The sequence below is a fragment of the Mastacembelus armatus genome, chromosome 12, assembly GCF_900324485.2.
Source record: "Mastacembelus armatus chromosome 12, fMasArm1.2, whole genome shotgun sequence".
Taxonomy (NCBI): domain Eukaryota; kingdom Metazoa; phylum Chordata; class Actinopteri; order Synbranchiformes; family Mastacembelidae; genus Mastacembelus; species Mastacembelus armatus.
In genome coordinates, this window is record NC_046644.1 from 17,023,074 (window position 1) to 17,167,252 (window position 144,179).

Genomic DNA, 144,179 nt, shown 5'->3' on the forward strand with positions numbered 1-144,179 from the left:
CTGTTGCATTTGTTTGTCATTCTAGATGATTCATGTGTAAACCTTTATTCATTTCAGAAGTTTTAGCAGATGTTTTAGTGATATGAAAGCAGTATTGATCTTCTTGTCTATCTCTGCAATTAGTTTTCACAAAAATCTAATTTGTATTTGTACTTTTTCTTATACAAAACGTCAGTGCAGGAAGTGACAGGTGAACCATTCCTCGATCGCGCCAGAGATTCAAATTATGGCTCTATTACTTACTAAGTGGAGCCACCCAACACAATTTACAATTGGCTCAGATAAAATAATGAACAATATAAGCTGGTAGAGACAAGTGGATCCAATCACCACTGCAAGAAGAAGGAAAATTATGACCTTCTGCATCACTGTCACTGCCACATCTTTTGAATTTTTCTCTCAATTCCTGATGATGTGTAGAAGTCACATGTGGCATGGATAACATTTTAAGGAACAAAAATGCAAACTATTTCCAAAGGAGACACCCAGACTCCTAGATAATGCACTGAATGTATTTTGATCTTACAGTGATCTATTGATACAAAAATTTGATTTATGTGTTGCAGTCTGTTCACTGGAATCAAGGCTGATAAAAAGTCTTCAAAGTGAGAGTGGTTAAGAGGCTGTAAAGCCAAACATATGTTTTCTATATAAAATTATTGGACGAGGTGAAAACACATCAGCCAGTTGGCCATTGCATTGTAATTTCTTGCTGCTTTAAATGACAGTTTCTTGATGCCTTTATTGATTTTTAGCTCGGCTCACTCTTGCTTTTCCCATCTGCCTAATCTAGAGTGTTTGGGTGTGTTTAGTGATTGCTCTCACATAAGCAGAAATAACACACCTTCACAGATCAACACTACTGCAGTGGCAACTGACCCTGCGCTTTGTGTTCCCATCAGATAAATGCCACATGATACCATATCCTGTGGAAGAACTGGGTTGCATTCCTCCACTCCAGGTCCAGATGGTCGCAGAATCGGTGCCAGTATGTGCTGCAGGTTTCTGGCAGTCATGGTGGCTCAAAGACTTATTAGCACACATTTCATTGTGACTCTGTGTCTTTTAATGACTACCTGCCTGTGCTTAGACAATATGATGCAGATACACAGCTCAGTGAATTCAAGATTTGCACCTCCATTGTACGGTCGCACACAACATGTCCATACCGTTCTCTTGTCAGCTCATAGGTTACGAGTCAGTTGGCATGCTGGGCACATCTTATCTTTAGAGGTTTTTAATGAAAAAAGCTGCTGGTGATGAGAGTGAACCAAAACAAACCAAACAATTAAACAATGACTTGCAGCTGATTATAAAGCACTAGAACCCAAAAATGATAATTATCTGTAGGTGCGTTATTGTGAGAGACAATAATGTCACAATAATTTCACATTTTACGCCCTGTGATAGCTTTTATTATTTTATTTAACAATTTTATTTATAGCCAGTTTAAGGTATATGATTTTTGTAAATAAAAGACAGATATCTTTTAGGAAAGGTTACAAAGCATATACAAATTGCTTGTGATAAGACGTAAGACGTATTCTCCTGATTGGAAGTCTATCCTGTGCCCTGACCACTACACCCTTATGTACATACGTCCGTTCTGCTGTGCGGCTTACTGTAGAGGGAAACACTACTTCCTTCCTTTGTACTGAAATGCTGGCACAGGAAGTAATTTCTCATGGGCTGTAATTTTTAATATTGATTATTTATATGTGAAATAATAGATCAGCTCTGTCCTCTTGAAGAGTGTGCTCAGTCAACTGCCAAGCTGGAGTTTATGCATTTGACACGTTGATTTGTTGATGTTGCAGAGGAATGATCTTTACGTGGGATGAGCATGGACCTGCTGGAGGTACAGTGGCGAGAAAAAGGATGTCAGCAAAACTATGTGCCATGTTAGACTCAGTGACCTCCTCCCTTCATGCCATGCTGTCAGTGTAATGAAGCTCATTCTGTTACCAGCTAATTCCATTGAGGTGTGCCAGGGAACGCTTGAGGCACTGATCTGTGCCAGAAAAGCTGATTTGTTGATCTGGCTGTCTGTCTATCTGACAACGTGCTTAAACTGGGCACTATCGCACTCTATTTCTGATCAGGAACTACTTGCTGTCTCTTTTATCTGACTTTTTCACATTCCTCTTTTGAGTCTTAGACATAACACATGTTTTGTACTTCAGTCTGAGGCATCTGTCATTCATTTTGAAAGTATTTTACATGGTACTTAATATTAATTCCTTCATCCTTTCTCCAGAATTCATCTGTCCACTATGTTCGATATCACATTAACTCTTCTCTGCTGTGTGCCTGAACGCCACAGATGCCAAACTACAACAAAACTGACCACAGAAAATGTGAAGTCATCTTGTTTAATTCACTTAGCTCATTATTTTTCCCTCTTTCTTTGTGAAATGCAGATTACAGACACACACTTTGCCTGCCATGGTAGGCTTTTTAACAAGTTTCTGGGTGTACATTTTCCTCAGTGGGTTGCATAGCTTACTAACTGCCAGCAACTCCCAGCTGAGAAGACAAACCTCTGTGCTCCCTTCCCTCCCCCTCTCCCCTCTCCTTCCCTGTGGCCTCCCACCCTTCTGGTAATTTTCTGAAGATTCTGGAAAGTGCTACCTCACTCTTTCTATAAACCCCCTTTAAACAAGGCAATACTTTATGTGTGACTCTCTGAAATGTTTCCACCAGTGCAAAAACTGGATTGTTAAAGATCCTGTTCATTTGTTCAACCACACTGCAATACTCTGAATTTCCTCTTCTGTGTTTTTGGTGGAGTCATTGCAGCTGTTTTGTTTAGAGAGGAAGTGGCTGACTTTGGAATTACTGGATTCAAGAGATATCAGACAGAATATAAATTAAAGCATCCACGACTCCTATCTTTGCATCTAATGAAAAGGACAATCTCTGTCACTTTTTCACACATACACACAATGTACACACACACACACACACACACATCTAACATCTGCTTGGAATGTGGTCGGGGCAGCACTGCAAACAGTATGAGGGAGAAGCCTGGGTTCACAAAGAGGAAAGAGATCAGTAGAGAGAATATGAATGAAAAGGAAAAGAAGAGAGTGCAGTGCAATGGGCATGGAGACTAAAAACCCGGAGATGATGGTCTAAAAACAGATGATCTAGAATAAGCCTCGTCAGAGCCCTGCACATATGCCTTGAGAGTGCAGCACGCATCGCAAACACACACTTCAAAGAGCAGAGCTCAGGCAGGCCAGGAACAGTCTAGACACGCTTTTCCCATCACACCATCCAGCCCCTCTCTGTTCACTTTGGCCTCTCCTCAGTTTATTTTCCATATATGTGTCCCTTTTGGACTTTGTCACTGATTTTAAACAGCAGTGACTTTTCTTAATTAATCTTTGTAATCACACTTGAAGAAACAAGACTCTACAGTGAAATTAGTGGCTGTGAGGTTGTCAGCTAAACAATAACATCAGACCATCAGCTAAATGGCACTAAGCACAAAGTACAGCTGAGACTGAGTCATTCATTTTGCAGGCATAAATTCCTGTACAGTGTAATAATTAGTGGAGCACTGATCTTCTTGAAACATTTCACAGGATAAGTAAAAACTTAGACACTGACACGTCAGTGGTTCCCCAAAGTCAGTGGTACACGTCTGCTGGGGAATGTGATTTGCATCAGAATTTCTGCAAATCCAACATACAACTATAGCAACATCTCCCTGGATGACTACAATTTTGATGTATTGAGAAAGGACTAATGTGGTGGACTGACCAACCAACAGATCAACATTTCCATTTCTAGAGCCATGGCTATTGTGGCCAAAATACTTCACTAAAACAACAAAAAGAGAAAAACCGCTGGAGCTAGACTGTAAGGAAGCTGTTATACTTACAAAAAGAAATAAAATGGAATGAATTGTAGACAAGAGTAGATGAGCGGCTTACAGTTAACTAGTGGGAAAGTCCCCTCTCCCTACAGCTCCTTCTCTCACCCTCCCTCCCCAGTGGTTCCAGTCCTAAGGGACCAGGTCTGAATGGGAGCACTGGACTGAATCAGTGTCAGACACTGAACAAACACTAGGCCGAATATTCCACTGAACACCACAGACACGTTTCAGGATGGTTTTGTCTCCATTATATGTCCATCAGTACTGAATTTTAACATCTACAGCGTATGTCTTGTTTATGGAGTAAATTACTTAATTCTGAGCCAGTCTGTTGTAGTCTGGAGTTGTATTTGAGGAAAATCTTAACAGACATTTTTGGTCATTCAAGTTTTTATGGTGTGGGTGTGTGAATGTGTCACCAGCCACATGAAACACCCAATCACACTGGGAGTTATGACGTATACTTTGCCCCCTGGTACCTGTGGCTGTCTGCATATTTTTAAACATAGTCTGTGCCCATCTGTGTTTGAAGATTGATATCAAAACAGTTTTAAACCATATGGGTATTCCCACTAAACAATATCAATCTTTACTAAATTCATCCCGTTACGACCCCCAAACTCTCCACCTCTTTCTCTGTCCTCTATTCACTCCCTCTGTTCTCTGCTGAAAAACAGACCCTCCTCCTGTTCTCTTTTTTTAACTGTGCGTTCACCAGGAGACATCTGGATTTCAATTGCAGACCATTACATGGTAACAGCTCCAACTTTTATGATCTTATGGAGAAGTGGCAAGTAACAGCCGGAAAATGATAGACAATGATAGATAAGGAGTGGTATTGCTGCCCTTTGTTGCTTTCATCTATGCCTTGACAAATAATGTGATTTTTAAATTTACAACAGCAAAAAAATCACAACAAAAACTCACCGCTGTTCTGAGTCTCCTTTCCAGAGATTGTTTTTATCAAGACCCATGAGCACTTCGGCATGGATTGCAGTATTAAGATTTTCCACAGGCATGCTGCCAAACCTCAATGAGATGTTTGTGATGAATTGTATTAGATGGAAAATGTATTAAACAGGAACGAACAGGGAGATTATTAGTGAAATGATGTGCAATGGAACAGTTGTGTGCATGTATACATTTTATGTGTGTGTGAGCCTGCTACAATTTACAGAGGAGCAGGGATGCTTGTATAAACATGCATTATCCCAAGAACTCCATTACTCTTTCTATGTACAGCAATGAAGTAATGCAGGCGAAAGGAGGGAATTACTGCTGTTTAAATTAGTATGTGTACTTCAGGTCCCCCTGCCTGCATTAAGCTCAGTTTGGCTGATAATGCTCCTCTTTAATATGTTCATCCATGCATACAATAAGCATGGGCTGCTCTTAGGTAATAGACAAAAGGGCTAAGGTGAGAAACATTCATCCCCTAACATACCAACAGGAAATAGTTTACATGTCTGAATTGGGTGCTTCTGGAATTCACATAGTCCCATTACCTGCAGCAGGACATAACCCTATGATGCAGGGTGTGTGTTATTTAAGAACATCCTTTGGGCAGATCTGGGATGGGACTAAGATGACAGGAAGGTTAGGGTCAATCAATCAGTCCATCGGTCCTTGAGCTCTCTGACCTATATTTCTTAGGAATAAATTGTTGTTAAAGTTGAACCTTATGTCAGAAGAAAAAAAACTCCTGCAGTTATATAAGCAAGACTTCGTGCTGGAGAGAAAGACACGAAAGAGACAAAATACACTTAAGTGTCCCTTTTCTAAGATGGGTTTGTTTTGTATCTTCAGTGTCTGTATCCAATCCCTCAAACTGGCCCTTTTAATCTGAGAAGTAACTGAGCCAATGGCATCATGACCAGTTAAGGGAAAATAAATGGAAAAAACATGACCACAGGCTGCTGGAGTCAGCAAATCTGACTGTTTCCAGCATTTCCTGAGTGTCTCAGTACTTTATACACAGCAGATCTCATGAAACTGCATGAAAGGTTACATTTGAAAAGATGTTAGGAATGACAAACAAGACTAAGACTGTCCAGCCATGTTAGCCTCCCCATTCAGATATATTCAGCATTTAGCGTAAAGCACCCATAGGTGTATACACTTAGATGTGGCTTAGGCCGCTGCCCTCAGCAATATGTCACTACAGCACAACAGTGTTGTGCCTCTTAACACATCTTTAGTCATGAAGGCAGGAGGTCTGTTGACATTGAAAGTAATAATAATGCATTGAATTTACAACCAAATTTTCTGGCAGTTTTCTGGCTTTGTTACAAAAGGCTGTATTTACAGTACACTCTGGGAATCTACATGCGTATGGCATCTGAGTATTCCCATGCTGTATTAATGCATCTCCTTCCTACCAGTGTTAATTTTGGCACCTGATATTAATTTTAGGTTTGGCCTTTTAATACAATGTAAAGGACTATAGGTTTTGGTAAATAGTTTTGTTGTTCGATTATTGCTAGTTGTTTAGTCTAGTGGACTAAAGTAGTTTAGTTTTAGTTATGAGTTATTAGTGAGATTTAGTTTGTTTTTATAAATTTGCATTTTAAGACTACAACTGTCACCGGGTGGTTAAGCGTAAAAATATAATTGACAGAATATATCTTTTGATTCAACAGAAGTAAGTATTAACTTATAATCTTGTGCTGTGAGTCACTACAGAGTGAAAAAGTGAACACCCTTCCTGAAGATTTTCTTCATTAGGTGGGTGGTTTGATATATGTCATGTTACACATTTATCATGATGATTTGCATCATCTGTAGGTTAAAAATTAAAACAATGCAAACCTTGATGACAGTAACTGCAGATATTAGTCATTGTGGTACAGGGTGGTACTACTACTACTAGATTGATTGACAGTTTCATCCAACCATCCATCCCAGTTTTAAGATACTTCAGTATGGAACAATGTGGTTGACTGAACAATAGTATTAGTAGTTGAACAGAAAACACACTGTTTCAATATGCACTAACATGCCAACATTTTCCAGTTTTGCATATATGAGGGTTTCCAACTGCTTAGGCATCATCTGGCAGGCCACTGGGGAAGATGATCTCTTAGAACATTCAAAACCACAACAAAGCCACAACAAACCAACAGAAACTGAGATATAATAATAAAAGATTTGATCCATATTTCAGGACACACCTTCCTACCCCCCAGTGGCATCACCATTGCTTCATCTTTACCACTTCAGACATGTGATGTGGGTATTAACTCTGAACGGAGCCACACCCACCCAGACTCCAGCTGGCCTGAGCTCTGTCTCCACTGTAAAAATTCCAATTCCATCGTGGAGTCTCTGATTAGCATATCCTGCTGGCTCTTAATTATTACAGCCTGTATGTGATGTTTAATTTATGACATCAGCTCTCCAAAGAAAAAATAACATAATCTGGGACAGAGAACAGCGGGGCCAATGTAAGCCAAGAACAGGGGCTGCATGCCACATGTGAGTCTAAGGTAGTGTACTTTAGTGGTAGGTTGCCTGCAAAAGTCAACTGGAGTCCAGTACAAGCTGTTTCTCAGATGTTGACAGAACACTAGGGTTGTTCAAATGCATGCAGTGATACAGAGGTAACATTTACCCCTAAAACACATAACATTTGTTTGATATCTTTCAAATAATGGGAACATTTAGTTCTTCAAATAATGTTGATCACTTTATTATGTGGTTCATTTTTGTGTTATGCACATATGAGTGCCCATCCCACATGGGCTTGTAAAAGACCAAATGTAGAATGACAGTGGTGCAACAACAGTTTTCAGCCAAGAACAAAACTACTTACATGAAACATTACCCTGCAAGCAAAGAACTTTGTCTTCCTGGCCAAACTCACCAAATGAATTTGGACATGAACAGATTTATTTTGTATAACACAGCTCGGGTTGTTGCCATTAACCAACCAGAAGAAATCTGCACATCTGAAGGGCATTTCATTAAAGGTGTAGAGTTAAGAGCTAGATTTTCTCCCGTTAATGCTTTGTAGATTAGGAATAAATAATTATGGCCCACTCTTTGGTTGCCAAGTCATTACAAATCTTTTTGGCTGAAATATCCACCTGAAACCCATTCCATGGAAGAGAAGGCACACAGGGCATTTAGACCTGCAGTAGAAACCCCACAAAAATGCACATTGCTCTATACATACAAGGGCAATTTTACAGAAACACAGACAAAGTGGGTTTCTGCTAGTTTGCATAAACTACAGCAAACAGTATCAAACAATGATCAGTGTTAAACTGATTCCAAAGTGTACTGGATGTTCACTGAACTGCTTCATGTTGGTTTTCAAGCCAGCCAGCAACAGTGAACACAACAGCTGTGCAGGCAGCTCACAAGCATGCCAAGAATTTTGGTCATTCTGTATCCTGCCCTCGTCATGTACAGCTGATCACTCAGATACACAGATTAAAACACACACCTTGTAATTTCCAGCATCGCTTATGTACATGTTAAATATAAACCACTTTGTTACTTCTCTTGATTATTAATACATCAGCTTTTCAGTGTTGGAAAAATGATCCGAGATTCATAAGGTTTTGTCTCATTTTGAAATTTGTTGTTGATGTGCCACTAAATTGTGCCGTGGTGTTTTTATCACACACACATGCTTACAGGATCCATCTCTGTGATGCACATCACTCTGAGTTCTTTGCATTATTGTTGTTTTTACTGAACATCCAACATAAGGTATCGTTAAACCTGACTGGTTCTGCTAAAGCAAAAAATATAGAGAAATATGGGATGTTCCGTTGTGCTCATATACAGACTGTAATGCAGGTGGCTGCATTTCTTTATTATTTATATCCTGGAAGTTTTCTTTACAGGGATTACACTACAGATTCAAGTGAGGGCTATTCCTCCAGAGCAAACACACAGGCCATGGGATGCATGCCAGCCGGGGATTTGCACTCAATTGATAACTGGCAGCTGGTGAATTCATGACAACGTGTCAAGTGTGTAAGTATGTTGTGTATGTGGAATGGAAACTTGTCTGTGTGTTCATAAAGAGAGTGTGAGACTGTGTGTATGGGTTTGTGCATATCCAAAGTTTTATGGTCTAGTCTTGATGTATTACTCTCTTGCGAGCAGCTGCTGAACACTTTCACATGTGCACAAGTATTAGGTACTCATAATAATATTTATATGAGCTTAGTTCTAACTAAAGGCCAGTGGAAACTCTCTGTCTTGTGTGTATCATCATTAAAACAAACACCAAAAGTGAGTTTATTTTATCTATTTAGGTGTCTTTATACACCTGCAATGGATAAGCCATAAAAGCAGTTTTATTGTAGCTTTAATCCATTCCTCTATGGGTGCTTGTTATTTCTGCATATTTCTGAAATGGAATAAATGTTGTCAATAACATATAGAAGAATTTAGACAGACAGAATTTGGATTGTGCTTTTGATTCTGCATTGTATAGCTGACAAGCATCTAGGTTTGGTTGGTTTGTTGACTTGACTGGGTAGTGATTAACATAACCACAAACAACACAGCAGTTCTTTGGAAACTTTATTTTGAAGAGGAGACAAAAACAAGACATGAGATTCTGTCTCACTTCAGTTCACTAGTGCAGCAGATTGTGCCAGTTTCATGGTATAATATGCTGATGGATCCACTTATCACCGAGCCACAAATATCAACCTCATGGCAGGGCTAGAAAAAAGTCATGGACTCATTGCAATAAATAGAGTTCATCTTCAGGGTACCATCGATATGTGTATCAGATTTGAAGACTTCACTCATCATGCTGATAGCAACTTAGTTGTTACTTTGATTTGAGATGGTTCAACTTTCAGTTTTCAACTCAGATACAAGATTATAGCAGGACACAGATTTATAAAAAGTCTTTAGGTTAGTTGCCAGGCCACAAGATTTTTGAGTGGACTGAAATGGAAAAGAGTCTGTGAAGGTGAAATATCAACTGCTCTACATTTTTCAGATTGTCAGGGGTTGACTTTGGCCTTTGCTATCAGAAATATGCTTATTTCCACTTTTAAAATATAGGCATACTATTTGATAAACAGCTTAGCGAATTCCAGCAGCAATTCTGTGGAGTCAATTTTAAGACCATATACCAGGTAAATATCAATTTGAGTTCTTTTTAACAATTTTTAAATATTGGCCCATAGTCTCACATCTAAGGCAGGGTGTTGTAAAGAAACTCACCATACATACAGATAACACAGCTTTGAAAATGATTCATTCTTAAAATCTCTATGAAATCTATATTATGTTTTATATATATATATACATATGCTAATAGAAATACACACATACACATATGTATATATACATACTGTTCCACTTACATCATAAAGTGAACTCCTCTTATTAAATGGATATATATCAGTAACTTGTTTGTGTAGTGTCACTTCCTCAGATCTTGTGCGACGGTCAGACATCAGCAGTGAGAGAGGAACATAAAGAATGGTCTTGTTAAAACACATGGGCATGAACTGTCTTCCATAATTACAGTCACCACTACAAACAGACGACAGGGCGGAGCTGAGCTCGTGGGGAAGGAGACATGGTTAGTTAATTCTTCAGGCGACAGGCGACAATTTTGTCACATTTGTTCTTGTTGCTTTAGTTGATTTGAGTCCCTTAATTTACCAGAGTGTCAAGTCTCTTTACTGGAGGACTGAATATGAACCTAAATCTGAGCAGACAAAATGTAAAACAGCAGTTTTTAAAATTAAAAAGCTTTGTCTTTAAAGTCAAATTTACTTAGTTAAGGAAAACATTGCCAGTTATATGTGTTAGTGCTTAGAGCATTGCCTGTGCAGTCAAACATGACCTTCACTGCTAAAGAGATATTAAACTAAACCTGATGCAGGCCAACAAAGTACAAAAGTCACCTACTTTATTCTACCTACACACTATTGTAGGATGTTATTATTCAAGGATTACTGTTGTGCTGTGCTCTCTGTAATAATATGTAAAGGATCTTTTTAAGAGGCTATATGACTCCCTACAAGGACGGCTGGACTGTATTGTTAAGCAATTGTTACTCGAACAGGAATAAATTCGATGTTTATTGCAAATATTTTTAGCCAGGAATTGTTGTGGTAATGTGCAGTGTTCATGTTCACTGTCATCTATTGCAATGATCTGGGTGATCTGGGATTTTGTGTCTTTAACAGTTTTTGGACAACAATGGAGCTCTGTAGCAGTGATGGGTAAGCTACCATGAGCATGAGCAGACAGGTGAGAGCGGCTCATCAAACACTAGTGTGTTTATCTTCTCTGATGACAATGTTGTGTCATCATCCTAAGTGTATATGTATAGGTATGTAAAATGTTTCTTTCTCTTGAGACTCAACAATCATGTTTCTTAGTGACAAAACATTTCCTTTTGCATAAAATCTGGCACTGGATGGAGTCACACACTGTGGAATGGAAAATTTGGTGTCCTGCCAGGTCAAACAGGCTTTTTCATTGTACCGCATCTGACAGCTCCAGGGTCATTTTCTTTCAGTGTTTCTATTGTTTTCTTCAAGATTACCAACACTCCTACTCTATCAGAACCTGTTAAAGTTTTTGCAAAGGCTTTGTAACGTGATTCGATGAATAAAAACCTGTCATCATTAGTGTTTCAGATTTATATTTCATTTCCCTTTGATTAGGATTTAAAAATACAAAGTTGTGGCTGAAATTGTGGGTTTACTCCTAACTGCTTGTGCACTTGCTTCCTTTGTATTTCACGACTTGCATCTGTGCCAGGGAACACACAAAATACAGAACGACATGTAAACGCCCTTTTATAACTCCCAGATTCTTGTTCTGTTGTACAACATCCTACACTGTGTAAAAATGTAATGTCTGAGCTGCCAGGAGCTTCCCTGTGCCAGGATGCACCATTTATCTAGTCTTTTAGTGTGCTATATTTGAATACCCCCCTCCCCCAAGAAACTCCTTAAGAAACTATCATTAAAAGGAAGCCACACAATCAGCTCCATTCTGTAATTCATCTCCATCGCAACACTTAAGGTCTTTGAAAGATTATTGGGTATTTGTGAAATGATTGAAAGCTGTGAAATGCAGTTTTAACTATATGTAATTCAGCTTGGACAAAGTTTACCAGTTCTTGACAAATGGAATGCAGTTGTTTACAGGGAACCTGTAGCTGATGTGCAGACACAAGCTCCTGTCTTTGTATTCTTGTCTTTACAGTCCTATAAAAATCTCCTTCTTACACTCTCCATGTTCTTTTAGAAGTACTATCATATTAAAAGTCAGCAAAAGAAAAAAAGCAAAACAGTTATAGTTAGCAGCCAACACGAAGAGTCCACAGGTTTTGTAATAAAATATACTTGACTTAATATATAATGATGTTGTAGTTAATTTCAGAACTACAACTCCACAATGTGAGGGCTTTACAGGAAGTAAACAGGAAGTACAATGTTGACATGAAGCCACTAAATTAGCTATGGTCTTCAACAGAGGTGATCCTGGAAGGCCACTGCCCGGCTTATTTTCCATCATTGGAAGCTGGAAGATGCCATCTCAGAGGAGAGTGGAGTAGGGGAACCCAAGGTGAACTGGTATCTTCTAGCATCTGATTGATGATTGAACACACCTGATTAAGGTAGGGGATAGTTGGGAATACAAGCAGGAGCATGGATTGCCTGCCCCGGTTTACAACATTAACCTTCTTTTTCACACTCTTTTAATTTATGTTTCCCCTATTGAAACCTAAAATTATGCCAAATTTTGTAGTGCCATTTCCTGGTTCAAGTATCTTTTATGGCTGTACAGGTGACTATTGCTAGATACTTTTTCTACCAAAGAAAACCTAAAAACACAATGAATCATTTTCTAGAGGGCTTTATAGGATTTATAGATGTTTATTTGAGCTGGACATGCAGATAATCACATCCTGGGAAAAGGTAAGTCACAGTGAAGCTTAAAATATGTGCAACGTGTGTTTTTTTTCTACTTGACTCAGTGTGACACAATTTGTGGGGTCTACAGTGTTTTTCCATGAGTTGTCACCGCCTCTGCGGTAGCAAATGTAAAACCTCTGTGTAAATACAGCAGATGCTATTTGGTCATATTCATTACATTTCATTTAAACCTTCCCACGTTACCTTGCTTATAAACAGTTTTATTCAAGTAAGTACTTCCACCAATGACTGATTTAGGTTCATTCATATCCAGCCTGGTGGTGGTGAAAGTGGATGTCAACAAAGAGGAAATTGCTCTTAGAAACACTTGAGCACAAAATCCCAATGTCCATCTTTGTTTTTTGACTCAATGACCTATGTAATCTTTTGTTTTACAGAACGTCTTCAGTATATTATTGTCTGAAATGAAGCATAGCTGTCAGTTGTCCAGCTTATGTTAAATCACCATGTTTTTGGTTAGTAGACATAAGTGAACTGCGGTATTACTAAGTGCAGGGCTTAGGCCATAATTTGACCCATACATTTGACCACGTAACCATTATATGGCTAAGTGGTCAGTTTGGAAAGGCTGGTTTACTCCTGGTGTAAATATCTTCTCCCCTGTTGAGGGCAGGCTTTTCATTTCATACAAGCAAACTGAAGCTCTAACACCTTTAAACACAAGAACGTGTACGCATGGTAATAGGGGTTACCTGAGGTAACACATGGTTAAACAGCAGAAGTAGTTACTGTCTGTACCCTGAAGACATCTGAAAGGGGGATTCCAGGTGTATTTCTCTGTTTGCTAAGTGTCTGTCTGTCAGTGAATGCATCCTTTGTCTGACGTTTTGAATTGTGAATACGGCTATGGACCAGTCATGTTACAGTTTGCCTTCTTTGTGTTGAAATAGGTCTTATACATTACGGACTTTATATCTTCTGAAGCTTTTAAACAACCTTTACTAATAATACAGCAGGATATTAAAGCTGCTCCACATGGACAGTCCTCCAGTGTGTAACCTGTCAGATGTGACCACGACTGCATTATTAGTTTACTATGTTTAAAAACACGTTTTATGGGGCAGTTAATGGAAGTCTGCCCCCCACTGGAGCAGCCATGTGACATAAAAGACAGCTGCCACTTTTTGCTGTTGAGGAAAAAAACAAAAACATGAGCTTGTGTCTGAAGCTCTTTCTAAAAGCCATAAAATAACTGCATTTTTTTTTATTTTTCTTTAATATATCTAAACATATCACAGGAGCAATATGTTTTTTGAGGCCACATATTGTGGACTGACTGCTTTTTCACAGTAGACGGATGGTGTTCATACTTTTTATACATGATACATGTATCATTACCTCAACTGACTCATTGGCTTTCAATGCAGAGACATATTTTGGTATTTGTTTGTGAACATTATAGTGTAATTGTTAAACTCTGTGGAATAAACTCACATTTGGCTTTTTCAAAATGTTGCCCTGGGAACCAGAAACCATCCATCCATCCATTTTCTATACCTGCTTATTCCTTAACCAGGGTCACAGGGATCTGCTGGAGCCTATCCCAGCTCTCTTTGGGTGGAAGGCAGGGGAACACCCTGGACAGATGGAACCAGAAACCATAGTCCTTTAATCCTCAGTTGTCTGTGTCAGCTGATTTGTGGTAATTTTATTACAATATATGCACAATGGCTTTATATTAAGACTAAAATATATTGAGACAATTAAAAACAAATGTCAGCTTATTAAGAGGATTCAGAGCGAACACTGCCTGTTGGTTAAGTCACTAAAGCAGCAGTTTCACAGACTTGGCTTTAGACCCTCATTTTAATAAATCCCAGTATATGAGCTCTACATTAATGATTCACCGAAGCAATTAATTCATCTTTTGGACACAGGGTGCCAGGTCATTATTATTAGGCCTGTAAGTCACAATTTGCATTTTTTTACATTAGTGGTGCAAATTCTCAGAACAATTTTTCAAGCAGCCAGTTCTTGAAAACCAACTCAGATGAAGTGAGCCTAGATGCAATGAGAAATGTGCTGCCTTCGTTGATCATTTGTCTCAGGAGCAGTTTGCTTTTCCCGCTCTGACCCTGTCCTCAGTGGACTCCATGGAGGAGAGTTCAGAGCGCACAGAAATGTAGGCGTGAAACTTCCTCCTCAGCTTCTCTCCCTCCCCTGGCCGATAACAGGGCAGGCTCTAATGTATGGACCCCTCTGATTTGCCCGGGTTTCCTGTCCGCTAAGTGACTGACAGCCTGGGGGGAAGACCTTTTTTGTGTTGCCCCGTTGGACTTGAAGGGGCTCTACGTGACGACTGGAAGGGGGCAGCGCTTCAGATCGGACGCGCAGCGGTGCAGGACAGTTCAGAAGAGCAGAGAGGAGAGGAGCAGTGCGGGAGAGACGGCGTCCATCCGTCAACCAGCTGGAGGAACCTACACCAGAAACCCATATGGCTGCTTGAGAAATAACGAAATACCCCCCCTCCCCCTTTTTCTCTCTTTCTCTGGGACTTTTGGCTTTTAGTAGTGTCCTTAGTTGTTGCGAGTCTAATTAGTTGCTCCAAGTTGAAAAGTGAGTCCACTTGCAGTGGATGTCTGTGGCGGTCATGGATATGCATATAAGATGGAAAGTTAAACGGAGGATAAGGGACGCCCAAGTCACTTTAGCGGTGATTCTGCTTTTTGTCACATCGCAAGCAAGTTCAGGTAAGATGCAGCTGTGAGACTTGTGGAGCTGCGCTCCGCTGCAAAGTTTCTCCCACTGCTCAGATCGCTGTGATGTCCGCCCCTCCTCTTGAATTCTGTCTCTATCTAGGTGTTTTCAAGTTTTCAGTTTCTGAAACTAACTTGTTTAAGTTTAAAAAAAAAAAAAAAAAAAAAAAAGATTGCAAGTTTTATTTTTTTTAAAGACGGTGTTCTTTTGACAGTGAACTGCTGTGATGTGGATATAGAGGAACTGATCCGCAGGGTTTTCCACTGCAAATTCCAATAGCTGATACAGGTCTGCATGTATCAGCTTAAAGTCTGTCCGTGGCTATACGTTTATCTCCATGCATAGTGAAATGATCCAGTGCATGTGTCTGCATCACAGTTCAAATGTATTGGTCACTTTAGTGAAGTAAGTAAAACTTAACACCTTTCTAAACGCAGATTATACACATGGAAGTATGCACATGCAGCCTGATGTGCATGCACAGCCAAAACCAAACTGAAACTTTCACATGCACATACGTGCGCACGCAAATTGGTATTAGTACAATATGTACATTAATTCCACTATTGTCACCTATCTGCTAAAATGCAGTCGATAATCCGGTCGTGCTCATCTAGAAGTAAAAGAGTTAGCAGAAAGAGTTAGCAGAAAGGGGATATGCGGTTTTTGTTTTGCATTTTGCAGACTTGTTACTCATGTAAGTCTGACTTTGCTTAGAGCTGTGCAGCTTTTTCTGTAGCTTTTCCCTTTTTTTGAACTGATGAGAGGGATGAGCATAATTTTATAAGAAGGAGGGGGTTGTAGCTCGCTTCAAGTGGAAGGGTGGAGACGCCTTAAGGTCTCCAACATCAGGATTTAGTTTCTAACGCACTGGGCCCTGTGCTAAGGCTCAAAGCACCACAGATTTCATTAATGCATTGAAAAAATATCCTCATGCTTCTCAACAGTAAACCGTTATATGGGTCAGCCAGAATAAATGGTATTTGTAACTATTTGAAGCCCAGTCATTATACTGTGTTTATGGTAATAGTAATTAAAAAATAATAATAATCATTAGGTACTGTTGTGTCTCAGAAGTCAGGCAGCAGGGCAGCACTGGGGCTGGGGTATGGCTTACATGTATTATTAGCACTTTGAATCTCCCTGGCATAGTTGGTGGTCTTTCTGTCTGCGGGCAGGCTGTGACACAGGACTTTGAGGTGAACAGGTGGCTTCTTCTTCTGTATGCTTACAGTTACAAAGCACCTAGGATTGTGCTGATTGTGTTAATATGATGCAGTTGTCTACAACCAGATGCTGAACTTAAGCTCGTTTTACCGCAGAAAAAGTAGAAATTATGATAAACAGATGCAGCTGAAGTTGTTTTACAGGCTCAACCTGGCCATACTGTTAAGCATTTAAAGGAATTACTGCAGCTTGTTTTTTTGTTTTTTTTCATGCTGCCTATAAACACTGGTTGTTAGCTGAACACAATTTAGGTCACTGTGTAACAGTTGGATCCAGATCTGGGTTGTTTGTGATGACAGAGGGGGAGTTGGACTGAAGTTTTGGTGGGATGTTAGTGAACACAGGCCTGAAATCATTTTGATGCTGCCGGCTGGGTTTGATCATGTTTTAAAACCAACAGAGAGCAATCACAGCCTTGTAAGTGATCCTCAGGGGTACTGGTACACTTCCTGAAACCTGACACTCAACACATGTTGAATTGGAAATGCTTGATGACAGAGTGCTAACAACATGCTCACTACATGACAAGTTTCATGTGAACTGATGAACTAGTTCTTAAAGTGTAAGATTTTAATTTATTCATGTTCAGTTAATCACTTCTTAGTTAAAAGTCAGTTTTTGTGTTAATATTCACACTAGTGTTGGATTATGGTAAAATATCATGTTTTGCGTGTGTGTTTGTTAGTGTGTATCTTTCTCACCAGCTAAGACAAATGGCATTTACAGGCAATTATCCAGTTTCTCAGCAGTAAAAGATTAATCTTGACCCAAACCAGATGACCTGGTAGCCTAAGGGGAGACCTGGATATACTTTATGAAAGCTTAGGAAGGCATGCCAAGAAACACCGTCAGGGGTCATCTGGTACGATATAACAAAGCATTAAAGTGTAAAACCAGAACAAATGTATATATTCAGTTAGTTTTCTCGATTTCATGTATGCATTCAAGATCTAATTTTGATGATAGTGAGCTATATATATAGATCTTTGCAAAAATGTTTGACACCCAGTATCATCATCTGATAAATTTGTGTATTCTTAAAATTCAATCCTGTAGCTGCACAATGGATTGAATTAGAGATTAGAAAGTCATTTATCATTTGATAATCAGGCTTTAATATAAATTAAGTTATTCTGTAAAAAAAAAAAAAAAAACTGTAAAAGACAAATAACATATATTAACCACTCAAATATAAAATAATTAGTTTTAGTTAATAGGACTAAAAACTAAAGTGCATTAATTTTGTTGGTGATTGTGTATCACCACCTGAGGGCAGTAGAACCAGCTGTCAACAAAACATGGCCATGTCACTGTCCTAATTTGTTACACAAGCAAACTGTTTCCTACTTACACATCCAGGAGACACAGGGCAACTGTACCATTCATTTTCAGTTGTTTCTGTTCATGTGCCAAATGAAAATTCACTTAACTTTTAGCACTACTTTGGTCTCCACTAACTCCACAGCAAAATATTGCTGTCTTTAGCTTGGTAACTGTGTCACTGACACAAAATGAAATGAATCAGTGAAAAGACACTATAGTTAGGTGGTCTGTATTAAAATATTAGCTGAGGAGTTTAACTTCAAGGCTGTGCTGTGCATTTCACCTCAGAAAGCTAAGACTAGTCAGATATTACTTAGCTCCTGTAGTTAATGTGTGTGTAACCTGTTAGCCTAAAATGTTATCAATTCCAATTTTAGCCACTGACAAACCAACTCGTACAAAGAATAATGAGATAAATGAAAACACAGTGATGCCTTTATTTTCTTCGGGGGTTTAATCCCACCCACCCAACCAGATGGTTTGATGTTCACAGTTACATTAGTTCGGAGGGAATCATGACACTGAATTAAGTTTAGTTTCATTAGAGGGAGTGAGTAAAGTCCAAATTTCTTTAGGGAGGTTATTTTGCCTTGCCGTTACTTATGAAGCCTTACTTTAAATGTCTTAAAAGTGGTAATAACAGAAGACCCATAAGTCATATAGGTTAAGAATAAGAGCAGGGTCAGAGTTCAGAGGTGAAGATCAGGGCTTTCAGGGGTAGGTTTACAGTTTTATTGCCTGGAGAATGGAATTCTTGCTATTGAAATGTCACTGCCCTTTGTTTCAGTGAATTTGCTGCTGACTCTTAGAGATCAAATATTTTCAGTCAGTTTTGTTCACACTTACTGTAGTTTCCAGCTAGTAGTGATTTTCAGATGTCTGACTAAATAACATCAATTTAAATGTAATAGAGCAATCTGAACTCCTAGTGTGGGCTGTTTTGTAGCTGCAGACCAAATCTGGCTTCTCCTCCAAATGCTTTTCCCTTCTAATTCTGCAGAGGTCCTTTTAAGAGTTGACTCTGTTGAGGAACTCTTTTCATAAATCTTAGAAAATCTGCTTTGTTTTCATAATTGAACCTGTTTTTTGGATGGTATTTGTCAAAAATTCACACAGGATTCGGATCTGCATGTGCAGAGTACTTTAGTCATCAGAAACTGACAAAACATTCTTTGAATAGCTCATGCAAATTAAAACAAGGATGGATTTTGGCCAGAGTCACTGGCAGTGATAGAGGATGTACTGAAAGGACCAGCAGATATGCCAAGGAATTAGGAAATATGATCATAATGTAAGCATTATGCTATACATTAGGAGCTGATATTTGTTTTATCACTGTGTATGTTTTCAAGGGATAAACAGAAGAAGGCTTTGCTGTTTCACTGAGCGCCTTCACATCTGGATTTGATAAGTTCCATTGTGCTGTCTGCTAAGCCCACCAAAAAGCCAGAAAAATGTCTTCCAGATGTTTTCTTCCAATTCTTGGTGGAACAGGGCACCTGAAAAAAAATACTGTTGCCTTTTTTTCAAAAGAAAATATACTATTCTGTGCACGTTTTAGAGAAAATTCCTAATTGAATACCATCTACAGCCTTATAGCTAAGTTTGTATAACGAATTGCAGAGTGCCTTGATTTTCTGATAGGGTTGCACATATACATGCAGGGTTATTAAAAGGGTCTTTTGGCTTAAGTGAGCAAACGTTATGACAGGGTTAAAGGTCATACACATCTGGCCCACAGGTGTTTTTCATTTACAGTCCCTAGGCTTTGGACAACTCCCTTCCAAAAGGAATTTATATGGATTAGTCAATTTTTAGCCATTTGTCAAGTTTTTCATGAGGCCAGTTAAAAAAAGCTCATGAAAGTGAACGAATCCTAAAAGAACTGAAATATTGCGTAACTTTGTGTGTTTGACATGACACTAACCGATAGCTGCCCAGCGTGATGCCATAGAACTGAGTTTAGTCATTTTCTTAATGTCTTCTTCTATTATTCATATGACTGAAAGGACAGTGATGCATTTGTGTGCTTGTTTTTCATATAGAACAGTTGGTTTTAGTGAGATGGTCAACAATGTTACTGTCAAACTAATGCAGCTTGGTTAGTGGTGAGAGGCAGACAACGAAGTGAGTTGTCATACCTGTATATGGTGGTAATGAGGTTTTAAGAGTCAAGAGACACTGACATTAGTCAGTCCTGTTTGTAGTCATCTTGCCGTCGCACATAATTATAATCGTTTCATGGGGTTTCTGTGGGTTGTTTCTCACTTTTAAGTGGCAATGCTGAGGTCATGTCCAACTCAGTCAGATAAGTAGTGGTGTGGAAAAAAGTGGGTTCTTGTGTGCCTATTGCTGTGGCTCTGAGGAAGGAATCTGAGTTAGCAGGACTGTGACGAGAAGCGGTGACCCTGCAATTGCATGTGCCACTTCAGCCTGTAAATGCAGGCATTGTGGAAAGGACTCTGTAAATCAGCTCTAATGCCTGATAATAACATGGGAGATAAAACAAAGTATGCAGGACAAGTTTCTGACCCCATGTGAGAATTAAGGCGATCCTTTGTGTAGCACAAATACTGCATTATTTGCCACATCCTGGACAGTCTATTCCTTTCCAGACTAATTAAGTCAAACAATGATTTTGAACTGATCAGTGGTGCTCTGTATTCATGACACAATGTGCTTGATTTGAACCCAGTCGCATGAAGTTTTATCTAAAGATGTTTCTTGCCCAACTCTAGTATCTGCCAGAAGATGACAAATATGGATTATTTCATCTCCAAAATCACAACAGACAGTAACAAGGTGTTATTCAACCACAGAGACAAAAAGGTGCAAAATGGAGGCATTGGTGTTTGAAATGTCAGCACAGACACTAGTGTTAATTTTTTCACGATTTTGATTTACTTTTCCTAGTTTCTCAGCTGTTGTTTTTATCGTCTTTTTGTGTGATACTCCTGTAGATGAATTTAGTCAGTGAACTTTAGAAACAGGTAACTGTAGATGACCGAAAGTTACTAAATGTGAGATGAATGTTTTTAATGGTAGTACGATAGACTAAATCACAAGTTGACTTCGAACAGGCGATATTTTTGGCAGCAGAGGAAACAGTTTTACTCAAGGGCTTCAGTATTTGTTCATTGATGTAAAATGTAATATGCTTTGTTCACGTTCTCCCTTCAAAATATTATAAACACTTTAGTTTTGGTTTAGTTTTTGTTGTGAGAAATATATCTTCAATGAATATTTTTCTTGCTAGTTTTCATTAAGATGGGAAAAAGTTGGATGTGCTGCCTCATGGTGCAACTCCCACTGCTGTTTGATTTTTAACAGTATGCTTTGTTGCAGCATGTGGTGCATGGCGGAGTGAAAAGTTAATTCTCGTCCAGGCTCACAAGCCTAGTATTCACTTCAGCTGGGAACAGTGCTCGTCTCTGTAATGGGGTATTATAATCATTGAGCATGGAAAGCAATGTATGAGTCATCCTTTCCAACCCCATTCCCCCTTCCCCAGCCTGAGCTTAGCCACAGCCTGGGCTGTAGAAGTACTGAGTGTAAGCATTTTTCCTACTAGGAGTAACACAATGGTTTCTGGTCACTTCAGAAACTTTACAGCAGTCAGTTGTATTCTATTTTTACTTTATTAGGATTTATTAGCTTTAAATTAATTAAAGTTGGAATGGAAAACCAGCGTTAATGTAAGACAGAGTTATACTTATTCTGCACTATGTTGTAATTAAACCAGAGGTTTAATTAATTTGGTTTTGTGGCAACAAGGAACCAAGTTAGTTTGACCACAAACACTAGTGCTGAGACAAGCTGAAGAAAATTCAGGAACCAGACTGTGCCAGCAGAAAGAAGTGTTGGAGCAATGCTGTCTCTCAGAATTTATGATCTGTATAATGCTAATTTACAGCAGTAAATGAATTTTGTTCACTTACACATTACATGAGTCTTTCTTTCTGTCTATTACAGTGTAACTGATGTTTCACAAGTCACAGAATGTTGACACATGTATACAATAAGATATTCATTGGTATTATTTTATTTATGCAACATGTTATTTATACAAAGTGATTTCCTGCAGTATAACATCCATCCATCCATTGTCTATACCACTTATCCTGTAGAGGACATAGGGTGACAGGTCAGATACGCTCTGGACAGATCACCAGTCTATTACAGGACTGACACACAGAGATAGATAACCACACCCATTCACACCTACAGGCAATTTAGAGTCACCAGTTGACCTGACCTCCTAACCCAGAGTGTGGGAGTATCCAGAGAAAACCCACTGGGACACAGAGAGAACATGCAAATTCCACACACAAAGGCCCTGATCTGTCAGCAGCTTTGAAACCAGAACCTTCTTGCTTTGAGGTGATGGTACTAACCACCGCACTGCCCCACACAATACAGTACCATAATGTATCAATTAGAAATCGATAACACTTTGTTAGCATTATGTTTACTCACAGCAGGTGGTTAAGTGTAGGTGAAGACTGTGGTATTGGTTATGTACTGACGTCAACAATGGCTGGAAGCACAAGATTCCATGTGTTTACAATGTTTTTTTGGATTTTACAATAAAACCTTCAAAGGGAAAATAATTCAAGCAGGTTATTTATGATGGAAACATAACTGGCAAAAGAAAGTTGTTAGTAGAGAGCTCTCCATGTCCTCTTAAAAAAATATTTTTTTCCACTTCATTTCACTTAATTGGGGACTTGAAATCAGTAGCTGATTTTTATGACTTGGGTGAAGCAGCCTAATGTCAATTTACTTGCACATTAACCTCCATCTATCCACAGGGTTGATGTTGCTCAACTACACTGTGGTTAAAGTGTCAATTGATGATGAATTGATGGCTGACTTGGCTGTCATTTTAACACATGCACATTATTTGGGGTCACACGAGATGGCAAGCTTTTCACAACCTCGGGCTACACTCACAGTCTGTGTTATCACTATCAGAAGAACAATCACTGAAAACCTAAATGTTCCTCTTTTTTCCACTTTTATTTTCTTTCAATCTATTGTCACTCTTTCCACCTCACTGAAGCTGAGCCATTACTTTTTTAAATGATTATTTTTACACTCTGCCATTGCTGGCACTGCTTTAAACATTTGCACATCTTAAAATAATACCGCATTTGATGTACGATTACATTTACTTCCTTTTGAAGTTAGCATTCGGTGTTTTCTAGATCTGACACTAGATTATATCTGGCATTTTTGTTGTTTTTATCTTTTTTAAAATGTGCTTTCTTCTGCTATTGCTACTCTCTGATGTTCATTTATTGACCATGTCAACTGGGTAAAAACATTTGGTTCATCACCAATCACGATGACAAGGATCCTTGGAGAAAGGCATCTCAGTGAAGTGTTGGAAAGTGGTCCACTTACAGCAGGCTTTTTAGGCCTTAACCATTGTGGAGAGTTTCTTCTGTTTTAGATTCAGTTTCAATGTTTTGTGCCTGTGTATTGGTGCTGCAGTGAAAGCTATCCGCATGGCTGGAACAGGAGGAATAGGTTCTGTAATGTCGGGGCTGGAGGGCCCTCTTCTATCATACATTTCTCAACTGTCAGCTGTTGAAACCACATTTGTGGTGGAGTGACAGAATGAGGAAAAGACTTCAGTGCTGGTAAAGGAAAAAGAGACAGAAGGAAACTAATGGAGCTTTGAATGCAAAGCTAGAGAGTGTAATAAAACAAAGAGGTGATAAGGAGACAAAGATAACTGTGCTCACATATCTAGCTAAAAAATAAAAGAGAAATGTGTCGTGTTTTGGTGTAAAATGAGCATTCAGTGGTGTTCTGTGGAATCTTGATTCAATTTTTCCATCTTAGTTTGTGGTGGACAGCAGACAGTGATTTATCTTTGCCGCTGTGAGCTGCAGCGTGTAGACAGTGAAGTAAACCATCTGGTATTCCCGCTGTTAAAGCAATAAGTCCTGCTACAGTACTGAGCCTCAGAGTACACATGAGAAGCTTTGGTCAGACCAACTCTGTTCTCTGGATCGTCTTTCAGGTTTGAGTGCTTGTGTTCTTCTGTGTGAGTAGGTTTGAATATCTGCAGGTTTTAAGTGGATTTTTCTGTTTGTCTATTTATGCACGTGTTTCTCCCTGATTTTTTTTTTTTTTTTTTTTTTTTAATGGAAGCTGGTATTGATCTTTGGAGATCTCATCATGAAATATCAGAATGAATTGATCACCACCACTGAAATGACGACACCTGTTTATATTAAACTCTCACTCTTTCCACTCCTCCTTCCTTTGCTTCTTCCTCTCTGCTACTACGTTCACGTGCAACACTCAGCTGAGGTAACTGAGTCCTGAGAAGTCTGGATTAAAGTTGACCCATATAATAAAACTTAACCAATACTGGCTTGTGAGATCATTTACAGATTTAAATTCTTCTGGTGCCAGTGTAAACAAAGTTGTTGGTTGCCTGTCAGAATTATACAAAAACATTTTTAAAAATATATCTATATATACTTATATGCATATTTTTCCACCTTTTATAGCCACAACTGCCAATAGTCATGCAGAGATAGTGTGAAATTATTCATGTATAATATCTATCTAAAGTGTAAATACCTAATAGCCATTTTAGCTTTCGCTAACTTTCACATGCGCTTCCATAGCTGTGATATAGTCTTCATAATTGTTTGTGTTTGTACAGTATGTATATACCTTTAGTTTCAACCTCATCGAAAAACGAGAAGCTGTAATTCCCAATAAATCTCTGTGATGGTGGTTAGACAGTGAGCAGGTTTAATTAAGCTGCGGTATAGAGGTGTGTCTGATTGCTTGCCATCCTGCTGAATGACATCCCAATCAGGTTTGTGCTTGCATTAGTTTACTCATGTGTTGCCTGTCTGCGGCCGTGTTTCTTCCCTCACAGGATATCCATGCAGTATTTGTAATGTGTTCACTCTAGCAAATGTAATGCCTGCAGTATGATTCTCAGATCTGGTCACATGAATCCCAGAAGCAACAACTTAAGGTCAGTGCTGATTGAGGTGTGCCTTGTGTTTTTTCTTTTGTTTTTGTATTCTTTGACCTGATGCTTTGCATCAGTTTTTATTAAAGTTCTCCACTGTGTTTCGTAGCAAACGTGGTTTACTCCATCTGTAACAAACCAGCACTTCCGCAGACCTAATAGTTAATACGCTTAAGAGATAAAACATTCTTTAGGTCTTGTGTTAGGATCCAGGTGGCTTACATCCAATTTCCCCAAAGGGGGAAACCTTCTGTTATATAGTTAGTCTTTGTGACATTCACTTAACAACACCTACTGTGGGATATTGATAGTTAAATTAAGTGTACAATACATTTTGCAAAGATTTAACATTACCCTGCATGAGGCACTGGTCATATTGTGTGTTGAACTCAGCAAGAGTGTGTTTTATTGCCCGTGAATGTCACTTTTAACAAGAAAAATGTCTCACTATTTCTGAGAGTTACAGGTCAAGTAATTAAAATCAGAGATCTTTTTGTAATCTGTATTCACATGATGCTCCAGCTTCATAGCACTTGGCTTCAGTTAAAAGTTTTATAACACAATCAGGTGAACTTAAAAAAAAAAAAAAAAACTCTTACACCCTTCCTGTCTGTGATGCACTCTAGGAGGGGGAAGTTTCTCATTGGGCATTCTTGTTTTTGGCAGTGCTGGTTTCCAAGAGAGGCATGGTCCTCTTTATGGCTCCTAATTACTCCCTGTCCTCAGTGCCAGGTCAAGCATTTGCCTGGAGAGTCAGGCCTCGCTTCAGGAAGGGTTGGAGGAGGAGGATAGGGGGCAGTGAAAGAGGGAAGAATGTTAATCCACCCCCCATGAAAAAGCCTCTAATTCACTGGCCTAGCACCCCTCCTCCTGTCAAATGACACGATGCTGTCTGGAGTCACTAAGTATTGTTACAAAGTGTGTGTGTGTGTGTGTGTGTGTATATGTATGTGTGCATTTGTGGAAATCGAGGGTGTTTGGATAGGTTAGGGGAATGGGATCCACCACAGTCTTGGCACCGAGCCGAAAGCAGGATTTTGAGTCTGGCACCCAAGCTACTGTTCAGAGAAAGAGTGGAAAAAAAACGTAGAATGAAAGAGCAGAGAGTTAGGGAGGGGGAGGTATTTGTAAAACCACCTTATGCCCATGTTTCTCTGTAAGAGCTGACTGTAATAAAACACACACACATTTACTGTACATTTTACCTGTTCATTAGCCTACACTAGGCTGCAACCTCATCCAACCCATGTCTGATCCATGAAAGGCTTAAGTTTATCTCTGTTTATGTTTGAAATAGGGAACATGGGGGTTTCATAAGTTTTCATTATCGTTATCGGGCAAGATGGGGAATTTCTTTATTGTATCTATGGTAAATAACTTATTAACTAGATACTCTCTTTGGTGCACTGTCATGTCATGTAGTGTTGTAAATTAATTTGCCTGTGCTCAGCAGTGGCCCTGTGGCTGATAGCAGCATTACAGATATCTGGAATAGTGTACCATTATGTTGATATGGGCATTTTAAGGACAACATGAGGCAAAGGAAACATGAGTTTTTTATTTCCACATAGAAAAGCTTTCAAACAGCACGGAAGCTCATAGGATACGTAGTATTTACATTATTGCTTTTTGTGCTGTGCTGTGCTCTGAACACAAATGTACACAAGACCGTGTTATATAAACACTTTCTGTGTATGTTTGGAGAACCTGCCTCGTGGATGTGAGGGGCTGCGGTCAGAGGGAGCAGTATTTTCAGCATCTAGTGCCAGAGGTGTTGGTGTCTCGAGGGAATTCCATGTTAAGTGGCTAAACATCTCAGCTTAACAAGGTGGGACTGAGACCCACACCTGTGGCTTCGGATGTGGTCAGGAGAGTTTCCGCAGGAATGTTGACTGCCAGTTACAGGCTGAATGAGTGTGTGCCAAAGATTTGATAATGTTTGTGTTTGTAACTCCCTGAAGGGCTGGTCTGACGTTGACGTTTATTTTCTTTTTAAGACATTTTTGCTCTTTGCATTATGAATTTATTACGAAAAGATATTTGTTGTTTCAGATGGGTTATTGATTCTGTTATTTTGCTGCTGGTGTCTGGACAGAGACATATTATGTTCTCCTTTCACCTTCCTCCTCTTTTCCTGTAAGCTGCTAACTGGCCCACTCCCCCTGGCTCACATCCATATGACCCAGCAGAGACTCTGTGGTCTATTTTAGATATATCAGGGTTTTCTAAACCTTGGGAGGAAAAAATAAGCCAGGAGTCTGTTTGTTTGTATGTGTTTTTAGTGCAAATATCCTTGAAAGCAAGAACAGCAATACTAGCAACTTTTTTTTTTAAATTTTTTATACACTGATAGTATAGCTTATTCCTTGCCTTACTGAGAACATAGTCTTGAAGTAGTTTAACATATATGAGTATTAAAAGGAGGGTCATCATTTCTTAGCTTGATTATATCCATGAAGTTAGTGTTTACCTGTCACCACCAGTGTAAGAAGCAGCAGGACACGTGTCCATATAAGGTACTGGAGAGACTGTGTGTGCTGGGAAGAGCCCAGATGAATTAAGAGCAGAGAGCAGACAATGCTATGGCTGGTTAGTTATAACAGTCTGAGAAACACTGACTCACACCTCATGAGTGTGACCAACATTACTTGCTGAACTGCAGCGTGGCTTTAATATGCCTAATGTAAGTTCTGTTATTTGGACAGTGGATGCTGTGTTTAACCATTGGACAGTTAAATTATTCCCATATTTTTACTGTATAACTGTCAGAATGATCAATCTCTCTCATTAGGGATAATATGTTGTTGGATGTTGGCAGGTTGGAGGGAATTATTGTTGTGGCTTTTACAGGGAACATTTGTGTTTGTATGAGAAAAGGGAAAAAACAGGCCCTTGTTAAAAATCTTGTTAAATTTACCGTCACAGTAGCACCCTGTGTCTCTCCCACAGAAACCGATCATGAATTTAAAATAAGTTCCAGCTGGATTATTGTTAAATTGGTGGATTGTTGAAAGTGTGTCTGATGACTTTGAGGTTATGCAGTAGATTGATTAAACCCTTTAAACTACATGTAGGAAGGTCTAGACAGAGGAAGTATACCCTGGTCCTGATTGTTTTCCAACTATACCCTGGCCTTGCAGCTTCTGATTGGCTGAGCATTCCTGATCCAGATAATCAGCTGTGGGAAAACAACCAGGGCAGTAGCTCCAGGTCCAGGGTTGTCTACCCCTGATTTAGACTGTAATAAATAGAAAGATTTAGCTTTGTTTTAAAACAAATTTCTACAAAATTGCAACCTGTTGTATTAGAATAGGGAGAGGTGATTTCCAAATTCTGCACCAGATGTCTACAACAGCCTTCTGAAAATGTATTCTAGCTTAGAAAGTGTTTAAGTAGTTTTTGGGGGTTTTTTTTGCAGGTTTGATGTGTGAATAATTAACATTTTCTGAAATTTTCAGAAGTTTATTGGAGAAATTCAGGGCCCAGAGTGCTTCAGTTGCTAAGCAACCAGGGCAATGGGCTCTCCAAATGCAGACACACTCATCACATCATTTATTATCATAGGATCAGCTCTCGCCATCTCCCGCTTACAGACAGATATGGGATACAACACAAATTTTGAAAAATGTCAGTCTAATCAGAGTATTGTAACAGAACTACATTTTCCATCACTTATTTTGACAGTCTACTGTATTATTACATGGTTGCAGTGCCTTCAGTGACAAGCTCATTAACTGAACCTCTGTCATCATGGTGAATGATAGGCATTTTCTGGCCGGTGTGTGCGTTTGTCTTTTCATTATGAGTCGATTACAGACAAAGCAGTCTTTTTGTTTAGAGACCCTTCACCTGCTTAGAGCGTCATTCATCCTGCGGTAAGTGCTTCCAGGAATATGAATGAAGTTATCTTTTTAACATGCTTCACTGCTGGACTGCCTGGGTTAAGAAACAGATGGATGAAGATATTTCTCTGTTGCAAATCCGGAGCCTCTGCCTTACATATTCTCCAAAATGATTCTACAGCGTTCCACACTCACATATGTGAAATGACGGAGCTTGATATTGGATAATAGACTTTCTCTAAGATGGGAATAGTGACCTGGCTCAGGAGGGATATAGAAAGACTGATTAGGAAATCATCCCTCAGCAGATGTATCTGACTCAGATCTGATAATTTCTGCTTAGAAATCTACACAGACATGTCCCACACTTGCTGTGGGAACACTTGTGTATAAACAGGTGTAAACAGTCATAAAGTGCAGACCGATGTATTTTGTGATTGTGGCTTGTATTTGTTGTTACTTTTGACTACTTTGTATTCTTAAATATTCTTGGTAAGATATTTAACTTGCTGATAATTTATGCAACATTTATTCAGGATTCAGCTGGTGAGGATCTTTTTCCTTTTTCACAACTGCTGTACAGCAGTAACGGAACATGTGCAGCTGAACTGTTCTTAAATGGAGACCTTTTGCATGTGAGTCATGTGTAATGACATCCAGCTGGAAGTATTTGCAGGACAACGTAGAATGCACAAACACTTTTTTGCTCTTACCATTCACCTTTCCACCTTTCCCAGCAGCCCTTTCACTCTAACATAGATAGGCTATTGAATTTTTTTTTTTTTTCTAAACGGCGTGTGTGGTCTTTGTAGTCAGACACTAGGAGTTCTATACCTGTGTGTGGGTGTGCGTATGTGCTCTTTTACTTCACTGGGGGACTGCCTCAGAATACTGCATATTCACACAACACAAAAATGCCTCCAGGAGAACACCACAGCATACTTGCTTTGTCTTTCTTAGGATCCGTGCCATAAAATGCTTCTGTTGTCCTCTGTTTAGTTTGCTTTCACACTGTAGTGTTTGACCTCCTCTAAAGCACCCGGACAGCCTTTGCGACTGTCCCTATATACATGACTTAGTGTCCTTCTCTGGTCAGATCTTTATTGGGACAAGGCTGGATGCTAATGGGTGTCATTGTGTAGCTTGTTATATGTGCATCTGGCTGCAGGGACAGCTGTTTGTCCTGGGTGGTTTTGGCATGTGAGGGTGCGGTCCAGGGTCAAACCCCATGTCACATTGTTGTGACCCAGTGTACTTCTGCGGTGGCCTGGTTACACCCGGGACGACCGGCCTGAAAGTGTGCTAATTGCACGGTTGTGGCCAGAGAGAGGCAGTGGTAGATTTAGCATTGTAGGGAAATGGATGGAAGGATGGGTTTTGCTGCAGCTGTAACCCATGATCTTGGTGATCTATAAATGGGCACATCTCTGTTTAGCACTTAAATGGATAACAGAAATCATCCCTGCACCACAACAGTGAGGTCTCCTGCTGAGAAACGAATGCGTCTGAGTCAGCAAAAACAAAAAATAGAAGAAATGCTAAAATACTCTTCCACAATTAGGGCTGTGTCCATTTTTGTTGTATAAACAGTGTGTGTTACTGAATGGACTTTTAGCAAATACTAAATGCTATTTAAATACATTTTCATATAAATTTAACATCCTTTTTTTTCACCTTGTCTCTTTTTTTCTCTCTCTGTAGCGGAACCAGCAGACCTCTTGAAGATTTTAGATTTTCACAGTTTACCTGAGGGTGTTACAAAAACAACGGGTTTCTGCTCACATCGGAAGTCAACACAAGGACCTGATGTGGCCTACAGAGTATTCAAAGATGCCCAACTCAGTGCCCCCACCAAACAGCTGTATCCAGGTGAGTATCTGACTAGAAACACTGGGAATCTACCTCCAAGTACTGATTCTTTTAATTTTCGCTTCAAGCATCAGATGTAAACCACTTCCAGTCCAAATTCAGATATTTTTCTGCACTGTAAATGGTGTGGTCTTTCCAAGACCTTTAGCTTATCTTTAAAGTTGTCTTGCAGTGTGATCAGCTTTATGATCTTGCACAGTAAACTGGATTGCAACATTTAAACATCGCTCTAAAGTAATTTGTTTTTGCTTCCACCTGTCTTCCTTTAACCTCCAGGTAGCAGTTGTATTGACTTCTATTACTTAATAATTTATGTCAACTCTATCTTTACTTTATATGGTTTCAGGCATGGTATGCCTACTGTTTTCTTTCTCTCCCCTGTTTAGCCCTTATTAAAATACACAGTATAGAATGCACTTGCACTTCTTTATATTGCAGGCCTTAAAAGATGTATAATCTTTTAAGGCCTGCAATATAAAGAAGTGCAAGATGTCTAGCACATCTGGACACTTAGAGTAACTGAGTTACAAAATGACAAAATTGGAGAAATTAAGATAATGCATGCTAATTCCACCTTTAAGAACATACACCAGATCCAGCCCTATAATATTTGATGTTGTAGGAGGAGCTGAATGATGGAAATGCAGTGAAAATAAGGGTGGGAGGGAGGTCTGGGGTTACACTTTTGCCTTGTTCTATTGTGCTGACGTGGCTTTGGGTTACTGATCTATGGTGCGCTGCAGTAGTGCTTTCCTTACTCCTCCCTCTCTGGCAATCTTTCCTTGCTTTTCTCCTCTTTTTATTTTCCCTCAAGCTCCATATTTTTCCCTCTGTCATTTCTCCTCGACTGCTGCTGCCCTGCAGTGTTTTCTTACTTTGTTGATGATGAACATGCTAGACTCTTTTTTCTGTATACTTACTGCATCTTATTTTCATTACACAGCACAGAAATTCAAAACCATAATTTTGTGACCCAGACAACCAATGTCTAAAATTATTGTGATTGGCTTCTCTGCAGCTTAAAGATAGCAAAAAAAAAGCAGTGATGTGGTCTAGATGCAGAAAAGACAGAGAAATAATAAGCCTTCCTGTGCACTAAGCTTCCACAAAGTTTACATTGGATGACAGCCTCATTCATGGTCCTCTTAGACGTTGCATTGGCCTAAGTAGACCTTTTGATCCATGTCATGGTTCTTCTTTGGGGCTTAACGTAGAGCCACAGGGCTCCTGTGGCCTTCATACCCTATCATGCTCTCCAATCAAACAAATACTGTTCACTTTGAAGCCCTATGACAGTAGAGCCCATGAGAGTCTCTGTTTAGATACACATGCTGTAATTACACAAATGCTAGTCTGGATCATCCAAAATAACAGTCTACATAAAACAAACCAACTTGGATAAGTTTATAACAGGCACCACATAGTCTTAAGGTGCAAACAGAATAACTAGCTGTCTGTGGCTTGTAGGCCTTAAACTCCACTAGCAGTGTCTGTGATGTGGTTCCTCCCTTGCCTCAACATTAGGAGAATATACAGCTAATATATTCCAGAAGGCAGCTAAACTTGTGAGGTCATTGTATTCAGCCTGTTTTCTGCTTTAACTAAGTTTGCTACTGGGTTATGACTTTGGCCTATAGCCTGGAGGTACACTTTGCCTGAATGAACACAGCATCCTGCTTCCTTAAGGTAAAAAATGTCACATATAGAAAACAAATCTATGCAGACATGCTTGTTATGTTATTACTATAATGTTGGTAATAAAAGTAACAGTAGTACTGATTGAGAACACATTGGCCTGTGACCCTGTTACCACAGACAGTTTGTGATGATGTGTTGGAAAAGAGCAAGTGCAGACATGTAATCATTAGACAAACATGTGGAAGAGATGATTCATTTAAAACTACTAATGGCATGAAAACAGAAGAGTGCTTTCTTACCTTTTATTATGTGAAGGAGAAGTGAAGAAAAAGGCCTCAAAGTGACAGGCCTCTTTAACTTTTATATTCTACAGTTCCCATTATCCTCTTAGTCCTCTTCTACTCTGTACCACAGAGGTACAGAGTAGAGGAGGTTCCAGAAATCTCTGACTAGATTTGACAATTTGTGCAAAAGACTTTTCTTCATCCGTATCTATGTTTGGCAAAATTGTCACCAACAGCCAGACAAGTTTGATGGAGCGGCTCATACCTTTGTTCTGAATCAGATAAGCTGTCACTTGGGAAGTGGACTTGTGGTCTGGACTGCTGTGGATAGATGGCACTGGCCTCTGAGTTGTGGCCCTTTGCTGCAGCACAAATGGTTAAGCTATGATCACAAGCTCTGAGCATAATAACAGTGCTCTTTATTGCAAATGTGGCTCAGGAGTGACATATTAATAAAACCTTGGGTAAAATTGACTGTTGTGCTTACTACAGCACTGCCAGTATTTATTATCTTAGAAAACATCTCTTTCCCATATGTCTAGTATCATTTAATTATCAGAAATTGCTGCAAAAACACACAGTTGATTATAAATCTAACTTTTATTACAAAAACACAAAAAAGATCATTAAGTAGTGATTCAAATTATGGATGGTCTATAAGTAGCGATGCATGAAATGTTTTGCTCAGCTCTGACAACCATTCATTTCTGCGATCATTACACCTATATATTTGTGATAAATGTGATAGGTTTGCTGTTTAAAACACAGAAAAACAATACAATATGGACTTTTGGACAATAAAATAACTGTCTGACTGCTACACTGAGGATTACTCACCTGCACGCAAAACACACATGTCCATCTTCCTTTTTACCACTTCATGTATCTCTTTGTCCATGGTCTGTTTTTTGCACGCCAACACACAGGTTCACTTGTCTCTGCAGCAATGTGCAGTCCCACTGGAATGCTGCTCATCTCATAGAGCAGCGGGGATTTGGACACTGTGATGACTGAATGACCAATTACAGGACTTTCTACTCCATTTACCTGCTCGTATGTGCACTGAGAGATGGTAGAGAGGATCAGTCAGAGTGGTTCTATAACTCCTGCCCCTCCCTCACTTTTGAGCTTTTTTTTGGGACTCTCCCAATTTTAGAGATGAAGAATTAACTGTGTACATGTCAACAATGTGAAATCAGTAACAGGGTGGCAAACCACGCTTTCTGTTCTGTTTAAGTTGTAAATAAGACCTCACTATAAACTCTGATGTTTCTACCACAGATGTGGTGAAAAGAAAGATGCCACATAGATTTAAAAAAAAACAAATTTATCGGGTTATTTTATCTGGAGGAAAATAATGGCCTGTGTCTGATTGGCTGGTTAAGATGTCTGACTCTTTCCCAGACCTTTTTAATCTTCCACACGGTGTTGCCAGTGTAAACTCCCAGGACTTCTGGCACCACAGCCCTCCCATTCCCACCCCCCCACCGCACACACACACACACACACTTTAACACACTAAATGAGGAATGAGGTATCTCTCATCTGGTGACCTAGAGTAGCATTTTAAAAGACACATTCCAGAGAAACCTGAACCTTTTTCTACGACCCCCCTCCCTGCTTCCCTTCCCCTGTGAGGAAGAAGGGTGCTCATTTATTCCTTTTTCCTCTTCTGTGCTCGGTCTTCTATTTTTGTTAACCTCCGTCTCTCTTTCTCATCTCATTCCTTGTTATGATGGAAGGGTGGACAGAGTATAAACTTTGCTGTATAAATACTACTTAAAACTCCAAAAAGAGTCCAAAAAAGTCAATTTTAGACCTTTGCATCCCCCCTACAGAAAGACACTCACACTCACTCCATCTATTTTCAGCTGACCCTCGACCTGCACACAAGTGGCCTGTCCTGAGCCAGCGCTGAGTCATTACAACAGACGTGGCTCATGTGCAAGCAGATGTAGGGACAAATGTTGCCTCATCTGGTTTCTTTTCACTAATATTTCCCACCATCCTAAAGCAACATGTCATTTCATAATAATCTGGCCGCCAAGATTTTCTTGTATCTATCTTCCTCACCAAACTCCTTCATCTCTCTTTCTAATGCTGTCTCTCTTGATCTCTGCCGTCCTGCTGAAACATCTGTCAATTTAAGTGATGTTTCTCATATGATGGCAAGCTGAATTCCTGCGGGAGAACGTTGCCAAGGCATGTGCTCTCCGCATGATATGATTTTGTGCCTGGCATTAATGAAGGAGTAATAGAAAAAGGCAGGAAGACAGGAAAGCAAACACTCAGATGCTGACAGTGAAAAACGATGGGAAGACTAAAGTTTGATTGTTAAGCTTTGTTGTTTTCTTTTCTCTTCTTTCATTTTCCACTAGTTCTTCCTAACTTCAAACTTCTGCACCACATTTCTTCAGGGGCATCTTTTTCCTCTATAGCTTCTGACTGGCAATCTAAACCTTAGTCACTCCAATTTAGCATTTTCCAGTAAGAGTAAGGGGCTTGGATGGGGCTGCATGAGGTACTACAAAACCACTGTAACCACAACCCCTGCCTCTCTTTTCCAGTCGTCTGGAAATCTCTGCTCGGCACATACAGATGAGAAAGGAATTGCTACTGGAATCCAAGTGGTTTCTTTACATATGTTAAACATAAGCCAGATAGCTGGCTTCGACTAACAATAGTGGTTTTAATGTAGTCAGATTGCCTTTGTTTTTCTTTCTGACGTAAAAGATCGCTGTTATCAAATGACAGTGGATGGTTGGAGAGCCCGCCCACTTTCTCTGGTTCTTAGAAAACCCTGCTAAAGGAGTCTGTGTAGCAGATGTGCCCCACACTTCTTCAGCAAAATGGAGGAAATAATTGAGGCTGCACAGTGGAACTATGCAGATGGAGACAAATGCAACCATTTTTGTACTGTCTGTGTATTCATTTCCTTACATGCATGTCTTTTAATTCTTTCTTCTATAAAAATTGTCACTTATTTCCTTTTCTGCACCCCTCCGCTGGAGTGTCTGTTATATCAATCAGCTGTGGAAGAAGAGAGAAGGGGTCTGAAGCATATTTTGCTAAAGTCTGTGAATCACATGCTTTTACCATTATACTTCTCATCCTGTGCTGCTCTGAAAATGCTCCTACTTTGCACTTCTGCTTCTAAATTTTACTTTTTTTCCCTCTTTGATCTGCTTCTATCCATTGCAGATGAATCATATCCTGTTGCATTTTGGGTACTGTCCTAATCGCTGGTGTTTCCTCTCAAAGCCGTCACAGTTCTTCCAATGAAAATGATCTTTGACTGTTTTTATAACATTTCATTAAAAGTTGCAATAACTTTTATACTCCCTCTTGACACGGAGGAACATTGTATGTCTCTTGAAAACATATTACAATTACAACATCCTGAGTAAAAACAATATTTCATTTGTACGATGATGATGAATAGATACTGCTATTTAAAACTTTTCTCTCTGTCCAACCCACCATCCATCTCGTCAGGTGACGTGTTCCCAGAGGACTTTTCCATCTTGGCTACAGTGAAGCCCAAGAAGGGCAGCCAGTCCTTCCTGTTGTCTGTGTACAATGAACAGGGCATCCAGCAGCTCGGACTGGAAGTGGGACGCTCTCCTGTGTTCCTGTATGAGGACCACACAGGCAAACCCAGCCCCGAGGACTACCCCCTGTTTAGAGGAGTGAACCTGGCTGATGGAAAGTAGGTGCACCAGTCGCTGGCTTCATGAACGTCCATTAGTTTTTGTCACCATTTTATAGTAGAGATATATGAACATGTGTCAGACTTTTAAGCATCTTCTCCTCTAATCAGGGCACAGGTGGATGCATCAGACTTTGATGAAGTGACCCCTGTTACGTCTCTTGGTGGCTTAGTGTGTTGACAATGACACAGCACCTGAACCAGGTGTCCCATTTGCAGTGGATATGTGCAACATACAGCCTTGTCAGTGTCCACCGTAGTGCAGAATACTATTTGTACCACCAAAAAACTTAAAATAAGATTCTTGTACAATATAGAAAACAATGGGATATGCAGTATCTGACCATGATGAGAAAGACAAATATAAGAGGGGCTCTTTGCAGTGTGTTAGTGGTGCGAGAGTGGGCAGCATGTAACCCAGTACGTGTGATGATGGGGTTGGGACTTTGGAGCAGTTTTAAAATTTATATACAAACTGTGTGAATTAACTTTATTTCCTTTTGTAGGTGGCATCGAGTGGCCATCAGTGTGCACAAGCAGACCATCACCCTCATTCTGGACTGTAAAAAGAAGACCACCCAGAAACTGCTTCGAAGCCCCAGCCCCATCATCGATACCAAAGGAATTATAGTGTTTGGAACTAGAATACTTGATGAAGAAGTCTTTGAGGTAGGCAAAGCACTGTAACTACTTATTAACAAGTTTGAATGGAATTATTCTGTAATTTATTCAACTGTTTTATGGTTTGAGACATTTGTATGTGATCTTTTTTGTTTGTTTATTTTTTGTCTATGTGGAAAGTTGTTTGTGCCAAAGTGTGAAGATTGAATTGATTTTAAGGTTGAACATCTATTACACATTTGCATATCCAATTATATGCTATAAGGATGTTCTACACAAGTTGGCATACAAGTGTTTTTTTTTTTTTTTTTTTGGATGATACTCAGGCAAAGTTGACTTTGATATAATGTCCTTGAGCAAATGAGATTTTTCACTGTAACTCATTATACACACATGTGGCTGTGCTGCAAAAGATGGTTGTCATCAGGACCCACTCTGCAGGTCATGACTCACAGACCTGGGATTGTGGTTGTGGCCTCATCCTTTATAGATGTATATGGATTTAGCTAAACTTGCGCCCATTCATACATATGCACACAATTGCAAACCAAATTTAATTTGAGGTGCAAGATATTCTACATCTTCCACACAGAAAACCCCAAATGTCCCTGGATCCTGTTCTGTTTCCAATTGGGCTGCATTGGTGGCTGTTCAGTAGCAGTTAAAGCCAAAGTCAAGCGGTTATATTCCTGCTTGTGTTTTCACTCGTCTGAATCAGCTGCAGCATTTTTGTTGTTAACAAGTGGCGACACGTTTACTTCTACCTCTCTCCTCTTTTAATGTGTATTAAAGCTTTGTGGGAGGAGGGGAAAGATAAATCCTAATGCCTAGTGACAGGAAGCTTTGTGAAGTTTAAAATACCTGGAGATACCCAAAATGAATCATGAAATAAAATGATTTTTGTCATTACCTAGCATGAAGGATAAAAATGAGTTTGCACAGTGCCTTTATCAGCCTTTTCTGTGCTCACACACACACACACACACACACATACACACACACACACACAGGCACAAGGAAGAGTGTTGTCTTTGTCCCATCAGAGTTGTGCTTGTTTAAAGGGGGATTAGTCTGAGTCTGAGGCCCTCAATAATAATTAGTAACAGAGGTTGACTGATGTGAGTGATGCTGAGCCAGCTCACCTTTAACCTCACTGCTGTTCAGCAAGACCAGAGAAAAAGAGAGAAATATGACATCACCCCGCTCCAGTCCCGAAGGTGGGTCTACAAGGTCATATGGGAGATATATGGTGGGATTTAAAACTGAAATGTCTTGCCTTAATTTAAAACATTCATTACAACCTCACACAAAAGCCCATTTTTTATAATTTCAGAAAGACATGCTATATAGTGCACACTGTGTGAATACATGCTTTTTTGGAAGCAATAGATGTGATTCAGGATTTAAACAAGCAGTTTCATACTATATGGATTACGTTCCATAAATACATTTTACAGTGTTTGTGTACTGTTTATGTTGTAGCTAGTACTTCTCCTAATCTTTAAATTCTTCAGTTGCCAAAAAGACAACTGCATTTTTCTTACACGCTTGGAATCCTGTTCTAATTTTATTGCTGCCCACAGTGGCTCATCATGAGATTGAGGTGATGCGAGAACAGTATAAATCTTATCCAGATATCTGAATTGCGTGGGAACATACTGATATTTTGTGAGAGATGTTTAAAGCCCTCCTGCTGTGTGTCTGCCAGCTGGGAGACAGGACAGGCTCCAGTGTGAGCAAAAAATGGAAAATATGCCACATAGTTTCCAAATTATGCTCAGGCTGTACTTGTTTCCCCTCCCTTTACTCCCTTCTCTCCTCTGGAGTTTAGTCTGATCCCATATTGACTTTTGCCAGAGTGAGTTACCACCAAAAGTTGAACAGGAAAACACAAAAAATTGTATTTGGTTTGAGAAGAAACTGCAATTTAGAGTAAAGCTCTTCAGACAAAGTGTGTAACAAGGCAAAGAAGAACTCGCAGCAAAAACAGTTTTGAACTACACACAGCATTGATTTTATTTGTTAAACAATTTCCCTTCCAAATGCACTTTAAGGAACACTGAGGAGACAAGACGTTACAAATAGATGTTGAGATGGTTTACATAAGGCAAAGAGGGACAAATAATTTCACTGCTCACACCTTTGAGTGAAAAGTGTGTTTCATCTTCCTGTAAAGTTCTTTATAGGAACATGGACCTATTCGTGACATATAGCAGACAGGAGAGAAGTAGTACTTATGTGCTGAGGTGGTTTGTGGTTTGGTTTCTGACATGGCTATTGTGGTCACAGAGAAAGCGTCTACCCACTACCCAGTACCATAATGTTATTGTGGCATATGCCAGTAAAGATTATGGTAATTATGGTGATGATTATGTAAGAAGACAGGTATTTTACCTGGTTATCTGAGCTCATCTGCTGCAAATGAAATAGTAATTACTCCTCTATAATGACTGTAATGTAATTGTTAGTCAGTCAAAAGGATTCATTACCTTTAGTGAAGTCCAGCTAATGACTTTTAGTGATGTTGTTTTTCTTCCTGACTTCATAATGAATGTTGCACATGTGTGTATTTCCAAAACAGTCTCAGTTGTTCAGAAGGAAGGTCTTGTTTGACTATTCCATTTGCAGAATGTGTCCCCTGATTTCCCTGTTCACTGTTGGTTCCCAGTGAGTATGCCAAGAAAAATCCAGTTATAATTTAATGCCCGTTCCTTGGTTCTAAGTATCTTTCAGCAGAAAAAAAGGCTGTGGTTAGTCTGAGGGAACACAAACAGGACAGATAGATCACTTGGCCTCCTCAGAGGTAATCCGCCAGGGTTCTCGACTGAATCGATGCAGCTGAGACAGAGCTGTGCAAACACAGCAGTTCTTGTCTGGTCCCTATTGTCTCTGTTAAAGCAGAGTGATAGCATCCTTGTTGAGTGAAAGCAATCTAATAGTGTGAAACACTTTTTTTTTTGTGGCATATTACAGTTGCAGAGAGTGGATCATAAAAAGGTTTTGGTGTTGAGAAAACAAGATGTTCAGTACTGAGTGGGGAAGCTGGATCAGTAGGCTTGGGTAGAGGAGCCAAAGTGTTTGGGTCATACTCTGGAAAGAATGAGGAGCTCTCTCCCCACTGATGTCAGTCTTGGAACAGCATCCATACCACATGACATCATCCAGAGGTTTCCTTGGTGTTTGCTGATAGGCTGTCCCGGGCTGGGCGCTGGAGCAATAGGTGGCTGTTGGATGTGCATGTATGTGTGTGGGTGGGCGAGTGATAAGTTGTTAAGGACAAGTTAGAAAGCATGATGGGCTGAGGTTAAGCTGTAATGAAATAAAGGATTAGAGATGGAAAGACTTGGGCAGTTAAGCGCAGTATGACAAGATTAGAGGAGCGGTGCACAGGGTCGGCCTTTAACAGGGTTGGGATGAAGTCAGTTGTGGTGCTACTGTGGTGTAATCAGTGTCAGGAAAAAGTAGTAAAAACATGCAAGACATGAGCTTGATGCTTGTTAAAGTACTTTTAATATCCAGATGGCACGATGAGTTTTACACATCCTGTTTAGTCATCTTTTTACAGAAGGACCTTTTTTCAGTTTTCCTGACATTCACTTCAGCCCCATTATTTATAGTTTGCAAAGTAAAAATGAATTTATCTCTAGAAATACTCCCAATTTACATCTTAGTGGTTTACAAAGTGTTTGAGAGGTTGACACCACATTGCATATTTGCAGTACACTTTCCAAACTCAACATATAAATTAAACCCTTTTTGGCTCACTTTGAGTTAGTAAAATCACTTTGTCTGTTGCTTGGCTTTGGCTGGACTTTTATTATTTGTTATGAGTTACACTCAGTCACACAAGTAATGTTAAGGTTTTAAAACAGGGGCTCCACAATTCAACACTTTACAAATGCTCCTTGATTCCAGGTGACAGGAAGCACTGATGGTTCTAGATGTTAATTGTAATAATCTCAATGTAATTCTAGTATAGATTGATAATGTCTTTTCTCTTATATAGATTTGGAATATATACATACCTGATGCAAGATATCAAATGTCTACCCCAATCTAGTTATTTTGCTGCATTTATTAAAATGCAAATGTTTTTTTTTTCTTGTCCCACTGTAGATTCCCACAGATGAAATCCAGTCAGTGTTGATTGATTTGAGACGCTACATGTATTAAATGCAAACTGTGCTAGATATATCTAGCACATTAGGGAAACATTAGTCATCACTGATAGACATATTGCAGGTTCCACGGGGAAATTAACTGTTGTGTATTTCACTGTGTAATATGATCATAATGTCATTTTTAAATGGTACACTTTGGTGTAGTGGTGTACTACCTTTAAATCGCCAAAAATGTTTTCCAAAGCATGATATTGAATCCAAATTTTTACCATTTGTATACATCCTACGTTGTTGTAGTTGTTTGTCTGCATTATCTTGTCCAAGTCACAGTACATGTCATGCTTCACTGTTAGAACATACTACTTCTATACATTTGAAGTTGTGGAATTGAATAGCCACAGAGAAGATGGAGTTTCCACCATGGATAATTAAGAGAATTTTCCTAACTCATGTCAGATGTTTGTCTTTCGCCCCCTTATTCCCTCTGTTAATTCTGTACTGTGTCAGCAAGCCCTGAAGTGTGCCTTCAGCACATTTTTATGTAGATTTCAGCAAATGGCTAAGCCAAACACTCAGAATCTACGTCTGTTAGGGGAGGCCAGCCGCTCTGGTTTCCACTACCTCAAGAGAAAGGGAAATGGGAATATGCCCATAGTCCTCAGAGATGCCATTTTAATGTTTTACACATAAAAGAGCAAGATGGGTGCTGGGAAGTTGAGGGAATATATAAAGGGGATCCAAAAACATGATAGCAACAAGGCGAGTGGTTAAGGTGCTATGGAGGGGATAACTGGGGAGGCGGATTGGCCTGTTGCTTTTTGGCAGCTGCTCAGGGTGGGTGAAAATTGATTTATTGTCTGGTAAAGCTTTTGTAGATTTGTTGCAGTGGTGTTTGTAAACATCCATGTTCTTATGCTTTACACCTACAGACAATGTTGTAGTTTGTTTGGCAACCCATGTGCATTTCTGTTAGTCTGTGTACATGTTGATTTATGGCCTCTGTGCAGAAAGCTAACCTCTGCACTGTGTTTGGTTTTTGTGGTAAGCTTGGAGAATGCCCAGGTGCTGGGACCTTGAGAATGCTGGCGTGTGCTGGCAGTGGGTCCAAGACCTGGATCAGAGCTCAGGGGTGACTGTCAAAATATGTTGTGAAAGTAGTGCACCCAGAGACTGGACCTCCCAGAGTGATGATGGGCCCTCCAGCTCATTTTTCTTTGCAGACATTTGACTTGGACAAAAAAGTTTAAAAAAATAGACTTGAGTTTTTCTTCTGTTAGCTGCTATCTTAGTGTTATGTGAGGTGCAAAAGGTAAACAGAGTCATGATCTGGTGTGCTGCTCTAAGCCAAATATCATGTGACTCTAAAGCCAGCTGCTCTAAACAGGGACTGCCTGATATTACCTTAGAATAATCATAAGCTTTTTATATTATTCTTTTCACCTTATGCTATAAAGATGTGTGTGAAGTTAATTTTGTCACATTTATATCCCATTTTGTAGCAATAATTTGTCACATTATATAGTTATTCACTTTGTAGTGATGATTTTGACACCACACCAGTATTACATTCCAACCCATGTATCATATCTTTTAATGCAGAAGAGGGAACACAATGAACTTGGTCCACCCTCGATGGTTGTGGGTCAGGTTCAGATGAAGACAGATGTTTGGCTCTGTGCTCAATAGAGCACTCTCCTGCCCCCACCTGGACGCAGCCAGAACATCCTGTGGGAATTAATATGCATGGTCCAAACATGGGACGTTTAGGAATAAAAGCCCAAAATATGCTTTGATATTTGATTTGGTAAAATACAAAAACAACAGGTTTTGTCTGAATGCTTTTCACTGATGAGTCTAGAATCGTTCTGCCTCTGTAATTTAGTTGTAGGCTGCTGCTTCATAATCGCCCGCTGATTCATGTGCGTGTTTTGTGTGTGCTTTCATAAGTCTGCAACAGTTTCTTTAACATGAATTATGTGAGGTGAGGCTGTCCGTTGCTCATAGCCACAGGCAATGGCTTTTCCACCAGAGCTCAACATGAGGATAGCATTGGCTGTGAGCAAAGTCATATATCAGCAGAGTCCAGGGAGATGCTGACAGCAGCAGGCCTGTTATTGTCTGAAAATTCTGCCTTAAGCACCACTCTGATATGCCACATGATGTGAATGAAAAATGTCACTGTCCCCTCTCAAACAGGAGAGCACATTACATGTCTTTTATGGTTTCTCCAGGGCTTTGGGTGCGATTCCATAATTCTGGGGCTTTTTCCCTTTGGTGTGTTCTGTTTTGCTCTGTTTGGGTGTGGGATTAGTGGTGTTTCTGTGTCTGCATTTGCATGTGTTGCTGTATATTAATCATTTATATGCCGCATATTGTGGTCTGCCTTTGTGCCATGAATCAGCTGCTGTTGATGTGATTTTTTTTTTTTTTTTTTTGAGGTGGAGAATAAGCTATAATTTTTCCTGTTCTTTTTAAGTTTTAAGTGAGCCTTATCACACTGGATTCTGGACTCTGCCTTTACAGTTGCTTCAGGGCTGTTTTCTGCCATTTAAAATATAGAGTAGCCCCCATTTATAGTAATGGAGTAAATATGTCAAGCTTTAATGCTGGCTTGACCGAGTTGACCGTTTAGTGGCAGAATACTAAACGAGAAATTTGACATTAGCATACAGCTGGAGTACAGCGTAGGACTATTTACTTCATCCTACATCTGTAAAACAGCAGTTTATATAAGATTTGGCAGCAGAATCTATCGAGTGATGTGTGGTGAAAAGAGCAGCTTTGGCTCAAAGGAAGGAAATCAGAACCAGCTTTAGTGGTTGTCACGTAGGATCAAGACTCTGATAGTCATTATACTGTAAAGGTATGCAGCTTTCATAGGAAAAAATTTAGCGTATGCCTGTTATATCAATGTAGAAATAGTTTGTGGGGAGGGAGGAAGAAAAGGAAAATAATCGAGGGAAACTTGACTTTTCTGTAACTTTTCTGAATTGTTACACTTTAGAGTAGATTGTGTGGTTTCTAATCATCTATATCTGATCAGAATCACACAAAAAGCAGTGTGCACGTTGAAATGATTATGTAAAGTGATTTGAGAGTTTACATGTAGAATCCATCCAACCAGTGAAAACACACTGTAGCTGTGGGGGAGCTTCGCCATATTATATTATATTATTATTTTCTTTGCCTATCTGTCTGCAGTTGTTTTTCTTCAGTGTTCAGTGCTTGGTCTTTTTTTTTTTTTTTTTTTTTTTATTGCCCAGAACTTTTAATACCATATTCCCTTTTTCTCACCCCCCCTTTCCCCTGGCTTTGGCTTCAGAGTTAGTAGAATCAAGTGCAGTTTTTCCAGCTTCAATTAGACTCTTATAACAATACACTTCTTTCTAGGCATGGAGGTGCCTCTTTCTGTTTTTGTGTGCATATCACACATCATTAGCCTCTTTCAACCACAGCTCCCTCAGAGCTGCAAGGATGTTCTCTTTAAGGCCTAGGTGTAGGATTAATTATCCCATCTTGGTGAAATGAGGGTCACACCACCTGTGGTCAGGATCTACAGTTACATTCCTCAGGCTGCTCTGGGAGATAGAGAGAAAGAGTGTATTGGAAAATTAAAAAAGCAGAAGAATGGCATGTGAATAGGAAAGCAGTTGAAACGCTCCAGACAGCAGGGCTGTTTTGTTGTACGGAGGGCTTATTCCTTATTAAGTCTGACCTCATTTCAAACACTGAAATCCCATCATCCCTTTTCAGTGCAGCTTTGAAACATGGTCTTGCCAGAATAAGAGAGAGACTGTCAAACTGATACCAATCCTATCCTTATGGATTGCGATGGTTGACAAATAGTTCAGAGGTAGCCATTTAAAAGTTTCCTCTGAGCATTGAGTTTACAGCTGAGAGAGTGGTGTAATGGCTACTTCAGTCCTTCTGTCTGGGATTTGTTTCCTTGCACCCAGCATAAACCTCACTGATAACATAAACCCAGTACAGAGCAGGAAACTGTCATGAAGTGTTTTGCGAGGGTGATTAAAAGATTCGAGACAGGGAGCTCTGTTTGATATGTTTGAGTGTAGCAGTGGGATTGCTGCTTCTCAGTGAACTGTCAATCGTTAGACCACAAATGCAATCCATTTCTCTTTGTCAGAAAAACCCTGTCCATAGAGACTTTTAGCTGGAAAGACATATGTAGGGATTTCAGTCTTGTCAATTGGACATAATCAAAAACACATCATGCTCTCCATTTCTGGAGTTGCATCACTTCATTACTCCCCCCCTTACCCCCACCGCCACCACCACCAAAAATTAAATATGTTTCAGCTCAGTTGACACTGTAATTGATTGATGTGGAATGACATCACTGAATGAGGAGGCAGGGTCAGGACAATACAGTGTTTTCGTGCCATATGCATTCTCTTCAGCAACATGTGGCAAACACACACACCCTACTCCCCTTGTAGTCTGGGGATCCTTCTGAGCCTTTTCCCCTCTTCTTTACTGTTGTATCTCTTTCATTTGTTCTTTTTTACTTAAATTTTGCACTTCTGCTACTGATCCACCCCCTTTCACCTTGACTGAGGCTATGCACATGTTTCAATGAGTTGACTGGTTCAGGTCAGCTCTCTGTAACTGCAGGTCTGCTCATGTTCTCCATGATCCATTTATTTTATACAATCAGCTTTAAGGCAAATTCACTCATGTCCCATTTAGGTCTGTGGCTGGGCTATAGTTTCTGTTTAAAATCATTCTTCTTGTTAAAGCTGTGTGTATCCATACACAGTAACATGAAGTCAGTTGTTCCATGTTTGCCTGTAACTCCACACTGTTTTCTGTAAGCTTTTTTAACTGATGAGAAATGACACTCTTGGACTCTGGACATACTTCTTCATCTTTTAGTCACCCTCAACTTGACCTAGTTTCAAGGCCGCCTGTTTTGCATGTGATTATGTTGTACACAGATGTTTTCACTCATCTTTGTTTATATGTCTTCATTTTTCCCCATGGTTCACTGAGTGTGAGACAGCCATATCTGTCACCGCTGATTGTTTGCTTGTTTACTTACATGTAGCTCTGTCCTGTGAGTCTCATGATTTCCTGTTTATTATGGTTTCCAGGGAGACATCCAGCAGCTAATGATTGTAGCAGACCATCGTGCTGCCTATGACTACTGTGAGCACTACAGCCCTGATTGTGAAGTGCCAGTGCCTGACCAGCCTCAGAACCAGGAGCCCAAAACTGATGACATTGTGAGTAACACAGCCATTCTTCTATTCAACTTTGTCATTATCATACTCATATTTTCCTAGCTGCTCACAGTGTATCTATCTGTATGCCTATTACTAGAAATTATTTATATATTTGTAGTAGTGGGCATTGTAGAAATCAGCAAAGAGAACCACGTGTTCTTATGGCTTATGGAATTATTTCCTTGATTAATGTGACATTAATCAAGGAAATAATTCCTGTTAATCTACACTTGTCTGTAATACTCAGATCATTGGATCCTGTGCTGAAAAGGGCCTCTTGGCTCATGCAGAAGAAATGCACTCTGCCAGAGGAACATGCAGGCTGGAAAAACCAGGGTTATCAGGCTGTGCAGTTAGTCACTAAAATGCAGGAATTATGTGGTATCTGCCTAAGCCTGCATCCCTGTACTGTTCTGATTTCTGCACTGAATACCAAAACACTGTGCACATGCTCATTTAAAGGTGTGTCAAAGTGTTAGAAGATGGACAGGAAGCTTTTCATCTTGACCTTTCCTTTGCCCCAGGGCTTCTCCTTATGCCTGCGACGTACACAAAAACCTGACCTGTTTTTTTTTTTCTAAAGACTGTTGACAGATTCATTGAGAAAGCTGTGGACAAGTAATTTGTCATTAAGCTGTAACAAGTTCTAACAGGGAGATACAGCATGAGGTTTCTGCAAGTAGAAAGCTGTGCTCCTGATCAATAGCTGATGTGTCTCACATACATCAGCCAACCAACAGCAACAGAACAGGGATCATATTAAAAATAAGTGAATAATTGATTAGTTATTTTGTTTGTTTCACTCTCTTGCTCTGTGTGAATGTTTCTCTCCTGTAGACCACAGATGACAGCTACTATTATGAATACCCTTATTATGATGATGCGGATAGCAAGCCTTATGACTCAACTGGGGATATTGAGACAACCATAAAAGAAGTAAAGGTAGTGTTTCTCCAAATGAACTTCATATAAGCATGTACCCTACATCTAAAGTATTATTTCAAATGTACCAAAATAACCAAGAACTAATGCTCTCTCTATCTTACAGGAGACGGAGACAGATGGAGACACAGTGGTGATCACAGAAGAGAAGACTGGTGGTTCTAGTGGTAAATTATTAACTTCCACCTCCAGTAGATCTTCCTCCAGCTCTTCCTCCGGCTCATCCAGCCGCTCTTCAGCGAGCTCTTCAGGGACTGCCACTGGTGGAGGAGACGCCTATGGAGAGGAAACCAGCCCTGATTACTATGGTAACTACGAGACGTACTACGATGAGTCCACAGCGGAACCTGATGGTGACATCTCTCGACATGTCACCATTACCAGCACAGGCACCGAGACTGAGCTGGGTATAGGAGCAGGTGGGACGATTGACCTGGGTCTAGGCACTGTAATGGAAAGGCGCATCCAGCCCAGTGGAGGAGGATCTTCAATAACCATTTCCAGCAATAAAACATCAGTAGGTTAACATTAATTATACTGACCTTCTTACTTGGTTGGTGTTACCTGTAACTTCAAAATATGTATGGAGAAACTCCATTTTGTAGATTATTTGCTCCTCACTAGTAGTTGATTCAAACTGACACAAGCAATGGTACAAATTTCACTCTTTTTGCTTTTGACAGATGTGAGGAGCTGCTTGTGTTTTTGTGAATTCAGCAATTCTTTGACTCTGTGATATTGTATCATCATAACTGTATCCAATTTTTGATAGGTGGAAAGTTCCTACAGTGACTACGGCGATGGATATGATTATGGTGTGGACATCCATTACACAGGTGGAGGTGGCAGCAGCAGTACAGTTGACATTGGTGGTGGCGGCAGTAGCAGCAGCGGCACTGTGCACATCAGTGGAGGAGGCGGTGGAAGCAGCAGTACTGTCCTTGTTAGTGGAGGAGGTGGTGGTGGCAGCAGCAGTACTGTCCATGCCAGTGCAGGAGGCGGTGGCAGCAGCAGCAGCAGCAGCAGTTCTACCATCACCCTCGGGGGTGGGTCTGCTGGAGGAGGTTCTATATCTGTTGGGGGTGGCTCTGTATCAACAGGAGGATCTTCTACTGCAGGAGGTGGTTCAGCCAGGGCTGGCACTGGAGCCGGGGGTTCCATTGCTACTGGAACAGGTCTTGGTGTGGAGGGTGAGGGTGACTACACTGATCTGGATGGGTTCAAAGAGGAGCCTATCATAGACTATGATCATCTAGACAACTATGACAGCTATGGAGATCTGGATTACAATGACGAGAAAGAGGACAAAGTGCTACCTGCTGCAACTAATGATTATTATGGACAGGTGAAAAAGAATGGAAGGACATACCTTCAAAGACATTTTCTTGAAGATGAGGAGGATAACATGATGATGGCATTAAAGAGGAAAGGAGCTGATTATTTTTGTTTTGTTTTTGGTGTGTAGGTTGATGGAGCTCGTGGTGAGAAAGGACAGAAGGGAGAGCCTGCTGTTATTGAGCCTGTGAGTACCACTATATTGAACAACATATTTGGGCAACAGATGTAGCCTGCCTGTGCTTGTGTCCACATGGGCGTATGTGTGGATGTTTACATCCACAAGTACATATGTGTGATCCACATTTAAACACAATCCATCCCTCACTTCTGAATGAGAATCCTGAGGGCAGACATCCTCATTAGAGCCTACTGGACTTTCTCATATTATCATTGGGCAAGGACTCCCTCCTGGCTTGGTGATCATAAACAACGAAGAATGGCTATGCAGGGATTGTCAGCAATTTTTAAACACAGTGTGGATAGTGTGTAAATAAAGGGGAACACAAGGAGATAAAATGAAAGTAAGAAAGACCTTCTCTGCCTTTCTGCCAAAAAGCCTCACTCTTTGTCTAAATACAGCTGGAATATATCCAACCCTGATTCAGATACTTGGGTAATGTGAGAATAAGAACAGCTTCTCTTGTAAAGGTGCACTGCACTCAGAAGGAATTTAGATCTCTAATATACAGCTGTTCAACTTCAAACAACTGTCACTCAGCTTCACCAAGTATACATGTCTTCTTGACTGAGTGTCTTCATGTTTATAGTAGAAGGGAGTGTGCTTTCCACCGTTTTTTTTTTCGATGACCGTGTGTGTGTACGTGTGTGTAAGCCCGTTCTAAGATAACCAGTTTGAGTACACGTCACCTCTTAGAATGTAAACATGCATTTAGCTCAGACAGATGCTGTCGCACTCAAACATGAATACATACACACTTTTCCCCCAATTTCTGGGAAAACACACTTCAGGCAAAACATAAACTGGGGAGTGTCAAAGGTCAATTGCAGTCATTTTATATGAAAACACTCAAGAGGGCATATCTTGGGATTGACTGGGGGGGGGACATGCTGAGATCACATAATTCTAATATGTTTGGGTGATGTGTGGTCCTCATAAGAAAACAGGAAGCCAATGTGTTACCACAAGAGCAAACAAGCAATGCAATGCAATGTCTGTAGCCACAGAGCTGCAACAGTGCAATTATAATTCAGATTCTGTTCCTCGTTGAACTGAAACCGTCTTGGCTATAGGGATGGTTAATATTTTAGAAATATACTTTAAACAGTTGAATGAATTTCAAAGGACATAAACATGCCTAAATTGCTTTTTTGTTTGCTGTTTGATCTAAGACCTCAGCTGCCAGTACAAACAAATTCATTTACAGTTTACTAATTTTTGTGCTTCCTTTAGCTTGTCCACTTGAGAGCACCTGAGGGTATCTTTGCCTTTGTGTCTCTTCAGTTGTTCGCCTCATGTTCTCCATGGATTCATGGCAAACATAACCAAAGTGAAAGGCAGGAATGTGTATTAAGCTAACCTTAAGATGAAAAGTTGACAGGCATTTGTGTTGCGCCATGTATACATATTCATTTAACTAAACATCTAACTCCTAAATCCTTTATCCAAAGCTCTTCAATGGACACAGCATATGGTTATGAATGCATCTATACACTGAGAATGGGACTGGTGCACTCAAACATGGACTTCATGAATATGTCCGTAAGATAGTTGTGGGGATTCTTGTGGTATGTGATGATTTCTGTGCTTGTGTGTTTCAGGGAATGCTAGTGGAGGGTCCGCCTGGGCCTGAAGGGCCAACAGTAAGTCAATCTGTCTCAAGTTCTGTCGCTCTGAATTTCCACCCCTCCACCCCTTTCATTTCCTCTTTTTCCATCTGCACTTCTTAATCACTTGCATTTTTCTGTTGATAAATAATAGCAGATATCAGTTTGTTACCCATTCTTCTATTCTGTTTACTTTGTCTTTTAGATAGAAAAAATCAAGTTTTAGTACTTTGTTGTGAAAAGCCGTCCTGCCTGACTTTTAATGCAAAAGGAGTGGTCAAAACAGTTCCCCTGAAGGAATATGCATTTGCCCAGATGTTGGACAACTTAATTATTTATCTAGGAATGTTTTGTGAGACACATTTTCTCTTGACACCCTACAGATGGAGTCTCACAGAAGCCAGCCATTCAAATATTGAGCTATAGACAAAGAACGCCTCATAAAGCTGTCCCATATTGCCTCATGCATTCTTTTCACCCATGTGCAACTACTTTGCAAGACAAAGACGAGAACTTCTAGTGGAGCAAATATGGCTGCTACTTTGTGTTGAATTATGTATGAATATGTGGGAATCACTTTTTTTTTGTTGTTGCTTAAAATAGGGTCTCCCTGGACCACCAGGTGCTTCTGGCCCACCAGGCAGTCCTGGAGATCCTGGAGAGAGGGTGAGTATACATGTTTATGTTACTTTTATTTTCATAGCTATAAAGATTTCTGCCTGTGTGCATGTACTTATGTATAATTATGTTATTTTCCCATCTAAGGGTCCTCCCGGTCGCCCTGGTCTTCCTGGTGCTGATGGTCTGCCAGGACCCCCTGGCACTGTCCTTATGTTGCCTGTAAGTAAATTAGTTATTTAAAAAAAAGATATGAAATAGCAGACTAGGAAATACTGCCTGTTTAAATTTTTCCCACATTTAAAGCACAGAAACATTTCTCATATAGCTTTATATCCTTATCCTTTTAAAGCCAAGTATGATGAATGAATCTGTTTTATCAATACTCACTCTGCTTTACAAACTCTGGTGTCCTTTGTAGTAATCTTGGGGGTTCTGTCCCTTACTAATATTTTGCAATGTAAATTGAGAGCCACAAATGTCAGTATGGATCTATGAATTTTGGATGACTGTAAAAGACAGTATGCAATACACTGGATAATGTCTAAGTCTGACAACATATTCAGTCTGCATTGTTAAGTGAGAAGATGAAAACAAGACTGCTGGGTGTCAGACTCACAAAGTATCAGGTCAAATGTGACTTCCTTGAATAAAGTCCCGACCTTCTGCACTCACACACTTGATGTATGCTCAGGTATTTCAATCTGCCCCTGGTGTCAGAAAGAATTATTTTTCTCCAAAAAATAAGCTCAGCCCTCTCTATCACCTGCAGTGCTCACCCTAACACTGTTAACCCAAATACACCTCTGATAGGACTTTCTCTACCTACATAATTTTAACTTATTCCACATTCTTTAGCCAAAATTTAAGCTATTGTGTATCGTTCCAGGAAGTCACTAGCATTAGTAGTTGCAGCTTCATCTGCTGGTTCAAATGCTAGACTTATGAAACCTAACGTCTTCCTGTTGTCTACCTTTTTTCATTTTTTTCCCTGTCACTCCAACACTACTACTGTTGGACCTGATTTGTTGTGCAAATGTGATGTTGTGGTTTCAGGGGGCCACAAAACTGTCTGGTTGAGCAATGTGGCAAGTTCTGTCTGGACAGGAACCCAAGTTGTTCTGGTGCATGCACTGGCATGGCTTGAAATCTGATCAGTGAGCTCAAAGCCTAATGAGAAACATGCATTGCTGTTTTCACCTTTTTCCAGGACTTGTGGTGTTGAAACTGTGGAATCAAAATGACTGGAAGGTTAAATGATAAATCTTCACTGTTTTTGATCAAAGGACCACTTTAAGTCTCATACGTTAGTGACTTATCGTTTCTTTAGAATACCTGGTCTGCTGTTGGTGTTGGGTCTTCCTACCATTTTTTTCCTATTGCTCAACCTTGCTAGTGAGCATGTTCATATTGTTCATATATGACAGAATATTTTATTGAGGGTTTGGTGATGCAGATGAATGTCAGTAAGGACATGAAATAGAAGGATTGACATGATGCATGAAGATTAAAACAATCAAAGATACACCTTTGATTGATCTAGAGCCAAAAAATACATATATTCAGTCATGACAAGATTGAAGGGCAAAAAGTTGTGTTGTGGAGAAATTTGTTTTGTGGTGGGTGGGCTACGCAGCAAAAAAAGTGTTTCTGTGATGGTAAGTATCTTTACAGTAATACATGATTGTGTTGCTGTGCCTTGTGTCTTATTTGTAAACCTACTGCTTACAAGTCATCCTCCTATGGAGTAAAATAAATGAGTTTGACCACAAGCCTGGATATTCACCTGTGATGTAATACCGACTTATCACCACCAGATGCCGGTAGAAATCGACGCTCGGTGTGCTCAGGCAGCCATTGATTGTGTTGCTTTGGCACCTATACAGTGATACTTAGTTCAACATCTGCAGCTTAGTTTCAAGATGTGAATATAAATTAAGAAGTATTTAAGTATTTTAGTTACTTTTAAGTGAAGATGTCAATATTTTAGTGATTTCTCATAGTTTGTAATGTGCAAATGTGAGTAATTTTCAATAGGATGAAATTTCACCAAATCTGTAATTCTCTTTATAGTTCAGATTCAGTGCCGGAGGTGACACTGGTCAAAAGGGACCGGCTGTATCGGCACAGGAGGCCCAGATGCAAGCCATCATGCAGCAGGCTAGGGTAACAGTTCACACCGAAACACATTGTTTTCACACTGCAGTAGACGATATTGGACCAAATGTTGGTTATTGTAGCACTACATTTTTACTTTTTTTTTGCCTGTTGAGATATAACTTTTTGTTTTGGCAAAATATGTCTGTATTTTTATTATAATCTTAACAATCTGAAGTCTGTTTTGAAATCATTTTTGTCAGTCTTTATCTCAGCAAGTTGCTCACGAGAATGCATAATTTGTGTACACATTCACACAAAGAACATATGGACACAAATATATTTACAGAATGCAAACACAAGCACCTAAATATGTCACATATTTTATCATAAATTAGCTACTTTTTTGTCCTTTGTTTATATTAATGTCCCTTCTCCTTGTTGTCCAGCTGGCTATGCGTGGCCCTACAGGTCCAATGGGTTTAACTGGCAGGCCAGGTCCTCTGGTACGTATTTAAAATTACACACTCAATAGAAATTTTCTGTAAAATGTTTGATCAGTTGTTATTGTAGTACACAGTATACAGAAACGTATTAATAAATAGTTAGCTGAGTTGAAAACTTGTTTAGGTTAAAAGGTCTCTCAAAAGTTTTTTTTTTTTTCTCCCAGGGTCCACCTGGTATACCAGGACTGAAGGGAGAGTCTGGAGAAGCAGGACCTCAGGTACAAGATATTAAAATACTAAATTTGCTTTTAAAATCAATTTCTAAAAAAAAAAAAAAAAAAAAACTAGATCAATGAAAGCCCCTTTTATAAGACCTTAGAAGAAGAGCAAAATGAAACTTTCATTATTTCAGAATATTTGATGGTTTCGTAAATTAAAGATGCAAAAAAATTTACATCTTTGTGTTTTGGTTTTCAGGGACCACCTGGACCTTTGGGATCCCCTGGGCCTTCTGGAAAGCCTGGTAGACGGGTAAGAATGACAGAAACCAAGTTGTCAAAAGCAAAGATAGAAATATAATGTAGACTTTTATGCTCGCACTGTGCTTAAGTTTGTTTTTATTTTACCTTTTAACAGTCTGCATTTTTTAAATAAGTGTTTCTTTTTTGAACAGGGTCGCTCGGGAGCCGATGGTGCTAGGGGCATGCCAGGACAGTCTGGACCCAAGGTACCTCATGCAGCTGTTGCACCACATTTCATCAAACCAACTTAAATGTGGATTTACACAGATTTTAAAAAACAGATTCTTGAAGGTCGGGGAGGAGACACTCAAACTGTTCTTTTTTTTTTGCTCTTCAGGGAGACAGAGGGTTTGATGGTCTGGCTGGACTTCCTGGTGAAAAAGGACATAGAGTAAGCATTCTGTGGTTCAATAAAAAGCGTGCTTTTATGATGAGCAAGTGTTTGAATTAGTATCTATCTTTCGTTAAATCTAAATGTTTGTGATTACAGGGTGAACCTGGGCCCTCTGGACCTCCCGGTGCTCCTGGAGAGGATGGAGAAAGGGTAACAAAAAACACACACACACACACCTTTCATTTTCTGTTGTTTTCAATGGAGTTTTAGCAGTCTAACTTGGCTGATATTCTTGTGCCTGATGCAGCTCATCCTCTACCCATTATTGTTATGCTGCTGCAGGAAGAGCAAATTACTCCTCAGTTTAACTTCTTCCCCTGACCAAACCTTTTTGTCAGCAGCTGAGTTTGTCTTCCACTCTCCCCGTCTCCCCTTTCTCAGTCAATTTTCTCCTTAATATTTTTTGATCTCTGCACACATTTATCTGCTTCTAATCTCCCTCTCCATCCTCAGTACCCACAGCTGATGCAACCTGATCCCTTCCTCCCCTACTTTTCTTTGTGCCTTCCCATTATCTCTCATTCCCCTTAACACAGACATGTACACATCCGCAATTTCTCCTCCATTAGCATTCATTGTCTGTTCCACATTATGACCTGTTCACAGGGAGATGATGGAGAGATTGGACCCAGAGGACTTCCTGGTGAACCAGTGAGTGATCACATGTATTACCATTCAATCTTACATTGAGGGATTGTATGAAAGAACTGAGTGCTCAGGGCCCACACTCACTATGTCATTGTGTTAGCAGTCACCTGGTCTGCTGATGATATGCTTTATGCCACCTGCAGAATGTGGACACTGTGCATAAAAAATGATTTTATAACATTATATTGCTGAAGTGTCTGCTGATCAGGATTTGCTAGTTTTTTACCTCTGAGAATTTTTGTAGGGGAGCAATGTAGGCAGCTCATATCAAGTTTGTTTTAGCATCCTCCCACTCTCATTCTTACATAGAGAGATAGGCTGGACAGGAAGGAGAAACCATTAGAAAGCCCTTGATATCTTCTGTTATGACTTATTGTGTCCACCAGGGTGTGCTCCATTGGCTTCACATTGCCAGGACAATAGGTTGTGTTAGCTGTAGCTGTGAGGCAAAGCACAGAAATTCAAAGCCTGGCTTGATAGGCATAGCTGAGGGGAATGAATGTTTGAAAAGAAGAATTTCAGCTTTCCTTCACATTCTGACTGTAGAATATCCTCAAGGACATTTGGGAAGTCATGTTGGTTTCAGAAGTATAATTTTGAAACTTGATTTTAGCTGAACATGTTTAATAATTTATCAGTCCTTTCACAGGTGTGATATTATTCTCAGTCTCATTTTCCTACTTTTTTCCCTAGGGGCCCCGCGGTTTGCTGGGACCAAAAGGACCTCAGGGACTTCCCGGACCTCCTGTGAGCCCCTCCAGCTCTCCTCTCACCTTTTTATACGCACTTTACTACCTTAAATTTATTATTGAGAGAGGAAAATTCATTTTTTACCATCTCACAGGACAAAAGACACCCATGAGGGAATACAAAACTCATTATAGCTCAGGAAAAATATGCAAAAACAAGCATATATTGTTGTTTAACCTTCAGCATTTCAGACAAAACTTTACAATGCAGAAAAAAATGTAAACCTAAACCAAATTTAAGATCAAAAACATACATCATTCAAATAGCTTATTTTGAACTGCTACAACAGGATGTAGAAAATACAAATACAAGTACATGATAAATCAAGTTGGCAAAAGGCAGGAAAGGATGCAACCTTCTTAAATGTCTCAATAGCTAAGACTGACACTTATAAGTAACACCATAAAAATACTATATTTATATACTATGTTTTTAAGTGTATTACAGTTTATTACCTTATCTGTTTGTGGTGAATGTTGTGTTCATCTCATCTGCTATAGGGTGTTACTGGAATGGATGGACATCCTGGACCCAAAGGAAACATTGTGAGTGATGCTGGAAATGATTAATCTGCTGCTACAGTATTAGAGGCTGTTCATTTCCAAGGCACAACATAACAGACTCTAAAAATGAACCAATTTTATTGCTTTCTCTTTACTTTAGTCTCAATTCTACCATATTGCCCCATGAGCCCTTTCTTGGTATTATACTCTTACACATATACACACACACACACACACACACAGAGCAGTACACTCAGTGGATACTTAGCAGATAATGAAGAATAGACTGGCAGTGTTTAGATCCATTTGAGCAGTCCACCAGTGCCAGTTGTACCATTCCAGGTCAATTTCTGGTAGTGCCTGGCTATAATGGGAGACTAGCTGGCTCGAGCAGTTTGTCTGTTCTGTTGGGAAGGTTCCAAGGTGGAAGATCAACAGCTTTCCTAGACTCTTGGACTGGGACAACATAATTGATTGCTGATTATCTGAGATTGTTCTGTATTTGTGGTTGTGCAGGTTGTTTCATTAGGAAAGATATTCAGAGCACGTGTAGTATGTGAGCCAAAGCAAGATATTGTACAATTTATCCAAAGGTTATGATTCTGATACACTGTTGAACAGCTTCTCTTTTCAGTGCGACCTGTCACATTGTGATATGAGACAACAAATCACTCTTACATTCACCTGGGACTCTTTACTCAAGGAAGTTAAGTAATCAATCTTTATGTTGATGAGATTTCTAAAATTAACATTTTTTTCAGGGACCTCAAGGAGAGCCAGGACCTCCTGGACAGCAAGGCAATCCAGGTGCCCAGGTCAGTGATGAGGCTGTCAGACATCAGATTTTAATTTCATCCATCAAATACAGTGTCCTAAACATTTTGTATCTTCTCCACAGGGACTCCCAGGACCCCAAGGAGCCATTGGCCCACCAGGAGAGAAGGTAAGATATTACATGGTCGCTGAATAACTCTTATTTATTGTGTAGCATGCAACTCCACAAGGGAAAATTCTGCCGGCTTTATATAATGTTAATAAACACAGCTCCAAAATCTATAAAACTGCAGGAAATTAGCTCATTTGTTTGCATGAGCTGAAAGCCAAGTGGCTTATGCAGTTCCAAATGCTTATCATGCTATTATGCAAACGCTTCCCCATCCCCAATGCAAGACCAAATACTGCTTAGTAGACAGTACAGGCAGATTTTAATCCTGATACATTTTAATCCAATTTCAGCTAAATCACATTTGCCAGATTATGTGGATGGTTTATTGTCGAACAATTGGAATTTGAGAAGGAATAACGTAGGTATTATGCTCCTCTTGATTATAAATGAAATATTTCTGCCTATGGTGTTTTATGAGACATAATGGAATGGAATAAAGAATACATACAAAATCATTTACTGGAAAATGCTATTTTGAAAACATTCAGTTGCTCAGGTTGATCATTAATCATACTTACAGACATATCTGGATAATTGAATCGGTATAAATGTAAGCAACCTTGATGTCAGTACCATGTGTAGGTACTGCCTCATAGAGCTCAGAAAGCTACTAGCATGGCTATAGACTTGTTTTCACCAGTTTATTTATGCAGGCATTTATGATACCTATAACCTTTTATTACCTTGTATTGTCAAACTTTGCAATGGGCTGTTTACCCTAACATCTGGTCTTGGCCTCAATCTATCTAGGGCCCTAATGGAAAGCCAGGTTTACCAGGAATGCCAGGAGCTGATGGTCCACCGGTGAGTCTATATGTAGTAAAAACACAGAGAAGTGAAAGCACATACAATCACATCTCTCTATTTCCTTATATGTTGATTTAAAAAAAATCGCTTATGATTGGCACAACTGTGAGGCACAATATTTGTAAAGCAATACCTACAATTTGACTCTTTTAAAACCTCTTAACACTTTCAATGAAAACTGAGATAATTCCTTGGCTGAAACATATGTATGATACAACACATTACCACAGCTGTGTAACAGAAGGACAAGCCACCTACACACAGACATATACGTACATATACACAAACACTAATATTTCCACAGACAACGCAGGAGACACCTGTCCTAATGGAAGCTGTGTCTTTGAATGCGTCAGGTGGCACCTACAGTAAGACAGACCAGACAAGAGAGGCTGTGAAATATAACTGCACTGAAAGAAAAGGACACAGGGAGATGGTGTAAAAATGAGGGATTTTGTGAGAAAGAGGAAAAGGTGATAGAGGAGAGTGAACACAATGTCCTCTTGCTTTCATTCTTTGTGGAGTAGAAATGGCTCTGCCATTTACACACTCAGCTTTTTTTTTTTTTAATTCATCCATTTGTTGCATCTTCCATCAGATGCAATATTCTCCCTGCCAATCTAAATGCTCCTTCCCTGCCCCTCATTTTTGCCCTCTCTAGTATCAATTTCCTCGTCTCTCACTTCACTAAAAACTTATCAGGGGCTTTGCAGAGCTCCTTTGAGAACACAATTTCATTCCAATCTTTTTTGTTACCTGAAATCTATGTGTGTATTAGATTTGTGTTTTTGTGAGTTTTGCATTTCATACGCAGACATGAATGAACATTACGAGTGCATGTGTTTTGTGTATCACAATACGACAGTCTTGGCTTTTGGAGCTCAGTAATGTGAAGTAGTGCCTCTTTAATACTGTACATTAAAAATAAAAATCCCAAATGAGGTTCAGCTGTAAGGATTTGTTTTCAGTACAATGTGTCCTACAATAGTTTTACAACCCCAGTCCCTCAGCTATAGGGTGTGGTAATTATCCTGTAATGAAAGCAATAATAATTCTGGTAATGATTTACAGGGTCACCCTGGAAAGGAAGGACCTCCTGGAGAGAAAGGACACTTGGTAAATTTTTTTTTTCTTTCATTTCACTCTTTAAGTTTCTTTCCTCTTAGACAGTTTTGCATAAAACATTTTGCATTAATTAATTATTTGCATTTCAAGCTCTAACCAAAGATCTGTCTCCCCAGGGCCCTGCTGGCCCTCAAGGACCCATTGGTTATCCTGGACCCCGAGGTGTGAAGGTGAGTATATTACCACCCAAGAAAGAAATTTGTCTGTAAAATTATTACAGCCCTTTGTAATTAACAGCTGTTTTGGTTGTGGAATAATAGTTGCCCGTGAACTTATTATAGTTTCTCTGAAAAACGCTGATTATTTCCAAGGTTTTTCCAACCAATTAAGTATTATATAAAAGTTGTTAAATTAAAAGTTTCCTGCTAAATTACATTCCCTTTAAGAGCTGTATTGATTGGTTCAGTATGCTTTTGTTTCACTGACATAAAGGTATAATGATAATGATAATGATGGGGGACATAATGATGCAAAAGTTAAAAACAGAAAGTCATCTTTTAGATCTGTTAGCTTCAATAAGGTGTTGCTCAGGTTAGTCAGAAGGGCTGAGAATGACTGAAGGTGAGCAGTCCTTATTTTGTTTGTTGATAAAATCAAAACAAAAGAAATCCCATCAAATACTTGTTTGCAAGAGGATCCAACCGGTCTAACTATTAAAGCGTCAAATGGGGAAGGAGGGGATTACACAAGTGACTTGGTACATGGCTGAATCCTGAAGCGTCTGCTGTAGCTGGCCAAGAAAGGAAGTGAGGAAAAGTGCAGACAAAACATCTAAGTGCAGCCATCACTAGGTGTACCCTTCACAGTATGCTTCTTTGACATATTTGAAAAAGAAATGGCACCTACTTCAAACCTATTTTGTGCCTTTATAGCTTTATTTTAAAAAATAAAGTCAATATCCTGTCAATGTGGAACTAATACTCTACTTAAAGCTGTAATTCAACCCTTCCTCCCTTGTCAAGCAATGCACCCTACTGGCCCATAACTTCTGTCTGTCCTTGCATCACAGGGAGCCGACGGTGTGCGTGGTCTTAAAGGAAACAAGGGTGAAAAGGTGAGTGACTGTGTGAAGAGAAAAGATTTTGAGCTTCAGTGTTTTGTATGAATTACACTTCACATTAATGGTAATGATGCTCGTAGTACTGAAATCTTTCATGCTAATGATAATCTCAATGAAATGCTGTGAAACTCTTCTGAAGAAAAAGAGCTGTCAAGAGTTTCTATGGCAACAGGAGCTCTCGCCAAGGCTGCACATCTGCGTGTGCATGTGCTTGTCTTCGGGTGTGTGCCTGTGTATGAATACAACACAAATGGTTTCAACATCTGTATTATCTAATTTGTCCCTCATTACCTCACCTCTCTTGTCTCCTTTATTATCTTGCCAGGGAGAAGATGGCTTCCCTGGCTTTAAGGGGGATATGGGTATCAAGGGTGACAGGGTAAGGCTTCTTTGTTTATATTTTACTCAATACTGGTCAATCTGACCTCAGGGGCTGGAAGCAACTTTCAAATGAACTACACTAGTTAGTTATAGCAATAGTTAGGTTGTTGGTGATGGTCTTTTCTTAAACTTAAATTAAAGCACCAACCGATGCTGTGATGTTGGTCCCTTATATCCTAAGCCTCTGACTACTGTGGAATTGTGGGTATTAGCAAACACTGTTCTAATTGCCAGCTGTTGTTGACTCCCTTTTTTCAGTCAGTCCTAACCTTGACAACACCAGAAGACAAGTACAGGTTTGACAAGTGTACATAGCAGCAGCTTCCTTTTCTAAACAGCATTGGGGATTTACACCGTTAACTCAGAGGAAAAACACCTTATACAGTGAGAAACATAACATCCTTACTGCAAACATCAAAGCCCCAATCCCTGACCAGCCTGTCTATCCAAGTGCAGAAAGGAAGGAGAAATCAATGGCACTTTAAACCTCTTCAAACCCAAGAGACAGATGTGGGACTCCAGTCTGTTTTCCTCTGGAGATGTAGCAGATCCAGATGAAAGCAAAGATTTGAGGAGGCTCTTTACTCGGGAGGAGACACACATGGAGTAGAATCTAAATGAATTATTTTTAAGCATGCCCGTGAAACGTGTGTGTGTGCGTGTGTGTGTGAGAGAGAGAGTGCAAGTGCTCAATTTAAAGAGTTCCCTTTGATGAGCTTGCAAGTGTGAATCAAGTACAGTTTGCTTGATCCCGTTTTATGTTTGCCTGGGTGTGGGTGTGCATTTGCTTGCCTGTGCAAGTCTGCACAAGCCTTTAACTCGATACCTTTCACACACCACTGGTTCTCCTCAGTAGCAACTGGTTATCAGAGCGACTTTGTACTGTCATTTATTGTCCCCCCTGCTAGGAGAGAACTGCTTACAGAGAGAAGCCATAATAGAACCGACTGCTTTGAGGGGCAGGCATCAGTGGAAATAGCCTTTGCACAACTTTGAAACCATTTTAAACACCGACTTAGAAAGATGATCTGGATTACTCATAATGGATGGGCTTATATGCTATTATTTCATTAGTGTGTAATAAATAAAAACTCATAGAAAGTTATGTGTTTGTTTAGGAACTCATCCCCAACATACAATAGTTTTTTGAAAGTCTTAATCTCTTTGGAGATTTTGACCAGTGGTGACATTATGGGACAGTGTTTTCATGAGGGACCTCGGATGTGCAAAGCACAATAGGTGTTCTTTCCAGCTGTAGAGGGCAGTAATGCAAATGTGTAATGGTGTGTTTCACACTATTCCATAATGGATCAAGAAATGTAGCAGTGCACCAGCAAAAGGCAGAAGAGTGCTCACCCAAGAAAATATCGATGCAAACAATCGATCTTTAAAATACATTAAAGCATTTTTAATGTAAAAAATACATTAAACATGTTTGCAAAAAAAAAAAAAGAAAAAAATCCACATTGTACCTAAAAGCCCATGTATGATATTCGGATAAAAGTGTTCAAACCTGATAACATCAGATCTATTGCATTATGTTTAAGAATCAGGCTTGTAATTTTTTTTCTTGCACTTCATATACTTTTCAGGGAGAACTCGGACCAGCAGGACCCAGAGGAGAAGATGGGCCTGAGGGGCCAAAGGGACGTGTAGGTCTCCCAGGAGATCCTGGTCCTCTTGGCCCAAGTGGTGAGAAGGTAAGCTCCTGTTGCCTGTTTGGCTCCTATGGCAGCGTTATTCTGATATCCCTCAGACACTCTGCCTAAATGTAATGCTGACTGATGAAACAGACTAAAAACCCAAGCTGTTATTTTGTATTATTAGCCATGTTTGATTTAGGGTGATGGCTCAGCAGGGCTTAACAAGGTAAATAGTTTTCTCTCTGTTCTGTTTTTGAACCAGCTGGGAGCATAAAGTGGAATCAGTTGCTAACATTGTTTGTTGTTAAACTGAATATTGGATAAGCTGTTGTTCACAACACTTCAGCAATTTTTGTGGTTTAAAAGCAATGTCATTCATTCCTTAAGAGGATGGAGCATTATGGCGCTAACACAGCATTAGACACTGGTCTGTTTGATTCGCACAGGAGGTGACAGCTGAATCATTTTTATATTTAATTAGAATTTGCACAGCAGCCAACATTTCTGCATTTAAAAGCTCAGCTGCTTCTTATAGTGCTGCTGTGTTTAGCAGGTACTTTTTAATGTAGTATTTAATACTAACATAAAACTGATAAAAACTGATAGTATTGTCATATTTATTGTCACAGTTGTACCAATTTAATACAATGTGGACCTGATGCACTTAGCTTACCTTGCATTTATGCAGGCGAGATACCCTTAAGGAGATTCACATTGTAGTATTTCTACATATACTTGCATATCTGATAACCAAATATAATACTCAATATGTCTAAAACTTTGCCTTAAAACTAAGAGCATTATATATATTGAATGTATGAATCACAAGCCTCATGCAATATTGCATGCCATAATGTCGCATTGACGCATTAAAGGGACATGCCACCAGTTTTAGCCATGAAGTTCAGTTTACCCATCAGACCGTTGTAAGGTTTTCTTATTCATTACAAACCTCTTAAATTCTTTGAGTTTTTGCAGTAAGCTGCAATAATAAGATAAGCTATTGAGACGTATTATGGGATTTGTCAAATCAAATGTTTTTGGGGCCTTTCTCTTTTACAGGGTAAACTTGGAGTTCCCGGATTGCCAGGGTACCCAGGAAGACAAGGACCAAAGGTAACTGCACAAATATTTCTGAACAATGTTATCATTATTTCAGTTAAGAGCAACTTTTACATTCCCACTGGTGAGGGACAGAATTTGTCCAGAATGTCTCTACAGCCATGTTTCTGTGTGAATTTGAAAGAGAATAAAAAATGTATACAAGTGCATGTGAAGGCTGCTTTGTTGAACTTTTGATGGCTCATCCTTTTGCTTCTCTGAGGCAAAAGCTGCAGTCTGACAACTGGACATGCTTGAAGCTCCCTGATCAAAGTGCTTAGGATTTGAATATGCCTTTTGGTGTCAGCACTGAGCTTTAGATATGACAACAATAAAACACTGCTTTTATTTGTGGTGTGCCCAATCTCCTGTTGCATTTTTTAAATAGGGATAAAAGGAAAATAAATATTTATGATTTGTCTATCACGTAATTAGTTTCTTTTTTTGCACACAGGGATCTCAGGGTTTCCAAGGTTTCCCTGGTGCCAATGGAGAGAAAGGAACTCGGGTATGTGAGACACACTTATTATTCTAATTTCTACAAGGGTTGGATCAATACAGTATTTCCCTAGCAGTGAAGACAGGCCCCTGTCCCAGCTTCATAACTATCAACCTAAAGGAAATTGCATGGCTGTAAAATAAAGATTTTGACCAAAAACAGAAGATAATTGCAATCCTTCTTCATCAGCACTTGCACATCTCATTTGGAACCACCAAAACCATTGCTTATCACTTTTGCTGTACTTGAGGACCATTTCATTTTCTTTTGTTTAAGTGATGGGCAATTAGTTTGCTTGCAAGAGTAATGGTTTGTCACCAAGAGTGGAGCAACACACATAAAGCTTTTTATCTTCCCAAAACATTTGTAAAGTTTATGAGACCAAGCTCCCAGACACAAGAGGATAATAGGGCCATTAACATAGTTTCACAGCACTTGTCGGGAACTTGAATGCTACACAAAAGATTTAATTGTTTTTCTCATTAAAATTGAATGAAGCCTCTGTAATTGTTCTAATGCTGTAAAATCATTATATTGTGTATTATTACTTACTAACATGTCCCACTTGAAGGCAATAAGTCTAATGTAAGTGATGATAAATATTCATTGATACTGATCTGACAGGTTATTCCTAATTAATGAAAAAAGATGACCCTCCTGTATGGGCTATTTCTGGTGAAATCTGCTTACAAATGTTAGTGTCGATTGGCATTAGATTCATTCTTCTAGAGGATGCAGCCACTTAATGATGTGAATGTTGCTCCTTTGATCATTATGTGTTCTTCATGACCACAGGGAACAGCAGGGAAGTCTGGCCCACGCGGACAGAGAGGACCAACGGTTAGTCTTACTCAGCAGACTCGTGCTTGTATACAGATGGCGAGCTTGGCACCAGAGTGAACATGGAGCTTCAATCTGGGCATGCATGAGAGGAATTAAAACTGAGACAATAATTAAGTTGAACATTTTCAGGTCACAAATATCTCTTAGGACCCATTTTATGATTTTAATCGCTTTGTCTTTTCTCAAGGGACCTCGAGGAGAGAGAGGACCAAGAGGACCAACAGGAAAAGCTGGACCAAAGGTGTGTAAAATACTTCATTACCACTGTCTTACATGTACTGTGGTATACAGGTTTGCCATTTATTTCTTATTTTGTCTCTTCAGGGTAACTCAGGAAATGACGGCCCACCTGGACCTCCTGGTGAGAGGGTATGTACCGTCACACTGTCATTCAGGATCAGTTTTGCTTGATAATGTGTCAGTTTCCATAAGAGACAGCTGATGATTGACCAGCAGTCATTTATTTGCTTCAGGGTCTGCCAGGACCTCAGGGACCAACAGGTTTTCCAGGACCAAAGGGCCCACCTGTAAGTCCAAAGTCATACACAAGGCAGAGCTCACTGTACGTATTGTACTGCTTATTCATGGATATGTGATTTTCTCAGGGACCTGCAGGAAAAGACGGATTGCCTGGACACCCTGGACAGAGAGGAGAGACTGTAAGTAAACCGGTCTGATTTCCCACCTCTTCATCTGTATTCCACAGTCAGTTACAATGTAGGATAATTTTTTCTCATGTGTAATACACAGGGATTCCAAGGCAAGACTGGCCCACCTGGTCCTCCAGGCGTGGTTGGACCTCAGGTGAGATGACAAACTTCCTCTCTTATAATGTAGTTACCATCTGTGATTGCTTTACTGTGTTATTGATTTAGTTGCACAGCTTCTGGTGATTGCACTGTATTTGTGCAGCTTCTGTTGATTGTATTGTATTTGTACAGAAACAAATAAATATGCATTTGTATTGATCTCAGAGAGATACTCTCCAAAGTGTGTGTGCACAAAAACACAACAGGAACTTGTAGACTACAACTGAGATGTGTAACTGTAAAGTTACCAGAACACTTTCTCAGCATTTGTTTGTCTGACAAAAATTGATCTAGCCTCTTGCCTATACCTCACGAACCATTGCTTAAGTGTTGTTTATCCTCTTTCATATTAGCAATGGGCTCTTCATCCATTATGCATAAACATTTAACAGACTTTCCCTCCTAACCGCTCTGCTAATGCCAACTGAGAACATTGATGATAACAGAGCTGTATGTGGCCTTAATGACTAGTAGGCCTCCCACACAGCAAATGCTCAGCTTCACCATGCCACGTTTTGTAATAAATTGAGACATTGTAACATCTATTTTGTATTTAACTTGCTGATTTTGCTCACAGTGTTCTTTCTGCCTTCCTTTTAACTGTAGTTTTTCTTCTTCACACCTCCTCTGCTACTGGGTTGTATTCTATAGTGTATTTCATTTTAGTTTTTTTTCGTTTTTTTTTTTTTTTTTTTTAATTATAGGGACCAACAGGTGAGACTGGACCAATGGGAGATCGTGGCCACCCTGGACCCCCAGGCCCCCCTGGTGAGCAGGGTCTACCTGGAGCTGCAGGAAAAGAAGGAGCCAAGGTAAATCTTGAAGCTCCACTTAAGTTTGTTTCAGCGTTCTGTCAGCATAATACATACCTGTAGCAACACTACGGACATTCATTTCCTATCCCACCCAGAGTTTCTGCTTTATGGAATGATTTGAAGTGTAATCTGGAACATACAACCCTAGAGTGTATAACACTGCATTTATACAATTAATGGTATTGTGCTTTGGCCTACAGGGTGACCCTGGCCCTGCTGGCCCAGCTGGTAAGGATGGTCCTCCTGGGCCAAGAGGGTTTCCTGGAGAGAGAGGTCTTCCTGGCCCTGTGGTTAGTAATGTATTTTGCGTGGTACAAATTCACATCTCTCACAGTTTTGTTGTTGCATAATAGTTCTGGACTATTAAATTACTTTGACTGTGCTGCACTTCAAGAATCGGACATGATATCAGATCTTTGAGTGGGCTTCAGAAGAGGAACACTATGCTGTGGGCTGTTTTTACAGCCTTTTTTTTAATTAAAAATTTAATTTGACAAAGTCCTGATAGTTACGCATTCATTTTTTTTGACTGAAGACCTGTTGGCATGAAAGATTTTTTGTTAAACTGTGCTATGGAGGAGTTATAGGCTACACCTGTTCCTCTGTAATATAACAGATGTTTTGGTAAATAACGGGTCTCTTCGTCTGCTGCTCAGTGTCCACTATGGGGACTGGGGTTTTCCATCTCCTGCTGAGCTTGCTTCAAGATAGGCAGTCCAGTGTAAGGCAGGATGTGTCTTTCCCCAGCAGATGTTTGTTTTTCTCATGCCTTCATTTTGTGTGTTCTTCAGGGCGCTCATGGCCTGAAAGGAAATGAGGGTCCTCCTGGCCCACCTGGCCCTGCTGTAAGTACCATTTACTTCATCTACATCCTCAGATGGTCACTCTCACCTTCCATATTTTGTTGTAATCTCTGGGAATTGTCTTTGTAGTAAAGTTTCCACCCTCAGAAATTACATAATTTAATGGTATGCACAGTGTGCTAGTTACATAAGTCAGGTCGTCCTGTAGGGATGATGTGCCTAAAATTTTGTTTCTTTTAAACCCTTGATGCTTTATTTTTACTGATTTATTCTGATAACTAACTCTGTTGTGCCGTAGGGTTCTCCTGGTGAGCGAGGTCCTGCTGGACCTGCTGGACCTACAGGTCTTCCTGGACGCCCTGGCCCCCAGGGACCTCCTGGCCCTGCTGGAGAGAAGGGTGGACCTGTGAGAACATGATTTTTTTTTTTTTTTTGATTTCTGAGACATTAGAAAAAGTCTAAACAGATTAAACTTAACTGACAACTCTGTTATACTATGAACAAATTTTAGGGAGAGAAAGGTCTTCAAGGCCCTGCTGGAAGAGATGGTATACAGGGACCTGTGGGTCTACCAGGGCCTGGAGGCCCTCCTGGACCACCTGGAGAGGATGGAGACAAGGTGAATTAACTTTTTGTGTTTTTTCCATGTGCAATTTAAGGGAAATATAATAAATTCAGGATGCACTGAAGCTTTCTGTTTGTTTTTTTTAGCACTCTGCAACACACACACTCTAATATACTGTATAGTACAGGAACGTATACCAGCCTACAAATACACTAAACATTACATTTGGACTCCTTTTGCGTATTTCTCTGTGACCTTAAACTCTCTAAGGGGAATTTGTCTGACACCATTTGCATCGATTAACAGATCTTTAAAAGACAAACCTTTTCCTTTGTACCTTTTTGTACAAACAGAGATGAGGGATGGATTTCATGGCAGTGATAGAATATGTGAAAGTCACCCTTTAATATTCACAAGGTAGAACATCTCACCCCCTCTAAAAACATTTGCCGGATGATCAGCTATGGAGATACTCAGAGGACAATCTCTTATCCTTTGAAGAATGTTTCAGTTCTTAACTGGCCTCACAATGGTCCCTGCGGTGTAGACGGACTCAGAGAATATGGAGGGTATTTGCCATGTAGATAAAAAAGATCTCTCAAGCTAATGTTTACACACATTCAGACACTTTCTCGTTATAAGTCCTGTCCACTGGGAACAGACAACTCTGAAGCCTTTATTTAAGATAGTGCCTCACAAAGAGCATTGTCTGACTCAAATCCAAAAGTAAATGCCTTTGGCTTTGGTAGTTATTAGCATTATTTCTCCAAACACCCACAGCATGTGGAGGCTTTGACAGAATGGTGCAAAGTTCTTCATTCTGGGAATTCTGGCACAAGCAGTTGGAAATGTGACTAATTATCTATTCTATTTTGGCTGTAAGTAGCACTAGTGACTCAACCATCATGATTAGCCCCCCTCAGATGTGAGCTATATTTGTCAGAAAAGGAGTGATGTAATTGATCTCTTAAAAATGTTGAAATTTAGTTGAGTGTGTATTTTATTGTGCTTTAATTGCAATCCTGTGTTCCGAGGAGCAATTGGTCTCACTTGTTGCATTACTTTGAACTGTTAGTTTTTTCTGTTTTGATTTCACTCTTTGATTTTCTTTTTTCTTTAGGGAGAGATTGGAGAGCCAGGCCAGAAAGGAAGCAAGGGTGACAAAGGAGAACATGTAAGTTGACAGCATTAGAGAAAAATTGCTATTTATTTGTTATGTTACTTCTATGGATTGAGAGGCTAATCTAGTTTGCTTGTGTTATACATTGGTTTTAAATGGAGACAGATAAAATTGTTACCTTTATTTCTTCTTTCTCCTCTGCAGGGTCCACCTGGTCCCACTGGCCCTCAAGGACCTGTTGGAGCACCTGGTCCTGCTGTATGTTTCAACTTTGGGTTATGTATTAGGATTATTAATGGACTTACATATTGTATCTGTTAGGCCAACAGTGTAACCAGTGTTTGTATTTCCTGACTGCAGACACTTTATCTGTCACATTGTGCAGGGTGCAGATGGTGAGCCTGGTCCCAGAGGTCAGCAGGGTCTGTTTGGCCAGAAAGGTGATGAAGGAGCAAGAGGATTCCCTGGACCTCCAGGCCCAGCAGGGCTGCAGGTGCAGACTACAATAAAAATTTAAACTGTGGTGAAACGTTATCAAGAGTCACTGGGAAAATATAATTAAATCCTCTGCACACTCCTCAGGGCTTGCCTGGTCCACCTGGTGAGAAAGGAGAAACTGGAGATGTTGGTCAAATGGTATGATCTTAACAAGTTTATATGTTTATATGTATTGAACTGCATGTGGTATTATTCAGTACCTGGCATTACAAACAATATAAAGGTGAAAGTGTTTAATGGAATTGTCTTCCCTGTAGGGTCCACCTGGTCCCCCTGGTCCCAGAGGTCCTTCAGGACCTCCAGGTGCTGATGGCCCTCAGGGACCTCCTGGTGGCATTGGAAACCCTGGTGCTGTTGGAGAAAAGGTCTGTCTACTTTCACCATATGAATACTACATTTCAGTCACATTTGTGATGCTGGACATATGTGTTCTAAGACTCTACACCTTCCAAAGTTAAACCATCCTGGATTCAATCTGTCTGTCTTTAGATTTGAATTTTCCATATGTAAATATTGTGTTCATGTATTTTTTTCCAGAGAGGTAGACAAGACAACAAAAGGGGTTTGATCTCATGAATTCTAGATCAGTATGGTATCTGACACATTTTACATTCTAACCTGCATATGATAGAGGGAATACAGTCCTTATCTGGTTGACTGGTTTTATAACAGTTTTGAAGAGGCAGAATTAGTGTGCTAGCAGTTTGTTTGAGTGCTGTGTGTTGAAGACTGTGAATATCTTTTTACAAGGTTTTTGTGACAATTATTACTACATATATGCGTATTTAGATAATACCCTTTTAAACGGGACATGATCACCTGTTGCAGTGATAGATGGATAGTAAGTCAAATGAACAGGCTGCCACCCCAACAGTACTGGTGATGAGTGAAGAGTTTGAATAAATACTCAAAGCCACCATACTTGCAATTCTAGATGATAACTGTATTATTAAAGGCAGCTCTCATAAAATCGGCTCCCACTCTTATTTGTCCCTGCCATTTCATCATGCAGCTGCTGGACAGCAGTGCACTTCATCACTTTCCATCCATAGTGATGGTGTGATTTCTTTTATCTCGTTTAGTCAATAGAATCACCTTTGGTCCTTTATAATCTCCCTGAGGATAGCCTGTCCTTCACCAGTGCAAACACCGTGCTGCTTTTTTTTTTTTTTTTTTTTTCAATCATGCTGTAGCTGATCTGCCATTTTATTAGCCTGCTCAGGTTTTCTGTCTTCATATAACAAGTGATGAGCAGTTGTCTTTTACGCCCTGTTTCTGAGTTCTCAGCAGCTTTAACCATCAGCCCTTTGGTATGATCAGGTTGTCATAAGGATAGAGTCGAGACTCTTGCAGGGCTTCTCAGAAATGCAATATTGAATAAAGAGCAGTGTACACTCCTAATACAGGAGGATCAGTCATGCTTTTAGGCGTAGCAACTACTTAGAGTGGATTTCTTGACAAGAAGAGGAGAGGTTTTGGAAGACAGCCATATACTCTTTACTTTAGAGCACTGGTTGATGTTCACAATACAGAGCTGTTGTTCATGCTAGAGAAAATCTGGATATGCTTATCATAACACACCACCACACAGCTTGTCATTGCACAGGTGTGGCAGAGTGTATCTGCAATAAACCACAGCACGGAGGACAGTAGGCTAGACAGTGACTAACGACAGTGCCTAGTGTATAGGTGAGTCAACAGGGCAACTATCCAATAAGGCAGGAAGATGACAAAATATATGAACAGGGTTCAGGGAGAACAGTGAGGTTAGTGCCCTCTTTGCTCCAGCCACCCAATCTGCCTGCACTTGATGGATTTAAATCTCTTGTGTCATCTCTTTCTATCCCTATTTGAGTGACAAGGGTACAGGGACAGTGAGATCTGCTGTAAAGGATGGGACTTTTAGAGCCATGTTGGGTCAACACATAGCCTTTCTGATGATATATGTGTCTCTCTAACCCTAATATCCCTATACGTCTTTCCCCCCTCTCTCTCTCTCCATCTCTATTTTATTAGGGAGATGCTGGTGAAACAGGAGAACCTGGTCTTCAGGGAGAAGTTGGTCCACCAGTAAGTTTCTCTTTCTTTGCCATTTTCTGCGTTTTTTCTACCACAAATTTCAAATTGGAATTGCTAATGTACCGTAAATTATTTCAGGGTCCAAGAGGAGAACGGGGTGAGAAGGGAGAGGCTGGTCCAGCTGGTGCAGCAGGACCTCCTGGTCCTAAGGGTCCCCCTGGAGATGATGGTCCCAAAGGCAGCCCTGTAAGTTCTAATCCACAAAAATTTATATGACAAAACAATGAACTCTCTACCAGTTTTACCTTGTACAGGAGGCCTTGTGAAAAAAAAAAAATGTAACAAGACTTTTATTTATTTCAGGGTCCAAGTGGTTTCCCTGGTGATCCTGGCCCCCCTGGAGAGCCTGGTCCTGCCGTACGTATGACATGAGTCATTACCTAAACTGTGAATGAACTGTATAAACGCAGTATAAATGCTATACTTAAAAACTTGTTTTCATGCAATTCTGCATTCACATCTGATGCAGGGGTTAGATGGTCCACCTGGTGACAAGGGAGATGATGGAGAGCCTGGTCAGCCTGTAAGTGTTGTGTACCAACCAAACATGTCACTGTTTCACAGTACCAAGTGTCATTACTGAAACATTAACATTGTAATTTTTGAAATTATAAACTAGGGTTCACCTGGACCCACTGGAGAGTCTGGTCCCTCTGGTCCACCAGGAAAGAGAGTAAGTACTGTCCTCCACTCTCTCTTCCCCATCCTAGCAGAATGTTATCGATGTTAAAATGCTGTTTTGTTTAATAATGTTATTCTCTTGCCATCTATTTTTAAAAAGGGACCCCCTGGACCAGCAGGACCCGAGGGAAGGCAAGGGGAGAAGGGAGCCAAGGTAAAATATTGAGTACAAAATAGTATTACACAGTATTTCAAAATTTTAAGTCTCTGGCTTTTTTTCTTTAGTTACTAAACCAATAATGTCAAGTAACCAACAAACAAGCAAGAATCAAACAGTTTGTGTGTGTCCTGTTTCTGTGTAAAGGGAGAGCCTGGCTTGGAAGGTCCCCAAGGAAAGACAGGCCCTGTTGGCCCTCAAGGATCTCCTGGCAAGCCTGGTTCTGAAGGCCTAAGAGGTATCCCAGGCCCAGTTGTAAGTAGTGTTTCTTACTTTCACCCTCATTATAGAGTCATACAGTGATTTATGTTATGCAAAGCATGAAAAGCAGATTTGCATTAATGTTTAAGAGCTGTGCTAATTATAGAAATCAGTGTTTTCCAGGGGCTAAAACCCTATGTAATTTGTATTTTTGTGCAGGGGGAGCAAGGTCTGCCTGGTCCTCCAGGCCCAGATGGACCTCCTGGACCCATGGTGAGTAGAAGTCGTTCCTGACCTCGGAACTGAGATGTTTTACATAATGTGTGTGGGTGAACTGATTTCATATTTAACTGTTCTCTCCTTTCTAATATGACATTTCTCTTACAGGGTCCTCCTGGTTTACCTGGTTTGAAAGGAGATTCTGGCATCAAAGGAGAAAAGGTGAGCTGCTCCATCACCTACTCAACTGATGTGAATGTTGTGATGTTGAGCATAAACTACAGTGAATACTACAACGAAGACAAATAGACCTATTTACTAACACATTGATTAAATCTGTTGTTAGCCTCTAGCCAAGAGATCGTTACCCTGATGATTAGAGGGTGTGCCAGATAGATATATTATAGGGCTAATGTTTGCAGTGGTGTGTTATTGACACTTGCATTGATAATATGTGTGTGTTATTCTTTGCCTTCAGGGTCATCCGGGTCTTATTGGTCTTATTGGACCCTCAGGTGAACAGGGAGAAAAGGGTGACAGAGGTCTTCCTGGTCCTCCAGGAACACCTGGTCTCAAAGGAGAAAATGTAAGTAAATAAAACCACATTACATTCACACATTGTATTTTCTCCATACGAAAACACAGACTGCAAGTGTTGCTGAATAGCAGCACTATTTGTGCCAAGAGTCAACCCACTGAAAGTTATTGATAGTTTTCTTTATATGTATGATCAGTTCTGAATTTAACAAAGTGAAATGTAGTCAATACTTTTAATATTACTCATGCCAGTTAGGGATTCATGGTTTCTATTTTTCTTTTAGGGTATTTCTGGTCCCTCCGGTCCACTTGGTCCTATTGGTCCTCCTGGATTGCCTGTAAGACTGTGCTCATTGTACTTGTTGTAATATAGAATGTATAACACTCAGTAGCATGCCCAGGCCAATTACTTGGTCATCTTTGTGTCTCTAGGGTCCTCCTGGTCCCAAAGGAGCTAAAGGTTCAGCAGTAAGTGTTTTATTGAAATCTGAATTCTATCAAACAATAACAGGTATTCATCATGACATAAATAAATATTATTTTGTCAATCACCAATGAATTGTTTCTCTAATTTGTTCTGCTCAGGGTCAAACTGGACCTAAGGGAGAGTCTGGTTCACCTGGACCTCCTGGCCCTCCTGTAAGAATACGCACTAGTCATTTGAATTGTAACATTTTTGCGTGTTATTCTTAGTGTAAGTCATTTCCTCTTTGGTTTTATGGACGTTTATATCATTACCACCTTTATCTCTCCTCATTTCGTCTCTACATATCAGGGCCCTCCTGGCGATGTCATCCACCCACTCCCCATCCAAGCTCCCATTAAGGGCAGAGCACGTAGGAACATTGATGCTAGCCAGGTGATGGACGACGCACCCGTAGATGCCAACTACAAGGACTATGACGATGGCATGGAGGAAATCTTTGGCTCACTGAACTCTCTTAAGCTGGAGATTGAGCAGATGAAGCACCCCATGGGTACACAGAGCAATCCTGCTCGTACCTGCAAGGACCTCCAGCTTTGCCACCCTGATTTCCCTGATGGTTTGTATCACATTACATCTAAACTGAGGCATGAGATCTGTTGGCTGTTTCCTTCCCACTTTTTAATTTCTGCACTGAAATGATGTCTCACCCAGCAGCTATATAGCTATAGTGAAGAAAAGGTGATCTTGTCTGACATTTTAAAGAACAAATGATTAATCAATTGATTGAAAAAATACTAAGCAGATTTATTGACAATGTAAGTAATCATTCATTTTAACCTAGAGTTAAATGTCAATCATTATTACACACTGCATTTTGGAAATTTCAGTCACTAATCCATCATAACTGCATGGTACCTCCATTTATATATGGACTAGTTCATACAAGTATTTAAATCTCTGTATAATGTTCCATCTCTGAATGATGAGGCCAAACTACAGGAATCTCAATGTTATTATAATATCTCAAACTGTGCGTATTAACTTTTAATGATGAATTTAGTGAAAAACACCAGTTAAGACAATATTTAACAGCCTGATTTTTAAAGGACTTGGTGAATTATTCTGTAGGGCATGATATAGACACAATACAGACTGATAGTTCAGACATACTGTAGACACATGCATTATATATACTCAGCACAGGCCATACAACAGCAGACATTGCTTTGACCTGAAGAGGGTCAGGCTAAGCTTCATATCACATGATTATACTCTCGCTCCCCTATCTCCATCCCTCCAGGTGAGTACTGGATTGATCCAAACCAGGGCTGCTCTCGGGACTCCTTCAAGGTTTATTGCAACTTCACAGCAGGTGGAGAGAGCTGCATCTTCCCAGATAAGAAGTCTGAAGGGGTAAGTCTGGCCCCATGTAGCCAAACACACAAATGCACACACAGGTTGAAATTACAGTAAGCAGAAAAGTCGGGGATAGTACTAGACAAATGTTTTTAGCATTTTTTTTCCATTTTGTGATTTGATTGACAGTAAAGGTGTACAGTTTTACAGAACACTCCACATGAGTGAATGATTCTCTAGTTCCTCATGTCTGGGTCTAACTGTGGAGCATGGTGTATAAATAATTCAACTATCTCAAAACAGGTTTGTTTGCAGGAATAACTCTGTTTAAGATAGACAGATAATTAGCCTCAGTGAGATTACCTAGTGACTTTGTTATGAGGAAGATGTGGGATATGACTCACTAGGACTCCATGCTCTTCCCATAAGGGCCCAAGTTATTTAACAAACATACTATGTTTTGTTTAGTTCTGACAGTTGGTAACTGCAGTGAGACAACTCCATCATTCAACATATGCACTGACTCTAATTCATCCATACTCTGTTGTTTTATTGCAATTTTTAGAAAGGACCTTTAAAAACCTTTGACAGGTGACAGGCACATTGACAAGATTTTTGGTTCATTATGCAAGAGAGGTTATAGGAGTGGAGAGTAGCAGCATAGTGAAACACTGAGAACACTGTCTTTGACAAGTTGGGGGTTGTATAATAGCACAGTGCTGCAGCCATTTTAATGATCCCACTCACCAAGCCTCAGAGGAGCAGGAGTTTGCTTAAGCTCAGAATAATGAAGCAGACTTTTTTTATAGCATGCTGGTGATGGGCTGCTCTCATTTGTATTAGGGGTGAAAAGGAAAGCCTGGGCTGCCAGTCTTTGCACTGGGACCAAAAACACTCCCACGTGCGTTTACATTGGCACAGTTATTATAAGAGCACATAGTTATACTGTCCACGTACTATACAGCCATAATCACAAAGCTAGTCATGCTGTCATGGAGTCAAGAAAAAGAGAGAGTTCCTGGGAGGATATATTTCTTCCTGTGCACAGTACACTCAAAACAACTGAAGGTCACCTTCAAGGCAGCGTGAGACTAATATATGCAATCTCCCAGCAATATGTGATCTCTGGCCTGTCATTTATTAACACATTAAGCTATTGATGACAGTTCCATATCAAACCCTGCTATCTAATTATAGAGACATTTATCATTGTCATGCCTGAGACCATTGGAACTGTGCCCTGTTGGCCATTTCTGAGGGCATAACAAAGTTAGTGCATCATGGCTCCACAACACTGAACAGCAGGGATGAAGGCCAAGGTATAAGAGCCCCTTGCAGGCGACTATTTCTTAATTAATCACTGTGTACTCATGAATTTTTCAACAGCAATTTACTGTGAGCTACAGTTTGTACTGTACAAAATGGTAAAATGGCTTGCTAAAATCTTCACCCCTGGTCCAGTTGCTGTTCTTGAACTTCCTGAATACTGTTTCAGGTCTACAAGACTCCTCAGAGGACAAACAGGAGGAGCAAGAAGGGAAAAATAAAAAGCTGAGAGTGGATGTGTTTCTGTCAGATCTGTTTCCTTTCTTTAACCTTGCTGTCTTTTCCTCCTCCCGCTCTGCCTCTCTGTTGATCCATGCCCCCCAGGCTAGGCTCACATCCTGGGTAAAGGAAAATCCCGGCTCCTGGTTCAGTGAATTCAAACGTGGTAAACTGGTAAGCCAGACTCCCGAGTTTCCCCAGTCCTTTTCCCTTCCCTGAATGCCTTTTATATTTTACAGAGCAAAATGGCAAAATGGCCCAAAGACTCGCCAGGCACATGGTATAGTCACTACAAGAGAGGTTCCCTGGTAAGTGGCTGTGCCTGTGGTCCCAGAGTCCAGGCTGAGGCCTGGACTCTGTGTGTCTGAGGCTGTGCATGGTTCTGGTTCTTCCCTACAAAGTATGTATATACATTGGCACCTTGCTTTGTTGGTTGTTATTGTGGTGCATGATTCAGCATGAGCTGCTCTCACCTTCAGTCCAGAAACATTGGTGATGCTCTTAAATGGGGTAGAGGTGTGGAGGCCATTCAGGTGAGATTTTCCTGTGTTATAGCAACACCCAGTATTTGAAGTTTAATAAATAGAAAACAATGAACTACTGTTTTACTGCAGACATTTCTGACTGCATTATTCACTCTGCCATACCTCTGCTACATTAAGAGAGCATCTCCTCAGAATGACTGTGTGCCTTGACACTCCAATGACTCAAGAAGCATTTTTATAGCCATAGATAGATAATTTAATAGGGTGGACAAAAAAGCTTAGGAGTGAATACATCAATTTACACTGCTCTTTCTTATGCATTAGATTTTAAGATCTCAACATCTGCCACAACAGGTCATCTATCCTCCACAAGAGGGGAAACATAAGTGTCATTCTTTCTCTGCTGCAGCCATTCAGCTGCACTCACACTCCCAGTGTCATCCTTAAACACTACTTAGATCCAGCAGGGAAACTCTGAGTCTAACAGGTCTGGCACTCAGTCACCACCCAGGGGCTTCTGGGTACTCGGTCACTGTTGACTTGCAGCTGTGATGATAAAGAGGTAATGTTTCTCTGGTGATGTAAGGCTGGATCCACACGCTCTGCAGGGGAGGGAGTGAGTGGATGGAGAATGGTTGGGTAAATGAGAAAATCATGGGACTATCCAGACACTCTAAAGATGGAAACATGAGAATGGTGGTATATACAGTATTTACCACCAGCCAAGGTGCTGACACTCAGAACTAACAAAATCTTATATCTTGTGATTAATTAGCCTGCAAAAATAGATGAAAAAATGATTGGCTGTCTATTAATGCCAAGCTTGAGTGTCAGTACTTTAGGTTTGTATGTGAATGTGTGCTGTAGTGTGCCTGCGTGTCTGTGTGAATATTTGCTTATGTGCAAGAACAAGTCAAGGAAGAGCACAGTTTGCTGCTCTGGCTGCATGGCATTGATGCTGCATGTGCTCGACTCTCAGTAAGTCTCGTTTGTCTGAAAGACGAAGCGACCGTGTGGATCTAATGGATTTCTGATGGTTGGTATGCAGAGAGTCACTTACGGACATTAAACTGAACTGCGCGTGGTTCAGAATCGTCTGTCTTATCAGTCAGGATTACAAAGCACCATAATCAGCTTAATGAGAAATAGCTCAGTATTTTGTAACATGAACTGGAAAAGCAAAATTACACAGTAACGACTGCACACATGTAACATAGAGTATGAGTTCAGTAATGTATTTCCATCATTTTACCATCATTTAACCATATTGATTAAATATTTTACCTAATTACATAAACAAGATTTTAATAAGCTGTTTAGTTATGCTCATGTCTTTGTACTGTGAAGGGAGACTTTTTTCCCCCATCATGCCTTGCACATTAGCACAGCTTCCAGGCACTAGGACTTGAAAATGTTCTTACCCCGTCCTCCCTCTACAGTAACACAACCTGATCCATTGTTTTGTTTTTCCCCTGGAGACATTTACACATATTTCCATGTGACACACAAGCTCTTAATATTTAGTATTTATTACTCCCAAGAAAAGACCAAAACCAACAATGATCTGCCTAGTAATTATCTGTGCATATGAAGCCTCGCAGAGCTCTGTTGTCGTCTATTAAAAATACATCAGTGAGCCACACAGTTGCATAGGCTGCCATCTTCTGTCATTACTATGAACATGGTCATTGTAGTACAAATCAAGAAAAAAAATCAATATGTATGTATTCAGATCTTCTCCTGAGTTTCTTTCTTTCATTGGTTCCTTCTCCTGGTGTTACGGTTTTGAAGCTTACCTCCATCTGCATTTCTTGCAGCTCTCCTACGTGGATGCGGAGGGCAACCCCATCGGCGTTGTCCAGATGACTTTCTTGAGGTTGCTGAGTGCAGCAGCCAAACAGAACATGACATACAACTGCTACCAGTCGGTGGCCTGGCACGACCTGGAGCAGGACAACTACGACAAGGCTATCCGCTTCCTGGGCTCCAACGATGAGGAGATGTCATATGATAACAATCCGTACATCCGTGCCCTGGTCGATGGCTGTGCGGTAAGTTAAAGAGACGTGCATGCTTCTCTATGGATGGAGGTGACAAATAATGTCAGGAAATGATTTTTCTGTTGTCTTTGTAGTGACTCAGTAAATAAGAGGGCAAAAATGCATAATGTTTTAATCTCAAAGGAAGGTTTTATCACACACTAACACTCCCTGCGGTGTCTTTTCTCTTGGACAGTTGAAAAAGGGCTATGAAAAGACAGTACTTGAGATCAACACACCAAAGGTGGAACAGGTGCCATTTGTGGATATCATGTTCAACGATTTTGGTGGTTCCACGCAGAAGTTTGGATTTGAAGTGGGCCCTGTATGTTTCATCGGCTAAGACTGTTTACTGAGCAAATGGAGAAAAAAATCATGTTTTTGTTTTCTCAGAAATGAAAAACAAAACAGAATAGGACAATTTTATTTGTACAAAAGTAACTTTTTTTTTTCCATAAAGCAACAAGTATGAAAGTAAAATGAAATCAAGTTGAAAATACAGTGAAATTCTATAGGAATAGAGGAAGACGAAATAACCTCAACCTCAGCGTGCCTTCTCCCATCACATGCAAGTTTTGAAACTGGATGTCAGATCCTGCCTCCTGCCCCACACACTCACACTCACATATACCACCACACGCAACCATAGCCCCATGTCATCACTGTTGATTTAGACTTTCTGCCTCAAACAACAAGGGCGACCCTGAGAGCTGCAGTCCTTCCAGACGGTCGCAGTATTTGCCATGGACTCCATCTGATTTGGCTTTTTTGTTTTCTTCAGTTCTGATCTCTTGTTTTTCTCATCTCCCTGCCCTTTTCCGCTCTTCTTTTGTTGGTTTGTTTGCTCATTCACTACAGGAACTTTGTGCATAATTGTCTCCCCATTCTCTTTTCTCCTATACATATATATATATATATATATATGTATGTATATTAAAATATATAAATTTATGTTTGTAAGTACATTCTGTATATTTTTCCTGGAAATGTTAATTGCTTCTGGCTTCAAAACATGCATGTGACTATTAATTGTGAGGTAGGAAACAATGGATACAGAGATAACATCTAAATTGTAGACGTATATTGAAAGTGAGGAAATCTGACTTGTCAATTGAAAAACAAACAAAAAAAAAATTGGTAAGTTGTCTTGTTGCAGTTGTGGAGCACATCTTGTTGTAATTTAAGAACAAAATTGAAATAAAAGACAAAAACAAGCCCTGTGATTTCATATGACAGTTGATTTGCATAACAAACCAAAAATAATACATTCCTCCTTTTGTGCCCTCTGAACAGAACACCTACCTTTGGTGCCAATATCCTTAACTTAATAAACAGCTTTTGTTTCTTTTCCAGAAATATTTATCTGTCTGGCTATGCAATGGGAGATGATGTCACATATGAATGAAAACACAAAGAAATTAAAAACCTAGGTGCTATTTTCTTTCTTCTGTGGTGCTATGTATTTTTCTAGTTTGTGTTGTTTGAATGAAAGGAAAATTTTAGTGATAATGTTTCATCACCAGCAGCCCCTCGACTCTCTAAACCACCGCATCTGACGCAGGTGGTTCTTTACTGTTTCCATTTTTGTCGTCTGCATGCCATTTCCCTACATATCCACTCACAGATCCATGCAGCATAGTGCCGTATGTTATCTCGTGCTTCAGCAGACCACACAGATAGGAAATGTCCAATGTTTGTGCCAAATGTTGGAGTAATGAAGGGAAGCTAAGACGGCGCTGTTGGCTTTGCTCTAAGATGCTGTATTTTTGGCTCCTGCTGTTGGATCATCTGTGCCACATCATAGTGATGGATTTGAGATGTGGACATGTTGTGATTGGGCTAAAGCATCCAAAGTGATATAGTATAAAGTATTTTTTATGTATAAATCCAAAACCTTTTCACCAAGGGGTTTTCACATATACAGTATATTTAGCTTTAATTGCAGTGGTGGCTTGAAGTCCATTTTTCTGTGTGAGAAACATGAAAATAACTTTTTCTTGATTTGACCACAGCAGCCAGATCAGAGTTTGCTCATGCACCAGCAGAACTAGCTTGTTGGTCTACTTTTTTGCCCTTATTGTAATTATGCTTCTGTTCCAACTATGCACTCTCTATGCTTATGACCACTAATATCTACCACAGAATTTTTACAGCCCTTCATACATAGGTTTGTTTTGTTTCCTATTTTATCTTCAAATATGTGACTTGAACCATTTCTGTTAAGATAACTCAATATGCTTGTAGATCTTTGGCTTTATTTTTCATTTTGATGCCGTACACCCAAATTTAACACTTTGTTCTCAATAAAAAAATGGCAATTTTGTACATTTCCAGAACCAGCAGTAATGCTGCCGTTGTTTTTGTTTTAATTTGTAGATTTTCTGTTTGTCTGTTTGTTTTCACAGTCTTGTCAAACCTGTGTAAGGATAAGAGGATAGAAGATATATTGGTTTTATGTCAATAAATTCAAGTTTACTGTGGCCATCCACTCTTGTATGTCTTTTGAAGCATTAAAACCTATCTGTATGCATGAAATTGTAAAGTTTTTTCTCTTGTTATAATTCTGTAGAGTGGCATGATCTCCAGTCCACAATTTATTCATCAGGATCCATCCGTTTTTTTTTTTTTTTTCAGTGCTACAGATGAATAAAAAAAAAAAAAGGTCATGTCCACAATTGTGAAGTGGAGAGAAAATGATGAAACTGTAACTCTACCAAAGCCAATGTTCGTTTGTAGTATATTTATTGTATTATTTAAAATAAAAAAATAAATGTTAAATGATACCATAGTGTAAGTGTAAGAGCCCCCCTCTTTACATGCACACAGGAAAACAAAATTGTCAAGTAGTTATTGCTTCTTAATTCTCCACATGCTATTTTACACAACATACGACTGCTTTAATGCAGCCTTTTGGATTGTGTTGGCCCACATCCATATAAATCACTAGTCATGTTCATGTTTCCAACCTGTGGGCTGTGTATTTATGTGAGAATGTGTGTATGTGGTTGAATTTCAGACCATTTAAATGCTCACTGAATTACTGGATGTCTGTTAAGAAGCATAGCAGGTAAGACTATTATTTATTGCTCTACAAAATATGTCTTAATTATGTCAAACAATTCTAGCTCCACAGGTCCGCCACAAAAAAGTTCTTGTGATGAGACTTGCAGTCACCCTTGGATTGTTGACACCTCCAACAAGGACTGCTAAAAGTGGTCAGCTGATGTATGTATGTCTAATTTTTCTACAAAGCTGCAGTTCATTAGGATGAGCCAGAAAACGAATATGTATCGCCCACTATATGTCTTTAAAGTATGTGTTAACTCTCACATGTACCATTAGATTCAGTAATGTCTAATCTTCTTTAAGCTTTTATCAAATCACTGGTAATGATGACTTGCAGCACCTTAAGCATTTTAGTTGGAGAAAATCTTGCAGTGCATGAAGCCTATCACTGATCTTCTCCCAATCACAAACTTAAGGATGAAATAAAATGAAAAAAAAAAACAATTATACATCTCTTGACAACTTTCATAGAGCACATAAAAAGTCTAAATATTAAAAGTTAAAGAGTGGTATTAATGTGTGGTCTGGGGTGGAGGGTCAGTGGTAGACATTCAAAGGAAAATTTGGGACAGAGCCCCCAAGTTAATGTGTAATTGCTTTGAGCCTGTGAATCTTGAGCTAACAGAGCCCATTCATAGCTCAGCCCCAGCACCACTGACCTACTTACATATGAATCAGATAGCGAAGAAAGAATGAGATAGTGTTACAACACAGGGACTGTCATAGTGGGATATTAATAACAGGCTTTTCCGCTCTAATAGGCTTTGAGTTTGAGGAGTGGCCATAGTTCAAGATAGTGGTTTTCTAATGTGATTAGGGTCAGCCACCCCAGCATTACGCATGTATTAAACCTAGTTTCAGCGTCATAATGATCCATTTTTCATTGAAGGTTATTTAAAAAAAAAAAAAAAAAAAAAAAGACATTTAGCAAAAACCCACAACCCTTTTCCTCTGGATTCCTCGACCCAAACAAAATTAGTATTGGGTGATTAGCATAGGTTGGCAGCTATTATCTCTGGCTGCCATCTTTAGGAAAGGAAATACATGAGTCCACCTTAAAAACTTTGGTACCTTAAAACTAAAACTCTGACCTTCTCCATCCAACTTGCAAGTACAGTATATTGTGTAAGTAGTAATTGCTGTAATCACACTACAGGACAAGCAAAATACTATGAAACTGCTGAATAGCATCAGTTGCTACAAATCAGACTGAGGTCATGAGAAGTGTAATGCAGGGTAGAAGTAGCTTTGATTGTTACAGACGTGTGTTTTTATTTATTCTGTCTGATTTGACCTCTGAAATGTAATGAATTATATGCTGTAGTGTGATTTTAAGATTCCTTTGTTGTTTGCCAGACAAAGATTGAGAGATTTAGAAAAAGAAGAGTTTGAGACATGCAGTGTAAAAGGATTAGAGTGGCAGTAAAATCAGAGATAAGAGCAGCTTGGAGAGGATCGCAGGAAAACTAGAAAACAAAAAAGGAAAGCAGCGATGGGGATGCAAAGGAGATGTTTGATGTGTAAATACACCACACAGGCAGCTGGTGATGTTTTCCCTGCAGAAATGCAGGTAAATAACACATGAGTTTGGTTCATATTCAGAGTCATATTCAAATAAGAGTCAGCATATATCATTAGCAAGCAGAGAGTGAATTGTCTTGTCATCCCGTGCATCTCCTTTGTTCCTCTTAGCTATTGTCAAGAGGGATACAAACATACAAATCAGTTCCTCAGAAGATGTAAGATGCTCATAGGTGAAAATGCTCAGATGTCTCCAGGATTAAAAATAATAAAGTTTGACACACAAATACCTTGTTTTCCACACTTTGTGCCAGTGTAGGTGGATAAGAACTTAAAAAAGTGAGACTTGTAAGGAATAATTCTTGGCACTGAATTGACGAGATGGATTCTGTGCCAGAAGGAATAGCTATCAATATGACTTTGAACCTTCTCTCAGCAATAGAAGCTTTGTCCCACTCATGTAAAACTTTGCACTTGATTTAATTAGATCATCTTGTTTCACTGCCAGAAGGAAGAGCATATGGTCCTGCACTTTTTTCCCCCTTCACTCACATACAGTAGCTCTGTTCTATTTTCAGGATCCCAGAGTATCAGCTTTGAAGTCACAGGCCTCTCCACCACACATTGGAGATCCCCTGTAGAGAGACGGGGTCAAAGAGACCTGTGTGCGACAGGACCCAAACAGCAGCCAAGGACGGGCCCAAATTAACAGCATTAATTGCTACTCCTAGACACAGTGTGAGTGCATTTTTTTCCCCTTGATGTCATTCAAGAGAGGCAAACAAGGACAGGATAAATTATTCACTTAAAGAATGTACTTCCCAGCTCTGCTACTGTTTTGTGTCTTTACATGTGTTTGTAGCTTCGTGTGTTTTCTGCCCTAAAAATGCTGTTTGTGTTAGAAATGTGCTGCAATTCTTTGTATAATCAGAATCTTAAAACTGGCTTTAAATTACTGCTATCAAATATTGATTAAAATGTTGTCATCACTTTCCTCCAAATAAGGCCCAACCAGTTGTAGGACCCCATCACTCATAGTCAGCTGATGTTAACACACAAGGTAACTAGCAACTCTTTATCTGTGCAGAAGCCAAGACAATAGGTGAATGCTAATGTCATACTTGAAATTGAAATGAATGTCGAGGTTTATCTTTATGTTCTTTCCTAAAATCCACTCTGTAGTCCACAGATAAAGACATCTGGTGGAGTGGCAGGAGGAGATGGAGGTCATTTGGAGACAAAAAGAGAAAAAGCTTAATTTACAGAAGAGGGTTTACTAGGTCGATGAACATAGAAACCAATATAGCTTGCTCTCGGATTAAATCCGGAGACTTTTATGTGTGGCTCTGTCAGCAAACAGTTTCCCATAATATTTCTTCAGCTGCTGTCTTTCCTCCTGCCCTCTCCTCTCCTGTCCTCCAGTTTCCTTTTCTCACAGATGAGATGCCTCTTTACTGATGAAGTTGTTAAATACAGGTGGGGAAGAAATAAGGAGTTGTTAATGGATTTTGGAGCAGTGTAAAACAGACCTGGACAGTGTCAGCACTGTGTAGTTGTTTAGCATGCAAATGCACTTCAACCTGTGTTATTACTTTAATATCTCAAGGATTCAGCCAAAGATTGTAGACACTGTATGAATAAACCTTTTGGTGCCATTAAATCTTTTATGGGTCCATTTTCTGAGCTCATAACTGCGTAGAATAAGGTGCAATATATCAAACTTTAAAATCAGAATTTAATAGGAAAATATTTAATTAGGTTAAGAAGAATGTGCACGACTAAGAAGTCATTATTACAGGATATTAACTATATATTAGATGAAGCTTGCTCCTATATCTTTTAAGACCTACTGTACATGGATTTTTAAAAACAGCATCTGTTAGATGCAACTTATTAAGCGTGTTCAACAGTATGAGAAAAGATCAGGAACATGCACGTTTGATTCAGTCCAGTGAAAGATCACATCTTTCAACATATTCCTAACTTTCAAATGAATCATGTGGTAAAATCAGTTTAGTGTCTGCGCAATCAGCTGAATATTTCATGATGCTGCCAAAAAGCCTTTGACAACACAACCTCACAATCTTCTCCTCTGCTTTTATTTGCTATTAAATCATTCGTCTAATGGTGAAATCGAATCCAGGCCCAGTTATGTGCAGATGCAAATTCAGCTACTAAAACATATGTATGAATTAGCATAGGGAGACTACATACATAACCTTGTATTTGAAAATTGATCACAATACTGGCTTAATATATAAAAATGCCCAATATGTTTTATATATTCTATATATTGAGGCATAAACAGAAGCCCAGGCTTTTCTCTGTAGCTCCATGCAGACACTGAGCCTGATGGCACTAAAACAACTGTTCAGCTTTTTTGAGCAGACTCACCACATTCAGTGGCTGTGATACTTAAATCTGTCAGAAAAATAGTTATTTAAATAATTTGTGAGTCTTTATTACAATACAAGGTTTGTCAGTGCATGTGCTTAGGGAGTGGAAGTGACTTTCTTTGTTTGAAGTCATCCTAAAGTGTAATTTTTGCTCCATTTCTTTTATTTTGCTCCTGAGAATGAAATGTGACAAGTTAAACTTTTTTAGCTTTTAAATTTTGAAAAATACCAGGGAGTCAGGTTTCCCAAACTTGTTTTTGTATTGATTATAGTCGCCTGGAATCATCCATCTCAACTGCATTCTGCCAAAAAAGGTGTAAGCTAAAAAAATGAGAGGATTAAATTATGAAAGTATAAATGTACCACCTGAGGTCACAGCACATGGAAGTAATTCATCACTGTCATTTCAACATCAACACCTTTCCAGCGGGTCAAAAAGCTTCCACTGATTAAACATCAAGCAGAGACAGTGATGCCGAGGATAATCAAACCAGTGAAGCCTGCAAGAGACCATTTTTGCAGTCCGCGGAGCAAAACAGATTTCCAACCAGTCCTGTAAACACATCTTATTATAAAGATCAATTACAGCATTCTGATGTTCTAACCGCAGCACGGTAAATGATTTGTTTTTGCCTTTTTGTTGTTGTCACCCTATATAGTGCAGACCACTACAGTAATGGCACAAACTATCTCCTCACAAATTAAATGGAGTTGAGTTAGCACTTCTGTTTCTTTGGTTTAAAAAGAAAAAGAAAAAACAAAGAGGATGGTGGAATTTCACCCACCTGTTTCCACCAAAGATGGACTGAAAAGCTGGTGGGACCAGGCTGATACTGGCTGAAACTTAAACTCAGTTATTAGTCACATTTGTGCTTCTTATTGTACAACACGTCAAAATGTTTTCTCTGAAAAAAACTTTGTGCGTGGTAGAAAATGATTGTTCCAAAACACATATCTAACATGCAGTCTCTGTTCTCTGTGCACTAGACTGAGAGGACTGCTGAGACTGGACCTGCTGGGCTACAGCTTGTCAAGCTTGTGCTGCGTGTTGTCCAGAGCCAGGCTGACTGATGAGGAGAATAATTCATCTAATGGTATTAAGCTGACACTGTTCACCGCTGTCATCACTCGTCTCCCCTGGTACCAGCAGTAGCCCAGACTGCTTACACACATTCAGATCCATTCAGTTCACTCCAACATGAACACATCCAGTTTTGCACATAGACTCCACATAGAAAAATACCAACTACCAACTGCTTTCTCCTAACTATCCTCTCTCTCCCAGCTGATTTTGATTTCTCTAACCTTCAGCACTTATCTCACAGTTCTGCAAGGTCTCAAACCAAGTGTTGCAGCTAGGAAACATCTCTAGCAGGTTCTGTTTAAAAGCTGACTTCACATTACTTTTGTCTGCATGAGGTGTCATTAATTGTTACTGAAAATGACAGCTAGATTAGGAAACGCCAAGCACACGATGTTAGAAGTACAACAAAGATGGTTCATCATCAAAACCCCGCTGGATCAAATAAACTTGGCTGATACATCTTTAATGGTGCCTAGGCAGGCATCAGGAAGCATTAACTTTTAAAGGAATAATCCACCCTTAGGTATTCTTTCACTGTTAGTTATCATCAGTCTGTGACACTTCTGTGATGAATATTTGTAGGTTCCTTCGATGGTGCACCCGCTTCATCTCAACCACCTTTGACTTCTATTTTAGTTTGTGATTTCTTCCCTTAAAAGGCTTTCAACAAACAGCAGGGAAACAGCAAGGTGGGAAAAAATCATATAAAAATAGCAAGCTCACCAATTAGTACATGCACATTGTTTCATGCCCTTTACTCAAAATGTGGTGTGTCTTGCACAGGTTTTTATTGGATTCTAATCTATTGTAGTTATCGCGAGTCAAGTCTCTTCTTTTTATTCTTGTATGGTTATGAATTATTCCACCCGTCCAACATTTTCAACCACTTATCCGATTTCGTGTCACAGTGTCAGTAAGGTTAGCAGGGCAGCTCAAATGTCCTTCATCATGGTGTTCCCAATCCAGTTGCCCCCAGGTTTTCTCAGGGTTGGATATGCCCAGAAATCCTCTAAAAGAAGACATCACCTGTCAGATGCCTGAATAACCTCAACTGACTCCTTTTGACATACAGCAGAGCTGTTTGTATTTCACGTTTCTCCAGCTATCTGAGCTGCTAACTCAGTCTCTAAGGGTGGGATTTGGTGTTTTGCAATGAAATTCTATTTCTTTTGCTTGGATCTCCATCTGTCCGACTCATGGTCTGACAAGATGCTTGGGACACTTAGGGCAGCAACTTGCCAGCAGTTTGCTCCAAACCCAAAATGATCAGTTCACTCCTTTCTAGGGCAAATCACAGGTTGATGAAGCTAGAGGACGCACGTCATCTGCAGAAACGTAGAGATGAAATCCTCAGGCATACATAGCAGAAATTCTCCTCCCCCCAGCACTTTGAGATTCTGTTAAAATCAAAATGTCAAACAGAATAGATGGCAAATCAAAAACCTTGTAAAGCCTCCCACCTACTGAGACCATGCCACAGTGAGTAATAGTAGTAGTAATAGTATTACAGCAAAGGAAAACTGCACATGTTGCAGTAGGATGAAAGGGGGATGTTAAGTGGCCACAAGCAGCATGTTACTCTGCATAGGAAGTGTCATCATGTTGTGTAGGTTCATTCAGTTGTCAATGGGAACAAGACAAATGTAACATCAGAAAACAAGAATCCAGATTTGAATGGCACAGCTTTTTTATGGAAAGGCAGACACACATGCTGTTGAACATGATTTATTACATTCATCAAGGCAGCAGTATGTTGTGACAAGCTGTTCAATGTATTTTTGAAAGCAGTGACTCTTTGTCTTCCAGCAGGTAAGGCACACCTGCAGTAGTGTTTCACTGCGGTAATTAAATCAGGGGTTTAAATTTTTAATTTTAGTGATGAAAATACACCTCGGACATAGAGTACTTTAGAGTAATGTAGGTTATTTTTCCTTTAGATGTCAGTTCCCAGGTAATGTGGATATAAATCTACTGAAATAAGAAAAGAAGCTCATCACTACAGGCAGATTCAGATTTTTTAATGCACTTCTTTGTGGTAAATTGGTTTTGTTTCATTTCCATTCCTCTTTCTGTTCAGTCTCCCATTCTTACAATAAATCTACCTGATCTACAACCTTCGTAATGTTTCTTTATTAATTAAGGTACTGTATGTCTGCTTTACAAATAATTGCTTTTCTCAAATTTCTTTTCTCTCTCTGACTCTCTCACTTGCATATATATATATATATATATATATATATGCATATCCTAAATTCAAGTCTTAGTGAATAAATTTATTCCATAAATGATAAATCAAGAAGAGAGATTTCTCCCCCTTCCTTTCCTTTTCAGATTTTTTTACTCTACTGCAAACACACACCAACACATACACACATAACTCTTCACTTCCTTTACTTTTCAGAGAGTAACTTCTTTATGGGATAAAAGGGGATAAGTGGCCATATGCTTTTCCGTAACTAATTAAAGCGCTAAACATTGAATTAAGAATCCAGTCGGTCACTTGTTTGTCATAAACTGGCAGACTGTCACTAAAACAAAGGTGCCTCTCTATGCATATCTGCCCATCCTTACCATTTGTTCCAACTGTTCGATTCAGGCACTTTTCAGAGAAGGGTGCAGCCGTGCCTGTCTGACATGTAGATGCTACTGAGTGTCAGCACAGGTGTGCAGTTGGCAACTAGAGTCTGATAGCTGAAAACCCAGTGTAATATCTCACTAAACACTTCAAAACACAAACACAGTTCTATTGCATTTTAATAGCAGTATGTGCATATGGCCCTTGTATGTGCTACACTGGAGCAGGGAATTTTATTGAGCATGCAATGTGAATTGGAAGTTTCTAGAACAGGTGAAACATGATATATGGCCTCTCTCAAAAAGATTGTCTTCTGTGAATGCTAATTATAATTGTGTCCCAATTTTAGAGGACAACTTGGACAAAATGTTAACTTACATGCCTGGAAAAGAATGGCAACACTTCGTTGTACTATACAAGCTGCTTATCCCAATTTGCAGGATTCTACCTGTCTGGGAAGCATGAGTTAGTGCTAACAGTTTTGATATGTTCAATATCTTTGCTTCCTGTTCATTTGGACCTCCACCCTGTGTCCATATTCAGTAGGGGCATTCTGTATTAGTTTGATTAGAGCAAAACTCTGCAGCAATCAGTAGTATCATTATGGGAGCCACGTCTTCTGCAGTACTTGGTAGCTACAACCCTCGCTGTGGTGCAACTGCTGACAGGATAGAATTAAACTCAGTTTGAGCTCTGAGAGTGAAGGTCATGACTATGAGAACTTTTATCACAAGGCTCTGGTGTTAATCATAGAGGTCTAACATGAAATCCATCCTCAGCAAAGCGTCCTGGATAGCATCAACTATCAAAGGAGTGAAAGCACTGCAAGGGAATCACTGTGAGGGAATTGCAGAACATCTACTGTAAAATGGAGAACATGTAGAGACTGTTGTGCATGTGTGGGCAGGTTTAGCATATGTACTATATGTGGATTGATATGGTGGGAGTATTAGCAGTATTGATATGGACTGATATGGTGCTCTGTCTCTGAGGGCATGATGTGTTTGAACAACATGTTATATGTAAATTATAACTTTGATTTCATTATGTCATCGGGGTTGGCTGGGGGTGGCATATATATTTATGTGTGTGTGTGTGTGTGTGTGAGAGAGAGAGAGATTAAATTAAGTCTGGACAACGACCATATCTTTATATATTCATATTTTATATTGTTTGCATGTGGACATAAAAGTATAAAATGTGCATGTGCATGAATATTAAATAGCTTGTGAACATCTGTCTCACCCTGAAAACAAACATAAAAAAGAGGTCATAGGTGATTAACTGACTGCTACACTTGGAGAACACTGCCATTATAACAGCACAACAGATCTGTTTTGCAAATCATGTGTGACTCTGGAAATCCATCTGTCTTTGCTGACTCATTCCTCTTCTCCCATACATCTACTACTGTCTTTTCTCCTCTTCCTCCAATTCCCAATTTCCCTCTCATGATGTCCATAGAGCCTGACACAGTGTGTCAGCATTCACACATTAATGCCAGAGTCAATGGCAAGACAACAGTTGTGAAAACATTTGCGCAGGACTGAAGGGATTTGTTGCACACCATTCAGACGCTGGACTCGAACAGGAGGAAACAGGATCTAATGGGAATGAGAGGAGGCCTTGTGATGTCATTAATTACAATCGATTAGTGGAGAGAGGTGTGGTATCACTCAGTAGCAGTGAATGGCTGAGCTGCCCTGTAACATGACAACTGGTTGCTGGAGCCATAAACTCTAACAGGGTGTTGTATTGTATGTTGGCGACAGTAACACACTAAGCAACGTACTGTGTGGGTGTGATTTACTGCCACAGCTATGAATCTGCATTCAAGATAACCTTGTAGAAAGGCAAAACAGTCTTCGTGTTGTTCTCAGTACCTATATTCTCTCATCTTTCTGACCTCTTCTATTTTAGATTGTTTATTATTACATGTATCCCTGTGAGAGTGGCGGGAGCAGCCAAAGACACTGAAGGGTTAATAGCTGTGTGGTTGACATTTTTGCTCTATATAAAAGAAAAATCAGTGTATTTGCTTTGACACAAAAATAGCTTTTGTACTGTGGCCCACGTGGTTCTCTCAGTCAATGCATTAATAATGATGCTGTGCAGCAATAACACTGTAAGTGCCCTGGACTAAAACAAATACTGTATTTGGAATCAAGCAATCAGGCAACATGACTTTATGGTCACAGCTTAATACTAATATTATTGTTAATTAGTTAATAGCTGAGCAACTGTTTAAATCCTCACTGAGCACTTTCTCATTTCTTGTGCTTAGTTTTCTGGATGAAAACATACATCTTGCCTATGAAAATGGAAGCAAGAACAGTGTAAAGGATTGCTGTTTTGGTTCAGTAGTGACAGTAGATATTTGCAGTATTATGATTCTGACACACTCGTCAGTTCCAGGATACAAATTGGACGCGTACAGCTCAGTGAAAGTATCCTCATCACTTCAGTTGGGCTTGTTTTGATGTAAACTGGCCTCAGCGAGACAATGAGGCTGGGGAACATGGAATTAGCTGGAAGCCAATTCACAAAGCATTCAGCACCTGATTCTCAGCTAGGACAGATGGCAGAATTATAGCACGATGGCACAAACATGCACAGAGAGGAAGAGGCAGAACACCACACACACACACACACACACATACAGCCATTGCTCAGTGTTCCCTCAGGCATGTGGCCAAGAAGCTCAATGTTTCCTAAGGATTAAAATCTCTCTAAGAAACCTGTGACTGAACATGAGACATTGGATCATGAGACATTGCCAAAACAGGTGTTGGGGGCTAGTCACGGCACTGACAGTGAGTCACACTCCCTGTCTACAGGCTGTTTATTTTGTCATATATGACGATGTGAAAGAGATTTTAAATTCAGCGACCATCACACTTAGCCCACCATGTTCCAAATCCTCCTCCATCCAAACATCATAGACCTCCAAGCTGTTGGACCTGAGCTGATGTGTCTATGGAGCTGTTTACTGTCTGTGGATCATAACAGCTTTTATGTCATGCCTGAAATTGTACACTGGTATTAGCTGTACCCTGCTTAAGCTCCTCAGTTTCTCAGGGGCAATGTTAATCTATCAATACTTAGATCTGTCTCCCCTCTTCCACAATCCAAAATGATGAGCAGAGCTAATAAAAGCAGGGGCAGACAGACGCTGGTGATAACACATTATCCTCACTATCTAATCCCCTTTCTAATTAAAGCCAAACAAGGAAAAATAAAAAAGACAGTGGCACGGACCCCCTGGGTTTGTTTATTTTTTTGAACTTGTCAATTAAAGATTTTTGTATGTGTGTCAGCCGTTTTCCAAAGCACACCAGAAATTTTCAGATTGATTTCATTCCTTCCAGGCAGTCATTTGTTTCCAGCCATTGGTTTCATTTCAGTACCACATGGAACTTCATTAACCTACAGAGAAAAATAAAAATGGCTTGTAATAGGTAATCCATCACACTGAGCTTAGATTTTATTTAGTTTCTTAATGAAAGGTATTGTGTGTTATCAATGGGGAGACTGCTATGAAAAGTCTCTTTGTTGGAGCATTCGTGGAGCTTGTTCCGATACCTCTCATGGACAGAGAATAAATGAATGTAGTTTTAATGTGGAAAAAATGTGGGTGATTATTTCTATGCAAACGAGTGCTTGGAATACAGAGGGACTCTATTTGATGTGCTGCTGGTAAAGGCCTTTCAGTAATGGGAATCTAGAAAGATGAATAATGAGGATGACACATTAGAGACAGACACTGTTAAGTTGTCGAGACAAAGACTAACAACATCTGTCACTTTTTTATGAACCAGGTAATGAGGGGAGGGTTTTTGTTTTTGCTCTCCCACTCTGCCTTTCCCTCTTGATTTCATCACTCTCGTTGTTGATTTGGCATCATATGTGTAGTTGTCAGTTTTTGAAAAGTAGCAGGAAAGGGAGAAAGATGCTCTCAGTGAGACCATCTCCTCCTGTCTCTCACCTCTCCTCCCCATTATCTTCACACAGTCACTCCATCCCCTTCCACAATTTCTCGGGCTCCTATTTTGTCTTGCAGTGAACATTTATTGCACTGCTGAATTTAAACACCCCCTCACTCTCTCTTGCACTGCATGTTCTCTTTGTTTACTTTCGCTATCTGTAGTTGTTTTTTTTTCATGCCACCAATTTTCTCTGGCTCTTCTTTTATATTTGGCCTCTCACTATGATTTTTTTACTGCTTCTTATACGTCCATTCTGTGAAGCTGGACATCATTGTTGTTCCTTCTTCCCTGTTTGTACAGGAAAGTGAGCTGAGATTGATATTTTTATTTCTCAGGGGGGCATATTAGTGATAGTTTACACTACACATGGTCACAAGATGTGAAAGAGGTAGATGAGGAAGAGGCAGGAAGCATTTAACTTGTATTAATTAGAAAGCTGCTGCCAAGGGAGCTGAGAAAAGAAATCTGGAGATTTCAAATGAGACGAAAAACAGTAGAGTTGAAATAAATTTCATTTGTGTGAGCTGGAAAAGCACAGTAAGCACAGCCGCTACATTTCAAAGAGGAGCTACTCTGTGAGTTTCAGAAGTTAACTTACCCAACCTGCTGATGTTGTGAAGATACTTTGCTGAGCCCAGAAAATGAATTGGAGACACTGACAGTTTTTGAGGTGTTATTTTAGCATCTCTCCATCTCTGAGCATGTATCTTTTCTCTCTACAGGACATGAAGCTCTTTAACTTCTGGATAAATCCTTCTCAAACCCTGGCTGACACCCAGTGTTAGGATTTGTAAAGGTTTTAGAGAGTTATAAAGGGAGTTATCTCTAATTGTCTCGACATGCTTTGCAGTAAAAGCACTCCTGGTGAGTTTTATAACTTATGGACAGGAAACAAAGATCAGAGATGTCAAGAGGTAAGAGGTATTGCAGGAAGAGAGATTTCCAGTAAATCTGAACCTATATTTTTATGTCATCACTGTCTTTTTCCCCATATCCTGACTGCCACCCCACCCAACCCTGAAGGCTTGCTTTTATTTCTTTATTTTTGCTTTCACTGAAGTCACTGAGAATATCAGACGGGCCCAGGAGGTAGTGATGACTGCACTATCACCCTTTACTAAGTCACAGCATTACAACTCAATGAGTGCAGGTACAGCAGTTTAATAATATACACCTATTGGGCAGAAAAGCGGGAACATCCATCTTGTACAAGGCGTATCTTCTATATCACAGTTATCTCTCTCACAGGCAGCATTCTGTATGAACTCTTCACCTGTCTAATGTAACGTGCCTATATTAGCAAGCTGAGAGCAGCATTAGAAGACAATACAGCTTAATGAAAGTAATGTATCCTCCTACAGGGAAATGCTGCTTCCCAGACTACTTGGCTGAGAGCTGCATCATGTACAGCAGAGTAAAGAGGGAAATCTCAAGTTACCCCGAGGCAGAGAGGAGCCTGTCCACTCTCCTACAAGGTAAATCTTCAGCTTCTCTCTCCTCTCCTCCCACCACAAAATGCCATTTTGTCTGACTAAAGAAAAGTGCTAATGTCTGGTGCATCTTTTTTCTGTGTCTGTGTGTTTGTATTTCTGTGTGTGTGTTGAGGGAGTGTGAGTAAAACAGGGAGTGAATGGGAAGTGTGTTGAACATTTAGCAAGACACATACAGTGAAGTAAGTAGCCTGTTATTCCTGCATTTCAAAGAGGCATCTTTTCTAATTACTGACCATAAAACTGCCCATTCACTAAACAACAACACCTGTTTGGATTTGCTGACATAAAGAAGGGATAGTTTGGAGGGGTGTGTAAGAAAAATATTCAGTTACATATAATAGGCTTCACTTTCATATTAGTATTTATTGTATTTATTGTACTAAATTATTCACAGACTGAAATTAGGTGTAGAATAGAAACCCTTTATGGTGATAGTTGTAGAGATGTGCATCCTCTTTTGCCTGCAGAGTTTGAGGGAAAAGACACTTTTTGTCTAATCAAAAAAAAAAAAAAAGAGAAAAAAAGGACAACACTCAGTGTCTAAAGATTCATAAAGGCAGCTAATGATGCCCAGTGTGATGCAAATTACTCATTCATAGCTGCTGCCTGACTTTGCCTAAAATAGATGGGGGGGAAACTAAGGCCTAATGATGTTTGGATGGAATCGCTGTTCTGCATTAGGGCTGAAATTCATTTGCAAACACAATATCTTTTCTTATACCACTGCAACTAAATCAAAAACAGAAAGAGATCCCATTGAAGCCTGAGGATGCTTGTTCAAATTACATTAGAAATTCTATTTCAAAATGAGCAGTCTCATTTCAAAACTGCACCCGGACTGCTCATCATCACACTGACAATTTACCCCCCCACCCCTCCACCAGTTCAAAGAAGCTAAAGAAGCTGAGCCTAGCATGGTGTCTGATTCATTCAGATGTTGGTGCAGTTTAATATTACATGTCAAGGTTGGGTTGTGTGCATGAATCTAAACTGTGCAATAAAATAACTTCAGCACTGCCTTGTCCTCATACACACTGAATATACAATCATGTAAAATAGAACAGAGGCTGCTTTTGACAAGATGAAGTACGATTCATTTGCTCAGTGTCCAGCTGAAGCAATAGATATTAAAATCATCTATCTGCTTCCTGCCAGCTGTACATCAGCACACTCTTACATGATGTGGATCTGTCATCACAAATCTAACTCGGCAAGCATTCTGCTCACAGACAGCGCTGATATATTAAGATGTCAGTAAGAGACCCACAACTTCCTCCTGTAAAATAAAAAATATGTCTTGTCAGAAGGCAGCTCTGTGGGGTTATGTTGCTTTACTCTATTCACTGTGAAGCCTCCTGAAATAATAGAATGGCAGTGACTTAATAGAGTAATGTTTAACGCCTCAAGCTAGGTGAGAGTATATCTCTTGGTATGCTGTATTAGAGCTGAATTAAGATCCCTGTATTTTTCTTTCTTTAACAAAGACTTAACAAACCTCACAGAAGAGGACTAACGAGGTAGGCATAGTTTAATTAACTGATTTAGAAAATCACATTGTGCCACAGGATATGTGAAAGAGCTGCACAAATTTTTGCTGCACATTGTCTGCTGGTGAGCTAACATCACTGGAGCTGTGTAAAGAGGACAGATGCCTGTCTATCGTAACCTACAGGAATCAGGGAAAGTGGATAAATCTGCATCCCAACTGTACTGGAGGACTAAGGTCTCTCTCACTCTCTCTTTGTGTGAGATTTTGTGAGGGGGGTTAATGGTTCTGTGTGCATGCCAACTAGCAAGACGGATGCTTGCTGCCACACAGGTGTAATTGGATCATGCACCTGCCTCTGGTGGGGTCATTGATCTCTTCCCCTGCCGGGCCCAGTATTTAAGGAGACTTGAGTTGTATTGATTTTACCCTCAAACTGATCATGAGTCTTTGGACACATGTGATCAACATTAATCTGTTTTGCAGTATGATAGACTGGCTAGTGGGGGCTTAGCCATTCCTTTCAATGAGACATTCCTAAATGCTCCACCATTCATACAAAATTAATGAAATCAATTGCTGATTTTTTTTTTTTTTTAAATCAGAAATGTATTGGTCTGGGCTGAACAATCATACAACAGGTTGAATGAGGACACAATTAAAATTGGGGTCATGACGTTTTTGCTTCAGAAATCTAAACATGATCTCAGCCAGGAAAGAATTATGATGAAAAAATATTTTTGCCGGGGGAGATCTAACCAGAACCACCAAACCATACATTATCTACATTAAATTCATAATTCATTCAAAATTCAATCGTTCAAAATGTCACTTTACATCATTTGATTGCTGCTTTGCATCATCTCTCATTCAAAATAGTGGTCTGCCAGGAGAAGGCACTAAATATTATTTATAAAGCAACAGTATTCATACTTTTCTCTCATGCTAACCATATCAATATAGCATGAGTTACACCCATTAAAAACTAAAGTATCTCCGTATATACAATACCCATATGTTTATGTAATGTTGCAACAACATAACACACTGTATAGGGAAAATATAGGAAAAAGGTCACTCCCAAGGACAGAAACTTTAATGTTTCCTTAGTAAACTGATACAACCTTGCACATCTTGACGTGTGTCATGAATATATTTTTAATGCATTTATAAATAAAAGGCAGGCTGTTATTTGGGACCAAGGATGTTTTGTCTCCCTGGATGATGTTGATTTTCCTTTTAACAGCACACCCGCCACCCCAGAGGACTTCATTGCCTGGGGGGCATTAACAACGCTAACAGTTAAACAGCATTATTATCATCCACAGAGCCAGGCAAACTCATTTCATTTTTAATGTATGTAGGTGCATTTCTATTTGTGTGTGGCACAAAGGCAATAAACAAGTCACAGAAAATCACATTTCGATAGGCAGGCTGCAGACTGTGTAACTTCTTGTCTTTATTGTATGTGACCAAAGTCCATTCATATGTGTAATGTTGTTTGAAATTTGTGTGATGAACATGCATGGAACATAGTAGTTTTTTAAAAATGTTTTCCAAATGGAAAAAAACTAAATCTTCATACAGTAAGTAGCTGCTCTGGAGACTCTGTGTGTCTGTGTGTTGAAGCTCTCAGCATTCCTCAACATCGACCTGCTCCATAGCTGGAAATTCCACCAGATACTGTCTGATTTCATGCTTTTCAATGATGCCCTTTGAGCAGATGCAGAAGTTTCCTTAGGTACCAAATACTACAACCATAATGAATATTGAAAAAATGCAGTGTGGGGTTTTTAGTGCGTATATGTAGCATGTTAGGATGATGAATTTCCCTGCCTGGGCACCCTGCAGTTACAGCACAAAAACTGTCATACACGGCATATCTGCAAGACAACAAAATACTATGATTTTGCAGATGGTCAGGCACATCTGACATCATGTGCCATAAACAGCCAGGAAAAAGGATAGAGATAAAAGCCTGATCTCTTTTGATTGTTAGAAAGATTATCCTTACAATACACTGAGGATGTTCAATGCCGTCTGATTTATGGGCTGTCTTTATTGCTACACAGAGGGATTTTTTTCTTTTGGTTTCTATGGCACCCCAGTGTTTAAGCCAATGGAACTTGCCAATCGTCACTTTGAAGCTGTAATACTCACACTGTGATGTCTGAGAGTAGCAAATACATCATGATAATCCAAATGCTCCCTTTGATGGGCTTTGAGATAGTGTTTAACTGAACTCCACGCAGTAGCATATAATGCTCATGTAGGAATGACAAGTTCCCTTCAAATCTGTATTAAATACGAGGGCAGTTTTTACTCTCAAGAACAAATCAAACATATTCACTTTCATAAAACACTGCAAGCAGCCGGGCAGTTTCCCGCTTACCGATATTTAATGCTAAGTCACTTTTCTTGTCTACTCATCTTGACATTCATTTTCTTACATGTCTGCTGTTCAGCCAATTTCCTTCCTGATGTATAATTGAACAATTTATGTCTGAAGCTGTGCTCAGCAGTGTCAGACTTACAAATTTAAATTCCAGACAATAATAAAGACAGTATAGCCTAATTTGTTGAGAGAGCTAAAGTTTGTGTACCTATAAAACGTCCAGTAAAAAGTCCAGTAAAAAAAACAATTACTACATTACTGTTGTAGACATATTGCAGCACAAAGTTGCTGGTAACTCTTTGTAAAACCAAAAATCATGATGCTAAAAGAATTACCTGGGTTTGTTACTACAAGCAACACAAATATTGTAAAATTGGTCCAATGAAAATGTATCATTTTGATTTTAGTAACTCTGGTTACCACATAATTACTGACTTTTACAGCAACTGACAAGTACCAATAAGAAAATAGAGGTGAGTTTGATTATTCCTTGTCAGTTTTTATTTGTTTTTACTTATCAAAATAGTGCACACATTAACAACTGCAGTCCACAGAACCATAGTAACAAGCATTTATGCTAAAATACAGTGTTGACCTTCAAGGCAAATATAGTGAAGAAATCTCAAGCTTAGCAACGCTACTATTTGAGGGCATGCAGTAGATCAGGCATTGCCACAAGCTTGTACAGCATAATTAAGACATTCACAAATCTGGCAACCCAGTAGGGTGGAAAGCACATTGCTGAGATGCAGCTCCATTCTCAAACTACTGCTCTGGCAACTGGCAGCATCATCCTGTAATTAGCTCTGACATGAATACAAGAACCACACAGAGATGCTGTGTGTGATGAGCAAACAAAAGATGGTACTGTATGACAGAAATACTAACATCAAGGATGACTATGAGCTCTTCCTGTCCTTCTCCCTTGTATTCTGTCCTCTCCAATGTCTTGTTTTGCTTGTCTATCAGTCTGTCTACTGGTGCATTTCTAAAAAGCTCTTTCTTTTGTTTCTGTTTATCCATGATGGCCTCCAGTCTGTTCAGCTTCTCCCACTGACTCTCAGTGTCCCTCTGTGCATGTCTGCAGTACCATTCTGGTCTGACCTACAAAACCTCTGGGCATCAATTTTGTATATCACTGATGCATTATGATGCATGGATCTCAATGGCAGAGCGGTCCCCCTCAGGATTATGGACAGTGCTACACTATTCACACACATAGGTCTACATGCGCACACACAAAGTTAAATCAGGACTGTAGCTGTTCTTCACTGACATAAACCCCCCAGCGACAACACACACTAAAAGCACTGCAGCCTAGGCAGGGGAAGAGAAACGTGCTGCACAGTTTGAGCGGGGATGATAATATCTCAACACAGACACTGGATGCGGTGAATAAAGAAATAAATGGAACGGATAATTCAGAGATGAAAAGAGAAATACACAGACCTTATGTTTAATACAGGGTTGAAGCAAATACAATAATGTAGATACTGAAACCCTCTAAACCCATACAGTTACTCAGCTGTAAAGATATTTGACAGAGTGGTTGTGAGCAGGACAAACTATCAGACTGGAAGCACTAAATAAAAGAGCATCTACTAAAAGAGCATCTACAGTGACTATGTCGCGCAGTGAACGTGTCTAGATCTTTTTGAAACGATGGTGTTTATAGCAGATGGTGCAAGTGTAGTATGCATAATAATTTTCAATTCAGGATTTTGCTTTGTTGCTGTAAATGTCTGCATTAGTCAAATCACAGTGCTTAGTCAGTGAATCACAGACAAGGCCTGAGGCCTGGCTTGTAGGCTTCTCCATCCTGGGGCATAGGTTTTGTTGTGTTTACAGCAAACTCTGTGTGCTCAGCAACAGTCACAGCAGCCTAACCCACCTACAGAACCACCGACTCATATAAATGTCTCTGCCATCTGCCTAAATATCTGCAGCTATAGAAAAGCCAAATTCAGGAGTATGGAAAATTGACCATTAGTGCAGGCACTGATAAGTTTCCTGTTCGTGCACAAGTGCGATGCACATATAGCCGATTTGCCCCTTGGATGCTATATGTCACTAGGTAGTTATCTAATTATTGTTAGCTTCATAATTGGAATTGTTGTCTATCTTATTTTGAATCAAGAATCCGACATACATGACACCATGCTAAAACCCAACATTATACAGGCTATGAAGAAAGCATGGAAATGAAGTAGCAGCATACTTAGCCCTAGTAATACATATATACAGTACAGTTTGATAAGGGACAGAAAGTTTTTTATGACATAGCTATGTTTGGATGCTCAGCTTATACTGGGATAGACATAAAGATTATGATACTTAAGAAATGTATGTTTTATTGATCGTATTTTTAAACTGTATCTACATAAAAAGAGAAAGGTTTTTAGGATGAGGATGCATTTGGCTAAAGCAACACTATCTGGGCTAATGACTGGTCTGGGATTGCTGCAGTTCCTGAATCAGGACAGAGTGCACACTGAATTCTGATCGTTTCCATTACCACTTCCCACGTAAAGGGTAAATACACAGTGGATGTCCCAGTTATTAAGATGACCTTTTCTAACATAATGTATAACTCCACCAAATAATGTTTTTATTTAATGATACGCTATGTGACTTTGAAAGCACCCTATAAACGTGTTGCTACTGTAAGTATAATTAGCACAGCATGCCAGTGATAGCAGCATATGTCTAAAAATGTTTCAGTTTCTGTAAATGTTCTCAGCTGTGTGCTATGAGATATTAGTCCAAGCTTAAAGAAAAGCCTCCCATTATTTGATGAATGAGATTAGGTTAGGGAGGCTAGATGTTAACAATCCAATTCATATTCTGTGATTCTGAACAGCCCATAAAGCTTTAATGATTTTTGGATGTAGTTATTGGACGAGCCATATAATGTGTTTGACTTCGTTCTGACATTGATGAAACCACTTCTGAATTGCTCCAGCACCGTGTCTCCTGACATTACCCTCTTGTAGAATGAGAGCACCATGAAATAAAAGTATTTGCCTCCTGTAAACACAGTGCAATATTTCTTAGCTGCTATACAAGCATGCAGACTAATCATCAGTACAGTAGATACATACAGATACAGTAGATGGCTGATTGTACCACCTGAGCTAAAACCATGTTTAACATCTCATGCCTTTTTTCCTCCAAAACACTAATCAATCATTTTTAATTGATAGATAGGCTGAATAATAATAATAAATCAACACATAGGAGCCTGTTAAAAATATTTACAGCTGCACTGGGTCTGCAGCATACTATGGGAACCATATTTTTAATAGCTATCTGTAGCATCAAGCCTGAATATTGCAAAGAGAAAAGGTGATGAAAGGGGGATGTAATGGCAGCATGCCTGAGAGGGAAGACACAAATTCTATTAGGAACTAAATTTAAACTGGAGCTCCTTTGCTTTTTTTCTGTTTCACACATTTGCAAAACTTAATTGTGAAGAGAGGAACTCAGCTGATGAGGGAACAGGGTGTTGCTCAAATGAGGACAAATTTTGGAAGGTTAATCAATGTTTTTCTGTGAAAGTTGGATAACTATGCCAAATCTCAGCTTCATAGTAAATTCTGTAAAAAGAAATAAAGAGAGCAAGATAGTGTGTTGGGGAGTGGTGGGTAAGGGCTTACAACTGGTCTCAGTCACCTTACACATCCAATTCAACTTCCCAGAGAAGTTAACATTTTACTCAGAGCGAATACACCTGCAATGAAGACATTTTACACACATCTGCATGCAAACAAGACAATTCAGCTATTTGCATTTTTAGCTCAATTGGAAGGAAATTAATCTTGAGGAGGAATATCCATATGAGCAGCCACATTAAATCAGCATCCCCCTTCAGCTCTGCTCCGTCTGAACAGCTTTTCCATCGAATTCTTCCAATTCGCAGTGGTGCTCCATCATCTCCTATTTCCTGTGTTGACATTAAGAGTCTTTGATTGTTTTTCCATTCATCACTTGTTCACCACTGCCCTCATAATGAGCCACTTTCTACTGGCATGACTAGACTTAGACTTCTGTACCTGCATGCACAGAATGATAAAAACATGCCTCCATTATTAGATTATTATTTTTCAAAAAAAAAAAAAAAAGAAACTACTAACTAATCTAAGTGGAGATGGGTGGCTTCTCTCACACACAAACATCCAAAGACAACCAAATTCACATGCATGGTGCCGTTCCTGGCGCTTTGCAGCTTTGATTCTTATTAACAAACATTTCATCAGGCATGATTAAAGGTTCTTCTATCCGCCATGGCTTCATGCTTACAAGACAAACTTTGATATTGGCCAGAGTACCTGTGAGATGTCTCCTGCTGTAAAGTGTGTGGGCTGTGTACCACCATGCAGAGAAGGCTCTTGCCGAGAAACAAATGCTCTTCTTTTTGTCTTGAGCGTTCCACTTTCGTTACTCACTGATCCCGTCCCCTGCGTCATAACCAAATTTTCACTGAGTTAAGTGAAACTCAGTTACTAGCACTGATGGTATCATGTTAAAACATGTATTCATGCATGTGCCTGCACCAGACGCTAGAATGTCTGGCCTACACACATTACACTTATGAATCTGATGGAAAGCAACATGGAGGCTGCATATGAAGCAGGTGTCATGGGCTTTAACTCATTATCTTGAAAGCTATTATCCTGCTGGTAAAATGTGAACCTGATGAGGCTTCTCACTTAAACCTCTTCTCAGTGTGACCCCATATTCCTTCCTTCGGGTGCACAGATGAACTGCCAAAATCTGCAAACAGACAAATCAGAGTCCACATTAGAGAACTGAGATATTACCTTTCCCCAATTTCATTACCAAAGCGATTTATACATCATATGCCACCAATGGAGAATACATTTCAGCTGAGATTCTATTTACAGGTCACTGAGCCACTGCTGCATGTGGTTCAGGCAGTCAAAGGCAGCAGAATAGCTTCCAAACCACATTTCCACCCAGCTCAGAGCCTATTGTTGACATTCACAATAGGATAAGTATTGTACATAAACATTTTTTGCTAGCCTGACACATATACATGGTCAGACACTAGTTCACCGACATGTGCAAAAATTGATATTAAATTATCCCCTGTATAGTCCTACATCTGGAAATGAAAGGCTCTGCACATCCCCACAGGTGTCTTCACTTGTCTCTCCTCTTGCTGTTAAGATTGTTGATCATGTCGTGGAACGTGAAGTTTGAAGGGATGTCAGTGAGGTCACCGGACTCATAAAATGATATAGGTGTCATTTATTCTGCCCTTTATAGTGCAAGAAAGGTAACGGTAGAGTCAGAGAGATGTCAGTCAAGCATGGCCTACATGAGAAGAGACCAAGTCAGGCAAAATAATCCAAATCACCTGTGTGGATTTAGTGTGTGGGGCCTTTTTCTTTCCAATAACTCCACATTAGTCGCTCCACAGCCATAGCCCTGACCAGGGGCAGAATACTTGGACATGCATTTACCACAGAAAGACATGCTTTCTTCCATCCATGATATAAATTAAACATATTTGGGTTTGGACTGTTTGGACTGTTTAATTCTAATGAGTACTTTTGCTATTTTCAGCAGAACATTTTCAGTCACAAGAAAATAATGTTAGAGAGATTAACTGATAATTACAATTACTGCTGATTGCAGCCCCATGTTCAACAACTGTGGTTGGTCTTCTTTAGGTGGACTGAGGTATTTTAAGACTCATGTGTAGTTCAACACATTTTGACTTGTATTTTTACACTGATGTTGAAACATTTAAACTGTTTATGGTTATTAAACCATTTAGACACATACATCACCATAGCAAGGCATTACCTGATGACTTTGTCAACAGTACAGGTTTTCTATAGGGCTGTCACAGTGGAGCCTACACAGATGGGGAGTGGTTTGCTTTACTTCTGGGCCTGTAGTACCAAATCTTATTGGTCAGCTCATCTGTCAATCCTCCCACATCTTCACATCTTCCGGCTACTAAGTTTGTTCTACTTGCATGTGGAAAGTATGGAGTCGAGCTACTTCCTGTTATTGTTACTTTGGTTTCGTGATGCATGAGCCCGATTGATCAGTGGACTTTTGTTCTTCTAAATCAGCTCCTGGTTTTCCCTGGATGGTTGTTTTGGACCCACAAATAATGTTTTACTTTGGAGAGATACGAGCTGCATGCTACTCAGGTAAGATGCTATTTTAGCCACAATAATAGGCTAACGCTGGACAAACATAGAAGTGAGGACCCATAATTGTATTCCTGGTACTTTGTGGAAGATTTTTTTTTTTTTTTGCATGTAGAAGTTTGGACTCTGTAGACATACAATATTAAATCAAATCGGCCTAATCAAAAACACCTGTTGAATGTTCCCAGACTCCATACTCCACCTTCAAAATTAAAGCATGGGACTAAATAAAACAATGAGCTGAATATAATGAGCTTTGTTTCTTCAGTTTTTTGTCAAAAATATTTATTTTATCCTGTCATTTTATTATGAATTTTTCTTGTGGAATGAATTGATTTGAGTCAATGAGTAGTTTGAAATAAAAATAATAAAGCACAGATATTGATGGGACTAAGTGACACTGAAGCATCTTGGAAAGGCGTTTTGTTCCTGTATGTTTGCCAGTTTAAATCTCCCTCTCCCGACGATGCAGCTTCCGTTTTCAGCACCATGTACAACGCCGTCACTCTCATTTTTTCCTCCAGAGCTTATACGGCAGCTTGAGGCGGGGAGGTAAACTTTTGGCAATAACAGAGTGAAGGTTTATAGTCGAGAACACGACAACGTTTGTGCGTCTTTAGCCCAATGTTCATCATAGTCCGTCGCAGCAATAAATAAGTGCGGGCACGGAACACCGAAGGGAGAGGCACCGAAGACTGGCTCCCGATATGAAATGAATATGCACAGAGACGATTCCGTGAAACAGAGCTGTCGCTTTCTCATTCAGGCTTACTGAGGGATCAGATAACCAGAAGAGCAAAATCGAGCCACTCGCAACGCGTAAAGAGAGCCGGGAGGAAAGGACTGCTGTGCGGGGGGACGCAAAGGGACTCGATCTGCATGTGAGACCGCTGGTCCACACACACCGGAGGCAAGAGATGCAGCCTGCGAGCAAGCTCCTGACTCTGATTCTTCTCATCTTCATGGGCACAGAACTCACCCAAGTAGGTTTTTAACGCCATTTTCCACCTCCTGTATTAAAAGCTAGAACCCGTTGTTAATTGGCTTCAGATCCGCCCATAGATTACCCGGTTACCTCGTTTAAAGAGCCCCGGTGAATTAGCCCTCTACCCCGTTTAAACAGATTATCGGATGGGATTACATGATGTGAATACATTGTGCTTGACGGGCGCGGATAGATCCAGCAGAGCCCTGACAAAGGGGACAGATATTCCGGGGGAAATTGATGCACGATTTGCCAGTTTCATCATTAACAAATGGTCAAATCAGATGAATCAGCTGCAACGTTTTTCTAATGCATCATGTTACCTGTAGCTTTCTTTGAAATCACCACTGTTATGGGGAATTATGGGCTGCTGCTCTACAGGGCTCCACAATCAAATGCAGCGTCTCAGAGAAGGTGTGAGCATGCTCAATGACCACAGTGTGACTTACTCCTAAGGGGAAGAGAACATTTAGTCCAACCAGGTAAAACCAGTAGCTCAGTAGTAAACAAAATTACTGGTCAATAAAGTGCATCTCTCTAATGCCTTACTGGGACTAGTAATAACTTCCTGCTGTCTATAAGGTCATTTGCAGCAATACATGCAATAGTTACTGTAACATTAAACTGTTGTCGTCATAAATTCTGCTGTAACAGTATCGTGGGGGGGAGAGAGTGAATGTATTTATTACCAGGTCCTGTCACCACTGGACTGAAGCATTTGATGATTTAATTGCCTGTGCTGGAACAGAGAATCATATTTCATAGGCTTCAGTGCTGTGTGAATCCAATTGTAGTTGGTAATTGGAGACTAGAAAATCAGTTGTCTCAGAGGAGCTATCAATAAATGAATCTGCGTTCCTGGTCTCTCCATAATATACTCGACTCTAAGTGACAAAGTGTATAAAATGTGTCATCAAAGTAGGTTGCAGCAAACCCTGCTGGCCCTGAAAACCAACGTGTTAGAGCAATATAGATGTAATATTGCCTTGACAGAAATATGCCAGTAATTGATTTCCACAAATTTATGAGAAATGTCACACTGCTGTGAGAAGAATATTTTTATTCATAGAGCAGCAGCTTGGTTTTGACATTCATGTGAAATTTGATTTGTAATTTGATCAAGACTAGAACCGTACACACAGTTAGCACTGCTCTTATTTTATTTCCCCTACACTGAAACAGAAAAGGTTCAGCCTATAATCTGAACTGGATGTCCAGCACAGCAGCATAGAGCCCAGAAATGCTGACACAATTGAACAATGGGGCTATTTGCACTGATTGATGAAAGTCATCAGTCAGGGCGGAGAGAGTGTTTCACTTTGGATTTCATGACAGTTAGTTCGGGTCCGGCGTGGTGCAGGTCAGGGCCCACTTTACAGTGACAGTCTTTCTGTGATGGAGTGTGTGTTATCTGCTTGAAGGTAAGTCGATATTAGTCCACAGCCTTGCCTGTCTGCTCCCTTCTAGCAGAAGAGAAATACAAGATATACTGACAGGCTGTATTTATACTGCCTCTGCTATAGAAACCTACAGTGGATTTTGTTGCAGGAAGACCAGGCCTCTCCATGTCTCTTCACTTTTTGAAGACAGATCCTAAAAAGTGAGAGGTGTCTCTAGAAATACAAAGATAGAAAGGCTTTTAGTTTCAGATTACCTATCAGGAAAAAAAACCCCATCCAGGCAGCATGGCCCTGACCTTTGATGCCGAACAATAACACCCTCTTAATGGCCACACTAACCACCCAGCTTCAAAAGTCTCACACAGTTTCAGACGGTGTGGGGCAGCTGCAGCTCTTTTCTTAACATCTGGCCATGTGAGCAGGGAGATGCCTGATTAGTAGCAAGCTCTCCTCTTTAATTCTGCTCACATTCATTCAGCTCCATCCTCTACGCTGAAGGATTTGGCGACTGGCTGGTGTTCACACAGAGAAGAATAGTAAGCAGCTAGAGAGGCATCTGTTCCTCACCTAGTGGCTCCCCCATGGCTGCAGGCCCACATCCTAAAGCATCTCTCTGACACCTGACACAACAGATGCCATCACGTTGACACAATCAGACCTACATACTAACGATCACTGTACAAACAAACACCAAGTAAAGAATTACTGTAAAGCACGTTAAGCTTTAAATATTTGTAATTAAATTTTAAAAAAAAGTCATTCCTTCAATTCACATGAAACCACAAAATCTACTTTGCCAACATGTCAACATTTATGCTGCTCAAGCTGAAACTATAAGGGCTCCAGCAAGGGAACATTTTGAAATGGTTTAGGATTTTTAATGTAATGAAATCCCCCCCAAAATCAATTCAGTTTTATGTAAGAAACTGAGATGGAGTTTAGCTGAATTGCAATATGCGTGGTGTGATTGGCAGCTGAGGTTGAGGCTATTTATTATTCAGTATGGTTGGTTGAGCAATGAAGCAAGAGGGGGAGAGAAAGAAAGCGAGCAGAGGAGGAGTAGGTGGAAATATGGAGCATTCTGTACTGCACTTGCAGGCTGGAAATGATTATTTTTTTGCTACTTTTTGAACAGTTGGTGCATTGTATACCGAGTGTGTCAGTGTGCTTATGCTGCTGTATACAAAGTTTGAACACCTGTTACGATACAGTACAATTGCCCAGCCAGACGTACTACTGCTATGAAACTTTAATGTGCCATTTTCTGGGTATTTATTGGTATTTCCTAGTAGTTGTTTTTTTTTTTTTTTTTTAATATTGTGAGATGTAACGCAGGAACATCTACACTTTTCATCTGCAACTTCAATTGTAATTTGTGTCTCGTATTACAAAGTGAAAATAACAGTGATAGTGACAGTATAAAACCAGCAGCTACGTTCTCACAAAACTATCATTAGAACCACACCTCTCTGACTTTATTCATTCATTATATTACACTGCATAGTTATCAATTAAATTATGAATCCACATTTCTTGTGTGCTTGCACAATACGTGGTGTAATGCATTTCTAGTAAAAGATTGGTTTTATACACAAATCTCTATAAATCACTCTTGATGAATAGAGATACTGCCTGGCTGAGGACTGAATGACTAATTGATTTGTCCACTGAGTCAGTTGTCTTTGTCAGTGCACCTGTGGCGTCTCTCCTGGTCTTAATATTAGAGACGGCCCATAAACTCTGGATCATTTGTTTCACCTGGATGGGACCTAAATGGGCTCCAGGCCTGTGAGGCTCAGAATCCAACTGTATCTACATCAGTGACTGCTGGGCCACGCCAAAGTGCATCATATTACATAAGACTAGATTATCCTGCAAATCAGTGGTGAGCTGACCCCTGCTGATACTTCACAGTGGTCTGTGGAGCCATAACTATTACAAGCTCCCACCTCACAAGTCATGTAGGTGTGGGGGCGATGAGAGGAGCAGGGAAGGGAAAGAGAGTGTGAGAGAGAAATATGGAGGTGGAGTGATTTCAAACTTTCCTTCCATCTTTCAGTGTACCAGAAAAATGCATTATGGAGCCAACAGGAATAGCTGAGGACACAGAGCCTCTTTGGCTATTCTGAGGCCCTCATGTATCATGCAGCATTGCAATTTAGCCCACAACCTAGCACATTAGCCTGCAGGCCTGTTGACGTGCTCTTGGGATGTGGACAAATGAATCATTTCTGGTTTCTGAACTTGAGTATCCTTTTGAAAACAAACACGCCTGCTGTGGAAGATGTCATTCCAAACACAGATATGTACTAGTTAACTGTAAAGCAGCTGCACTATGCACCATGTAGTCAGTGCATAAACATGAAATATAGCTACATACTGAAGAGTTACTCAAAACTGAAGAGTTATATTTGAGTTGTGAGTCTTTTAAAACACGTGTGTGCATATTATCTCCCTCTCCTTTGCATTGGAAAAGCTCTTGCCTTTGATTTCAGCAACGCCAAATTCAGCTACACGATGGCGCCAGAGTCCCACGAATTAAAAGCTCATCCTCAACGTGAGATGAAACCATCCACTCTGCCATAAATAAAACATGGTCTGGGTCCGAGCAGCCCACTGTCATTGCAATGCGCCATTTAACATAAATATTTCGTGCGTATTTGGCCTTTTGGCCCTTATTCACTGCTTGTTTTACTTTAACTCAGGGCCAGTTTTCCAAAGAGGTTCGCTCCTGTTACTGAGAACATAGTCTCTCTTCTTTTGGGGCAGTGGAAGAACAAATGTCGCTGTTGGCAATAGATAATCCCCCAGCGTCGCAGTCGGCCGACCTCTGCTCATTGTCATTTCCTCTGGGGACAGGCAGTGTCGGACAGCAATGGGCGAATCAGGCGCAATCCCAGATATTACCATGAACGGACTCCAACCTGGCTGACATCATTGCGTCTGGTGATATAGATAGATCCGTAGTACCTCCTCTTTCCTTCTCTCATCCATTTGGAGCAGCCTGCGTGTGTAGTCAGTGGCACTTAATCACAGAGCGCACCAAGGCAGGAGGCGGACCGTCGGGCGTGAACGAAATAGTAAAGGTGAACCGGAGAGGCAGCAGGCAGTGTGCGGGACAACGCGGACAGAGGAGCTAACCTGGGGACGTTTCCAGCAGTAGTTTTCAGGTTTTACCCCCGTTTTACCTCCTGCTGGATCAAGTGTTGCAGTTTTATCACCGTGCCGACCTTCCCGTTTCGGTCGTTTCTATCGCGTCCGACTCGTTCGCCGCCCGTGCTTCGTTGGAGATGTCCAAAAAAAGACCAGCCGAGCCGGAGTCCCGGGTGAAACAGCAAGCTGCTCTGGGCATCATGACTCGCCTCGCTTGTTTCTCACCGGAGTCTGTAGAATGAAGACGGCTTGAATAAAGTCCAAGCAGAGCGCAAAGATGTCAGTGCCTTTGCTGAAGATCGGCGTCGTGCTCAGCACCATGGCGATGATCACCAACTGGATGTCGCAGACCCTCCCCTCTCTGGTGGGGCTCAATACTACCAAGCTTACAGCGGCACAGGGAGGGTACCCGGACCGGAGCACGGGAGTAAGTGCGCAAGTTTCGCATATTTTCTGCGGCAGTTTGGCTTTTTACTGAATAAATGCCGACTATTGCAGTTAATTACACGCAACAGCTGTGCGCTTTTGGTTCCAAATTGAGAGGAGAAATAGTTTTAACTTGGTGCGCTTGCAGGCTGCATGAAAAAGTAAGAAAGACACGGAGAGGCATCATAGATCTGCTCCTCTTGTGTCTGGTATTGCTCCAGCTGCTGCCTCTGCCGATACGAGTCACCTGCACTAAGTGGGAAGTTTTTTTCCTCGTTATTTTTATGGCAGAGACATGAATAAGAAATCCAGTGGCGGGAAGTTAGGAGACAGTCGTGACAGATTTCAGAGCAGTGATATTTTTACCCTGTGAAACAGCGGGAGTCCTCATTCTTCCTTTCAGGCTGTGTGAATGAGAGGCGCGCAAAGCCAAGGTGCTGCTAAGGAGTCAAGATGAAGCGTTTCTTTGTTTCTCCGTCAGACTCCTGGCAGATCCCGAGCTGTTTCTGTGCCAGGGTAATACTGTGAGCTCTCTGTCAAGTGGGGCTTAGCACTGAAATCAGGAACAATGGATGATGATGGCAATTCAGTAGATAAAGATGTAGTGAACAGGCGTTTAGTCGTATGTTTAGTTTTGAGATGAGTATTTTATTCCAGATGTTTTAATCTCAGAGCGGTGTCAAAGCACTGAGACACCCTGAGATAAGACAGATGCTGCATAGTGGTTTTCTTTGTGTGGTCAGCACATTCTTACTGACAGCTGCTGTGATGGTAGCTTTGGATTTTGTCAAGTCCTTCTCACTAATTGAATCAATCAGCAGGTCTGTCCTGTTCGGTTTATTGCTGATGTCTCACTAAAAAAAAAAAAACCAAACCCTGACGTAAGAGGCGTCACTGCTTTCACACACACGCCCACTGAATAATGTGAAGAGCCTCAGCTGTGTTGATTGGCTGCGTCCTTCCTTTGTGTGTTCATAATATGATGGTGGAGCCTGGTGGTCGCAGCACATCACGATACACTGAGTGGCCAAATAACAGTGAAGCACCAACTTTGGTAACATCTTACTTTTAAATGCCGTTGACTAATCACAGTGAGTTATTTTTTTCTCCTTCCTGTCTTTGTCTGAGCTTTCTTCTTTGCCGCTCACACTTCGCTCCCCTCTCCACTGATATCACCTTTGAGCAGCCCTTTTTCTTAATTTATCCACTCCTTTGTCTTCAGGTTTTGCCAGCAAACCCAGAGGAATCGTGGCAGGTGTACAGTTCAGCCCAGGATAGTGAGGGAAGGTGTGTCTGCACTGTGGTGGCACCCCAGCAGTCCATGTGTTCACGGGATGCCCGCACCAAACAACTGAGGCAGCTGTTAGAGAAGGTAATTACCCCTTAACTCCTCCACAACAAATGACCCCAGCAATTAAAGACGGGGCTCAGAATTAACCACCTTTTGTTGTTTTCACACATAAAGACATATACACACCCATGTTTGTGGTCTTCAGTTCACCTTTCTGCCCATTGGACAAGAACAGGAATCATGTTCTAATGAGCTCCCTGGAAACCCAGCAGGCATCATCGGAGGCAGCTACACACTGCCGCTTTGTTGTACTTCACTCATCCAAAGCAAAACACCTGATGATGCAACCCTGCTCAATACCCATGGACTTCAAGCTATGACAACCCCATTTACTCAAAAGGATCATTTAAGGATATTTATGAAAAAATCCTTTTCATTAAAGGACAGAGATAATCCCCAAATAAAGCAGTCTAGTTAGCTGATTCACAAAAGCTGCCAAAAAAGACGAGGCATCAACAGATTTCTATTAAATAAATAGCAGTTGAGCCAAGTTTCTGGACAGTTTTGGAGAAACCAAATGTCTTAACAGTATGCATTCTACACTTGCACCATGTGTCTGAGGCCCCTGACTAGTTGGCCTGATGTCAGAGTTTGACTCACTGCAAGAAGAATGCCCAGCCAAAACAACATATTGAAAGTCTGGTGCATTTTCTCTACATCTCATGCTCATTGCACTAATTACAGCATGAGAAATAGAGATTTATTTAATTACCCTGACCAGTGTGTTCAAATGGCACTCCAGGTCCAGAACATGACCCAGTCCATCCAGGTGCTGGATCAGCGAACCCAAAGGGACCTGCAGTATGTGGAGAAGATGGAGGTCCAGCTCCGTGGTTTGGAGACCAAGTTCAGGCAGGTGGAGGAGAACCACAAGCAGAACATTGCCAAGCAATACAAGGTACAGAGCCTGATCTCAAGCCATTGATCCAACTGCCATTATATCATACTGTAACTGCTCTGTAGCCCATTTTAAACAGCTTTACCCATGTCATTTCGGTGTGTTTCCACTGTGGAGATGCTTCACAATTGCCTAAACCACCCCTGCAACAAATCCATAATGCATGAACAATAAAAGATGTTAAATAAGTGCATGTATAAACCCAGCTGCAAGAATTCATATCCTTGTTAAACCACGGGGTGAGATCATGAATCAAGAGGGAGATTGAAATGTGCAAAGTGTTAAATTGTACAGTCAACACCAAGGCCTCTATATAGGGGATATGCATTCTTGTTAGCATGGAGTAGATATTAAGCCTCCAAGGAGTGTTTCTTCGAGGCTTTATTGGCCTATAAAATGTCAGAAAGCCCAAGGGGACTTAATTAAATTACTTGTTTCATCTGATTGAATTGAATTGAGAAGCTGGAACTGGGGGACTTTTTTTTTTTTCTTCCATTTTTTGCTTAAAATATTACTTCAAATGACAAAAGTCAGTTACTTTCTGTCAGTCGGCTAATCAGTTGTTACTGGTCTATGTTTAACAAAAGAACCCAAAGTTCTCAAATGCTACATTTTGCTGCAGCAGATGCAGCCACTTGAGAATGCTGCCTTGGTAAAACTGACATTTTATCTCAAATCAGGAGATAGCTGGACAAAGAATAAGTGTAAGTTACTGTGTTCTTACCTCTAGCACTCTGAATCAAAAGCAGTTCTTGTTTGTACCATCTAACCGTCACTATTACATGTGTGTGATCCTGTCATCTGTGCATGCAACTAATGCTGCGTTCAGTGCATGTGTGGAGTATTTTGTAACATGTCTAAGTGTTTGTACTAAGTGTGTGTGCGTTTGTTTGTGTGTCTGTAAGATAGGTTAGCAAGCTCTAGCCCCTGTCAACAGTTTGTCATTTTCTTGCTTGCAGGGCTAACTTTAAGACATGTAAAGAGAGCCACAGGGAAGAAGAGGCAGGTCAATTCCAGATTCCCTTGAACGGGGCCAGAGTACTGAGAGCATTTGGGCGTCAAACAGTTAATTTACCTTTAGCACCATTAAGACTAAGAAACCCCACTCCTCTCCTAAACCAACCCACCACTGATCTCTTCCTGCATGTTACTGCTGTCAAAGATTTCCATCTAAAAGCTTTTTTCAAACGTAAATACATTTATTATTATTATTATTACTATTATTGCTGTTACTCGTTTTATTTTCCTTTGGCTTTTGTCTATGCATATTTGGTTACTCAACAAATCTATGCGTAAAATTCTAGACGTAAAATTCGAGACACTTTGTTGTGTGTGACATGTAAAAGCATGTAACCCTTAATACGATGTTGCATTTTAAACAATGATGACCAATAAAGAGCTTTCCCAATTGTTGTCGGTGTACAGAGGGCTTGCTTTTTAATGGCTGGTCACTGCTGGGACGGAGCCACCTGCTCTGCTCGTCTAGCGGGTGGAGAATATTTTTCGGGTTTGTTTGCTCAGACACACACCTGCACGGACAAAACACAGCTGTTCACACACAAACACTGAAAGTGGACACAAACAGGGGAACCTCATGTCAGTGAAGAGGCAGGAAAGAGATAGAGTAGTCAGGTTCAGACAGGTATTTTTTTTTTATTTTTCTTTTCTTTCCATTATGGACAGCGGCTCTCCTTTTGTCGCGCATGACACTCAACCGAGCTTATTCTAATCCTTTCAGGCCATAAAGGCGAAAATGGAGGAGCTTAGACCGTTGATACCAGTGTTGGAGGAGTACAAAGCCGATGCCAAATTGGTATTGCAGTTTAAGGAGGAGGTCCAGAATCTGACGTCAGTTCTAAGCGAACTACAGGAGGAGATGGGGGCCTATGACTACGAGGAGCTCCACAACAGAGTGTCAAATCTTGAGGAGAGACTCCGAGCATGCATGCAAAAATTAGGTAGGCACAGAAAGTTGTTGGCACACACTTTGCTTCAAATACGTGCATGCACGAACACTAACATACAGCTTGCTGTGACTGGTCAGAAAGAGATCCTCAGGCATATTCACATGATAGACAACATCACAGGAACATTGGGTGACGCTCTACCACTACAATGCATATTTTGTAGACTTGCCTCATATTTGCCATTTACAGTTTCATACATTCTTGCTTGTTAACAGCCTTTGCTGTTGGTTTAGTCCTGCGTTGCCAAGGTAACTGATGATAAAGTTCATGAGAGTGATGCATGTACTCAGAACTGGAGTTATGCTGTGGTAATTTCTAAATCTGTACATTTTTCTTGCAAAAAAACAAGAAACTAGTGCTGAAGTAACAGAACATAAATCAACACCATATATCAGCCTAAAAAGCCTATTGCCTTAAACTGTTGCTGGATTCCAACTCTTAAAATTTGATTATTTGTTATTACACTCTTGTTTTTTTGCTGTAAATTGATACCTGATTGGCTGAACCAAGCTATATAAAAATGCATCGTTGGGCTCTAAAAAACTTTCACTATTTTGATATTATATAGAATAGGTCATGGACAAACAGTATTCCAGAATAAAATGAAGTTTGGTGGAAGTTCTACAAGTCCCACCTTTTCATTCTGTATGTGTTGGGACATTTATTAATACTTTACTTTAGAGTGTTGCGTAATGTCCCAGAGTAGTGCTTTCCTGTGCTGAAAGAGATGAGATATGAAAATATATGCTCAGGTTATGTGGTGTTTCACATGGTTTTGCAGGTGCACACACAAATACCCAGCAGTGGATAGAATACAGATGAAGAGAGCCACTGGCAGTGTCCTCATTTTACAAGTTTCCTTCAGTCTTATCTTTGCTTTTAGCCCCTGCCTTAGTCTCTTCACACCTCTGTCACAGCCCACAGTGCTAATAGATGCACACCCACACCACAGTGACTAAGATATATTATGAGAGCAGAGACACTTACATCCTGCACATCACGGGCATATTGCGTCCCTGTTTCAAATTATTCACTGGGAGAAAGAAATTGGGAGAAGCTTTTGGTTACAATGCCTGCTGTTCTTTTACGCAAAGCTGTTGGGGACAGAGAAATTAAATGTACAAAATGCAGACACCTACAGTGGGTACGGAAAGTATTCAGACCCCTTTAAATTTTTCACTATTTGTGTCATTGCAGCCATTTGCCAAAATCAAAAAAGTTCATTTTATTTCTCATTAATGTACACTCAGCACCCCATCTTGACAGAAAAAAACAGAAATGTAGAAATTTTTGCAAAACTGAAATATCACATGGTCATAAGTATTCAGACCCTTTGCAGTGACACTCATATTTAACTCACATGCTGTCCATTTCTTCTGATCCTCCTTGAGATGGTTCTGCTCCTTCATTGGAGTCCAGCTGTGTTTAATTAAACTGATTGGACTTGATTAGGAAAGGCACACACCTGTCTATATAAGACCTTACAGCTCACAGTGCATGTCAGAGCAAATGAGAATCATGAGGTCGAAGGAAAACTGTCCAAGGAGCTCAGAGACAGAATTGTGGTAAGGCACAGATCTGGCCAAGGTTACAAAAGAATTTCTGCAGCACTCAAGGTTCCTAAGAGCACAGTGGCCTCCATAATCCTCAAATGGAAAAAGTTTGGGACAACCAGAACTCTTCCTAGACCTGGCCGTCCAGTCAAACTGAGCAATCGTGGGAGAAGAGCCTTGGTGAGAGAGGTAAAGAAGAACCCAAAGATCACTGTGGCTGAGCTCCAGAGATGCTGTAGGGAGATGGGAGAAAGTTCCACAGAGTCAACTATCACTGCAGCCCTCCACCAGTCGGGGCTTTATGGCAGAGTGGCCCGATGGAAGCCTCTCCTCAGTGGAAGACACATGAAAGCCCACATAGAGATTGCCAAAAAACACATGAAGAACTCCCAGACCATGAGAAATAAGATTCTCTGGTCTGATGAGACCAAGATTGAACTTTTTGGTGTTAATTCTAAGCGGTATGTGTGGAGAAAACCAGGCACTGCTCATCACCTGCCCAATACAATCCCTACAGTGAAACATGGTGGTGGGAGCATCATGTTGTGGGGGTGTTTTTCAGCTGCAGGGACAGGACGACTGGTTGCAATTGAAGGAAAGATGAATGTGGCCAAGTACAGAGATATCCTGGAAGAAAACCTCTTCCAGAGTGCTCAGGACCTCAGACTGGGCCGAAGGTTCACCTTTCAACAGGACAATGACCCTAAGCACACAGCTAAAATAACAAAGGAGTGGCTTCGGAACAACTCTGTGACCGTTCTTGACTGGCCCAGCCAGAGCCCTGACCTAAACCCAATTGAGCATCTCTGGAGAGACCTGAAAATGGCTGTCCACCAACGTTCACCATCCAGCCTGACAGAACTGGAGAGGATCTGCAAGGAAGAATGGCAGAGGATCCCCAAATCCAGGTGTGAAAAACTTGTTGCATCATTCCCAAGAAGACTCATGGCTGTACTAGCTCAAAAGGGTGCTTCTACTCAATACTGAGCACAGGGTCTGAATACTTATGACCATGTGATATTTCAGTTTTTCTTTTGTAATAAATTTGCAAAAATTTCTACATTTCTGTTTTTTTCTGTCAAGATGGGGTGCTGAGTGTACATTAATGAGAAATAAAATGAACTTTTTTGATTTTGGCAAATGGCTGCAATGACACAAAGAGTGAAAAATTTAAAGGGGTCTGAATACTTTCCGTACCCACTGTAATCTCAGCTCCCCAGTTACTTCTTCTGTCATTCTTTTTTTTTTTTTTTTTATCTATGCATGCACAGTTCTTTTTTAAAGGCTACTCCTACTTTCACTACCTACCAGGGTGGGACAGGAATCCGTGTTCTTACTTTGAGTTCAATGTACCTCCTGCTCCTCACATTTGCGGTCAGACTCTCAAAGACAGAAGAGCAGGGAACTGTGGGAGTTACTCCAGGGTGTGTGTGTGCGAGAGAGCATGCGAGATAAAGGTGAGGTCACCCAGTGAGGCACTGGCTCAGGTAGAACAGAGGGTGGCTATTCCTTTCATCTTCACACGATTGCAGAGGCATTCATGCATAGTGTGCACAAATACACTCCAGCACAGCATACATTCCCATTATTGAGATTAGACTTGGTGAAGGTCACCAGCCATATTTACATAAGCAGAACGACAACAGGAAAAGCTAGAGAAAATAGATGGTAAGGGATATTTGTCCACTGAATAATAGCGACAGGTAAATAGTTAGGTGGCAGTATGGGAAGGGAGAAACTGATAAACTGAAGGAGAGCAGGAAAAGTGAAAGCAAGTAACTAGGGTCCCTGCAGTGCTGTCCTTCAAGCTGTTTTATACCACAGAGACTAACAGCCCAGCGGCTGCTAGGACACAATGGCCATCCATCAAGACGACATGCCAGCTTGCTGGGCAATAATCAAATAAATACATCACCCTGTGTCATGGCCCAGCAATGTGGTGGCACAGACAGCTTCAGGCAAATCCAGGCCTTCACACTACAATACTGATGAATGGAGCAGAAGGGTCATGCCGACACGTAAAGCCCTCTGCCACCTGCTCTGCTGCCATTGTTCTCACCTTCAGTTTCCTCAGTAGCAAATAAAATTATAAGGCACTGACGTTATCGTGATGCCCATCTCTCTTACAAACAACTTCACCCTCTCTTTTCATTAGATTTTTTTAGATCTCCTCAGCTTTGTTAAAGACGACCAGTAATTAGTTGATTCCTTCTTCTTAAATCTGAAGGCTTTTGGTTGTAATACATAAAATCAATATCTTTAGGTTTTGAACTGTTGGACAAAGAAAGACAGTTGGAAAAGCAACTGTGGGCTATAAGTGATTATATAAGAGATATTTGATACTATTTTAAGGTATTTTATAGACAAAACAGCCAAATTGGAATCGAATTGTTTACAAGACTAATTGCAGGTTGTAGCCCTCAGTGTTTTTGTGCTCACTTTTGCTTTTGCCCCTGTTGGTTTAGCAGCAGTCAGTCTCTGACAAATAGAAGTGTTTATTCTATATCTAAATCCTCACATTTTGGGGTAAACTGTTGGTGTTTTTGTTTTATCAGCCCCAGTTCCCATTAGGTTTTCCATTTGCGCTACCCTATGCTTTAGCCCATGCAAATTTAGGCCAAAAGGGGATTAGACCTTGTGTGCATCTCCAGAATGCAGATCCATCAGTAGGCTTCCCAGCAGCCTGCAATAGTAGTCATCTGAGGATAGAAAAGAAATAAATAAATCAATGGCCAGTGTATTACTGTGGTCTCTAATCCTACTGAGAGTTACGTAAGAGACTCAAACCCCATTAGAAATAGTAGATGCTTCTCATGTGACCATGTGTTCGTCTTTCAGCCACCGCTGAGGTGTGATGGTCACACATAATCACAGACACGACACGTTGCACAGAGATACACACAAAATGCTCCAACGAAGGCAAAATCAGTCTCATTATGTAAGAAGAAGAAATTCAACAAGAGGCGAAGATGGAGTGAGACAAATGTGTCTGAGACTAGCAGAGGAAACACGCTACCTCTTGACACTAAAATGACATTTCAAAACCGTGAATGCCAGGAGAGATGATAAGAGTTGTAAAGAGCGATGTCGAGTGTTACAGTGAGGGATTAATGGATGCAGTGAAAATCTCAAATGAACCACTTTTAAATTAGCATATCAAAATGCATCATTATGTTCATAGAATACAATTAACTCATCAAAATCTTTAAATTGACCTTTGTCTTTCTGAGATAACATCTGAAAAATGGATATGCTGCAAAGTCAAGTGTTGAGAAGAATTATTTGGTACTATGATGTCTATGATGTCTTTCATTTCTCTCTCATTAGAAAAAAGGGTACATTATTCTATCCAGCTCTCAGCCACAGAGCCCAGTGATAGTTTTGTCAACTTCACATTAACACCTCACTCAACACTAATTAACAGTACAGCAGCTTACAAGCAACACACAGGAGCAGAATACACAGAGGCTCCCCCTTTCCTATTCACTCTTCCTTTCATTTTCTCACACGTCCACACAGAGAGTAAAACAGGCATTAGCATGTGTGAACTGAATAATAAGCACCTCGTGCACAATATATTATGCAAAAAGAAAGACATTGCAACAAGCTGGACGTCAACTCCCTCATCCTTCAGGCAAACTCACTTAGATTTAAAATAAATGAGCGCGAATCCCTTGGAATAGAGTTTGATGTCAGAATACCCACATGGGCATTGCTCTAGATGTTTCCGTCTCACTTCTTTCCTGGCAGCATGCGGCAAACTGACAGGCATCAGTGATCCCATCACCATCAAGACGTCTGGATCCAGGTTTGGCTCCTGGATGACCGACCCTCTGGCACCCGAAGGAGATACACGGGTATGTGCAGCAGATATACACTATGAATGGAATTAATCTCCTAGGATGATACTGAATTTGTTTCAATGTACAGCTTTTTAAACTCTCAGTGCCAACAGCCAACATCAAGGTCTTGCTCAGATTTGTACCTTGCTTTTTTTTTTTTTGTGATGGTCGTCATATCACGAGTTTCTGTCTTTTATTTAGGGGAAGAACAAAGATGCTCATCTCCTGTAGGTGTTGTACATTTTGTTGCTACCAAAATAACACTCAGTCTGAAAACAATGTGCAGTACTAGTGTTGTGGCAATAGCGTGACATTTCCTGAAATACTCTTATTTACTTTTGAGGATTGGGTGAGGGAAAACATGAAGATACAGCCAGCAGCCGGTTCTCTTAGCTTATCGGAAAGGCTGGAAAAGGTTGTTCTTATGATAAAATATTCATATTATAGTTATATCAAAATGCTGCTTTATGGGGCATACTCAGCATCTATTGTGATATATTTAAATGTTATATATTTTAATCAGATTCGTAGGATTTTTAGTGATTTCTAACAGCTTTTGTAAATAAGACAAAAGAACAGTGAGATGAAGTTTTCCACAAGGCTTTATTTAGACCTTTGGTAATTTTTTATTTATTCAAGATGACAGATACAGCAAGTCTGGTGTGTTGTCCTCCATTTTTTCTTCGCTTTTTATTTTGTACTTTGCTCCTGCTGGTGCCATTACTTTAGAGTGTAGGCCTAAATATGGCAGTCATATAAAAATTCCTTTGTCCATACAACACATGAAGACAAATTAACATACCAATATTCAACATGCACAAATTGGGGTAGATAAACAGTTGATTGTATTATTTATCTACAATCAGATTCTTCTCCCTCATCTCATTGTTTAAGAGACCAGTACCTGAAGATCTGCAAGACAAATAGTTTGCCTTTCTTTAGAGGTAACCTTCACCTATGATCAGGGTCAGCTCTTCTTGCGAAACATAATCTGTGTTAATTGGCAACTGTCTTTAAATGATTTGATTGCATTTGATTTTCACTTGCCAAGTAGGGCCTTTTGTTGGCTCAATAAATGGGTCTGCTTTCATTACTGAAGCACTTTAAAATGGCAGGGATAAATCTATATGACTTTAACAGGAAGTTGCCGTGCTGACAAGCAAAGGTGGAAATTAAGTAAGTTTGTTTGCGCACTAAGCATGAACCTGCTCTTTATGACACATTAATAGGACACAAAACTCTCAACGTTACATGGGAAGAAAAGGGATCACATTTGAGAGGAACCTGCAGCACAGTACTGTAGCTGAGTATGTGCAGTTTGCTTCCTAAAGGCTAACAATTATGACAACACAGGCTGTATAATGTGTATATTTAATATATTCTCAGCAGCAAGGTGAAGCTTACTGCTGACTGGGATTATATTTAGCATACTGTAAAGGCCACTTTTTTGTAGAAACTAATATATTTTGAAAAGAACACATGAAAGATATGCTGCGATATCAAAGGATGGAAAAGGAAGAATGAGCGTAATTGACGGGAGCAGACGGGCCTGCTCCCGTTCCTTTCATCTCTTGACTTCCTTACCTTGTGTTTTCTTCTGGGCCCATGGAGACCTGCTTCCTTGATGTGAATCATTTTTTTTAAATCAATCACAGCAGCACATGGAAGCAGGTAGAGGAAGGGCTTCAGGTGTCTCAGCTGAGAATGAGCAAGTGTTGGAGCCTCCAGCAGCTCCGGAACGAAAACTCTTTGCCACTGCAGAGGCCAGCAGGAAACTGGCTCGCAGCAGCTGAGACAGGCCTTTTATCTGGAATGATGGGCATTTTCCCTGTGGGCCCAGCTCATGCCACCCTGTGGCTGTCATACTGACTGTTTGCATTCAGACAATGTCGAGTCTTGGCTTCATCTGCTCCTTGAGGAAGTCTCAGTGCTAACTTAATTGGGATGCTTGTTGACACTGTGATTTGATTTATTCTGTGTGTGATCTGCATGCAAGACTCTGATTTTCGCAAAAGCTCACTCACGAGTGATGGTGACGGGTTATTATTAGGTTTCTAGTACTGCTGTGCTCTGAATATTGATTTCTAATTCTGATCTAAATCTATCTTTCTATTGTCGTGACCTTTAGGTCTGGTACATGGATGGTTACCATAACAACCGTTTTGTGCGGGAGTACGGGTCCATGCAGGAGTTCATGACGACGGAGAACTTCACGTCTCACCGGTTACCCCACCCATGGTCAGGAACAGGTCAGGTGGTCTACAATGGCTCCATCTACTTCAACAAATTCCAGAGCCACGTCATCATCAAATACGACTTCCGCACCTCTTCCATCAGCAAGTCCCGGCAGCTTGACTATGCCGGCTTTAATAATGCGTATCATTACGCCTGGGGTGGCCATTCCGACATTGACCTGATGGTGGATGAGGGAGGCTTATGGGCTGTCTACGCCACCAACCAGAATGCCGGCAATATTGTCATCAGCAAGCTGAACCCCAACACGTTGCAGATCATCAAGAGCTGGACCACCAACCATCCCAAACGGAGTGCCGGTGAGTCTTTTATGATCTGTGGTACTCTCTATGTCACCAACGGCTACTCAGGAGGAACAAAGGTCTACTATGCCTACTCCACTAACTCCTCTACCTATGAGTACATTGACATTGCTTTTCAGAACAAGTACTCACATATCTCCATGCTGGACTACAACCCGCGTGACCGCGCCCTCTATGCTTGGAACAATGGCCACCAGGTCCTCTACAATGTCACACTGTTCCACGTTATCCGCTCCGAAGAACTGTAACCATGGAAAATGGATTACATAAATAAATACATAGTGTCTGTGTAGAGATCTCCCTATATACAAAAATATATCTGCAAAACAAAAACACTATGGCAAGACTATTCTATTTATAGTATCCAATAACTTTTACTGAGAGACTGCATCAAAAGTGAATGCAAAGTGGATTGAATGTGCATATACATGACACTGAAAAAAAAAAAAACTAAAGAGTTTCATTCCAAAAGGTGATATATTTGTTATATTAAAAAAAAAAGATTTATTAGTTAATATCACAAAGTCACAGGTGATTATTAGACAAACAGAACAGTTTTGTAAATAAAGGATAATATGACTTCTAATGTCAATAGTCACCCATAGTAGACTTTATTTTATTAGCGCCCATCTTTTTGTTAGAGGTATTTTATTTTGGAATGAAACTCTTTTTTGCCGCCTAGAAAATGATTGTAAAAGTAGGCACTATATCAGATGTAAAAGAATAAGAACAGATGCCAAAAAATAAAAAATAAAATAACATCACGCCTTTTTTATATAATGGAATATCAACCTAAGCTCATTCCTGTGGCTCCGGTTCTTCTGCAGAGATCTTCCCAGCTGAACTTTTCTTTTGGTCAATGGGGGTCCTGAAACAAAGACTGTTGCTAATAAACTGTTGGATCCCCAGGTCCCATAGAGAGAAAAGTTGGAGGTCAGTCTAGTCAGAAGACTTGATGCGCCTAATGGGTGCAGCCTGTCATATTGTTTTTATCAAGTACAGTAGCAAATCAAAAGTCTGTAGAGAAACAGCAAGCAACAATAACAACATCCACTAAAAGACCTGAAGGCACTGACTGTTGACAGCGCTGTTGTTTGAGATGATTTTCCTGTGTTAGTGACTATGTGTGAAAAGGCTTTCTTTGCATGAGTGTTTTCTATCACTCTGGTCTGCTCTTCTGAATGTCGTTTGCTGTATGATACTATAAAAAAAAAAGAAGGGAGGGGGGTGGTCGGGGAAACGCAGTAGAATAGGCTACCTTAGGAATTTCAGCATTTGCAAAAATATTTTCTTTTTTTCCCGCTTCTCTCTATTTAGTTCTTGTTCTGTTTATTTCTATTTCTTTGCAAACATTTTTATTTTTTGAAATGTTCTTGTATCACTGTAACTGTTGGCATTGGATTTGCCACTCTCTGTATTTGTTTATTTAGACTGTGTGGGAGAAATCTATCTAGCTCACATCTCACTGACGAAAAAACAAATAACAGAATGTCTCAAGCATTGTATCCTGGGATCCTGGTCCTTCTCTATCTTCAATTCACATCATGCGCCTATAGTAGGGAGAGGTTGTTTTTTTTTTTAGAGGATAATCCTGTCTTATGTCATGTATTTCCCCCACTGCTAGTGAAGGATAATGCTGTTTAAATGTATACCCTTGCTGAGGATAAAAGCTTTTCACTCTTTTTGCGCTTTGCTGGACATGTGTTGTATCTGAGATGAGATAGTTAATGATTCGTGTCAATAAAACAAAGAAATCCGACATCCTGATTGTTGCCTCAAAGAGTTACAAGCCGCCATGCGACAGCACACACAGGTATGTTGTGGGTAAAGATACTTTAATCACAGTGGCTGTATCATGATCACTACTTATATCAAATACTTTTATACTTCAGAAGTTGCTAAGCATGTCAGGACTCGTCTGTCACTGTGAGGGTTAACACCTAGTACAACATCTATTGTTTTTCTTTTCCATCACTTGTCTTTTATTTGTATGTTCTGATGTTCTCTTATCAAGGCAAACCTCTTCACTTTTTGTTCACTCAACAAAATTTACTACTTGTTTGATCTTCACTCCATTTAAATTACCCACACCATCACCCGTCTTTTTCTGCCTCATCCTTCAACCAGTCTATTTTCCCACTCTTTGTTGCTCCCACTCCCTCGCTGCCTCTTAGTCCTCTGATGTTTCAATCGATGAATAAATGATTGCTTCTATTTTCACTCCAAGTGCTTGGCCAACATAAGCTGCTCCCCAGGAAGAGTTAGAGATCAGATTTGAGAGACAGACAGACAAAAAAAAAAATAGCAGAGAGAGGCAGAGAAAGAAACATGTTAGGCGGAAGGTCTTGCAGCGTATGACACAATGAGCTGTCAGTCAAGAGCTGAATATATTTACATCTTTAAGCGGTGATTGGCGCATCAAGAGACCCAGCAGTACTCCTTGCAGTCCCTTCCAGTCTCTATATCAACTCATGAGCGTACGCCTGACAGTTGCATTTCATTTCATCATTTTGCACATTGGTGCTTTCTTTTTATTTCTGCACCAGTGTCGTGTTTTCTCCAGACTTAAATAGGTGCAGTAGGCTGATTACCTTTGGGATGCTTTACCCTCTAAACACCATAACTACTGCAGCAGCACTTCTGGGAGTAAAGGACAGACACAGTGAGAGGGTTGACCTTGATGAGGACAAAGCCACTTATCAGTGAAAAAATGCCAGTGTAAACACAAGCACGAGGCTTTCGAGAATGTTCCATTGCACTGCAGTGACTTTCACTAAAGAAATCTAAATAACAGGTTGTCACAACTGCAGACTTTCCCCATGCAAAATTACACAATTTATCTTAAGTCTCAGGCGGTATCTCTGTGACTTATTCCGTCTTTTGTACATTTGAAGGTTGAGCTTTGTAGCCTTGAAAACTCTGACTTTAGACTGCGATAAAAGATGACAAACTGCTAATTGATATTCAAGATCATATGCAGCTGCCATGTGAGATAAGCTGCCACACATTTAGGTAAAATTATTTAATGCAGAAAAGGTAAAAGTTTCAAGAATCAAATTGTACACCAAAAACAGCAAAAGGAACAGCGCTCATAAATCCACGTAACCGGATGCTGTCTAGACCAGTGGTTCCCAACACGGATCCTCAAGGAACACTACCCTTCTTCTAGTAAAAGCCAATCACATTCATACAGGTGTACAACCTGACATTTTTCCATATTGCTCTGTTAACGTGTTCCCTTCCAGCCTCCTGTTATTGAGGTGAATGTTCAGGTATTGTTGACTTTATTGAGCCCTAATGGTCATATGTGGTTATTTATTGTTAGTTGTTTCAGCAAAGTCTAAGTCTCACTAAACTAACCATTATGAGCTTTACCAGACTGTAATTCATGCAGTGATTGTATGTGTATATAGGCAATGAATGCAAATGCGCTGCTGGTTTATTTGGTAGTTCAGATAAGATAATTAAAAATTCAGGCTCTGAACCAGGTGTCAACATGAAAGGCTGTTGACATATGCAGCCATTGTAATGACTGTAGATCATTACCTGCATTTAGATGTTGGTGCCAAGTGTTTCACTTGGAAAGCAAAGGCAAAAGTGCAAATTGAATTTCAGTGATACTATTGCAACTGTCATATCGCAAAAAATATCCTAAACTTTTTCAAATAAAAGCTGCAGTTTTATTTCATTTTTGTTATTTCTACACAGGAGTTGCAGACACACTTTGTCTTATGACCTACCAAATAGGTAAGTTTCATTTAAAGGTATAACACCCTGATTAATCAAGAGAGTCAAAATAGTAAAAGCATTTCTGTGGCCTGGGACCTGCACTGCACTCAAACAGTTACTGTGAGCCCTATTAAATTTAATAAAAGATGACACACACTGACACTTTCTGAAATACTTTTTTATAGCTGTATTGCAAACATTTCCATTCAGATTCATCACACTGGCAGGGGAACAAAACAGAAATAAAGCCTAGGTCTCATGTTTTCATTGTAGCTGGGAACAGTCTCCATGCTAAAACAATTACAAGCCCGGGGTGGGTTGGAATAACAGCCAATAATAAATCAATAGAACCATAAAGAATGGGACCAAGAGAGAAAAACAACAGCAATAAAGACAATTCATTTTAATTATGGTGCAATAAAAAGGCAAAGTAAAAAGAACTCAGATGTCCCTTTTGCAATTCTCAGTGCACTGGTTGCATTTACAATAGTGTCCTTGTCAGCAATTCAAACACCTGCTCCTTAACAAAATGGCTTCTTAATTAGCATTTCCTTTAACACACTGTTCTCACAAGGGTGCATGGGTACACATACATAGGACGTATAGACGCTACACCAAGGCTAGTCTAAATCTTTGTACAGTGTAATGATGTTTTTGTACAGAGTACAGATTTTGACACCCACACTGAGAAAGGTTGTAGTTTGGCCTAAATATTGAAAAAGTAACCATGTCCCAGCTTAGAGTCCATGTCAGAGTCTTTAAAGTATTTAAATCTGCATGAATTGACTTTCTGGGCACTTGGGGGGCAGCTGAAACAAGGCATAAACAACACTGACAGTTTATCACTTAAGTTCAAATATTGAACTGAAACTTTTCATTTTATTTTGGTCTCTGCCAGTTCCTGAAGGAAATAGCTGCCTTTTTAAGTGTTAAATGCTGGAACACTAAAAGCCTTAGAAAATGGTTTTATACCCCTGCCCTGAGCTATGCCTTGCTATTTTATCAGAGCTCTACTGAGACTTCTTTGGACTTCATGAATTGGTTTTGACCTGATTTCAATCAAGGCCTATACACACTTCCACAATTTGTAGTGCCAGAGCAAAGTACCAGAACACTATTGTAAATCTGAGCTTTCATTTTAGTCCAGTTCTCACAGACCTAGGAAAATGCTAAATCTGCTATGGACCTTTAAACAGCCTGTAAGCTCACTGAGGCCTAATGAGCTGTTCATATCCCCCATTTTTGTCAAAGTGCTCTGGGCAATGTGTGTGTTTCTGTATTTATGGGTGTGTGATTTGTGTATATGCCAATGCTGTCTTATGTTCATGTACTCTAGCATCAAACCATAACTGTGCTCCATCAAGCATACAGTACACTTGGTTTCACAGTTAAGTGGCCGCATGGAGTGATGACAGTTGTGCCACATTCAGGATTTTGCCCAGACAATATGGAGAGTCTTTTTCTAAGGGTCAAGGCTTAAGTGTGTGTGCGTGTTCACATGCACTAGCATGTGCATGTGTATTTGTGTGTGGGTATGTATTACTAACAAGCTGTGGTGACAAAACGTGTGCCATCTGTGTATACAGGAGATTTCACACTCTTATTCATGTTTGAGTCGTGCCAGTATTCTCCTCAGGGATATTGGCCAATCATCATAGGAAAGCAAAGAGCAGCAAGCTCCAGCATGTTCACTAGTCATTTATTCACCACTCAAATTTTCAATAACATCCATCCATCCATTTTCTATACCCGCTTTTTCCTGAACCAGGGTCACAGGGATCTGCTGGAGCCTATCCCAACTCTCTTTCGGGTGGAAGGCAGGGGTACACCCTGGACAGGTCACCAGTCCTTTCAATAACATATAAATATAATACACATAATATGGCTTCCATGTCAGGAAAAAATGTACTTGTGTTAGATTTTCAGATTGATTTCTCAGTCTGGGAATGTTCTATCAGTTAAACAATGCCCAGTTTTTGTTCTCAGAAAATGGAGTTTCTCTTTTTTTTGGCTTTCAAAATTTGTGATTAGGATCTTTGGTGATTTTAGATTAGTCTTCAGTGAGATATGATCCTGTAGAGTAGCCTGTGAATGGTAAGTCATGTTTCTGATTCATTACAGGCATTTCTAATCCCTCCCTCCAGATTATTTGAAGACAGGCTGTGACAGAACAATGAATTATTCAGTATCAGCTGTTCATCTGGAATGAAACCAAGGGACAAAATCAAAATGATGTGGCTGAGTGAAATTAAAGAGTGGTGGGGACAAAGTGAAATCTCTTATCCTCACTCACTTCAGAGCCTATCACAGAGCCTCACATATTTTTAAAAACACCACCTGCCTCTGATAACGCACTTCAAATAGTGTCACACAGATCCCTCACCTGCAGAGAGTCTCATTACAGCAGTGCCTTTTTTTTTTGGTCTTCCCTGATTTGTGACTGTCTGGCATCTGCACCAAAAGATGTCGATATCACAATTACTTTAATACCGTATAGGCCTGCTCACGTAGCATGCCTTGCTTTTTGTCAAATATCTTCAATTTGGAAACTAATTCAGTGCTGTGTCCTCTACTCGACTCAGCTGCTGTTTTGCAGGAGCCATGTCAGTGTTCCCTGATTACTCTATTTCACCTGACACCTCAAATCTCCACAGAAGCAGTGAGGACAGCTTTACATAACCAGATCAATATTTCCAGGCAGTTTGACCCTTTTTATACTGTTGAGGCATAATTATGTGCTCAACCTCTCCACCTCAATCACATGTACAGTCTCTGACCTGCACTCTAAAGGTTGCATAACATGCATAAACACCTCAAGGTGGTCTTTTTCTCGTCTCTCTGAGAATTATGATTGCATTACTTCTCTCTGTGGCTGACTTCCTGTCACATTTTATCTCTCGCTGTCTCTGCCTTAGTCATCAAGAATGCAAATTGGCAGTGACAGAGCAATTGTGAATTCCATCAAAGAAAGAGAGTCAAACAGCTTGACCGAGATCTATGAGAGAGAGAGTTGAACTCTGGTGGTGATTGAATTCTGTGGTTGCATGTTGTTTTGTGTGCATGGTTGCTGCTGCCTATCAGGTATAAATCTCTATAAACTCAGGGTATAAATCTCAGACGACCCTCAAAATGATTTCAAATCTTCACCCATATTCTAGCTTTATGATGCATTATGCACAGTGAATGAACCTGAAATTAGTTGTACACAATGCAGGTTGATATTTGTTCCTAGTGATGTCTGAACACCAATCAGCATTGACCAGTCACTAATCCTAAACCAATATCGCAATCCAGTCCAAATCCCTCTGATCCCTGTGCATACATTTGTGAAAATGCACATGCAGAAACTGGGACATCCTTGTGCAGTTTTTTCTGTATTAGGTTTTGAAATATTGTGTTGCAGTTTCAGAAACCCAGCCACGCTACATCCACATATCGCCTAATGCAGCCCTATACATTTCTCCCCCCATCTCTGCCCCAGGTGCACTGAGGCAGAGAGCAGAATGGAGCAGAGCCATGTGAGGTGACAGTGACATCCATCGCATGCAATGAATAATCAATGAACACCATCTGGTGCATACAACAGGGGAGCACAGCCCCAATCGTTTACTCCAGGATGGCTGGCTCGTTCTCACTCTCTCTTCATCCCAGACTGTGTCTCTCGCTTTTTCCCTCTCACCTGTTCTATCATCCTTCCTCCGACTTTTCCCACATATATTACCACTACACAGCTACTGTCTCACTTTCACTCAGCATCTCTCCATTTTTTTTCTCCATTTACATCTTTTCGCCCTGTTCCCCTCATACGACTGCACCCTGTGCTCCTCAGTGGCCTCTGTGCTGGGCTAGTGATTGTATCCCTAATTCTTATTCAGCAGGTCCCAGGCAGGTGACCTGTTACCCTCTAAAAGACAACCACTTCTTATAGTAACAGAATACTTTATTAAAGTTGTCTAAAAGTACTGTAAAACTACCACTGTATACCCCAAAGGACCCCTGGTTTAGGAAAACAATTCTTTACACAAAACGTACAAAAGTATGACTTTAGACTTCCCTTCTCTTCATTTTACAGCTGTTTTATGGTTTCAGATATTAAGCAAGTTAGAAAGCCAATGACCACAGTGTTGAGTACATTAGTTTCTGTGGTTCGCCATCAGAGTTTAGGCTATCATTAGCAGCACTGATCTGCTTTTATCTGGATTTGTTGACATTTGCACTAGAGCAACCTCAACTAATATTGTCCAAGATAGCATTATATGTGTCCAATGCATTTGTTAGTCTGGGCAGCATGGTGGTGCAATGGTTAGCACTGTCTCCCCACAGCAAGAGGTTTCTGGGTCTGAACCTGGGTTTAGCCAGGGTCTGTGTGTAGGGGATTTGCATTTTCCCCTGTCTGTGTGGACAGGCTAGATAAAAATTGGCTAGATTAGTCAGTCCTCATCCTAAAAAGCTTTTATCGTGTGTGAAACAATACTAAACAAGGAGGCTATGAAAGCTAAACAGCATTTTCAACAAATTAATAGAGGTGGTGTTATCCTATTAGCTAGCTAGCTACAGCTAACTACCACTGTATACCCCAAAGGACCCCTGGTTTAGGAAAACAATTCTTTACACAAAACGTACAAAAGTATGACTTTAGACTTCCCTTCTCTTCATTTTACAGCTGTTTTATGGTTTCAGATATTAAGCAAGTTAGAAAGCCAATGACCACAGTGTTGAGTACATTAGTTTCTGTGGTTCGCCATCAGAGTTTAGGCTATCATTAGCAGCACTGATCTGCTTTTATCTGGATTTGTTGACATTTGCACTAGAGCAACCTCAACTAATATTGTCCAAGATAGCATTATATGTGTCCAATGCATTTGTTAGTCTGGGCAGCATGGTGGTGCAATGGTTAGCACTGTCTCCCCACAGCAAGAGGTTTCTGGGTCTGAACCTGGGTTTAGCCAGGGTCTGTGTGTAGGGGATTTGCATTTTCCCCTGTCTGTGTGGACAGGCTAGATAAAAATTGGCTAGATTAGTCAGTCCTCATCCTAAAAAGCTTTTATCGTGTGTGAAACAATACTAAACAAGGAGGCTATGAAAGCTAAACAGCATTTTCAACAAATTAATAGAGGTGGTGTTATCCTATTAGCTAGCTAGCTACAGCTAACAAAGTTTGCTGTACCTTTAAAGTAGTGAATACTCAGTTCTCAGTTTCCTGGTGTGTGATATGACTGTCAAGACCATGCAAACAAATATAGCACTGAATGTAAATTCTGTCATTGTCAAGTTCAATGTGGTCTGTAAAATTCTGAGCAAGTACCATGTGATGATCCCTCTGGCTTTATTATTAATTCAAGAGTTCACTTGTTACTCTGTGTGCCAAAGCACGTCTATTAATGTAAAGTGTGTAATTAATGTTTGATTGCTGACTGATAGGTCCTTTATTTGCACTGATTAAAGTTCCTCAGCATCATTTAATCAATTTGGTGTCTGCTGTAAATATGCAGTAATACAGAGGCTGCTTTAAATAATTGTTTTGCTATTGTAGGATAACAGGATCAACACTTGTCAGTTAGTAGGTGATACTGTATTTCCTCCTCTTCACTGCTGGTCATGGGCACCTCAGGATTTCATCTTCATCCTTGTTTTGTTGCACGAGGTGTTTAACAAGGAGCAATACACATTTGTTAAGACTGTTCGTTCAAGGAATTCTACAAAGCAGGAGAAACCCACTTAGAAATAGTACATATGCATACAATTAAGAACAGGAGATATAGAGTTGGCCAGAGATATTAGACCAATTGGAATGATCAGCCTGTCAAACTGAAAGATGTACAAAAGGTGGGAACCCAAGCAAAGGCTTCATTATCCCCAGGGTTGATCACTCTGCCAGCAACGGCAAAGTGCACTGACAATTTTGCAAAGTTCTTCAAGTTGGCATGTATAGAAAAGGCTTCCATTTCATTCTGGTGTACATTTGACTTTAGATTATGAAAATATATGTTTTGGACCTTTTATTGTGCTGCTGAAATAAACCCTCATTTAGATGCAGCTCCTCCACTGGTGTTTTTTTTTTTTCACTTGTGAAAAAAAACTGCAATAACTATGGATGCAGCAATAAACGGCAGGACGATGGAACTGCTCATATACATTTAGAGGGAAAAGCCTTATATAGTGTCTGCAAGCCATAGATATACCCAAACTGAAAAGGCTGACAGCTGCAGAGAAAATAGTCAAAAACAAATATATTGTCTATTGCACACTATGCACCCATTTAGTAATAGCAAACAAATCCAATTACATTTATGTTTGGAAAAACATGTTCTTTAATATGTCAAGTTATAGATAAAGGGAAAAAAACACTTATAATGGAAGCACAGGCTTGTTTTAACAATGTCACCCCTTTATTCTTTGAAACTGAATTGACATTCTCTATATATCCCATTAGCTAATGCTTAAATGATCCCTATCTGCATTATGCACTACCACAAATCTTGTTTCTCCAGTAAATACATCAGATAGTAAGAGCAAAATGCTATCTAAATGTCATTTTTTGCCCTGGGTGTGTCCCATTATCTAATGCTTCCTCCTTTTCTTCACTACCAATTTTCCTTTCCTCCTGAAATCAAGGGCAAATGTATGATTTTTATCAATTACAGACTGAGAGCATAGGGACAGAAAGTCTTTTGTATTGAACAGTTAGTGTGGAGTATTTTTTTCATTCTGCAATTGGCTAACAGGACTTGAAGTTTGACATACACCATCAATAACGGATTTCTCTATTTTTGTTCACTTGTTACGAGACAAGAGGAAAATAGAGTGCAGTGGTTGATGGACAGCAACACTCACAATTCATTAGAGTGAAAACTGGAAAATCCAAAGATCATAAATTCAGTGATGACAAAGTCACCCTATTATAACAGGCATGCCAACACAGTAAATCAAAACTAAAAGCTTCTGCTGTTTCCTTGACTCGACTCCTCTTTGTATCTTATGTGCGGCAAACATGCTAAAAACTGCAAGGAGGCACGCTCAACTGCCTTTTAATAATTATAATAACTAAGCGTCACATCATAGATAAAGCTTCTCAGCCACTCATCTTTGTTTGGCTCTTTAAGCTCTGAAGAATAAGCTCTAGTACCAAGTGATAATGGATTAAAAACGCTCTATAGCCATCACAATTTTCCTGCCTCTTTGCAAGTACTGTTGCTTTTGCTGTTTATAGTATATGACCTGTTTTGACCTTGACTACATTTGTATTGAGATTCTATTTATATACTTTAAAGGCCTTCACGTACAGTGCACAAAATATCAGTTATCTTGATCAACAGGTGTCATAGTTCTCTGTATGACCTACAACAAATGGATGTGCTCACAGTAGCATTTTAGTGTGACACACAAGACAAACCTGTCCCTTGTGTGCTGTTTTTTTGCCGAGTGCCAGGTTTCTCCCAGAGACACGAGGTTTTGACTTTAATTAATTTCCTGAATGATTGAACACAGTTTAATTGTAATGTCCTTGCCGTCCAGTGGCGATAACGATGAAAGCAGACAAATGGAAGAGAAATGCTAGTTCTATAACTATACTGCCCTGTAAATCAACTCCCTCGATCAGCCTGTGAGTTTCCATATACACCACTACATGAAAAGTGATCAATTAAATAGACACATCCAAATGATAAAATATGTTATGAGCATGTTCTTTTTGTGCTGCACAGGAACCCTGAGCCAGAATCTCTGTGATCTTGTGATCTGCTGGGAGTCTTTTGTAAGGCACAACTCCCAGAAAATACCAAGAGGGACTTGTCCTGCCCTAAAATTCACTGGGGCAAGCTGCTGAGTTGGACCTCCATTGGTCTGTGTAGACTGATCTGGCATGCAGCTCCTTGGTGGCTGGCACAAACAAATCAAATATGTCTGGAAGACAGCAGAAGAAAGGCAGTTCTTTGTGTTTAGTTAATCCCAAATGGCCCATTGGTCTGAATTGATTTTAGCTTGTGGTTCTTGGCTTGAGACTATGACAGGGGGATTTCCAGCTCTCTCGCCATCTGATTGCTTGTGTTCTCTGTGGAGTGAAGCGATGCAGATGCCACCAGCTATGCAAACATTACGCCACAATGGGCCATCAATTACATCCACACAACACTTTAACCAGTCAGTGACATTTTTACTTTTAGTTGCAGCAACCATTTACATCTTAAAATCCAAAACCGACTAACCTTTACTTTCCACTCTCCATAAAATTAAGATATATGCTGCCTTTTATCTTCCTAGTCCACTTTCTCTCACAGTTGGTGCACTTTTATCCCTGTTTAATTAAGGCAAGTTAGGGGATACCCCCAACCGCTATGTGGGATGAGAGCCGCCACCGCTGCTGACCTCTCTGTATAAGGAGGAGAAGGTGGCAACAGGGGGGTATGTTGCTTTTAATTAGTTAGCTAGAACTTTTTTCTAATGATGTGTTTTTCTTTCAAACTCAAGATTGAAATCCTTCTGTCCTAATATACCTGGGGATGCTTGAAAACTATAATGTTAACTGAAGCGACGCAATCAAAACCGCCTACTGCTGTAGTGCAGGGCCAGCAGACTATATGTTTGCTTATGCCATCACTAAAAAGCCTTTGTTATGTGGCACAAAAAGCATGTTCTAACTTCAGCCTCATATAGCCTGTTGTATGTTTGAGAAGAGGTTGTTGTTTGTTCCCTGTAAATACATTCTGTCTCCCCAGCCTGGGAGGATTGACTCACCCAGAGATTCACGACTTCCAAGACAGTGTCTCTCCAACCCATCAGTCTTCTCAGAATCTCTACAAACACACCATAAAACAAAGATTTGCTCTTACATTCACATCACATAGTACAAGTCCTGGAGGTTAATCTACAAAAAGCACATTTTGAAACTGTCCTTCAGAATGACACAGGACTGATGCCTACATCAGCAGGACTCTCATTTTCTGTGCCTTTGGGCAAACACAAAACGTTTTCCTGATCTTACAAAGAGTATGGTTAAAGTTTGATTAAATTTAGCCAGAATGAAAATGCTTGTTTAAGGTCACAGGACCTTTGCCAGGGTAACGCTGTGGTGGATTGATCTGTCCAGAGTGAACCCCACCTCTCACCCAGTGTCAGATGGGATTGGCTGCAGACCCTGCAAACCTTGGAGAGCAGGAGTAAGTGTTATTGATCCTGGATGGATGGACTTTTGTCATAATGGTAACAGTGACGACCTGTCCAGGGTGTACCCCTGCCTTCCACCCGAGAGAGAGCTGGGATAGGCTCCAGCAGATCCCCGTGACCCTGAGCCAGGAAAAGCGGGTATAGAAGATGGATGGATGGATGGATGGTAACAGTGACCATGTGCTTATAGAGGAGGGGTCAAAAATGTTCATGATTAAAAGAAAGTCTACAGAAAAACAGGAAGTCGCATGTTGTTGGCAAACCTCTTACAGCCACTGGGGGCTTTGTCATTTGAACGCTAACGCATTTCTCTTAAAAGCTTCTCCTCGCTGATTGGCCTTTCTGCCGTCCTACGTCACAACAAACACGAACGCACCTGCTCTCACTGAAATATGTGAAAACAGCTGAAAACAAAAACACCGTCAGTTTAAAATGATTTTGAATGTGCTTCCTGTCAGAAACCGTCCGAACACTTAATGGATATTATCACTGGGACGCACAGTGGAAAGTTGCTGGATTTGTATTTGGGATGGCAGCCGGGTCAGGTAAGCCTCCTTCTGTCAAACTATGCTCGCACAAAACACGCGGTTCTAATTCCAAGTGTGTGTCCCTGTGTTTAGTTGTGTCTGAGCTGAAAAGGCCTCGACCCTCTCTGTGAGCAGGCTAAGTTAACAGCGTCTGTTTGGGTCGGCCCTGGTTATTCTCCCTTGAGTTGTGTGACTTGTCGCCTCAGTTCAACTTGTGTGTACGTACATTTCACCTCATTGTGTTTGACAACATGTGTCTTGTTATCTAATGCGTCCTCAGTCTCCACTATCTTTTTCTTTCTCGCTGAAATCAAACAAGTCTGGTTCCTTGGAGCAGTTTCTGAGGGTAAACATGGAATGAGTTTATCAATACCACCCAGATCTAATCCAGGCTGCTGCACCCCAATGCATTTTACAGACAGAAAGAAGTGAGGGTGCTAAGAATACACACTATAGGCTGAAGGATTTAGCTTTTTAAATGTCTGGCATCATTAATTGAACTACTTCTATTTGGTGTGTTTTGTGACTTGTAACCTCAGTGGAGGTTGTTGTGTAGCTTTGCGTAAAGCTGAGATTCTGGGCTTTGCAATGAGCGACAGCACAGGCCATGTTTATGGGCCCATTTGGGGAACTAAAATCCTGCGTCGCTATGCGTAACCGTGCGTCTTCATGGTGCGCTCCGGTTTATTTTATATTTCTGTGCGTTTTAGTGCAGTGAGCCTGAGTAACTTTAACTTTGAACTTTTTTTAAATTAAACTTTCTCTGTCCTTCACTGAGGGTAGAGATGCGGGGTTGTGAGGAATTTAACTACCTAATCTTTTATGTTGTTTTTGTAAACGGTTTAAAACAGTTTGATGCACCTTTTAGATTTTATTTTTCAGCTCTGCCACACTTTTAAAACCTCCTCTCCATTTGGAATCAAAAGTATTTATGTTAATTGTTAGCAGTTATTCATTGGCATTTTGTTTACAACCCCACAATATCTACTGCCTGGGAATACAAAGTCATAGTTATTTAGACTGCAATAGACTATATAATGTCTTCAGGCAGAGCAAATTTTAGATTTATACAGAATTTACAGATCTGCTGCGTTATTTCTGTGTCTCCACAGTAACTCTGCTAAAACTGTTTCTGACACTTTTACAAGAAACTTTGGAGTGGGTGGAGTGGAAGAGGTTAAAAAGCTAAAGCTGTTCTTTTTCTTGGGTGGGTAGTTTCTGTAGGAAGGATGGCAGCGATGGTAAAGATCCCCATGTTTACAACATGCAAGTATTACAAACATCTGAAGACAGTTGGTACATCAATTCTTCATTGGATTTTCCAGGCACTTCTGTATTATCAATAACCAGTAATATCAGAGCTTTAAGAAAATCTATGTCATAATTACAGCTTAAATGTTTCCAGCACCTGCAGTTATATACAAAATGGAAACACACAGCAGTCCCTGTACCTGTGGGTTGTAGTTTACACTGATAATCTCTGTGGTTGTTTCATTGCGAGGACAGCCTCAGTGTTTGTCATGCTATCATTGAAGATCTCGCACAGAAACAGTCACATAATGTATCTGCTGTACTTGAAATCCTACTAACAGGTACATGTATAATAATATTCTTAATGCTAAAAATATAGAGGGGCAGATAAACACTGCTGAAAACCATTTGAAGTTACATGCTTATACTGGTGACGTTTGAGTCCCAGGACTGACCCCACCTGAGTAACACAGTAACACTGGTAAAGAAAGAAAACACTAATGAGCGTGAAGAGCTGCAGGCTGAAGTGTGAAAAGTGAGACAACTCTTGGAGGAAATGAGCTACAGGATACACTATAACAAATGTTTGGTTGCTTTTGTTTAGTTCTCAATTTCCTTGAATGCTATATGGTATAAATCTAATTGTAGAAGAGTGATGGGTGTACGGTAGGGTTTCATGAGCACCGGGCCACAGGAGTAATTAGATTTTTTAAATTTTTAACTCTGCATTTTCCCATTTTCATTCTGTAATCAGTGATCCACAATTTTCTTGCACATCATATGCACCCGAGGCCAGAAAGCGGTCTTATCTCAAAAAAAGGAAGCACATTAATCCAACATATCACAGAGACAAAGTCCCCACTGAAACCTCCAACAACCCCTGGTAGGAAATTGTCAGCACCTTTTTATGGCCTCTTCTAGATTAGGTTTTAAACTAAAGCCAGTATACTTAGCATTTTTTGAGAATGCTCTATAAAGAAGCCACTGCATTTAATTGAAACTAGTTTATTCCACAGGTCGAGATAATGTAGATCAGTAGAAACTGTTTAAAAAGATAAATCTGCAGTAGAAAGTAGAGCTTTAACACAGGCACAAGCTCAGTGACATTGTTGACTCCAGATATATGCATTCATTGTTCTTCTGGCGTCTGTTTTTCCTTCTCAGCACCATTCAAAGACTAACGAGCCAGAATGAGCACAACAGGCATTCATATTGTTTTTTTACAGTCAGCCTCATGGAAAGTAGAACAGTCATAATTTTCTTTCTCTGTCTTATTTCTTCCTTTCATTTATTCCTCTTTGATCAACAATGCAGAAATCCTGGAATCTGTATTTCCTCTCTGTTAATAGACACCAGCTCTTCTCTGGTGTGCAAATTCATAGCAAAGAACTGTGGATAATCCAAATTGCCCATTTATTATGAGATTTCTCACATGATAGTATGTGGCAAATTGTTCAAATTCTGGAACAGCAGCGGATGGAAATGAAGTTTCATTATCTAAGTATTTCTGCCTGATTCACTCAGAAAAAAGTCTTTGTGTAGTAGCCCTAAGAGGTCAATGCACTGCAGCACATGCCAATAAATAACAAGACACAAGCAATGAAAACACACAGAACACTTACAGTTTAGTGCATTTTCCAAAGCTACTAAGGGAGAGTTGACTTCAGTATCTTTATGACACAGCATGTCAGCAAGTATGGCCACTTCTCACCATCACTAAAAATGTTTTCTAGTCTGGGCTGTTTGCAGCTTCTTGTGTTTGGTTGTGTTTTCTGTATTTGCAGCATTTGTTTGTTGGCAGTGACTGCATTTACAAATTGAGGAAGGTGGTTTCATAATTTACGGTTACACAGCAAAACCATTAACACAACAAGAAGGTTCCTGGTTTGAGTCTGTATGTTCTCCCTGTGCTTGTGTGGGTTTTCTCCAGGTACTCTGGTTTCCTCCCACAGTCCAAAAACATGTATGTCAGGTTGATTGGTGACTCTAAATTGCCCATAGGAGTGAGTGTGAGTGTGTGAGGTTGTTTGTCTCTATGTGGCCCTGTGATGGACTGGTGACCTGTCCAGGGTGGACCCCTGCCTTTCACCCAAAGAGAGCTGGGATAGGCTCCAGCAGATCCCTGGGACCTTAAATAGGAATAAGCGGGTATAGAGGATGGATAGATGGATGAATGGACGGGTTTCTTAATTTATTTATGTTTTGTCTATTTGTATATGTTTTCTTTAGGTGCACTACATTCAGCTCTCAGGACCTCTTTAGTTTTTAGATTCTACAAGTAATGTCAAATCTTCAGCATGACAGTAATCAAGCTCCACTAGTTTTTTTAGTCTCTGGTGTCATTTCGCTGTCAGATGTAGCATCGGGGTATAGATTTCTGAGTCAGGGACCCGGAACAGCATAATGATATATACACAAGGCAGCTGACAGACAGAGTGATGGCGAGACAAGGTCATGTTTTCTGTTTAGTATTAGGACATCTCGGTCTCTTTGCACAGAAAAAGGAAGCCTGGACATGACTGGCTATACTGATTTGCTCATCTGGGCTGTAGCTTGGAGCACAGCAGAGCTATAGAAGCACTTTATTTTACAGTGATATCAATCGACAGCATGTATGTAATAAATCTCAGATGTGTTGCAGGGTTTAGAGTGAGGCTGATAAAAGTGAGTAGTCACAGCAAAAGAACAAATACCAGTAAAATAGGTTGCAGATACATAAAGCCACAGCTCACCAATTTTATCTTTGTAGGAACCGTCTATTTATTATATTTAGTCCCTGTTCTTTGACTCACAGATCCCAAAACTTTGAATTTTTTCTCTATAACATTAAATGAACAATAGGCAAGCTTTGAATGGGACCCACAATGAAACTCTGAGGTATTGTGTATTTCCTATGAAGAGAAACTCTGTCATGTGAAATAACCCAAACTGCCCTATATTTGGCAGAAAATTGTGTTTTCATGTAGAATCCCATTGCTGAAATTCAAAATTATTTTTAAAGACCTTTACAGTATCTGTTCACCAAATCACAGCCAGCCACAGAAATATATCCCATCTCAAATGGCTCATTGTAAGGTTAAGAAAGTGCAACAGTTGGTATTTTACAGTGATTACACACTAATGAGAACATTTTTCCGAATACTATATTCCATTTCTGCTAATAGATCCTTCAAAATATTACACATTGAGCATTTAAGTGATGTTATGAGTCAGTGCCATCTGGGATCGAGACTATACCTTTGGCAACTGAAAAGAATCAGGGGGTGCCAATTTAAAAAGAAGTGAGGTCAGACCTCTGTAGTCCACTTATCATCTCATCTAGTGGCTGAAAGCTACATAAACCTCTGCTGTCAGTGGTTAAATTGCATTGTGGGGAATGTAGTCACCAGGTCTCTGGTTCTGCTGTGCTGTCTTTGATAGTTTTTTAGAGCCTTCATTCCTGAGACTGACAGTGCTGTGGAAGTGCAGTCCTAAATGCATGCTCATTTAACAAGAGTGCATCTATTAAATGACTTGATAGTTTCCTCAGAAAGGTGGTTTTAAGACAGTCCAACTTAGCTCTCTTTGTGTCATGTTTGAGAACTCCAACCATCATTCACCAGAAAACTTGATCATCCGGATGAGTCTAGGCAGACTCTATTGGCTCCTTTGGTTTCTATCATGTCAAAAATAAATTCCTGCATAATATGCAAGCATTTATTGTTAGAAGGTTCAAGACAGGAAGAGTATACATGGGCATAATGCATTTATGAAGTGGGGTGCAAGGCCATGGTTTAATATACAGCACTGGTGGTACGTATAAGTTCAAAAGCAGAGGGAAGAGTGGAACAAATAAATATTCTTTCACCTTCTGCACACACTCAAGCATCAGCCATTTTTGTTATCACATCCTGACCCCTCCTCCCCACTCCATCTCCTTCCCTCTTAGCTCTCACCATATCCACTAATTAATCAGGTCAGACATTATATCCCAGAATCATGAATTATGAATTTCTTTATTTCCTGCTACACACCATGCTCTTTTTCACACACCAAGCCTGTTACTGTTTGCATGGTAAATATCTACTTCAATACTATACCTGCATCAGAATCCATATTCCATGCTACAAAGTGAGGTCAACACACCCAATCTCATTTGTTTGTTCTGTTTCATTTTCAAGGAGGTACATTTCCTCCGCACATCAACTGGGGAAATAGGAGAGAAGCAGCAAGAGAGAAAGAGGAGGTGGGGGTTGGGGATCTGATCAAAAGCATGGTGTCTTATACTGCACATGAAGCTGTTTCATCATCTCTTGATCCTCTTCTGACACCTAATATGATAGAGTGTTTGGGTCTGAGGAGTGTGTGTGTGCGTGCGTGTGTGTATGTACAGCGTCTGGTAGGTGGCAGAGATGATAATACTGAGCCCATACATAAATGTCATTTCCCTTGGTGATCTTTAGTACCCAGTTTCTGGGAGGCATTTCTTTGTCAGGGCAGGCTGATGATTTATTTCACATAACTGGAGACTGAGATGCTGGAGACAGCGTGTTACACTAGACAAAAAGCAAGAGTAACGGTTAAGCTAAAGTTATAACGTCATTATTCCAGGCAGCATTTTTCATGCAGTTTTTGTTCGGCATTTTTCTGCATTAGTTGCTCATTAAATTTACATGCAGAAATTACTGCTAGTGGCGGGGTCTGTAATTCTCGCCTGTGTTAAAAATTGAGAAGATAACAGGATTACAGGTCCAGAACAGTGTGATGGTTAAATATAGATAAAATACACTGGGGCATATGACTGTTGGTTGAATCCCAATTAGCAGAACTGAGCAGCCACAAAAAAAGGTCTGGAAATCAGAACCTTGTTATGTGAATTTTCAAAGAAATATGAGACTGAAACCCTCCAAAGAGGCCAATTATCTGTGGCCAAATTGCAGGTGCATATTAATGTAGACCTTGACTGGTGTATTTGTGCTGCACAGTTGAGGATTGGGCCTTCAAGTTTTCACCCCTTGTACTTTTGCAGGACAGCTGCTGTGATGTATCCTACATGTAAATGTAATTCATCTTTTTTAATCCTGTTGTATCTGCCAAAAACTAAACAGTAAAAGAACTAATACTTCTATATAGCCAGCTTATGAAAAACATAGCTTCTTAAGCACTGTACATAGTGCATTCATTCTTCATTATAGGCAAAAACTTTTTTCATCAGCCATTTTAGGCTCAGTGAGTTATAATAATAATAATAATAATAATAGGATAAAAGAACAATTGAAACTGTGTATGTCCGCAAACAAAACAACAGCTCTTACAATATCTAAACTCAATGGCGGATTTGTAACCTAATATCTCGACTGAAACTCCACACCACAAATTGGAGTCTAGTAGGAGACAATGAGGAGCATACTTGCATAGCGAGGACTTAATTTGGCCATTTTCTGCTCCCCAGTGAGAGAGAGCCGAGATTGTAAAAGCCAGATACAATACACTAATTGTAAATGACAGAAAGAAACTCTCCATGTGGAGAGCAATACTAACTTCCCATCTGGCCAGCAGACCCAGACCCAACAGAGCAACATACAAACTATCAACAAGAACCACTGTCGTCATTCTCCATAGGAAGTCTCCGTATACCTACAGAATACACAAGTCACCCCTAAGTGCACAAGTAACACATTTCTTGTTTGCAATAGTTGTAATGGTTCCATTATCTTCTACAATAACATTTCACATTTGACCATTAACAATTATCTAAAGCACTGGCTTTTCAGCTGCAGTTATTTATTCATACTGCATCATTTGTACAGCCATTTTTTCCCACTACATCCCAGTGTTTGCTGTCCTACTGCGATATGCTTTGGCAGGATCCTCAGTGCTAAAACTGAGGGAAACACGGTGGCAGGGGTCCTGTGTGTTAACTTGGGGACTGTTCTGTGTTTGCTTATTTTTATCCACCTTTGAAGGACTCTTGTATTCCCTGGCCCAATATCCACATCTCTCCCTGCTCTTGCCTCTGCCTG

The 144,179-nt window shown here is 40.1% G+C and overlaps 2 protein-coding genes across 6 annotated transcripts; both read left to right on the forward strand.

Annotated features, from left to right (window-relative positions):
* Positions 1-15,106: 15,106 nt before the first annotated feature.
* col5a1 (procollagen, type V, alpha 1) lies at positions 15,107-81,676 on the forward strand. 2 transcript variants are annotated; one of them, XM_026298285.1, is made up of 66 exons: positions 15,107-15,515; positions 30,622-30,789; positions 36,207-36,420; positions 36,927-37,089; positions 46,274-46,405; positions 47,243-47,347; positions 47,454-47,864; positions 48,120-48,692; positions 48,813-48,869; positions 50,465-50,506; positions 51,074-51,136; positions 51,236-51,310; positions 53,162-53,254; positions 53,635-53,691; positions 53,856-53,909; positions 54,109-54,162; positions 54,305-54,358; positions 54,490-54,543; positions 54,643-54,696; positions 55,153-55,197; positions 55,888-55,941; positions 56,445-56,489; positions 57,209-57,262; positions 57,346-57,390; positions 58,144-58,197; positions 59,272-59,316; positions 59,442-59,495; positions 60,335-60,379; positions 60,711-60,764; positions 62,359-62,466; positions 63,472-63,525; positions 63,965-64,018; positions 64,805-64,849; positions 65,040-65,093; positions 65,177-65,221; positions 65,326-65,379; positions 65,458-65,511; positions 65,603-65,656; positions 66,366-66,473; positions 66,677-66,766; positions 67,268-67,321; positions 67,578-67,685; positions 67,791-67,898; positions 68,965-69,018; positions 69,169-69,222; positions 69,350-69,457; positions 69,547-69,600; positions 69,720-69,827; positions 71,479-71,532; positions 71,620-71,727; positions 71,845-71,898; positions 72,011-72,064; positions 72,161-72,214; positions 72,323-72,376; positions 72,527-72,634; positions 72,800-72,853; positions 72,968-73,021; positions 73,278-73,385; positions 73,621-73,674; positions 73,769-73,804; positions 73,922-73,975; positions 74,112-74,379; positions 75,064-75,176; positions 76,770-76,838; positions 78,967-79,200; positions 79,385-81,676. In XM_026298285.1, the coding sequence occupies exons 1-66, from the start codon at positions 15,401-15,403 to the stop codon at positions 79,529-79,531; spliced, it is 6,078 nt and encodes a 2,025-aa protein (XP_026154070.1). In that variant the 5' UTR covers positions 15,107-15,400; the 3' UTR covers positions 79,532-81,676. The 2 variants fall into 2 exon arrangements, with proteins under 2 accessions (XP_026154070.1, XP_026154071.1); XM_026298286.1 differs by lacking the exon at positions 76,770-76,838 and adding an exon at positions 76,904-76,972 and having other exon boundaries at positions 79,385-79,531.
* Positions 81,677-105,212: 23,536 nt separating this feature from the next.
* On the forward strand, positions 105,213-125,267 carry olfm1b (olfactomedin 1b). Of its 4 annotated transcripts, XM_026298323.2 has the most exons (7): positions 105,213-105,378; positions 106,145-106,361; positions 112,565-112,714; positions 113,436-113,591; positions 115,330-115,549; positions 120,862-120,968; positions 123,082-125,267. In XM_026298323.2, exons 1-7 carry the CDS (start codon positions 105,368-105,370, stop codon positions 123,754-123,756), a joined length of 1,536 nt encoding a protein of 511 aa, XP_026154108.1. In that variant the 5' UTR covers positions 105,213-105,367; the 3' UTR covers positions 123,757-125,267. The 4 variants fall into 4 exon arrangements, with proteins under 4 accessions (XP_026154108.1, XP_026154110.1, XP_026154111.1 ...); XM_026298325.2 differs by lacking the exons at positions 115,330-115,549; positions 120,862-120,968; positions 123,082-125,267 and adding exons at positions 114,272-114,295; positions 114,551-115,003; XM_026298324.2 differs by lacking the exons at positions 105,213-105,378; positions 106,145-106,361 and adding an exon at positions 110,773-111,343.
* The last annotated feature ends 18,912 nt before the right edge of the window (positions 125,268-144,179 follow it).

Excerpts from the sequence above, each read along its gene's own strand:
- col5a1 (XM_026298285.1), top strand. The coding sequence starts at position 15,401 with ATGTCTGTGGCGGTCATGGATATGCATATAAGATGGAAAGTTAAACGG. Across the intron at positions 48,693-48,812 it reads CTAATGATTATTATGGACAG|GTTGATGGAGCTCGTGGTGA; the intron begins GTGAAAAAGAAT and ends TTTGGTGTGTAG. Across the intron at positions 73,675-73,768 it reads TTGGTCCTCCTGGATTGCCT|GGTCCTCCTGGTCCCAAAGG; the intron begins GTAAGACTGTGC and ends TTGTGTCTCTAG.
- olfm1b (XM_026298323.2), top strand. Across the intron at positions 106,362-112,564 it reads TGGGCACAGAACTCACCCAA|GTTTTGCCAGCAAACCCAGA; the intron begins GTAGGTTTTTAA and ends CTTTGTCTTCAG. Across the intron at positions 112,715-113,435 it reads TGAGGCAGCTGTTAGAGAAG|GTCCAGAACATGACCCAGTC; the intron begins GTAATTACCCCT and ends ATGGCACTCCAG.